The 114,061-nt window shown below is 42.6% G+C and overlaps 2 protein-coding genes and 1 long non-coding RNA gene across 9 annotated transcripts in view; 1 reads left to right on the top strand and 2 right to left on the bottom strand.

Annotated features, from left to right (window-relative positions):
* Nucleotides 1–7,972: 7,972 nt before the first annotated feature.
* LOC144692555 (uncharacterized) lies at nt 7,973–16,024 on the top strand. The gene is made up of 3 exons (XR_013579344.1): nt 7,973–8,060; nt 12,659–12,873; nt 15,335–16,024. It is a non-coding gene; the product is annotated as an uncharacterized LOC144692555 (long non-coding RNA).
* Nucleotides 12,869–72,406, bottom strand: LOC144692552 (uncharacterized). Its single transcript, XM_078561549.1, has 29 exons — nt 72,240–72,406; nt 69,801–69,908; nt 69,203–69,280; nt 66,996–67,103; nt 66,407–66,484; nt 64,216–64,323; nt 63,620–63,697; nt 61,426–61,533; nt 60,829–60,906; nt 58,632–58,739; nt 58,036–58,113; nt 55,842–55,949; nt 55,245–55,322; nt 53,049–53,156; nt 52,453–52,530; nt 50,256–50,363; nt 46,762–46,869; nt 46,165–46,242; nt 43,969–44,076; nt 43,372–43,449; nt 41,172–41,279; nt 40,575–40,652; nt 38,477–38,584; nt 35,478–35,579; nt 30,617–30,718; nt 30,016–30,093; nt 28,502–28,600; nt 17,183–17,290; nt 12,869–16,063 (listed from the first exon to the last, which is right to left on the bottom strand). The coding sequence occupies exons 1-29, from the start codon at nt 72,256–72,258 to the stop codon at nt 15,294–15,296; spliced, it is 3,354 nt and encodes a 1,117-aa protein (XP_078417675.1). The 5' UTR covers nt 72,259–72,406; the 3' UTR covers nt 12,869–15,293.
* Nucleotides 72,407–85,716: 13,310 nt separating this feature from the next.
* Nucleotides 85,717–114,061, bottom strand: part of rasal2 (RAS protein activator like 2) — a 392,247-nt gene continuing 363,902 nt past the window's right edge. For 4 of the 7 annotated variants that reach the window (XM_078561546.1, XM_078561542.1, XM_078561547.1 and 1 more), the window contains 10 exons: nt 113,093–113,237; nt 111,124–111,360; nt 110,363–110,564; nt 104,661–104,863; nt 101,498–102,374; nt 100,016–100,147; nt 97,118–97,320; nt 93,540–93,627; nt 89,190–89,220; nt 85,717–87,116 (listed from right to left, as the gene is read on the bottom strand). In XM_078561546.1, the coding sequence (XP_078417672.1) occupies nt 86,911–87,116; nt 89,190–89,220; nt 93,540–93,627; nt 97,118–97,320; nt 100,016–100,147; nt 101,498–102,374; nt 104,661–104,863; nt 110,363–110,564; nt 111,124–111,360; nt 113,093–113,237 (2,324 nt within the window). In that variant the 3' untranslated portion in view covers nt 85,717–86,910. The remainder of the gene's footprint in view (nt 87,117–89,189; nt 89,221–93,539; nt 93,628–97,117; nt 97,321–100,015; nt 100,148–101,497; nt 102,375–104,660; nt 104,864–110,362; nt 110,565–111,123; nt 111,361–113,092; nt 113,238–114,061) is intronic. The other 3 variants (XM_078561543.1, XM_078561545.1, XM_078561544.1) reach the window with 3 other exon arrangements.

Raw genomic sequence — 114,061 nt, 5'->3', positions numbered from 1 at the left:
TGAATCTATATCCCCTGGTTCTAGAATTCTCCATCAAAGAAAACAATTTTATCCTGTCCACTCTATCTATTCCCCTCATAATTTTGTACACCTCAATCAAGTCACCTCTCAGCCTTCTTTGTTCTAAGGAAAATAACCCCAACCTATCCAATCTCTCCTCGTAGCTACACTTTTCTAACCCTGGCAACATTCTTGTAAACCTCCTCTGCACTCTCTCCAGAGCTATTAGGTCCTTCCTGTAATGTGGTGACCAGAACTGCACACAATACTCCAGTTGTGGCCTCACCAGTGTTTTATACAATTCCAACATTATATCCTTACTTTTATATTCTATACCTCTGCCAATGAAGGAGAGCATTCCATATGCCTTCTTTACAACCTTGTCTACTTGAACTGCTGCCTTCAGGGACCTGTGTACTTGTACGCCAAGATCTCTCACTTCATCTACCCCTCTTAGTATATTCCCATTTATTTTGTAATCCCTGTAACTGTTTGACCTCCCTAAATGTATGACCTCACACTTCTCTACGTTAAAATCCATCTGCCACTTTACCGCCCGCTCCACCAACCTATCTATATCGTTTTGGAGATTATGGCTATCTTCTACACTGTCCACAATTCGGCCAACCTTTGTGTCATCTGCAAATTTCCCAATCGTGCCCCCCATGTTCACGTCCAAATCATTAATATACAACACAAACAGCAACACCGAGCCCTGTGGGACATCACTTGAGACAACTTTCCATTCGCAAGGGTTCCATCGACCATTGCCCTTTGTTTCCTGTTACAAAGCCAACCTTTTGTCCAATTTGCCACATTACCCTGAATCCCATGGGCTTTTACTTTCCTGACCAATCTGCCATGTGGGACCTTGTCAAATGCTTGGCTAAAATCCATGTACACAACATCCACTGCACTACCTTCATCAACCCTTCTTGTCACTTTCTCAAAGAATTCAATCAACTTTGTGAGGCAAGACCTTCCATTAACAAATCCATGCTGACCATCCCTGACTAGTCCATGCATTTCCACATGACAGTTAATCCTATCTCTCAGGATTGATTCTACTAATTTGCTCACCACCAATGTAAGACTAACTGGCCTATAATTTGTTTGGCATTTCCTTTGATCCCTTTTTAAACAATGGAACTACGTTTGCATTTCTCCAGTCCTCCGGTACCTCCCCTGTATCTAGTGAAGATTGGAAAATCATCCTCAGGGCATCTGCTACCTCCTCCCTGACTTCCTTCAGAAGCCTCGGAAACAATCCATCTGGCCCTGGTGACTTATAAACTTTCAAGGATTTCAACCCTTCGAGTACTTCCTCTCTCTTTATGACTATTCCATCCAATATCTTGCAGTGTTCCTCCTGGACTACTATATCTACATCCTCCCTTTCCTTTGTAAACACGGAAACAAAATATTCATTCAAAACCCTTCCCACAGCCTCTGCACCTACACACAGGTTTCCATCTTCATCTCTGATAGAAATGTTAGAAGCTACTATTAAAGATGTTATAGCAGGGCACTTAGAAAAGTTTAAGACAATCAGGCAGAGTCAACATGGTTTTGTGAAAGGGAAATCATGTTTAACCAATTAATTGGAGCTCTTTGAAGGAGTCACATGTGCTGTGGATAAAGGGACATACTGTGAATGTATTGTACTTAAGATTCCCATAAGGCATTTGATAAGTTGCCACATCAAAGGTTTTGCAGAAAATAAAAGTTCATGGTGTAGAGGGTAATATATTGACATGGATAGACGATTGGCCACCTAACAGGAAACAGAAGGTAGCCATAAATGGGACTTTTTCTGGTTGGTGGGGTGTAACGAGTGGTGTGCTACAGGGATCAGTGCTTGGGTCTCAACTTTTTATATAAATGACTTGAAGGGACAAGTGGTATGGTTGTTAAATTTGCTGATGACACAATGATAGAAAGGAAAGTAATTTGTGAGGAGGATGTAAGGAGGCTACAAAGTGACATAAATAGGTTAAGTGAATGGGCAAGGACCTGGAAAATGGAATATAATGTGGGAAAACGTGAAATTGTCCATTTTGGCAGGAAGAATAAAAGAGAAGCATATTATCTAAATGGTGAGAGATTGCAGAGCTCTGAGATGCAGAGGGATCTGGGTGTCCTAGTGCATGAATCACAAAAGGCTAGTATGCAGGTACATCAAGTAATTAGGAAAGCTAATAGAATGTTATCATTTATTGCGAGGGGAATTGAACACAAAAGTAGGGAGGTTATGCTTCAGTTGTACAGGGCACTGATGAGACCACATCTGGAATACTGTGTACAGTATTGGTCTCCGTATTTAAGGAAATATGTAAATGCATTAGAAGCAGTTCAGAGAAGGTTTACTAGGCTACTAGCAGGAATGGGCAGGTTGTCTTATGAGGAGAGGTTGCACAGGTTAGGCTTGTATCTATTGGAGTTTAGAAGAGTAAGAGGTGACTTGACCGAAACATATAAGATCCTGAGGGGTCTTGACGGGGTGGATGTAGAGAGGATGTTTCCTCTTTTGGGAGAATCTAGAACTAGGGGTCATAGTTTAAAATTAAGGGGTCGCTCATTTAAGACAGAGATGAGAAATTTTTTCTCTCTGAGGTTCGTGAGTCTTTGGAAATCTCCTCCTCAAAAGGCGGTGGAAGCGTGGTCTTTGAATATTTTTGAGGCAGAGTTTGATAGATTCTTGATTAACAAAAGGGTGAAAGGTTATCGGCGGCAGGCGGCAAGTTACAATCAGATCAGCTATGATCTTATTGAATGGTGGAGCAGGCTTGTAGGGCCAAGCGGCCTACTCCTTTTCCTAGTTCATATGGTTGTATAATTTTGAAAGAGTGAAAACACTCATTTAGGTGAATTTCACTATTACTGCCTGACCAAGACTGGGGTCATCTACAAATGTCAGACCGAGCTTTCAAAATTCTAGAATGCAAGGTGTCCTACTTCATGAACTCAAAGTCACCTGCCTGTTGTGTCATGGATGGATTTATTAATCTTTCCAAATACTTTTCTGTCCCAGTTAATATCAAACCCTAAACCTTGAATGTCAATACCCATTCTTTACTGAAGTTTTAACAGAAAATGCTAGAAATACTCAAGTCTGACAGCAACTGTCGAGAGAGAACGTTTCAGGTTGGAGACCTTTCATCACAACTGGGAGAAGTTGAAAATGTGGTTGATTTTGATCAAGTGAAAGGGAGGAGAGGGGAGGAAGAACAAAAGCGAAAAGTCTGTTGGCGCAGTGTGGGGAAACAGGACAGATTAAATGAAGAAAGGCTTCATGGGACAAAAGCCAAACGGGCGAGGGGTAACGGAACAAGTAAAGAAACAAAAGATGAATCTACACCTGAATGGCAGGATAGTAGCTGTCCGAACACAAAGTAAAGGGATTAAGAAAAAATGAACCAGCAAAGAAACACAAAATAAAATTGGGACAAAGGTTACGGTCTAAAATTATTGAACTATTTGACTTCGTGACTGGTTTGGGTGAAAGGTGCAAATCTTACCACTTGCTTTAAGGCTTTCTCCTCCCCTAAAAGGGAGCTCTGTAGAGGAGCCGAGGACCAGAGTTATGAAGCAGTTTGAGTCAGGGCTCAGAAGTGCCAAAGAGAGAAGACTCATTGATACTTTGTTTTTGTTGGATCCCAAATAACAGAGCATCATTCGGAAACGTAATGTAAAGAGATGGAAAATCTAAAGGCCGTGTTTCACATTGAATCTCCTCAATTCAGCAGAAGTCAATAGTTGAACTAGTTGGTCCAGCTCTCACCACCCCAATAAATTGAATGCAACTATCTCTTCAGTGGTTTTCAAATTTGTTGGGGCTGGGCTTCATCTAAGTACTATTAACCTTTCAAGCCCTGCTGTCTAAGATTATTAGTAACAGTAATTTTGCAAAAAAAAAACTGTATCTCCTTCACTTAGTTCTCTTTCTCTTATCCTCCATTTCTGTTTCTCATTTCACTTTTTTGGTGACTCTGCTCCTTTAACGTTCTTAGTCTTATTTTGTGATGTTTAGTTTCTCCTTTCCTTCACTTTCATCACTCCTTCATTTACGTTTCTCTGCAAAATAGCTTGAATTTCTACAACACCTTTAATGTGGAAGTCAGTCTAAGATACTTTACAGAGGCAAAGAATGAAAGAAACCAAATAATGTGTCAAGCCAAGAGAGGTAAATGAAAGATTGCTCAAAAAGTTGGGTTTTGAGAAGATTTTTAAAGATAGACATTAAGGCAGAGGGGTTTAGGGGAGGAATTCCAGAGACCAGGGTTAAGGAAGATGAAAGCTGCCATCAAAAAAACAGTGGACCAGGTGTGTGGGGAAACACAGGTCAATCAGAATACCAAAGAAAGCAAAGATACAAAAGGAGGTTGCAGAGATAAGGTGTGGTCATAGTCACAGAATGATTTGAAGTTGAGGCCAAGGTTTTTAAATTCATGCATGTAGTGAACGGTTGACTCCATGAAATTAAAAGGAGCACAAAAGGAGCCTCTGCTGACAACTCAGAATGCTGCCATAGATGCCACAGTTGCCATCTTGGCTCTGGGAGCCAATGTAGATGGGGTCTTCCAGGATGTCATACCACTCCTGCACTCTTCTCACACAGAACCATAGAAATGCTACAGTCCCAGAAGAGTGGCCTTGTTTCCATGGTAGAGCCAACTGCTCCCCTGCAGGATGCTTTCTCCTCTGTCAATGCTTTGTTGGTTCCATACAGATGCTGCAGTTGGGCAATTGTGTTATGATATGGCAGGTAGTATTTGATAGGCTGACCAAATCCACAAGGGAAACTTGGCCATGCTATCACAACGATTTTGCAATTTGTATTTATTACGAGAAGGCTTGTGCACTGAAGTCAGAAGTAAAGAGTCTACTACCACCTTTAGAGATTTTAAAGATTAAGTTAAAACATTTATTAACAAAAGAAGAGAAAACTTAAACACACACAAGATTACAGTTACACAGTTATAACAGTTCCAAACATTTCTACTGAACCAGACTCCCAACTACACACCCTGTTTAAAGCAACAGTCCAAATAGATTCCAAATTTATAAAGTCATTAAGAAATATTACCACAAGCAAAAACAAAAATACCTGGAAAAACTCAGCAAGTCTGGCAGCATCTGCGGAGAGGGACACAGTTAACGTTTTGAGTCCGAATGACCCTTCAACAGAACTAAGTAAAAATAGAAGAGAGGTGAAATATAAGCTGGTTTAAGGGGGGTGGGACAAGTAGAGCCAGTGATAGGTGGAGATAACCAAAAGATGTCACAGACAAAAGGACAAAGAGGTGTTGAAGGTGGTGATATTATCTAAGGAATGTGCTAATTAAGGGTAGAAAGCAGGACAAGCAAGGTACAGATAGCCCTAGAGGGGGTGGGGTGGGGTGAAGGGAAGGGATCGAAATAGGCTAAAAGGTAGAGATAAAACAATGGATGGAAATACATTTAAAAATAATGGAAATAGGTGGAAAAAGAAAAATCTATATAAATTATTGGGAAAAAAAGGGGGGGTGGGATCGGAAAGGGGGTGGGGATGGAGGAGAGAGTTCATGATCTAAAATTGTTGAACTCAATATTCAGTCCGGAAGGCTGTAAAGTGCCTAGTCGGAAGATGAGGTGCTGTTCCTCCAGCTTGTGTTGAGCTTCACTGGAACAATGCAGCAGGCCAAGGATGGACATGTGGGCATGAGAGCAGGGTGGAGTGTTCAAATGGCAAGCGACAGGGAGGTCTGGGTAATGCTTGCGGACAGACCGAAGGTGTTCTGCAAAGCGGTCACTCAGTCTGTGTTTGGTCTCTCCAATGTAGAGGAAACCGCATTGGGAGCAACGAATGCAGTAGACTAAATTGAGGGAAGTGCAAGTGAAATGCTGCTTCACTTGAAAGGAGTGTTTGGGCCCTTGGACGGTGAGGAGAGGGGAAGTGAAGGGGCAGGTGTTGCACCTTCTGCGGTTGCATGGGAAGGTGCCGTGGGAGGGGGTTGAGGTGTAGGGGGTGATGGGGGAGTGGACCAGGGTGTCACGGAGGGAACGATCCCTGCGGAATGCCGCCGGGGGGATGAAGAGAAGATGTGATTACCACAAGCACCCACTGGACAATGGAATTCCAAAGGCTTTTAACACAACTCTGGTTACTGGAACAGCAAACTTCTGCAGAGTGGCTAGAGGCTTTTTCCCAGCAGTCTGTTTCACACACCTTTCAAGATTTCCCACGGCCACACCTCACACAGCCTGCTATCCTTCTTTAAATATATTTCTCCCTTTTTGATCTATAAATCCCATTGTTTCCCCTTGTCTTGAGAAGTTACATTTCCCAGAAAATCACAATCTTTCATGTTATCATTATAGCTAGCACTTCTTGGAAAAATCAATGTAATAACCTTGCCTTATTTATCTTGCCAGTTGTAAACATTTTCAATGTCCCTTTGAAAATCAAACACTTCTCCACTTATCTAAAAATGAAAACTTTATCTCTGCTCAGACCTCACCCTCTTACTCCTCTCCATTTCAAATGCCCGTTTTACACTTCACTTCTTCGATAATTTAAACCGTGCAGTCTAACCGTCTTTCGTTTAATTAAATTAGCCACACACACAGAACCATATACACACACACACACACATAACCCTGCTTTAAAGCATCCCACAATAATATTAGGAAAAATATGATAGTTCCTTGACAGTTTTCCGTATGGAAAAATGAACCGCCATAATTTTAAGACTGTTTCATTATCTCAACCCATCTTACATTGCTTACTATACGTATCTATATACACAAAACTATTACACTACCAGCTGCATGCATTAACATAACAATATATACAAATCCTTTGTATCAATAGAGGTCATTTCAGTTATGTCCACATTTCAAATGTCTAATTTCCTTTGAACTTTAAACTCTTGATAATGCATCTGCAATTAAATTTTCTCATCCAGCCACGTGTATAGTCTGTAAATTAAGCGGTTACAGTAATAAACTGCATCTGAACAGTCTTGCACTTTGGTCTCAAAAATTGTCCAGAAAATTTAAAGGATTGTGGTCTGTATAAATTGTTTCTGAAGAATTGCTTGTAACATAAACCTCAAAATGCTGCAATGCTAACACCAGACCTAGTCTCTTTTTCGATGGTTGAGTATCTTTTCTGATGTACATTCAGCTTCCATGAGACGTATCCTACCAGCTTTTCAATTCCCGTTTCATCTTCTTGTAACAACACAGAATCAATACCCAAATCACTTGCATCAATTGCCAATTTAAACTGCTTGGTATAATTAGGTGCTGCCAAAACTGGTGTAGCAGTCAACACAGTTTTTAAACTGTCCAGTGCATTCTGACACTCCTGTGTCCACTGAAATTTCTTGTTCTTTTTAATAGTTCAGTCAATGCAGCAACCACACCACTAAAATTTGGTACAAACTTCCGGTAAAATCCACACATGCCCAGAAATCTCAAAACTTCCCGTTTTGTTATAGGCACTAGGAAATTCATGATGGCTTTTACTTTCACATCTCTTGGAGCCACCTGACCCATGTCAAATAGTATGGCCTAGATATGTAACTTGTGCTTTTGCAAATTCACTCTTAGCCAAGTTCACCACCAAATTAGCTTTTTGCAGTCAATCAGTTCTTTCAGATGTTGTAAATGCTCCCCCCACATTTGACTGAAAACTACCAAGTTGTCAATATAAACAGCACAGCTGCACAGTCCCGCAATTACTTTGTTTGTCAGACTTTGAATTGTTGCTGGTGCATTCTTCATACCAAATGGCATAACTTTAAACTGATATAGTCCATCTGGTGTTACAAAGATATCTCTTTTGCTCTTTCCGATAACAGTACTTGCTAATATCCCCACAGCAAGTCAATCTTTGTGATAAACTCTGATTGTATTGAGAAAGTGGGACAATCTTCCAAACATGGAATATGATATGAATCCGCTTTTGTCATTGCATTTACTTTTCAATAATCCACACACAGTCTTTGTGTTCCATCCGGTTTCGGCACCATCACAAAAGGTGAACTCCAGTTGCTGCAACCAGACTTGATGATGTAATTCTGAAGCATGAATTTGATTTCTTTTTGTACTTGAGCTGATTTTACTGGATTTAATTTATAAGGATGTTGCCTTATTGAAACTGAATCTCCCACATCTACGTCATGTGTAGCTAAATTTGTTTTCCCCAGCTTATTCCCACAAATAGTTTTGTGTTGACTGCAATAGCTTTTCCAACTCACCATGACACTTGTCTGGAAGATAACTCAATATTACATTTAAATTTTTAAGTACCCCCTCATTGTTCAATTTGATTAGAGGAAAATCAATTTCAGAATCCTTCATTTCTACCTCTTTCTCTTTATCTACCACTACTAATACCTTCTTTTCACTATCCTCCCTGTCAAAGTACTTTTTAAGTATATTTACATGACACACTCTCTGCCTCTTTCTTTTATCTAGGCCAGCACCTTCTGGTCGGTAAGCGGGGGGTGGGGCCTGCTCGGCGACACGTAAAATGACGCGGGGTGACATCAGTCGTGTGTCCCGTCACCTCATGTCATTTAGATTGTTTGTTCGGCGAGCGCGCATCCAAGTCGGATGCATGCCCACTGACCCGTCAACAGCCTATTTAGGCCATTCAAAAAGCAATTAAGCTAATTAGTGGACCTGCCCATCCAACCTTAAGGTTGGTGGGCAGGGCGGGAGTGCTAGCGGCCACCTGAAAAAGCATGAAACCTCATGCATGGGTAGGATGAGGTTTCATTGCTGAATCAAAAAATTAAGAGACACTTTTAATTAACGTTATGTCCATGTCCCAACGCATGTGACATTGTCACATGAGAGGACATGAATGGTGAATGAAATTTTCACTGCAGTAACTTTTTTACTTTGGGAACCAATCTCCCTGAGGCAGCACTTAGTCTCAGGGAGATAGGAGCGCACTTCCGATTTTAGGAATCCCCCCCCCTCCACCCGCACAGGAAGCGCATAGGGCTTCCCTGCAGACGTCAGGCTGGGCGGGCCAACCCAATTGGGGGCGCCGATTGGAGGGCCACCCACCCCCATACTTCCCCCCGCAAAGAGGGGAAAATTTTGCCCCTGGAGTATTTATTAAATAATTTACTTCACTCAGTCTCTTTTCAATCCTGTAAGGCCCACTAAACCTTGCCTTTAATGGTTCACCTGACACTGGTAACAAAACTAACACCTTCTCCGCTCCCCAGCAACAACACTACAAGCTTTTGCCCTCTTATCTACATTTGTCTTCATCATCTGATGTGATATTTTTCAAATATTCCTTAGCTAACTCATATGCTCCTAACTCACATGCTCTGTTCAATCTTTCTCTGAATTTTGTCACACAATCCAGGAGAGTCGTTTCTGAACTCTGACCCACTAGTTCTCCTGAATCAACTTAAGTGGTCCCCTTACATCATGACCACAGACTAATTCAAAAGGACTAAATCCTGTCGATTCATGAGGGTCATGAATAGCATTCAATAGCAAATAAGAAGAATGGAATCCCCCAATCCCAGTCTTGTGGGTAGTCCTGACCATAAGCCCTCATCATAGGTTTTAAAGTTTGATGCCATCTCTCTAAAGCACCTTGTGATTCAGGGTGATAAGCTGATTACTTAAACTGTTTTATCCCCAGGCTGTTCATTACCTCCTTAAACAGCTGTGACATGAAATTCAAACCCTGATCCAACTGTCATATCTTTTGGTAACCCATGACTTGTAAAATGTTTGGTCAATCCTCTACAATTCTCCTTGCTGTAATATTTTGTAAAAGTATCACTTCCGGAAAACTTGTAGACACATCCATGACTGTCAGTAAGTACTGATTTCCACTTTTGGTCTTAGGGAGGGGCCCTACACAATCAATCAGGACCCTCGTAAATGGTTCCTCAAATGCTTGAATCGGAATTAAAGGTGCAGATTTAATCATTGCTTGAGGTTTTCCTGTCAGCTGACATGTGTGACATGATCCACAGAATTTGACTACATCTTTATGCAGTCCAAGCCAATAAAAATGTTTTTGTAATTTCACCCGAGTTTTCCTAATTCCTAAATTTCCAGCTATTGTAATTTGATGAGCTATTCTCAATATTTCATTTCTGTCTTCGGATGGTATAAATATTTTATGTACTACCACCCACTTCTCAGCTGCTGAAATATGGGACGGCCTCCATTTCCTCACAAACATATCACCTTTAAGGTAATAACATTCTGGGAATACATTTTGCCTCTGCTTCCGAATAAGCTGTCTGATGTAACTTCTTTATTTGTGCATTCTTCTGCTGTAACTCTACAAATTTCACTGAACTAAACACTTCCACCTCATTCTCTTTAACGTTCTCTTCCCGCACAATCTTTTCAAAGACAAATCCAGCTAATTAGATGTCAGCATCCTTCCCCTGCCTTTTAGATTTCTCCTCTTTCTGTTTCAACCTATGAATTTGTGATCTTGTTACTACACAATCTGGAAACAATCCAGGATGCTCTTTTTGCAACATCTCTGTTGAATGCATCTTCACAGGCTGCTTGACTACAGTAGGCACCACCAACATCTGTGACCCAACTATACCATTACCTAAGATAAATTGAACCCCTGCAATGGGCAATTTTTCCACTACTCCAACAATCACCTTAAACTTACTGTTTAAATTTACCTTCCACAATGGAATAGGTTTAGCATCTCTATGAATTCCACTTATTCCTGCAATACTCCCCCTGGACAACAAATAGCACTATCCCATAACATTAAGGACTGACTAGCCCCTGTATCCCTTAAAATTTTAACATTTTTGCCTGTTCCACATGGAATATGCATGGAAAGACTTTCCCTTCACACACAAAATCTTTAAACATTTCTGTAACCTGCCCTTCTAAACTCCCTTAGGTAAACTGTGAATGCATTCCCACTTCTTTACCTACCACTGATTCTTCTTGCTTCACTTGTACACAAACCATTGGTTTTCCTAGCCCCTAGATCTCAGAACCCACAGTACTCTTATTTGCAGAACATTTCTGCATTCCAACTATTGCAATAGGTTTTCCCTTTAACCTCGCAGCCTAAAAGCTCAAGCTTCTGTCAGAAAAAGTGAACTCCCTAACTGTTAGTCTGCAAGAGGGTGGTACAAAGACTGATTTGCTTCAAGCAAAGGAAAAGCCTGCTGTATCTTCTTTAGAATATATTCAAATTGTGAATTTTAGCCAGAAATCTCAACTCGAACATTATAATTTAAAAGATTGGTTTGTTTAATTATACTTTCCTTTAATCCAACCCTCAGTCTTCACTGTGAGGTTTTTTTAACTCAAAGTACTGAGACTCCACACACAAATTCTTCATTGCACACAAACACACACATATATATAAAGATACATATTTCCATTCTTATAACATTTATCTTAACAACTTAAAACTTAGAAAGGTGGTCTTGATTCTTCTTTCTTCAAACAAACTGTAATTTAAAACAAAGAAAGAGGTAAATTCTCAAGCAGCAATGGGGAGAATAAATGGATCTTCGAGGTTTCCACTTACAGGGACAATCAAAATGACCGAAGCTCATATTTCCTTTGCCCCTGAGTGTCACTGCTTGCTAAACACCCCTCGGGGTACCCTCTCTCTTCCTCTTTCTTTTCCCAGAACAAAAAGCTTTAGTGACTTACATCAATTTAAAATATTTTTTTTCAGTGAGTGACTCTTTGAGTCCCCAATCTAAATTTTTGTCTGCCATGGCTGATTTACATTTATAATCCAACTATTATCTCTAGGGGGAGAATTTTCTCCCTGTCAGGAGGTTGGGTGGGAGCGGGCGCACAGCCGATCGCCATCCGTGATCGGCTGCACGTCACCATTTTATGTGGGCGGGCCAATTAAGGCCCGCCCAGCATGATGTGCACCCAGAAGCGCTGAGCGCTCCCTGTGCAGGTGGGGGGAGTAGGCCAAGTCGGGGCCTGCGTTCTTTCGCGCATGCACACGCAAGAGTGCAGAAATCTCCATGAGGCACAGAGCTGCTTCAGGGATATCAGTTTCAAAAATTTCAATAAGGAAAAAGAAATTTAGGACATGTCCCCTCATGTGAAAGTGTCACATGAGCTGGGACGTCTATGAATTTTAATGAAAATCCTTATTTCACTTATGAATCATTCATGAAACCTCATCCCTCCCGTAGATGAGGTTTCATGAAAAATGCAAAGGCCACCTGGGCTCTTCGCCTGCCTGCCAACCTTAAGGTTGGATGGGCAGCTATGTTAAGTGGTTTAATTAGTTTTTAACTGGCCTTAATAAGCCCTTGACAGTTCAGCCGGCACACAGCCGACTTCAGTGTGCACCCACCAAACTGAAAATTGGAATGAAGCATGGTGCTGTCGGGATGCACACCCTACATCACCGCGTGTCATTTTACGCGTCGGCGAATGGGCCCTGCCTCCGCTCGCCGAGCCGAAGATTCTGGCCTAGGAAATGGTCTCTCCCATTTTACCCTACTGGTTCTCTCTAGGAAAGGGTCTCTTCTGTTTTACCCTACGGCATTCGTCAATTTGCCTTAGTTTACCCTGAGAACAATTATAATCGTACCTTCATGTTTACCCATGGAACCCAACTGCGATTATGGCACCACACTATCTTTCGTTACTCTGCTCACAGATCTATTCTCTGGTTCAGATCCTCAAATCGGCCCACCACTGCCCGTTTCACCCCTGACCTCCCTATCTAATGGGTGGTAAAATGAATGCACTCACCTGCCCTCTGATGTCAACGTTCAATCTGGTGCCAGCTACTAGTATTGCAAGGATCCTGCTGACTATGCCAATTGTTGTGGTAAAAACAATAAACCAACACTCTGAGTCTGTGAGCTTCAAGTAAGTAAAGATTTTAATTCAAGCATATGCTGGGAGAGAAGAATCCTGGCTGGTCTCCAGGGTCTCTCCTAGACAAAGTCTGTGTATCTAATTTATAGCTAGATATCTCATTTCACTACACAGCTTGGTACAGCTTTCAATATTTTAACACTTACATCACAAAATCTAATTAATGAGCTGGAAAATTCCCTATTATATATGATGAGTTAGCGCCCATATCTGAGGTTACGGTCATACACTCTAAGGCACAATCACACCTAAATACCAATCATTGTGAACCAAACCAAGCCGAAACAGGCATTAAACAGCAATTTCTTCACGAACATAGGAACAGGAGCATGCCATTTAGCTCCTCGAGCCTGTTCCACCATTCAATGACATCTGCAAACTAACTCCATATACCTGCCTTTGCCCCATATCCCTTGATAACTTGGGTTAACAAAAATCTATCAATCTCAGATTTAAAATTAATAATTCATCTACCATCAATTGCCGTTTATGGAAAATAGTTCCAAACATCTACCATGAAAAAATGTTACCTAATTTCACTTCTGAAAAATCTGGTTGTAAATTTTAGACATGCATCCTGGTTCTGGACTCCCCAACTAGCAGTAACAGTTTTTCCCAACCAATGTTCTCTAATTTCCCTTTGCTACCTGCACCCATTTTGTGCACTGCACGGTACCTTTAAGATGCCCGTGTATATGCACATTTTAAAGGGACTCTGTTTGTACACAGTCTATTATTCTATTCACTTTCCTCGTTTTTGAATTATTATTTATACTACCTTTTCCACCCAAGCCCGACACCCACACTAACTAGATGCTCTTTGCTGCAGAGAATGGTGTCAATCCCTCTGACTATACTATCCCCTACTACCACTACATTCCTTTCTGCTGCCCCCATTTGAATGGCTTCCTGTACCACGGTGCCATGGCCAGTTAGCTCATCCACCCTGCAGCCTCCACTCTCATCCAAACTGAAAAAACCTCAAACCTGTTGGACAATTTCAGAGGCTCACACTCCTGTGCTCCGGCCCTCTGAGTCCCCTTCCTCACTCAATCACACTCTCCTGTCCCTGACCACTGACCAAATCACAAGATCCTGTCCTAAGAGGTATGACTGCCTACTGGTACAAAGAATCCAGGTAACTTTCTCCCCCTCCCTGATGCGTCACAATGTCTGTAGTTCAGCCTCCAACTCACAAACTCTGAGCTGAAGCTGTTCGAACTTCAAACACTTACTGCAGACATGTTTGCCCTGGATCAAACTGACATCCAAGAGCTCCCAATAGCTGCAGCTGTGACACATCACCTGTCCTGACATCCTTAATGTGTTCTAATTAACTATTTAATTATTTTATTCAATTATATATTTTACTTCTGTTTTTATATTTTTTTTATATTTTATTAATCTTACCACTAGTTGATAGACTATTTTGAACTTTAGGAATAGAATACCCGAGTCATTTATTAGATACCAAATAACTAGAGCTTCCTCGCCTGTAACAGAATCCGACCACTTCCTGAAGGCTGAGAAAGTTAAAAAGTGGAAAGCAAAAGAGCACCTCTTTCCCTTCCTTCCCTAACTCCCTTAATTACCCAACTCCCAGCACTCTACTCTAAGTCGCACTTCTTGCAGTAAACCTTACCTACAGCACCTCTTTCCCTCTATGCACCAAATTCCCACTTGAACCAAATTCCCAAATATGCTCTCTCGGTCTAGGAGGGGTGAAATATTACAACCACCCCCCAACTTCTCTCCCCACAACCACATCCCCCCCCCCACCTTAAACCAGTTTATATTTGACCCCTCTCCTAATTTTACTCAGTTCTGTTGAAGGGTCATGAGGACTCGAAACATCAACTCTTTTTTTCTCCGCCGATGCTGCCAGACCTGCTGAGTTTTTCCAGGTAATTCTGTTTTTGTTTTGGATTTCCAGTATCAGCAGTAGTTTGTTGTTTTTATCTCTGTGATCACCAATGTTTGGCAAACATAGCTTTGGTAAGTCAGCTTATTTATTTCAGTACAGATTCAACTCATACAATTACAAATCAATGTTTAAAAATATAGTTAAATATACATAGAAAACTCCATCCCATCAACGTTCATCAGCTGCAATAACATTCTTTAGCTGTCAGTAGTTTAATTTGTTTATGGTAACTAAAGAGAACTATAACTCTGAATGTTGAAAGCCTGAAATTAAAACTGAAGATGCCGAACATAAACAGTCAGTCAGCATATGAATCAAACAAGGTTAAAGTTTTAGGTGAGATCCTTGATCAAAATTTACAAGATTGGAAACTAGGTATTAAATTTACAAAATTTATTTCTTGTTCGAGAATTCATGAATTCCCTGTGCTCATAATTTCTCTCATTGCTAAAATTCAGTGCAAACCTTTTAATGTTTCTCAGACTTTTCACTCATGTTTACAGCCATTCTCTTCAATTTCTTTTTCAGGTCGGACTGGCAATATGACATGTGCGATACGACTCCATAATCCACTAAATTTGTCGGTGTCCAGGATATTATACTGCCCTGTCTTACCGGAGATGGAAAATTTCATCACAAGGAAATCATAGACTGTCTCCTCCAGAAAACTAAAATTTAAATCTGGGTCCAATTTTTCCTCATCGATTAAAACTGTGATCAATAGAGAAACATCCTTAAAGGCTGCATTTTCATGATCACAGTACTTGTAGAACAGAAGGGTGGATGGAGGTGGGAGATCCTGGAAGTGATGAATAACAGCTGACTTTCTACCTTCACCAAACCCAGCACTCAGCTGATTATCTAGCTCCAGCTTCACTTTATCGCTATTTAAAAACATTTTACTAGATCCATCAACTTCCATAATCCTGGAATTGTAAGCTGAGGCGTAAGCTTCAGCAATCCTGCCTGTGAGGCAGCGCATGGTCTTCTCTGCATCCCAAGCAGCTGCAAACATTAAGATGGATGGCTCAGAATGCACAGTCACATTAATATGTTTCTGCAACATTATCCTGCTTCTTTTCCACAACTGTCCTTCCTGATTTGGAAAACTCTTCTGCACCTTGCCAAAATTCTGTAAGAATATGTTGAGCACTTTTTCCACAACATCAGACTCTTGGTGGTTCTGAAAATATATGATACAGGCGATTGGAACCAACAGCACTCCGACCCACAAAAGGTAAGTAATGGACCTTTGCCCTTTGGAAAGAAAAAGAAGGTTCATTAACTATACAGGGATCAAGGTTAATGTTCATATAGTAATGTCAAATCAAAATCCACTGGACAATAACAAATCATTATATGGTAGCTGGCTACATAACAAATTAATAGTAAGAAATATACAAAGATAGTCCAGGCAGAAAAGCAATATCAACAGTGTTATCAAATCAAGAGGCTCAGAAAGTCTATACTGATACAAAGCATTGATTCCAGACTGTAGTTTTTAAGTATGGGGTTGACAAAACATTGCACATTGATAGAGAGAGGCTTATACCGAGGGAGTACAATAAAGATTAATTTTACATAAAATATACAGCACAAAAACAGGCCATTTGGCTCAACCAGTCTATATTGGCACTTATGCTCCAAGCCTCCTCTCACATGTCCTCATCTAACTCTATCAACATAACCCTCTCTTCCCTTCTTTTTCATAAGTTAATCTAGCTTCTGCTTAAATGCATCCAAACTATTCACCTTAATGACTGCCTGTAGTACTAGGTTCTACATTCTCACCACTTTCTGGGTAAAGGAGTTTCTTCCGAATTCCCCATTTGTTTTCTTGGTGACTATCTTCTATTGATTGATGATTCTAGTTTTGTTCTTCTCCACAAGTGGAAACACTGTTTCTGTGTCCACTATATCAAAACCTTTCCCAATCTTAAAGACCTCTAGCCTATTCTTTTCAAGAGAACAGAGACACAGTCTGTTCATCCTTTCTTAATAGGCATACCTCACAGTTCTGGTATCATCCTTGTAAATCTTTCTTGCACCCTCTCAAGTGCCTCAATATCTATTTATAATATGGTGACCAGAAATGTACACAGTGCTCCAAATATGGTCAATACTGTGCAAAAAATAAACTATAATAATAAACTATTACTGATTTCTGTTACTATTGTTTATATTTTAATTTTCTATTTGTCTAATTATATAGCACATGCAGATCTAAGTCAACAGTCCAACTCCATCGTATGAGTTTGGGCACACCATCATTGCCCGAAAGCTCAACGTTGCCGGCACCATCAGCAAAAGGCACATGACAGGGAAAATGGAAACCCAGGTATCAGTGATTGCTCGCAAAAGCTTGTATTTTCTCACCATTTTTATCTTGTTCAAATTGATGTAAGTTTGGCACGTCAGTAATCTGAGACTCTTGCAGATTTCCAGATGGTTTCTCAAGGTATTTCCATTTATCGCCTGGGTGACCTGAGTGAAACAAGAATATTTACTTTTTAAATTCATTCATTGGATGTGGGTGTCACTGGCAGGCCAGCATTTATTGCTCATCCCTGATTGCCCTTGAGTAAGCAGTGGTGAGCTGCCTTCTTGAAGAGCTGCAGTCCATGTGGTGCAAGTCCAACAGTGTTGTTCAGGGGAGAGTTCCAAGATTTTGACCAAGGGCAATGAAGAAATGGCAATATATATCTGAATTAGGATGGTGCGTGATGTGAGGGGAACTTGCAGGCGGTGGTGTTCCATATGTCTACTTCCCTTCTTCTAGGTGGCAGAGGTCATGGGTTTGGAAGATGATGTCGAAGGAGCTTTAGCCAGTTGTGCAGTGCATCTGTTGCCACTGTGTACCAGTGGTGTGGCAAGTGAATGTTTAAGGTGGTGGATGGGATGGCAATCAAGCAGGCTGCTTTATTTTGCATGATGTTGAGCTTCTTGAGTTTTGTTGCAGCTGCACTCATCCAGCAAGTGGAGAATATTCCATCACAGTCCTGACTTGTGCCTTGGAGAGGGTGGACAGGCTTTTGGGGAATCAAGAGGTAAGTTACACAGAATTCCCACCCTCTCACCTGTTCTTTTGCCACAGTATTTGTTTGCCTAGTCCAGTTAAGTTTCTGGTCAACACTAAGCCCTAGGGTATTGATGGTGGAGATTCAGCAATGTCTTTGAATGTCATGCGTAAATGGTTAGATTCAGTTATTGGAGATAGTCAATGCCTAGCACTTGATGAAGCTAAGAACAATCAATGTTAATTGCAAACAAGTAGTTACCAATCCTCAAATCTTTGCACAGACTCATAAAAATCTCCCTGTCATTAATGCTGATCAAGTGCTTTCAGATAGATTATATGTACAGTACCACACTGGAGGCCATGATTATAGAATGTGCTTCAATTGAGAGCTTCTGAAGCTAGCAGGTAGTGAGACTGAACATAGATACCACTGTTCCACCATCCCTTGAATCGTCCCATATTTTAGTACTCCATTTATTATGGCCAAATCTCCTCACTTGTATTTGATTGCTCCTTGATATTTTAACTTGAAATGTTCAGCTCAAAACCCTGCCTTAGCCGTAGTCATAACACTGCTTATGCTATAATACCAAAGCTGCGAGCCCCAAGAATATTTCAGGGATGAGAAATTTCCACAATTTGGCAGAATTGTAGCATGGAATTCTGTCGTTTTAATTTTTTTCCCGATCTCTGCCTCCCCTCAGCCGCTGCTGCTGCCACCGCTACTAAAGCCAAGACGAGAGAGTCTCAGAAAGCCTGGAAAATCCTGGCCAATTACAAGGCCAGGAGCAATCCAGGGTGTGCTGCTACACAGCCTCACACCTGCCCCAACCCGGCTGCTGTCCTCCGTACCGGAAGACGCACTCTCCAGCTGGCTGCTAGGAATAGCTGTGGGATTCAGCAAATGAGGGGGTAGGAGGAAGAGACAGCAGCAGAGTTTGAGTCTCCATGGGGTTCAGCGGACAGGAGAGAGGGATAGAAGTGGAGTCTGGGTGGTGGGCGAGGTGAATTGGGGATTGGGAAGAGGGAATGCTTACTAAGTGTTTGAGTGGTGGGGAGGGAATTTGGGAAAACGGGCTGCTGAGTGACTGAAGGTGTGCATGGGGAAGAGAGTTTGGAAAGAGGACCTGCTGAGTGAAAGTAGGGAGCAGGTGGGAAGAGGGGTGTGTGTGGTTGTGTGGTGGAAGGAGATAAGCAGATTACAATGTGTGCATGGGGGTGATGGGGTGAGAGGGTGAGTCTTCTGTTACCAAGGAAAATGGAGGCTGAGGCCAACACAAGTACATAAAATGATAAGATTTTTACAAAATATATCAAAAATACAGGTGTTCATATTTATATGATGTATTATATGTTGATCTATAATACATTAATCTTAATATTTATACACTGAATGTTACTATACTGCTTTATTGCTGTTTTGTTTTTCATGGCATACGGGATCACATTAATTTTCAACAGTTACTTTTTTATATGTTCATTCATGGGATGTGGGTGACGCTGGCAAAGCCAGCATTTCTTGCCCATTTATCATAACTTTTAACAAATTCCTAAACTAATCTCTATTAAGGTAACAACAATCCATAGACTTAACCACACACTAGGCAAAGTATTTTCACCTTACAAATTCAAGATGAAGTTCCTTTCACTTTGGTTCCTGTGGAGACAGTTGTAGGCTTACTGCTACTTTGATCTTCCATTGCCTCTGCCTCGCAAACACAAAACTGCTATCCTTATACCTAGCACAGCTCATTGAATGTAAATTCTCATTGTATCACCAGCCTCTTTGAACTCACCTCTTCTAACAATAAAACCCCTTTCATAGTACCAATTTTATTAGCAATATAAACATTTTGCTTGGTCTCTGCACGCTAGGTGCCAGATTTCACCCGCACCCCACTTTTTGAATGCTCTATTCAAAAAATGTAAATGCACTCTACCTCTCTTTACATCTCAAAACTAGTACACATCAAAGCACCCAGACTAGCTGGCTTTAATCCAATTAGGACACACCCATCGACTAAACCTCTATTTTAAAAAAAAAATATTTTCCAATAATATATACATTAATAGCTTCATGACACTACCAAACTGAAGTCCAATAATTCCACCTATTTGAAGTGGCCTACAAGTATTTGCGTTACTTTTTTATTCACTCATGGAATGTGGACGTTGCTGGCTAGGCCAGCATTATTCGCCCATTCCTAATTGCCCTTGAGAAGATGGTGGTGAGCTGCCTTCTTGAACTGCTGCAGTCCATGTGGTGTAGGTACACCCACCATACTGTTAGGGAGAGAGTTCTAGGATTTTGACCCAGTGAAAGTGAAGGAATGGCGATATATTTCCAAATCAGGTTGGTGTGTGGCTTGGAGGGGAACTTCCAGGTGGTGGTATCCCCATGTGTCTGCTGCCCTTGTCCTTCTAGATGGTTGCAGTCATGGGTTTGGAATGTACTGTCAAAGGAGCCTTGGTGAGTTGCTGCAGTGCATCTTGTACACACTGCTGCCACCATGCGTCGGTGGTGGAGAAAGTGAATGTTTGTCGATGGGGTGCCAATCAAGCAGGGTGCTTTGTCCTGGATGGCGTCAAGCTTCTTGAGTGTTGTTAGAGCTGCCCTCATCCAGGCAAATGGAGAGTATTCCTTCACACTCTGACTTATGCCTTGTAGATGGTGGACAGGGTGGGGAGTCAGGAGGTGAGTTACTCGCTGCAGGAATCAGAGCCTCTGACTGCTCTTGCAGCCACAGTATTTATATGGCTAGTCCAGCCCTATTTCTGGTCAATGGTAATCCCCAGAATGTTGATAGTGGAGGATTCAGCGATAGTAATGCCACTGAATATCAAGGGGTGATGGTTCGATTCTCTCTTGTTGGAGATGGTCATTGCCTGGCACATTTGTGGCATGAATGTTACTTGCTACTTGTCAACCCAAGCCTGGATATTGTCCAGGTCTTGCTGCATTTGGATTGTTTCAGTATCTGAGGAGTCGCGAATGGTGCTGAACATTGTGCAATCATCAGCAAATATCCCCACTTCTGACTTTATGATGGAAGGAAGGTCATTGATGAAGCAGCTGAAGATGGTTGGGCCTAGGACACTACCCTGAGGAACTCCTAGAGTGATGTCCCGGAACTGAGATGATTGACCTCCAACAACCACAACCATATTTCTTTGTGCTAGGTATGACTCCAAACAGCAGAATCTTTTCCCCCTGATTCCCATTGACTCCAGTTTTGCTAGTGCTCCGTGATGCCAAGGAGCAGTCACTCAGTCAAATGCTTCCTTGATGTCAAGGGCAGTCATTCTCACCTCACCTCTGGAGTTCTGCTCTTTCGTCCATGTTTGAACCAAGGCTGTAATAGGGTCAGGAGCTTGATGATCCTGGCGGAACCCAAACTAAGCGCAATGAGCAGGTGATTGCTATGCAAGTGCCACTTGGTATCACTGTTGATGACCCCTTTCATCACTTTGTGATGATCGAGAGTAGATGGATGGGATGGTAATTGGCTGAGTTGGGTTTGTTCCGCTTTTTGTGTACAAGACATACCTGGGTAATTTTCCACATTGCCAGGTAAATGCCAGTGTTGTAGCTGTACTGGAACAGCTTGGCTAGTGGCGTGACAAGTTCTGGAGCACAAGTCTGAGGTACTATTGCTGGAATATTGTCAGGGCCCATAGCCTTTGCAGTATCCAGTGCCTTCTGGCATTTCTTCATATCGCATGGAATAAACCAAACTGGCTTAAGACTGGCATCTGTGATGCTGGAGACCTCTAGGAGAGGCTGAGATGGATCATCCATTCTGCACTTCTGGCTGAAGATTGTTGCAAACGCTTCAGCCTTATCTTTTACACTGATGTGCTGGGCTTTCCCATAATTGAAGATGGGGATATTTGTGAAGCCTCCTGCTCCAGTGAGTTGTTTAATTGTACACCACCATTCATGACTGGATGTGGCAGGACTGCAGAGCTTAGATCTGATCCGTTGGTTGTGGAATCGCTTAGCTCTGTCTAGCGCTTGCTGCTTCTGCTGTTTGGCACGTAAGTAACTTCACCAGGTCAACACCTCATTTTTAGGCCTGCCTGGTGCTGCTCCTGGCATGCCCTCCTGCACTTTTCATTGAACCAGGGTTGATCCACTAGCTTGGTGGTAATTGTAGAGTGGGGGATATTCCGGGCCATGAAGTTACAAATTGTGATTGAGTACAGTTCTGCTGCTGCTGATGGCCCACACCGCATCATGGTTTTCCAGTCTTGAGTTGCTAGGTCTGTTTGAAATCTATCACATTTAGCATGGTGGTAGTGCTACACAACACGATGGCGGGGGGGTGGGGTGGTATCCTCAATGTGAAGAAGGGACTTCGTCTCCACAAGGACTATGTGGTGGTCACTCCCTACTGGACAGATGCATCTGCAGAAGGCAGGTTGGTGAGGATGAGGTAAAGTATGTTTTTCCCTCTTGTTGGTTCTTTCACCACCTGCCACAGACCCAGTCTAGCAGCAATGTCCTTTAGGACTCAGCCAGTTCTTCTATAGTGGTGCTACCAAGCCACTCTTGGTGATGAACATTGAAGTTTCCCATGCAGAGTACATTCTGTGCCCTTGACACCCTCAATGCTTCCTCCAAGTGGTGTTCAACATGGAGGAGTACTGATTCATCAGCTGAGGTGGGGGTGGTATGTGGTAATCAGCAGGAGGTTTCTTTGCCCATGTATGGCCTGATGTCATGGGACTTCATGGGGTCCAGAGTCGATGTTGAGGACTCCCAGGGTAACTCCCTCCTGGCTGTATATCACTGTGCCACCACTTTTGCTGGGTCTGTCCTGCCAGTGGGACAGGACATACCCAGGGATGGTGATGGTGGTGTTTTGGACATTATCTGTCAGGTATGAGTATGACTATAAAAACAAAAAGCTAAAAGCTACTGCGGATGCTGGAAATCCAAAACAAAAACAGAATTACCTGGAAAAACTCAGCAGGTCTGGCAGCATCGGCGGAGAAGAAGTCAGTTAACGTTTCGAGCCTTCATGGCCCTTCGGCAGAACTGGAGCATAGTTAGAAGAAGGGAGAAATATAAATTGGTTTAAGGTGGGTGGTGGGGGGGGTGGAGAGAGAGACATTGAGGGTGTGGTGTGGTGATTGTGGGGATGAGCAGATAATCAAAAGATGTCACAGACAAAAGGGTCAAAGAGGGTCCCCCTTGTCCTCACTTATCACCCCACCAGCCTCCGCATTCAAAGGATCATCCTCCGCCATTTCCGCCAACTCCAGCATGATGCCACCACCAAACACATCTTCCCTTCACCCCCCCGACGGCATTCCGTAGGGATCGTTCCCTCCGGGACACCCTGGTCCACTCCTCCATCACCCCCTACTCCTCAACCCCCACTTATGGCACCTCCCCATGCCCACGCAGAAGATGCAACACCTGCCCCTTCACTTCCTCTCTCCTCACCGTCCAAGGGCCCAAACACTCCTTTCAAGTGAAGCAGCATTTCACTTGCATTTCCCCTAGTCTACTGCATTCGTTGCTCCCAATGCGGTCTCCTCTACATTGGAGAGACCAAACGCAAACTGGGCGACCGTTTTGCGGAACACCTGCGGTCTGTCCGCAAGAAAGACCCAAACCTCCCTGTCGCTTGCCATTTTAACACTCCACCCTGTTCTCTTGCCCACATGTCTGTCCTTGGCTTGCTGCATTGTTCCAGTGAAGCCCAACGCAAACTGGAGGAACAGCACCTCATCTTCCGACTAGGCACTTTACAGCCCTCCGGGCTGAATATTGAATTCAACAACTTCAGATCTTAAACTCCCCCTCCCCCCATCCCCACCCCGTTTCTTTCCCCACCCCCCCCCGCTTTTTTTTCTTCAATAATTTATATAGATTCTTCTTTCCCCACCTATTTCCATTATTTTTAAATCTAAAACTAAAACCTTTAGTCTTTCCACCCCACCCCCACTACAGCTGTACTTTGAATATCCTGTCTTCCATTCTTAATTAGCACTTTTCTCAGACAAATACCACCACCTTCAACACCTCTTTGACCCTTTTGTCTGTGACATCTTTTGATTATCTGCTCATCCCCACAATCACCACACCACACCCTCAATGTCTCTCTCTCCACCACCCCCCACCCCCCCCCGCCCCACCCACCTTAAACCAATTTATATTTCTCCCTTCTTCTAACTATGCTCCAGTTCTGCCGAAGGGCCATGAAGGCTCGAAACGTTAACTGATTTCTTCTCCGCCGATGCTGCCAGACCTGCTGAGTTTTTCCAGGTAATTCTGTTTTTGTGATGAGTATGACTATGTCAGGCTGTTGCTTGACTAGTCTGTAGGACAGCTGTACGAATTTTGGCACAAAGCCCCAGATGTTACTAAGGAGGACGTTGCAGGGTCGACAAAGCTGAGTTTGCCGTTGTCATTTCCAGTCTCTAAGTCGATGCCAGGTGGTCCATCCGGTTTCATTCCTTACCCAATTTGTATGGCTATCCCCCTAGGATGTTGATGATGGTGAACTCAGTGATTTCACTACAGATCATAAAAGTGCTATAATTATATGATTCATTGTCACAAAAAATTAACTTTTTATCTTCAGCCACTCTCATCCCTGAAACATTTTAAACTCTTACTTAGCAAATTTAATCACAGTGCCTTGTTTATAAACACATGTACAACTTAAATCTGCCTCATGTTCTTGGGATGTGAGCATTGATGGCAAGGCCAGCATTTATTGCCCATCCCTAATTGCCCTCAAGAAAGTGGTGATGAGCAGCCTCTTGAAACGTTACAGTTTACGTGATGCAGGTGCGTCCAAAGTGCTGTTCGGAATGGAGGTCCAGGATTTTGACCCAGTGACAGTGAAGGAATAAGAATATAATGCCAAGACAGGATTAAAAGTGACTTGGAGGAGGACTTGCAAGTGGTGGTGTTCCCATGCATCTGCTGCCCTTGTCCTTCTAGGTGATTACAAGTTTGGAAATTGCTGTCGAAGTTCCTTGGTGAGTTACTGCATTGCGTCTTGTGGATGGCACACTGTTGTCACTGTGTGCCAGTGATGAAGGGAATAAATGTTTAAGATGGTGGATAGGGTGCCAATCGAGTGGGCTGTTCTGTCAGATGTCTGAATGCTCTTGTGTTTTGTTGAAGCTGCACTCATCAAAGCAAGTGGACAGTATTGCATCACACTCTTTACTTGTGCCTTGAAGATGATGGACAGGCTCTGGGGAGTCAGAAGGTCCGATATTTGCCGTAGAATTCCCAGCCTCTGATGTGCCCTTGTAGCCACTGTATTTTTATGGCTATCTCTGTAGGATGTTGATGATGAGAACTTCAAGGATAGTAATGCCATTGAATTTCATGGGGAGAAGGTTAGATTCTCTCTTGTTAGACATGGTACTTGTCTGGTAGTTGTGTGGCGTGAATGTTACTTTCCATTTATCAGCCTAAGCTTGCTGTCCTGTCCAGGAAGAAAAGTATACCTATGTCAGCCTGGCTACTTTACAAAATGATTTTTTTCCTGCAGCTGATCACATGCTCGTTGTTCCAGAAGATTCTCAGCTGTTCCAAAGGACAAAGACTACCTCATCATCCTCCTGGAAAGTGACTTGTATAAACATTTGAGCCAAACAAAACCCCTTCCTGCATTTTGTGCGTGTGTGGAAAATAAACTACCCCTTTTATTTTATCTTATCTCAAGTTTGCTGTGAGGTTATTAACAGAGTATTGGATAACTCCAAAACTGAAGAGTTGGGGAAAATACGCCACCAGTTATAAAAGGGGGAAAATCAGAAATCAAAAACACCTTTCTGTTTACAGACGGGCAGTGAGTGGAGAAATCAGGGCTGTTTAAATTAATCCCCCTCCTGTTCGGAACACTGTGTTGTCCAGGTCTTGCTGCATTTGGACACTGACAGCTTCATTATCTGAGGAGTTGTGAGTTGCACTGAACACGATGCAATCATCCCAGCTTCTTATTTTATGTTGGAAGGAAGGTCATTGATGAAACAGCCGAAGATGGTTGCATCTAAGACACTGCTTGAGGAACACCTGTAGTAATGTCCTGGGGCTGAGATGATTGGCCTCCAACAACCACAACTACCTTGTTTTGTACAAGGTATGACTCCAAACAGTGGGCAGTTTACCCCCGATTCCCACTGATTTCAATTTTGCTATGGTTCCTTGATGCACTTAGTCAAATGCTGCCTGGATGTCAAATTCAGTCACTCTCAGTTCACCTCTGGAACTTAGCTCCTTTTTCCATGTTTGGATCAAGGCTGTAATTTGGCAGAAGTAAAACTGCACATCATTTAGTAAGTTGTTGCTGACTAAGTGCCACTTGGTAGCACCGTCAGCGACATGTTCCATTACTGTGATGATGAGAGTAGACTGATGGGGCAGTAATTCGCCAGTTTGGATTTCTCCTGATTTTTGTGAACAGGACATAGCTGGGTCATTTTCCACATTATCCAGCAGATGCCAGTGTTGTAGCTGTAATGGAACAGCTTGGCTAAGAGTGCAGTTAATTCTGGAGCACAAGTCTTCAGTGGTATAGGCGGGATGTTGTCAGGGCCCCTAGCCTTTGCTGTATCCAGTGCCTTCAGCTATTTATTCATATCACGTGGAGTGAGTCGGATTGTCTAAAGACTGGCATCTATGATAGTGGAGACCTAAGAAAGAGGCCAAAATGGATCATAAACTCAGCACTTCCGGCTGAAGATGGTTGAAAAGCTTCAGCCTTGTGTTTTATACCGTCATGCTGGGCTCTACCATCATTGAAGATGGGAATGTTTTTGGAGAGTCATCCTGTTTAGTTGTGACCACCATTCTCGACTGGTCATGGCAGGACTGCAGAGCGTTGATCTGATCAATTGGCAATCTGCAATCTGTGTGGCAATCCTTTTAATCCCTACTCCTCCTCCCTTCAATGCAGACATGATGGGCTGAATGGCCTCCTCCTAAGCTGTGACCATTCAGTGATTCTGTGATCATGGATCAACATGGAGCTTGACTGCAGTTCTATGATGTAATCACATGAGAGCTTCTGCTGACAACAGGTAGTGAGACTGACTTTTCTCAATATCATCTGCTCGCTCTCTTCCCTAACATTCACCAGTCCATAAACTACATTCAATACAATAATATTTCCCTGCTGAATTCAGAACTCTAAGCAACTAGGTTCAACAATTGCACCATGTTAAAGTGGTGTACAGGACTCTTTAACACTACCATGCCACCTTATCTTGTCCTCTCTCAATATAAACCCTGCAAGTTCTGCCTGAGTGCAAGTCACAAATACACTAATACATTTGGAAATCAATGAGCCACAAGAGCATTTTGTGCCCCTTACTTACTAAGGTAATTTGTGCATTAACGTACACAACTGAAATCTGCCTCTATCTGGTTGTATGGGAAGGCAGGGAAGTTGCAGAACAGAAGGCGAGGCCTTGCTCCCAGCTCTGCCAAACTCTCAATTTTGTTGTGACGTTGAGAGAGATTTCAGAGTAAATCGTGTGACTGTATTCTTATACTGGAAAGAGTAACTGGTATGAGCAGAAAGAACAAGGTTTGTACAGAAGACACAAGAGTACCTTTGATTAAAGTCAACAACTGAATGTAAATGAACTTCGCACTCTGCCCAATATAAAGAATATTGATTTTCCTCACCATCCTAAGTACCCCCTGCCCACTGTGGCGGTTGCAGAGGACCCATCGAACACCTATCTCACATTTCACTTGTGGATTCTGAGAGAACCAGAACATAAGCAGTTCATTGCAATTTTTTTTTTTAATTAATCCATGGGATGTGGGCATCACTGGCTGGGCCAGCATTTATTGCCCACCCCTAGTTGCCCTTGAGAAGGTGGTGAGCTGCCTTCTTGATCCACTGCAGTCCATGTGGTGTAGGTACACCCACAGTGCTGTTAGGGAGGGAGTTCCAGGATTTTGACTAAGTGACCATGAAGGAACGACCGATATATTTCCAAGTCAGGATGGTGAGTGACTTGGAGGGGAACTTCCAGTTGGTGATATCCTCATCTATCTGCAGCCCTTGTCCTTCTAAATGGTAGTGGTTGTGAGTTTGGAATGTGCTGTCTAAGGAGCCTTGGTGAATTCCTGCAGTGCATCTTGAAGATGATACACACTGCTGCTACTGTGCGTGGGTGGTGGAGGGAGTGAATGTTTGTGGATGTGGTACCAATCAATTCCAAACCAAGAGATTCCTGGGTCTGAAATCCTCCATTTAAACAGGTATTGCAAAATTGTAAATGAAGTTTCTAAAATGCTGAATGCTTTGCACAGAAACATACAAAAAGAAAATCCCAGGAAGTGAGGCTGGCATCAAATCAAGCGCTTTCAGGTAAATTGTATGTTTCAATGTCCCAAGGAACATGTAATGATTTGTTTGATAATGTGGGGATGTACGGCCGGCAGGGAACAGGAGGTGAGGTTTTCTCCCAGCTCTCAATTAACATGGATAAAAGTCTCAGAGGAAATTGTGAGCCCACATTCTTCTACCGGGCAGAGTACATGGTATCTGGTGAGGGAACCAAATGTGTATCGAGCATACCAGAGCATTTTTGCCCAAAGAAGAAATGGATGCAAATGAGCTATCCACTCCGTCAAACGAAAGAAATATTCCTCAAAAGTCTCATCTGCATCTCCTCTCCATTTTTACCTTGATTTTCTTCACTTCCATTTTCACTCTCAGCGAATTGCGACTCTTGCTCATTTCTTTTCTGCTCCTCAAATCTCTGCTCATTTCTGTATTCTGAGGCTCAGAAGAAAGGCAGTTAAGAACAAAGAACATTAATTCCAGCCATACTGTCTTTTATCAAAAAGGTGTCACTCAACTGTAAAACTATTTCTCAAACACTGAAACTTTTGCATCGATGCACAAAAATTAAATTCCTGAAAAAGAATGATTTCTGAAATCTAATCAGGTGATTTTGGACAGATGATCTGTCCAATAATGTATGGCAAAAAGTGTATACAAGATGTGATCGACAAGTGGTTCTGATGAGAGCAGGTAGTGAGAGTGAAAGGTTGCTCACCACCATGTGCCCTGCAGAGATTAGTGTCCAATCTGCAAACAATTTCCTGCAATGAATTATACTGTTTGCAATATGTAAAATAATAAAATATTTGATCAAATTACAATATGCGGAGCTCTGCATCAACAGACTTGAAAGCATCAATCTGGGTGGCACTGTGGATTGCTGTAGTCAATATACAACATTTCCCAGCAAGTTACGTTGTCAATCATTCCCAAGCCACCACTGTAAGCCGAAAACAGGTCAGATAGTACTGTCTACTTTCTCACATCTCTGAGCCATCAGTTTTGCAAAAAGAATCTCTCAGACCTCAGAATAAGTGCATTTCCCACAACCATCTCAAGGGAAGACTGCAATGATCTGTTAAGTGGCTCCAGCATTTTCAGACTGTACCTTGTTTCATTGGGTCTGTCACTAAATGCAACAGGGAACTATCACAGGTGACTGCCGTATCAGCATTGAGCCTGAGTGTGATCTCATTGAAAGCTACTGATGCCAACACTGTATTGTGTTGTGTACTGTAGGTTCACAATAATCATTTGCTCTCTCTCTATCCTAATAATTAACAATCGATAAAATACATTCAGTACAATAGTAGTTACCTGCCGAATTCTGAACTCCAGGCAACTAGATGCAGCAATTGCAACGTGTTTTAGTGTTGTACGGGATGGGATTAACACTGCCATTGCACTTTGATTTTACTTTAACCTTCCCAATATTATTTGCAACTTTAAAAAGTTCAGCTCCAGGTTTTGCCTGAGTACGAGCCACAAATGCACTAATGCAGTCATACCAAAGCAAGAAGCCCCAGAGCATTTTTTGCCTCATACTTACCAAGATAATTTGTGAATTAATGTACACACAGCTGAAATCTGCCTCTATCTGGTTATATGGGGAGCCAGGGAAGTTGTAGAACAGAAGGTGAGCACTTGCTCCCTGCTCTGCCAAACTCAGTTTTGTTATGACTTTGAGAAAGATTTCAGAGTAACTCACATGTCTGTATTCTTATACTGGGAAGAGTAACTGGCATGTGCAGAAAGAACAAAGTTTGTATGAAGGCACCCGAACACCTGTCATTAAAGTCAATGTAAATGAACTTTGTACTCTGTCCAACAGAGAGAATATTGATTTTCCTCACCATCCTGAGTACGCTCTGTGCACTGTGGAGGTTGCAGAGTTCTCATCAACCCCTTTTCACCCTTTTCACTCATGGATTCTGAAAGCAACAGAACATACGCAGTTAGGAACAATCATTGCTCATTCCACACAAACAGATTCTTGGGTCTGAAATCCTCCATTTAAACAGGTGCCCAACAATTGCAAACGTTAATGAAGTTTCTAAAACACTGAAAGCTTTGCACAGAAACATAGAAAAAGAAAACCCCAGGCAGTGATGCTGCATCATATTGAGCGCTTTCAGGTAAATTGTGTGTTTAGTTGTGCCGGGGAAAATGTGATGATCTGTTTGGTAATGTCGGGAGTGCACCACCAACAGGGAACAGGAGGTGAGGTTTTCTCCCAGCTCTCAATTAATATGGACAAAAGTTTCAGAGGAAATTGTGTGCCCACATTCTTCTACCAGGCAGAACACACAGCAGCTGGTGAGGGAACAGAGTGTGTATCGAGCATAATTGAGAATTCTTGCCTAAAGAAAGAATGGACGCAAATGAGCTGTCCACTCTTTCGAACACAGGAAATAGTTCTCAAAAATCTCATCTGCATCTCCTCTCCATTTTTACCTTGATTTTTTGCAATGGTTTGACTTCCATTTTCACCTTCAGCGAATTGCGATTCTTGCTCATTTCCTTTTTGCTCCTCAAATCTCTGCTCAGTTCTGCATGCTGAGACAATCAGGAGAAACGCAGTTAAGGACAAACAGCATTAACTCCAGTAATTCAGAGTGGCCTGAAATTTAAGGATCCAAAGAATCGCAAGGATGTGCCAGCAGCCCCGATGCCATATTACGCTCTAACAAGTGTTGATTGGCATAAGGCAGGACTTTTGCCCCTCACTCAGGAGGAGGTCCTGCCTTGGAGAGCTGCAGGCCAATCTGATTGGCTGGCAACTCACCAGTCACTCCATACACATTGCTGCAGTAGCTGTAAGTGGCACTGTAGGAAGCTGCCTGGCACTGCATCCCTGGAACCAGAAGACAGGTAAATGGCAGGGGATCCAGGGCAGGGAGGGTAGGGAACATCTGAGGGGGTGGTCAGGGGGGCAATAGGTCAGGGGACCAGGTCAGGTTGCGGGGGGGGGTGATATCCAGAGGTCACCAAGCCATAACGGGAGGGTGCCCCCAGTCGGAAGGGGGCTTCTGATGGAGGCGGCCCCACCATTTCACACCCAAGATCAAACTTATTTTGTTGACGCATTTTCCCCCTGAGCTGTCATCTGCCCACCAGCCTAAAAATTGAGGCTGGGTGGGAAAAGTTTCTTAAGTAGCCATTAAGTGGCCATTTAAGGGCCTTAACTGGGGCTAGGGTGGGCTTCCTGTCTGAGGCCCTGCCCACCCCTGTGTAAAATTGCTACAAGGTCGGGCCAGGCAGCAACCAGGAGGGAATCCCAGTATGCAATTTCACACTCCCCCCCACCCCGCCTCAGAACCCACTGGGACGGATTATAAAACTCTAGCCAGTGTCTTTTATGAAAAAGGTGCCAAAAACTCATAAAAACAATTTCTCAAACACTGAAACCTTTACATCGATGCACACAAAATAAAGTCCTGACAAAGAACCATTCCAGGCTGAAATCTCATCAAGTGGTTTTGGAGAGACGGTCTTTATTTATTGCTTTTAAATTCTTCAGCTCCCTGAGGCAGCTCTCTGCCTTCAGGGAGCTTTCTCTGCCTTCAGGGAGCTTTCTCCCCCGCGCCCGCGCTTAGGTTAGCGCCCGCCCTCCCTCCGCCCACACCCTGGCAGCGCTGAGCATTTCATTGGCCAGCCAGCCTGAAATCATGGTCAGGGGCTGAGCGCAAGTGGCAGTCTGTTCCCCAGCCGCTCCCGGACCCGCCGATCATACCGGCATACCAACCTAAAAATTCTGCCCATTGTGTCTTTTATCAAGAACGTGGCAAACACTCATAATTGTAAGGCTATTTCTCAGAAACAGAAACCTTTGCATCGATGCACACAAAATAAAGTCTTGATAAAGAAGGATTGCACACTGAAATCGAGTCAGATGATTTTGGACAGATGATCTGCCCAATAATGTATAGCAGAAAGCCTGTACAGGAGGTGATCGACAAGTGGTTCTGATGACAGCAGGAAGCAGCTCTGCAGAGATTAGTGTCCAATCTGCAAACAAATTCCTGCAATGAATGACACTGTTTGTAATATGAAAAATAATACAGTATTTGATCAAATTACAATATTTGGAGCTCTGCATCAAGAGACTTGGAGGTATCACTCTGGATGGTGCTGTGTATTGCTGTACCAATCAGTCCACATATGACTTTTCCCATGAAGTTATGTTGTCAGTCAAACACAAGCCACCACTGTAAGCAGAAACTAGGTCAGGTAGGAATAGTCTGCTTTCTCACAATTCCTACCCATCAGTTTTGAAAAAAGATTGCCTCAGACCTCAGAGTAAGTGCGTTTCCCACAATCCTCCAAAGGGAAGACCGCTTTGATCAATTAAGTGACACAAGGTTTTCAGACTGTACCTTGCTTCATTGGGTTTGTCATTAAATTCAACAGGGAACTATCACCAGTGGCTGCCTTATCAGCATGGAGCCTGAATGTGATCTAATTGAAAGCTTCTTATGCTAACAGGTACTTCAACTGACGTTTCACAATATCATCTGCTCTCTCTCTATAGTATTAATTATCAGTCTAAAAAATACATTTAGCAGAATAGTAGTTACCTGCTGAATTCTGAGCTCTAAGCAACAAGATTCAGCAATTGCAAAGTGTTTTAGTGCTGTATGGGACTCTTTGATTAACACTATCACCGTACCTCCTCTTACCTTAACCTTTCCAATATCATTTTCAACTTTAAAAAGTTTAGCTACAAGTTTTTCTTGAGCAGAGTCACAAATGAGCTAATGCAATTATACAAAAGCAAGAAGCCCCAGAGCATTTTGTGCCTCTTACTTATCAAGGTAATTTGTGAATTAACCTACACACAGCTGAAGTCTGCCTCTATCTAGTTATATGGGGAGGCAGGGAAGTTTTAGAACAGAAGGCAAGGACTTGCCCTCCGCTCTGCCAAACTCTCAGTTTTGTTATGACTTTGAGAGTGATTTCAGAGTAAATCGTGTGTCTGTATTCTTATACTAGGAAGAGTAAGTGGCATATGCAGAAAGAACAATGTTTGCATGAAGACACCTGTCATTAAAAAGTCAAGAATTGAATGTAAATGAGCTTTGCACTCTGTCCAACATAGAGACTATTGATTGCCCTCACCATCCTGAGTACCCTCTGTGCACAGTGGAGTTTGCAGAGAGTCCATCAACCACCTATCACACTTTTCACTTGTGGATCCTGAGAGGAACAGAATATATGTGGTTAGGAATAATCACTGCAAATTCCAAATCAAGAGATTCCTGGGTCTGAAACCCTCCATTTAAACAGTTGCTCAACAATTGGCCAACTACATCCCAGAGTACTTAAGGAAGTGGCCCTAGAAATAGTGGATGCATTGGTGGTCATCTTCTGAGATTCTACAGACTCTGGAACAGTTCATACAGCTTGGAGGGTAGCTAATGTAACCCCACTATTTAAAAAGGGAAGTAGAGAGAAAACAGACAATTGTAGACCAGTCAGCCCGAAGTCAGTAGTGGGGACAATTCTAGAGTCCATTATAAAAGATTTAATAGCTGAGCACTTGGAAAACAGTGGCAGAATTGGACAGTCAGCATGGATTTACGAAAGGGAAATCATGTTTGACAAATCTACTGGAATTTTTTGAGGATGTAACTAGTAGAGTTGATGAAGGGGAGCCAGTGGATATGGTTTATTTGGACTTTCAGAAGGCTTTCGACAAAGTCCCACATAAGAGTGTGTGTAAAATTTATAGGTTTCTATGAGATCCCCCCTCATTCTTCTGAACTCCAGCGCGTGGGATTGGGGGTAGTGTATTGAGATGGATAGAAAACTGGTTGGCAGACAGGAAACAAAGAGTAGTAATAAATGGGTCTCTTTCCGAATGGCAGGCAGTGACTAGTGGGGTATCACAGGGATCGGTGCTGGGACCCCAACTATTCACAATATATATAATGATTTAGATGAGGGAACTAAATGTAATATCTCTAAATTTGCAAATGACACAAAGCTGGGTGGGAGGGTGAGCTGTGAGGAGGATGCAGAGATGCTTCAGTGTGATTTGGACAAGCTGAGTGAGTGGGCAAATGCATGGCAGATGCAGTATAACGAGGATAAATGTGAGGTTATCCACTTTGGTAGCAAAAAGAGGAAGGCAGATTATTCTCTGAATGGCTATAAATTGAGAGAGGGGAATGTGCAATGAGACCTGGGTGTCCTCGTACACCAGTAGCTGACGGTAAGCATGCAAGTGCAGCAGGCGGTAAAGAAGGCAAATGGTATGTTGGCCTTCATAGCGAGAGGATTCAAGCACAGGAGCAGGAATGCCTTGCTGCAATTATACAGGGCCTGGGTGAGACCACACTTGGAATATTGTGTGTAGTTTTGGTCACCTTATCTGAGGAAGGATGTTCTTGCTATAGAGGGAGTGCAGCAAAGGTTTACCAGACTGATTCCTGGGATGGCGGGACTGACATATGAGGAAAGATTGCGTCCGTTAGGGTTATATTCGCTGGAGTTCAGAAGAATGAGGGGGGATCTCATAGAAACATAAAATTCTAACAGGACTAGACAGGGTAGATGTAGGAAGGATGTTCCCGATGGTGGGGAAGTCCAGAATCAGGAGTCACAGTCTGACGATACGGGGTAGACCATTTAGGACTGAGATGAGGAGAAATTTCTTCACCCAGAGAGTGGTGAGCCTGTGGAATTTGCTATCATAAAAAGTAGTTGAGGCCAAAACATTGTACGCTTTCAAGGAGTTAGATATAGCTTTTGGCGTGAAAGGGGTCAAAGGATATGGGGAGAAAGCAGGAGCAGGCTATTGAGTTGGATGATCAGCCATGATCATAATGAATGGCGGAGCAGGCTCGAAGGTACCGAATGGCCTACTCCTGCTCCTATTTTCTATGTTTCTAATTGCAATCATAAATGTAGTTTCTATACTGCTGAAAGCTTTGCACAGGAACATACATAAAGAAAATCCCAGAAAGTGATGCTGCATCATATCGAGCGCTTTCAGATAAATTGTACTTTTAATTGTGCTGGGGAAAATGTGATGATCTGTTTGGTAATGTCGGGGGTGCATGGCCGACAGGGAACAGGAGGTGAGGTTTTCTCCCAGCTCTCAATTAACATGGACAAACGTCTCAGAGGAAATTGTGTGCCCACATACTTCTACTGGGCAGAACACACGGCAGCTGGTGAGGGATCAGTGTGTGTATTGAGATTACCCAAGCATTTGTGCCTAAAGAAGAAATGGATGCAAATTAGCTACCACTCTGTCGAACACAGGAAATATTTTTCAAAAATCTCATCTGCCTCTCCTCTCCATTTTTACCTTGATTTTCTTCACCGGTTTGACTTCCGTTTTCACCCTCAGCGAATTGCGATTCTTGCTCATTTCCTTTCTGCTCCTCAAATCTCTGCTCATTTCTGTATTCTGAGACAATCAGAAGAAATACAGTTATGAACAAAGAGCATTAATTACAAACGTAGTGGGCAGAATTCTCCCTGCCGCTGGCATCAAGTACGTTCAGTGGCATGAGCAGACAATATGGCGAGAGGGCCAAAAATTGGTTTCACAAAGTTGTGAAACCAGTTTGCAATTGTCTGCTCAACTGATCGATGGCAGGCCACATTTCCCGCCATCGGATGTCAAGAACCTCATTTTAATACACCTGCATATCCTTATAAGGCCAGCCCGCCAGAATCATTTCCCCATGCTGGATCATCCTCCCACCTCAGCAGGAAAACACGCTGCGTTTTTCACAACAGCATACATAAGGCGTGCACCTGGCAGGAGGCACTTTGCACAGGACTTCAAAGTTTGTTTGTCTATCTTGCTTCAGATAGCACTTGCAATCATCAGTGCCAGGCTTTACATACAGTACCACATCACTTTTAGGGGGACTCACCTGCAGGTCTCTACCTACCAGACCAACCATAAGGCGTGGGTGGCTTTTCAACAGCTGCAGGGCTAGGGCTTGCTTAGAGAAAGGGGAGAAATGGCCTCAGGCAAGGGAAGAAGCTGCAGGACTAGAGCTGTACTGGGGAAGGAGGGTCCCAGGGTGTGTGTGGGGGAGCATGTTGATCTGTGCAAGGGGCCTCAAAATGGTGAGGGCTGAGGAGGCAGTCTCCACAAGTGATGAGGTGAGATGGACATGTGAGGGTATGTGTGTGAGAATGGGTAGTGATGTCTGTTGAGCTGGCAGTAAGATGCCATTGAATGTGTGATGGGCTTGAGTATGTGGGTTTAGAGTGATGAGATGGTTAACTTACCATGGCGGCACGTATGAGATCGATCATCCTATGTCGGCCAACATCTTCTGTGCAGCATTGGCACTGATCATCATCGCCATCACCTACCAAGCCGGAGTGGTAACTTTGCTGCCCTCCAGCAGCCAAATCGGGTTTAGAGGACGTCACAGCGGGCATCCACAGTGTCCAAAAGGTGCTCAAGGGAAGTGTCACAAAACTTGGTCTTCTAGCCTTTTAGGGCCATGAGTTCTTTGCAGCAGTTCTGGGCTGGAATCACTAGGTGTGTGCGCAGCAATAATTTAAATGTGCCACCTGGCGTGATGAAGCGGTGAGCTGATGGCATGGCAGGCGAATCCGAGCCGCCCACCATCGAAACGGCATGTTTCCTAGGAATGCAGAATTGATGCGGCAGGTTTGGGACGATACAGCATGCGAAGTCACCATTGCGGCTGGCGGGTAAAACATAGTTTTTTCCGCCCAATACTGCACTTAGTGCAAATCTGGGATGATTCCACCCAGAGTGTCTTACCAAAAAGGTGCCAAACACTCATTATTGTAAAAACTATTTCTATTTTAATGAAAACTTTGCATCGATGCACAGAAAATAAAGTCTTGAAAAAGAACAATTACACACTGCAATCTAATCAGGTGTTTTGGACAGATGATCTGTCCAAGTAATGTATAGCAGAAAGTGTGTACAGGATGTGATCCACAAGCGGTTCTGATGAGAGTAGGTAGTGAGAGTGAAAGGTTGCTCACCACCACGTGCTCTGCAGAGATTAGTGTCCAATCTGCAAACAATTGCCTGCAATGAATTACACTGCTTGTAATATGAAAACTAATTAATTATTTGATCAAATTACAATGTGTGGAGCTCTGCATCAACAGACATGAAAGCATCAATTTGGGTGATGCTGTGGATTGCTGTACCAAGCAATCAATACATGACTTTTCACAGCAACTTATGTTGTCCATTATATACAAACCACCACTGAAGGCAGAAAGCGGGTTAGGTAGCACTGCCTGCTTTCTCATATCTCCGAGCCATCGGTTTTGGAAAAAGGTTGTCTCAGACCTCAGAGTAAGTGTGGTTTCCCACAATCCTCCAAAGGGAAGAGTGCACGGGTCAGTTGAATGGCTCAAACATTTTCAGACAATACATTGCTTCATTGGCTTTGTCACTAAATACAACAGGGAACTATCACAAGTGGCTGCCATATCAACATGGAGCCCATATGTGACCTAACTGAAAGCTTCTAATGATACTAAAGCTTGTGAACATCAACTGCTCTTCCTCGTTCCTCATATTCACCAGTCTGGAATGTACATTTATTACAATAGTAGTTACCTGCTAAAATCGATTGTATCATGTTTTAGTGCTGGTCAGGACTCTTTGATTAACACTCCCACTCCAACTCGAACTCCCCTGGACCTGATCAATATTATTTTCACCATTTTCAGCATGATTTTTCTTTTCATCCTGAGCTAATTTTGTACCCTTTCTGCACTGTGGACGTTGCAAAATTCCTATCAATCTCTTATTACATTTTTCACTGGAATCGGAGATGAATAGGAGATATACAGTCAGGAACAGTGATTCCTAATTCCAAACAAAAAGATTCCTGGGTCCGAATTCTCTCTTTAAGCAGGTGCCCAACAATTGGAACCGTAAATGTAGTTTCTATAATGCTGAAAGCTTTGCACAGAAACAGACAAAAAGGAACTCCCAGGAAGTGATGCTGCATCAAATCGAGAACTTCCAGGTAAATTGTGTTCTTAATTGTGCTGGGGAAAATGTCATGATCTGTTTGGTAATGTCGGGTGTGCAAGGCCGGCGGGGAACAGGAGGTCAGGTTTTCTCCCAGCTCTCAGTTAACATGGACAAAAGTCTCAGAGGAAATTGTGTGCCCACCTTCTTCTATCAGGCGGAGTACATGGCATCTGGTATGGGAACAGTGTGTATTGAGCATACTAGGGCATTTTGGCCTAAAGAGGAAATGGACGCAAATAAGCTATCACTCTGTCAAACTCAAGAAATATTCCTCAAAAATCTCATCTGCATCTGCTCTCCATTTTTACCTTGATTTTCTTCATCGGCTTGACTTCCATTGTCACCCTCAGTGAATTGGGATGCTTGCTTGTTTCCTTTCTGCTCCTCAAATCTCTGCTCAGTTCTGCATTCTGAGCCTATCAGAAGAAATGCAGTTCAGAACAAAGAGCATTAATTCCAAACATAGTGTCGTTTATCAAAAACATGCCAAGCACTCACAATTGTAAAAACTATTTCTCACACACTAAAATCTAATCAGCTGATTTTGGACAGATGATCTGTCGAATAATGTACAGCAGAAAGTGGCCTGAATTTTTCGCTCGTTGGATGCGCGCGATCGGTGTGCCCGGGAGCAGATGGGAAACGAGCGCCCGACCAGAATTGGCCCCCGACCGCGATTTTGCACTGGCTGACCAATTAACGGCCAGCCAGCGTGAACCATGCACTGAGAAAGGTTCAGCACAGCCAGTCGGGGCGGGCGCCAACATCACCACGGGTACGGGTGAGCGCTTCCAGTAAGCTCCCGGAAGGCAGACAGCTGCCTCAGGGAGCTGCAGCCCTCCACAGAATAAGCCAAACAACAAAAATGCTGCAAAATATGTCCATGCAGCACAATTAACCACCTGAAATCATACCTCAGAAAAAAAAGTCCCTAGATAACTCATCATTTTATTTCACCAAGGAGATTTCATCCCGCCCAGGATTGAGGTTTCAGCAATAATGTAAATGCCACCCTTGCCCATCCGCCAACCGTAAAAATGGACGGGCCACAAGAAATCACTTTCAATTGCTTCCTTAATGGGCTTCAATGCCAGCTTAATTGTCGGCGGGCACACGGCGAGATATCACGCCCGACGCCATTTCGTGCAATTTCATGTACGTTTGGGTCAGGCACGTGCCTGCCTGATCAATATAAAGTTCTGGCCAGTGTGTACAGGATGTGATTGACAAGTGGTTCTGATGACAGCAAGTAGTGAGAGTGAAAGGTTGCTCACCACCATGTGCTCTGCAGAGATTAGTGTCCAATCTGCAAACAATTTCCTGCAATGAATTACACTATAATATGAAATATAAAAGAATACTTGATCGAGTTACAATGTGTGGAGCTCTGCATCAACACACTTGAAGACAACTATCTGGGTGATGCTGTGAATTGCTGTACCAATCAGTCAATATATGACTTTTCACAGCAAGTTATGTTGCCAACCATACACAAACTACCACTGTAAGCAGAAAATGGGTCAGGTAGCACTGCCTGCTTTCTCATATCTCCTGGCCATCAGTTTTGGACAAAGAGTGTCTCAGACCTCAGAGGAACTGCGTTTCCCACAATCCTCAAAAGTGAAGACTGCATTAATCAGTTAAATGGCTCCAGCATTTTCAGACTGTACCTTGCTTCATTGGGTTTGTCATTAAATACAAAAGGGGAATATCACAAGTGGCTGCCGTATCAGCATGGAACTTGAGTGTGGTCTCATTGAAAGCTTCTGATGCAAACAGGTACTTATACTCAAGTTTCACAATAATCATCTGCTGTCTCTCTCTCTCTCTGTCCTAATAATTGCCAGTTTTTAAAATATATTCAGTACAATACTAAGTTACTGGCTGAATTCTGAACTCCAGGCAACTAGATTCAGTAATTGCACCATGTTCTAGTGCTGTACACAACACTTTGCTTAACAGTGCCACTGCACATTCCTTTTACCTTAACTTCTCCAATATTATTTTCAACTTTAAAAAGTTCAGCTCCAAACGTGCTAATGCAATTATGCCAAAGCAAGGAGCCCCAAAGAATTTTGTTTCCATTACTAAGCAAAGGTAATTTATGCATTAACTTACACTCAGCAGAAATCTGCTTCTATCTGGTTATTGGGGAGGCAGGGAAGTTATGGAACAGAAGGCAAGGACTTGCTCCCCGCTCTGCCAAACTCTCAGTTCTGTTATGAATTTGAGAGTGACTTCAGAGTAAATCACGTGTCTGTATTTTTATACTGGGGAGAGTAACTGGCATGTGCAGAAAGAACAAAGTTTGCATGAAGACGCTCTAGCACCTGTCATTAAAGTCAAGAACTGAATTTGAATGAGCTTCGCACTCTGGCCAGCATAGAGAATATTAATTTTCCTCACCGTCCCGACTACCCTCTGTGCACTGTAGAAGTTGCAGAGTTCCCATCAACCCCTTTTCACACGTTTCACTCGTGGATTCTGAGAGAAACAGAACATACGCAATTGGAAACAGTCATTGCTAATCCTAAACCAACAGTTTCCTGGGTCTGAAACCCTCCAGTCAAACAGCTCCCCAATAATAGGAATCGTGAATGTAGTTTCTAAAATGCTTTAAGCTCTGCACAGGAACACAAAATGAAAATTCCAGCGAGTGATGCTGCCATCAAATCGAGCGCTTTCAGGTAAATTGTATGTTTAATTTTGCTGAGGTAAATGTGATGATCTGGTAATGTCGGAGGCGCAAGGTTGACAGGGAACAGAAGGTGAGGTTTTCTCCCAGCTCTCAATTAACATGGACAAAAGTCTCAGAGGAAATTGTGTGCCCACCATTCTTCTGCCAGGCAGAATACATGGAATCTGATGAGGGAACAGAGTGTGTATCGAGCATACCAGGGCATTTTTGCCCAATGAAGAAATGGTTGCATTTGGGATTTCCACGCAGTCGAACACAAGAAATATTCCTCAAAAATCTCATCTCCATCTCCTCTCCATTTTTACCTTGATTTCCTTCATCGGTTTGACTTCCATTTTCACCTTCAGCGAATTGTGATTCTTCCTCATTTCCTTTCAGCTGCTCCAATCTCTGCTCTTTTCTCCATTCTGAGGCTATCAGAAGAAATGCAGTTAAGAACAAAGAGCATCAATTCCAAGCATAGTGTCATTTAGCAAAAACATGCCAAGTACTCACAATTGTAAAAGCTATTTCTCAAACACTGAAATCTTTCCATCGATGCACACTAAATCAGGTTCTGAAAAAGGGCATTTACACACTGAAATCTAATCAGCTGATTTTGACCTGATGATCTGTCGACTAACGTATAGCAGAAAGTGGCCTGAATTTTTCGCTTTTTGGATGTGTGCGATCAGCGTGCCCGGGAGCAGACGGGAAACGGACCCCTGACTACGATTGGCCCCCTACCGCGATTTCGCACTGGCTGACCAATTAACGGCCAGCCAGCGTGAACCACGCACTGAGAAAGGTTCAGCACAGCAGTCGGGGCGGGCAGAGGGCGGGCACCAACGTCACCACGGGTACTGGTGAGTGCTTCCAGTAAGCTCCCGGAAGGCAGACAGCTGCCTCAGGGAGCTGCAAACCTCCACAGAATAAACAGAACAACAAAAATGCTGCAAAATATGTCCATGCATCACAATCGAGTACATGAAACCATACCTCAAAAAAAACAGTCCCCAGATATCTCTTTTTATTTCATTTCCCCAAGGAGATTTCATCCCGCCCTGGATCGAGGTTTGAGCAAAAATGTAAAGGCCGCCTGGCCCATTCGCCAACCGTAAATGTGGACGGGCCACAAGAAATTACTTTCAATTGCTTCCTCAATGGACTTCACTGGCAGCTTAATTGTCGGTGGGCGCACTTCCAACTGGCCGTCCAACAAGATATCGCGCAAGTGCGCAAAGTCCTTGGGATGCTCGCCCGACTCCATTTCGTGCAATTTCATGTGCGTTTGCGTCAGGCACGTGCCTGCCCAATCAACGTAAAGTTCTGTCCAGTGTGTACAGGATGCGATTGACAAGTGGTTCTGCAGACAGCAGCTAGTGAGAGTGAAAGGTTGCTCAACACCATGTGCTCTGCACAGATTAGTATCTAATCTGCAAACAATTTCCTGCAATGAATTACACTCTAATATGAAACATAAAAGAATATTTGATCAAGTTACAATGTGTGGAGCTCTGCATCAACCAACTATCTATCTATCTGGGTGATGCTGTGGATTTTGTACCAATCAGTCAATATATGACTTTTCGCAGCAAGTTATGTTGTCAACCATACACAAACTACCACTGTGAGCAGAAAACGGGACAGGTAGTACTGCCTGCTTTCTCACATCTCCTGGCCATCATTTTGGACAAAGATTGTCTCAGACCTCAGAGGAACTGTTTTTCCCACAATCCTCAAAAGGGAAGACTGCATTAATCAGTTAAGTGGCTCCAGCATTTTCAGACTGTAGCTTGCTTCATTGGGTTTGTCATTAAATATAAAAAGGGAACTACACAAGTGGCTGCCGTAACAGCATGGAGCCTGAGTGTGGTCTCATTGAATCCTTCTGATGCCAACAGGTACTTATACTCAAGGTTCACAATAATCATATGCTTTTTCTCTCTATTCTAATAATTACCAGTCTTTTAAATATATTCAGTACAATAGTAAGTTACCTGCTGAATTCTGAACTCCAGGCAAATAGATTCAGTAATTGCACCATGTTCTAGTGTTATACGCGACTCTTTGCTGAACAGTGCCACTGCACATCCCTTCTACCTTAACTTTCCCAATATTATTTTCAACTTTAAAAAGTTCAGCTCCAAATGTGCTAATGCAATTATGCCAAAACAAGAAGCCCCAAAGAATTTTGTTTCCATTACTAAGCAAAGGTAATTTGTGCATTAACTTACACACAGCTGAAGTCTGCCTCTATCTGGTTATATGGGGAGGCAGGGAAGTTGTGGAACAGAAGGCAAGGACTTGCTCCCCGCTCTGCCAAACTCTCAGTTTTGTTATGAATTTGAGAGTGACTTCAGAGTAAATCGCGTGTCTGTATTTTTATACTGGGGAGAGTAACTGGCATGTGCAGAAAGAACAAGGTTTGCATGAAGACGCCCGAGCACCTGTCATTAAAGTCAAGAACTGAATTTGAATGAGCTTCGCACTCTGTCCAGCATAGAGAATATTGATTTTTCTCACCGTCTCGACTACCTTCTGTGCACGGTAGAAGTTGCAGAGTTCCCATCGACACCTTTTCACACATTTCACTCGTGGATTCTGAGAGAAACAGGACATTCACAGTTGGGAACAATCATTGCTAATCCCAAACCAACAGTTTCCTGCGTCTGAAACCCTCCAGTTAAACAGCTCCCCAATAATAGGAATCGTAAATGTAGTTTCTAAAATGCTTTAAGCTCTGCACAAAAACACAAAATGAAAATCCCAGCGAGTGATGCTGCCATCAAATCAAGCGCTTTCAGGTAAATTGTATGTTTAATTGTGCTGAGGTAAATGTGATGATCTGGTAATGTCGGAGGCGCAAGGCCAACAGGGAACAGGAGGTGAGGTTTTCTCCCAGCTCTCAATTAACATGGTCAAAAGTCTGAGAGGAAATTGTGTGCCCACCATTCTTCTACCAGGCAGAATACATGGAATCTGGTGAGGGGACAGAGTGTGTATCGAGCATACCACAGCATTTTTGCCCAAAGAAGAAATGGATGCAAATAAGCTATCCACGCTGTCGATCACAAGAAATATTCCTCCAAAATCTCATCTGCATCTCCTCTGCATTTTTACCTTGATTTTCTTCATCGGCTTGACTTCCATTGTCAACCTCAGTGAATTGGGATTCTTGCTCAATTCCTTTCTGCTGCACCAATCTCTGCTCAGTTCTGCATTCTGGGGCTATCAGAAGAAATGCAGTTAAGAACAAAGAGCATTAATTCCAAACATAGTGTCATTTATCAAAAACATGCCAAGCACTCACAATTGTAAAAACTGTTTCTCAAATATGGAAATCTTTCCATCGATGCACACTAAATAAGTTCCTGAAAAAGAGCGATTACACACTGAAATCTAATCAGCTGATTTCGGACAGATGATCTGTCGAATAATGTACAGCAGAAAGTGGCCAGCGTTTTTCACTTGTTGGATGTGCGCGATCAGCGTGCCGGAAGCAGACAGGAAACGGAACCCTGACCACAATTTCGCACTGGCTGACCAATTAACGGCCAGCCAGCGTGAACCATGAGCTGAGAAAATTTCAGCACTGCCAGTCAGGGCGGGCAGAGGGTGGGAGCCAATGTCATCACGGGTGCTGGTGAGCGCTTCCAGTGAGCTCCCGGAAGGCAGACAGATGCTTCAGGGATCTACAGACCTCCACAGAATAAGCCAACAACAAAAATGCTGCAAAATATGTCTACGCAGCACAATTAAGCACCTGAAGCCATACCTCATAAAAAAAGTCCCCAGATATCTCTTTTCACTTTATTTCCCTAAGGAGATTTCATCCCGCCCTGGAGCGAGGTTTCAGGTAAAACGTAAATGCCAACTGGCCATCCGCCAACCATAAAAATGGACGGGCCAAAAGAAATCACTTTCAATTGCTTCCTTAATGGGCTTCATTGCCAGCTTAATTGTCGGCGGGAGCACTTCCGACCACCACGCACTGCCGCCCAGCGAGATAGGGCACAAGTGCGTGAAATCCTTGGGATGCTCGCCCGACGTCATTTCACGCAATTTCACGTGCATTTCGATCAGGCGCGTCCTGCCCGATCAATGTAAAGTTCTGGCCAGTGTGTATAAGATGTGATTGACAAGTGGTTCTGATGAGAGCAGGTAGTGAGAGTGAAAGGTTGCTCACCACCATGTGATCTGCAGAGATTACTGTCCAATCTGCAAACAATTTCCTGCAATGAATGACACTCTAATATGAAATATAAAAGAATATTTGATCGAGTTACAATGTGTGGAGCTCTGCATCAACACACTTGAAAGCATCAATCTGGAGGATGATGTGGATTGCTGTACAATCAGTCAATATTTGACTTTTCACAGCAAGTTATGTTGCCAACCATACACAAACTACCACTGTAAGCAGAAAATGGGTCAGGTAGTACTGCCTGCTTTCTCACATCTCCTGGCCATCAGTTTTGGACAAAGGGTGTCTCAGACCTCAGAGGAACTGCGTTTCCCACAATCCTCCAAAGGGAAGACTGCATTAATCAGTTAAGTGGCTCCAGCATTTTCAGACTGTACCTTGCTTCATTGGGTTTGTCATTAAATAAAAAAGGGGAATATCACAATTGGCTGCCATATCAACATGGAGCCCGAGTGTGATCTCATTGAAAGCTTCTGATGCCAACAGGTACTTTTTCTCACATTTCACAATTATCATCTGCTGTCTCTCTCTCTCTATCCTAATAATCACCTGTCTTTAAACTATATTCAGTGCAATAGTAAGTTACCGGCTGAATTCTGAACGCCAGGCAACTAGAATCAGTAATTGCACCATGTTTTAGTGCTGTACGTGACTCTTTGCTTAACAGTGCCACTGCACACTCCTTTTACCTTAACTTTCCCAATATTATTTTCAACTTTAAAAAGTTCAGCTCCAAACATGCTAACGCAATTATGCCAAAGCAAGAAACCCCAAAGAATTTTGTTTCCATTACTAAGCAAAGGTAATTTGTGCATTAACTTACACACAGCTGACGTCTGCCTCTATCTGGTTATATGGAGAGGCAGGGAACTTGTGGAACAGAAGGCAAGGACTTGCTCCCCGCTCTGCCAAACTCTCAGTTCTGTTATGAATTTGAGAGTGACTTCAGAGTAAATCGCGTGTCTGTATTTTTATACTGGGGAGAGTAACTGGCATGTGCAGAAAGAACAAAGTTTGCATGAAGACGATCGAGCACCTGTCATTAAAGTCAAGAACTGAATTTGAATGAGCTTCGCACTCTGTCCAGCATAGAGAATATTAATTTTCCTCACCATCCCGACTACCCTCTGTGCACTGTAGAAGTTGCAGAGCTCCCATCAACCCCTTTTCACACGTTTCACTCGTGGATTCTGAGAGAAACAGAACATACGCAATTGGAAACAGTCATTGCTAATCCCAAACCAACAGTTTCCTGGGTCTGAAACCCTCCAGTCAAACAGCTCCCCAATAATAGGAATCGTGAATGTAGTTTCTAAAATGCTTTAAGCTCTGCACAGGAACACAAAATGAAAATTCCAGCGAGTGATGCTGCCATCAAATCAAGCGCTTTCAGGTAAATTGTATGTTTAATTTTGCTGAGGTAAATGTGATGATCTGGTAATGTCGGAGGCGCAAGGTCGGCAGGGAACAGGAGGTGAGGTTTTCTCCCAGCTCTCAATTAACATGGACAAAAGTCTCAGAGGAAATTGTGTGCCCACCATTCCTCTGCCAGGCAGAATACATGGAATCTGGTGAGGGAACAGAGTGTGTATCGAGCATACCAGGGCATTTTTGCCCAATGAAGAAATGGTTGCATTTGGGATTTCCACGCAGTCGAACACAAGAAATATTCCTCAAAAATCTCATCTGTATCTCCTCTCCATTTTTACCTCGATTTCCTTCATCGGTTTGACTTCCATTTTCACCATCAGTGAATTGGGATTCTTGCTTATTTCCTTTCTGCTCCTCAAATCTCTGCTCAGTTCTGCATTCTGAGGCTATCAGAAAAAATGCAGTTAAGAACAAAGAGCATTAATTCCAAACTTCGTATCTCTTATCAAAAATGTGTCAAACACTCATTATTGTAAAAACTATTTCTCAAACACTGAAACCTTCGCATTCATGCACAAAAAAGAAAGTTTTGAAAAAGAACGATTAAACACTGAAATCTAATCTGGTGATTTTGGACAGATGATCTGTCCAACGATGTATAGCAGAAAGTGTGTACAGGATGTGATCGACAAGTGGTTCTGATGAGAGCAGGTAGTGAGGGTTAAAGGTTGCTCACCACCATGTGCTCTGCAGAAATTAGTGTCCAATCTGCTAACAGTTTCCTGCAATGAATTACACTGCTTGTAATTTTTTTAAAAAAGTTATTTGATCAAATTACAACGTGTGGAGCTCTGCATCAACAGATGTGAAAGCATCAGTCTGGGTGATGCTGTAAATTGCTGTACCAATCAGTCAATATATGACTTTTCATAGCAACTTATCTTGTACATCATACACAAACCACCACTGAAGGCAGAAAGCAGGTTAGGTAGTACTGCCTGCTTTCTCATATCTCCTAGCCATCAGTTTTGGAAAAATGTTGTCTCAGACCTCAAAGTAAGTGTGTTTCCCACAATCCTCCAAAGGGAAAACTGCATTGATCAGTTGAGTGGCTCAAACATTTTCAGACTGAACCTTGCTTCATTGGGTTTTTCACTAACTACAACAGGGAACTATCACAAGTGGCTGCCGTATCAACATGGAGCCCGTATGTGACCTAAGTGAAAGCTTCTAATGATACTGAAGCTTGTGAACATCATCTGCTCTTCCTCGTTCCTCATATTCACGTGTCTAGAATGTACACTTATTACAATAGTAGTTACCTGTTGACATCGATTGTATCATGTTTTAGTGCTGGTCAGGACTCTTTGATTAACATAAAAGCAAAAAACTGTGGATGTTGGAAATCCAAAACAAAAATAGAAATAAAAATACCTGGAAAAACTCAGCAGGTCTGACAGCATCTGCTGAGAGGAACACAGTTAACGTTTCGAGTCCGTATGACTCTTCAACGGAACTAAAGAAAAATAGAAAAGAGGTGAAATAGAAGCTGGTTTAAGGAGGGGGTGGGACAGGTAGAGCTGGATAGATGGCCAGTGATAGGTGGAGATAGCCAGAAGATGTCATAGACTAAAGGACAAAGAGGTGTTGAAGGTGGTGATATTATCTAAGGAATGTGCTAATAGGTGACATTAAGGGTAGAAAGCAGGACCAGCAAGGTACAGATAGCCCTAGTGGGGGTGGGGTGGGGGGAAGGGGTCGAAATAGGCTAAGAGGTAGAGATAAAACAATGGATGGAAATACATTTAAAAATAATAAAAATAGGTGGGAAAAGAAAAATCTATAAAAATTATTGGGAAAAAAAGGGGCGGCGGTCGGAAAGGGGGTGGGGATGGAGGAGAGAGTTCATGATCTAAAATTGTTGAACTCAATATTCAGTCCGGAAGGCTGTAAAGTGCCTAGTCCGAAGATGAGGTGCTGTTCCTCCAGTTTGCGTTGAGCTTCACTGGAACAATGCAGCAGGCCAAGGACGGACATGTGGGCATGAGAGCAGGGTGGAGTGTTCAAATGACAAGCGACAGGGAGGGCTGGGTCATGCTTGCAGTGAGACCGAAGCTGTTCCGCAAAGCGGTCACCCAGTCTGTGTTTGGTCTCTCCAATGTAGAGGAAACCGCATTAGGAGCAGCGAATGCAGAAGACTAAATTGAGGGAAGTGCAAGTGAAATGCTGCTTCACTTGAAAGGAGTGTTTGGGCCCTTAAACGGTGAGGAGAGGGGAAGTAAAGGGGCACGTGTTGCACCTTCTGCGGTTGCATGGGAAGGTGCCGTGGGAGGGGGTTGAGGTGTAGCGGGTGATGGAGGAGTGGACCAGGGTGTCCCGAAGGGAATGATCCCTGCGGAATGCCACCGGGGGGGTGCAGAGAAGATGTGTTTGGTGGTGGCATCATGCTGGAGTTGGCGGAAATGGCGGAGGATGATCCTTTGAATGCGGAGGCTGGTGGGGTGATAAGTGAGGACAAGGGGGACCCTATCATGGTTCTGGGAGGGAGAGGAAGGTATGAGGGTGGATGCGTGGGAGATGGGCCGGACACGATTGAGGGCCCTGTCAACCACCGTGGGTGGAAAACCTACAGCCTTCCGGACTGAATGTTGAGTTCAACAATTTTAGATCATGAACTCTCTCCTCCATCCCCACCCCCTTTCCGATCCCCCCCTTTTTCCAATAATTTATATAGATTTTTCTTTTTCCACCTATTTCCATTATTTTTAAATGTATTTCCATCCATTGTTTTATCTCTACCTTTTAGCCATTTCGATCCCTTACCCCACCCTACTCCCACTAAGGCTATCTGTACCTTGCTGGTAGTGCTTTCTACCCTTAATGTCACCTATTAGCACATTCCTTAGATAATATCACCACCTTCAACACCTCTTTGTCCTTTTGTCTATGACATCTTTTGGCTATCTCTACCTATCACTGGCCCTCTATCCAGCTCTACCTGTCCCACCCCGCCCCCCTTAAACCAGCTTATATTTCACCTCTTTTCTATTTCTCTTTAGTTCTGTTGAAGAGTCATACGGACTCGAAATGTTAACTGTGTTCCTCTCCGCAGATGCTGTCAGACCTGCTGAGTTTTTCCAGGTATTTTTATTTTTATTTCTCTTTGATTAACACTCCCACTCCAACTCCCCTGGACCTGATCAATATTATTTTCACCATTTTCATCCTGAGCTAATTTTGTACCCTTTCTGCATTATGGACGTTATAAGTTTCCTATCAACCTCTTACTACATTTTTCACTTGTGGATTCGGAGATAAACAGACGATATACAGTCAGGAACAGTGATCCTTAATTCCAAACAAAAAGATTCCTGCGTCCAAAATTCTCTCTTTAAACAGGTGCCCAACAATTGGAACTGTAAATCTGGTTTCTAAAATGCTGAAAGCTTTGCACAGAAACACACAAGAAGGAACTCCCAGGAAGTGATGCTGCATCAAATTGAGAACTTTCAGGTAAACTGTGTTCTTAATTGTGCCGGGGAAAATGTGATGATCTTTTTGGTAATGTCAGGGGTGCACAGCGGACAGGGAACAGAAGGTGAGGTTTTCTCCCAGCTCTCAATTAACATGGGCAAAAGTCTCAGAGGAAATTGTGTGCCACCATTCTTCTACCGGGCAGAATACATGGAATCTGGTGAGGGGACAGAGTGTGTATCGAGCATACCAGTGCATTTTTGCCCAAAGAAGAATTGGATGCAAATGAGCTCTCCACTCTGCCAAACACAAGATATATTCCTCAAATATCTCATCTCCATCTCCTCTCCATTTTTACCTTGATTTCCTTCATCGGTTTGACTTCCATTTTCACCTTCAGCGAATTGTGATTCTTCCTCATTTCCTTTCAGCTGCTCCAATCTCTGCTCTTTTCTCCATTCTGAGGCTATCAGAAGAAATGCAGTTAAGAACAAAGAGCATCAATTCCAAGCATAGTGTCATTTAGCAAAAACATGCCAAGTACTCACAATTGTAAAAGCTATTTCTCAAACACTGAAATCTTTCCATCGATGCACACTAAATCAGGTTCTGAAAAAGGGCATTTACACACTGAAATCTAATCAGCTGATTTTGACCTGATGATCTGTCGACTAACGTATAGCAGAAAGTGGCCTGAATTTTTCGCTTTTTGGATGTGTGCGATCAGCGTGCCCGGGAGCAGACGGGAAACGGACCTTTGACTACGATTGGCCCCCTACCGCGATTTCGCACTGGCTGACCAATTAACGGCCAGCCAGCGTGAACCACGCACTGAGAAAGGTTCAGCACAGCAGTCGGGGCGGGCAGAGGGCGGGCACCAACGTCACCACGGGTACTGGTGAGTGCTTCCAGTAAGCTCCCGGAAGGCAGACAGCTGCCTCAGGGAGCTGCAAACCTCCACAGAATAAACAAAACAAAAATGCTGCAAAATATGTCCATGCATCACAATCGAGTACCTGAAACCATACCTCAAAAAAAACAGTCCCCAGATATCTCTTTTTATTTCATTTCCCCAAGGAGATTTCATCCCGCCCTGGATCGAGGTTTCAGCAAAAATGTAAAGGCCGCCTGGCCCATCCGCCAACCGTAAATGTGGACGGGCCACAAGAAATCGCTTTCAATTGCTTCCTCAATGGACTTCACTGGCAGCTTAATTGTCGGTGGGCGCACTTCCAACCGGCCGTCCAACAAGATATCGCGCAAGTGCGCAAAGTCCTTGGGATGCTCGCCCGACGCCATTTCGCGCAATTTCATGTGCGTTTGCGTCAGGCACGTGCCTGCCCAATCAACGTAAAGTTCTGTCCAGTGTGTACAGGATGCGATTGACAAGTGGTTCTGCAGACAGCAGCTAGTGAGAGTGAAAGGTTGCTCATCATCATGCGCTCTGCAGAGATTAGTATCTAATATGCAAAGAATTTCCTGCAATGAATTACACTCTAATATGAAACATAAAAGAATATTTGATCAAGTTACAATGTGTGGAGCTCTGCATCAACCAACTATCTATCTATCTGGGTGATGCTGTGGATTCTGTACCAATCAGTCAATATATGACTTTTCGCAGCAAGTTATGTTGTCAACCATACACAAACTACCACTGTGAGCAGAAAACGGGACAGGTAGTACTGCCTGCTTTCTCACATCTCCTGGCCATCATTTTGGACAAAGATTGTCTTAGACCTCAGAGGAACTGTTTTTCCCACAATCCTCAAAAGGGAAGACTGCATTAATCAGTTAAGTGGCTCCAGCATTTTCAGACTGTAGCTTGCTTCATTGGGTTTGTCATTAAATATAAAAAGGGAACTACACAAGTGGCTGCCATAACAGCATGGAGCCTGAGTGTGGTCTCATTGAATCTTTCTGATGCCAACAGGTACTTATACTCAAGGTTCACAATAATCATATGCTTTTTCTCTCTATTCTAATAATTACCAGTCTTTTAAATATATTCAGTACAATAGTAAGTTAACTGCTGAATTCTGAACTCCAGGCAAATAGATTCAGTAATTGCACCATGTTCTAGTGTTATACGCGACTCTTTGCTGAACAGTGCCACTGCACATCCCTTCTACCTTAACTTTCCCAATATTATTTTCAACTTTAAAAAGTTCAGCTCCAAATGTGCTAATGCAATTATGCCAAAACAAGAAGCCCCAAAGAATTTTGTTTCCATTACTAAGCAAAGGTAATTTGTGCATTAACTTACACACAGCTAAAGTCTGCCTCTATCTGGTTATATGGGGAGGCAGGGAAGTTGTGGAACAGAAGGCAAGGACTTGCTCCCCGCTCTGCCAAACTCTCAGTTTTGTTATGAACTTGAGAGTGACTTCAGAGTAAATCGCGTGTCTGTATTTTTATACTGGGGAGAGTAACTGGCATGTGCAGAAAGAACAAAGTTTGCATGAAGACGCCCGAGCACTTGTCATTAAAGTCAAGAACTGAATTTGAATGAGCTTCGTACTCTGTCCAGCATAGAGAATATTGATTTTCCTCACCATCCCGACTACCATCTGTGCACTGTAGAAGTTGCAGAGTTCCCATTGACCCCTTTTCACACGTTTCACTCGTGGATTCTGAGAGAAACAGAACATATGCAATTGGGAACAATCATTGCTAATCCCAAACCAACAGTTTCCTGTGTCTGAAACCCTCTAGTTAAACAGCTGCCCAATAATAGGAATCGTAAATGTAGTTTCTAAAACGCTTCAAACTCTGCACAAAAACACAAAATGAAAATCCCAAAGAGTGATGTTGCCATCAAGTCAAGCGCTTTCAGGTAAATTGCATGTCTAATTGTGCTGAGGTAAATGTGATGACCTGGTAATGTCGGAGGTGCAAGGCCGACAGGGAACAGGTGGTGAGGTTTTCTCCCAGCTCTCAATTAACATGGACAAAAGTCTCGAGGAAATTGTGTGCCCACCATTCTTCTACCAGGCAGAATACATGGAATCTGGTGAGGGGACAGAGTGTGTATCGAGCATACCACAGCATTTTTGCCCAAAGAAGAAATGGATGCAAACGAGCTATCCACGCTGTCGATCACAAGAAATATTCCTCCAAAATCTCATCTGCATCTCCTCTCCATTTTTACCTTGATTTTCTTCATCGGCTTGACTTCCATTGTCAACCTCAGTGAATTGGGATTCTTGCTCATTTCCTTTCTGCTGCTCCAATCTCTGCTCAGTTCTGCATTCTGGGGCTATCAGAAGAAATGCAGTTAGAACAAAGTGCACTAATTCCAAACATAGTGTCATTTATCAAAAACATGCCAAGCACTCACAATTGTAAAAACTATTTCTCAAACACTGAAATCTTTCCATCGATGCACACTAAATAAGTTTCTGGAAAAGGGCATTTACACACTGCAATCTAATCAGCTGATTTTGGACAGATGATCTGTCGAATAATGTACAGCAGAAAGTGGCCTGAATTTTTCACTTGTTGGATGTGTGCGATCAGCGTGCCCGGGAATCGGACCCCCGACCACGATTGGCCCCCTACCGCGATTTCGCACTGGCTGACCAATTAACGGCCAGCCAGCGTGAACCACGCACTGAGAAAGGTTCAGCACAGCAGTCGGGGCAGGGAGAGGGCGGGCGCCAACGTCACCACGGGTACTGGTGAGTGCTTCCAGTAAGCTCCCGGAAGGCAGACAGCTGCCTCAGGGAGCTGCAGCCCTCCACAGAATAAACAAAACAACAAAAATGCTGCAAAATATGTCCATGCAGCACGATCAAGTACCTGAAACCATACTTCAAAAAACAGTCCCCAGATAACTCTTTTTATTTAATTTCCCCAAGGAGATTTCATCCCGCCCTGGATCAAGGTTTCAGCAAAAATGTAAAGGCCACCTGGCCCATCCGCCAACCGTAAATGTGGATGGGCCACAAGAAATCACTTTCAATTGCTTCCTTAATGGACTTCACTGGCAGCTTAATTGTCGGTGGGCGCACTTCCGACCATCGAGAACGGCCGCCCAGCAAGATATCGCGCAAGTGCGCAAAGTCCTTGGGATGCTCGCCCGACGCCATTTCGCGCAATTTCATGTGCATTTGCGTCAGGCACGTGCCTGCCCAATCAACGTAAAGTTCTGTCCAGTGTGTACAGGATGCGATTGACAAGTGGTTCTGCAGACAGCAGCTAGTGAGAGTGAAAGGTTGCTCAACACCATGTGCTCTGCAGAGATTAGTATCTAATCTGCAAACAATTTCCTGCAATGAATTACACTCTAATATGAAACATAAAAGAATATTTGATCAAGTTACAATGTGTGGAGCTCTGCATCAACCAACTATCTATCTATCTGGGTGATGCTGTGGATTCTGTACCAATCAGTCAATATATGACTTTTCGCAGCAAGTTATGTTGTCAACCATACACAAACTACCACTGTGAGCAGAAAACGGGACAGGTAGTACTGCCTGCTTTCTCACATCTCCTGGCCATCATTTTGGACAAAGATTGTCTTAGACCTCAGAGGAACTGTTTTTCCCACAATCCTCAAAAGGGAAGACTGCATTAATCAGTTAAGTGGCTCCAGCATTTTCAGACTGTAGCTTGCTTCATTGGGTTTGTCATTAAATATAAAAAGGGAACTACACAAGTGGCTGCCGTAACAGCATGGAGCCTGAGTGTGGTCTCATTGAATCCTTCTGATGCCAACAGGTACTTATACTCAAGGTTCACAATAATCATATGCTTTTTCTCTCTATTCTAATAATTACCAGTCTTTTAAATATATTCAGTACAATAGTAAGTTACCTGCTGAATTCTGAACTCCAGGCAAATAGATTCAGTAATTGCACCATGTTCTAGTGTTATACGCGACTCTTTGCTGAACAGTGCCACTGCACATCCCTTCTACCTTAACTTTCCCAATATTATTTTCAACTTTAAAAAGTTCAGCTCCAAATGTGCTAATGCAATTATGCCAAAACAAGAAGCCCCAAAGAATTTTGTTTCCATTACTAAGCAAAGGTAATTTGTGCATTAACTTACACACAGCTGAAGTCTGCCTCTATCTGGTTATATGGGGAGGCAGGGAAGTTGTGGAACAGAAGGCAAGGACTTGCTCCCCGCTCTGCCAAACTCTCAGTTCTGTTATGAATTTGAGAGTGACTTCAGAGTAAATCGCGTGTCTGTATTTTTATACTGGGGAGAGTAACTGGCATGTGCAGAAAGAACAAAGTTTGCATGAAGACGCCCGAGCACCTGTCATTAAAGTCAAGAACTGAATTTGAATGAGCTTCGCACTCTGTCCAGCATAGAGAATATTGATTTTTCTCACCGTCTCGACTACCTTCTGTGCACGGTAGAAGTTGCAGATTTCCCATCAACACCTTTTCACACATTTCACTCGTGGATTCTGAGAGAAACAGAACATACACAGTTGGGAACAATCATTGCTAATCCCAAACCAACAGTTTCCTGCGTCTGAAACCCTCCAGTTAAACAGCTCCCCAATAATAGGAATCGTAAATGTAGTTTCTAAAATGCTTTAAGCTCTGCACAAAAACACAAAATGAAAATCCCAGCGAGTGATGCTGCCATCAAATCAAGCGCTTTCAGGTAAATTGTATGTTTAATTGTGCTGAGGTAAATGTGATGATCTGGTAATGTCGGAGGCGCAAGGCCAACAGGGAACAGGAGGTGAGGTTTTCTCCCAGCTCTCAATTAACATGGTCAAAAGTCTGAGAGGAAATTGTGTGCCCACCATTCTTCTACCAGGCAGAATACATGGAATCTGGTGAGGGGACAGAGTGTGTATCGAGCATACCACAGCATTTTTGCCCAAAGAAGAAATGGATGCAAATAAGCTATCCACGCTGTCGATCACAAGAAATATTCCTCCAAAATCTCATCTGCATCTCCTCTGCATTTTTACCTTGATTTTCTTCATCGGCTTGACTTCCATTGTCAACCTCAGTGAATTGGGATTCTTGCTCAATTCCTTTCTGCTGCACCAATCTCTGCTCAGTTCTGCATTCTGGGGCTATCAGAAGAAATGCAGTTAAGAACAAAGAGCATTAATTCCAAACATAGTGTCATTTATCAAAAACATGCCAAGCACTCACAATTGTAAAAACTGTTTCTCAAATATGGAAATCTTTCCATCGATGCACACTAAATAAGGACCTGAAAAAGAGCGATTACACACTGAAATCTAATCAGCTGATTTCGGACAGATGATCTGTCGAATAATGTACAGCAGAAAGTGGCCAGCGTTTTTCACTTGTTGGATGTGCGCGATCAGCGTGCCGGAAGCAGACAGGAAACGGACCCCTGACCACAATTTCGCACTGGCTGACCAATTAACGGCCAGCCAGCGTGAACCATGAGCTGAGAAAATTTCAGCACTGCCAGTCAGGGCGGGCAGAGGGTGGGAGCCAATGTCATCACGGGTGCTGGTGAGAGCTTCCAGTGAGCTCCCGGAAGGCAGACAGATGCTTCAGGGATCTACAGACCTCCACAGAATAAGCCAACAACAAAAATGCTGCAAAATATGTCTACGCAGCACAATTAAGCACCTGAAGCCATACCTCATAAAAAAAGTCCCCAGATATCTCTTTTCACTTTATTTCCCTAAGGAGATTTCATCCCGCCCTGGAGCGAGGTTTCAGGTAAAACGTAAAGGCCAACTGGCCATCCGCCAACCGTAAAAATGGACGGGCCAAAAGAAATCACTTTCAATTGCTTCCTTAATGGGCTTCATTGCCAGCTTAATTGTCGGCGGGAGCACTTCCGACCACCACGCACTGCCGCCCAGCGAGATAGGGCACAAGTGCGTGAAATCCTTGGGATGCTCGCCCGACGTCATTTCACGCAATTTCACGTGCATTTCGATCAGGCGCGTCCTGCCCGATCAATGTAAAGTTCTGGCCAGTGTGTACAAGATGTGATTGACAAGTGGTTCTGATGAGAGCGGGTAGTGAGAGTGAAAGGTTGCTCACCACCATGTGATCTGCAGAGATTACTGTCCAATCTGCAAACAATTTCCTGCAATGAATGACACTCTGATATGAAATATAAAAGAATGTTTGATCGAGTTACAATGTGTGGAGCTCTGCATCAACACACTTGAAAGCATCAATCTGGATGATGCTGTGGATTGCTGTACAATCAGTCAATATTTGACTTTTCACAGCAAGTTATGTTGCCAACCATACACAAACTACCACTGTAAGCAGAAAATGGGTCAGGTAGTACTGCCTGCTTTCTCACATCTTCAGGCCATCAGTTTTGGACAAAGGGTGTCTCAGACCTCAGAGGAACTGCGTTTCCCACAATCCTCCAAAGGGAAGACTGCATTAATCAGTTAAGTGGCTCCAGCATTTTCAGACTGTACCTTGCTTCATTGGGTTTGTCATTAAATAAAAAAGGGGAATATCACAATTGGCTGCCATATCAACATGGAGCCTGAGTGTGATCTCATTGAAAGCTTCTGATGCCAACAGGTACTTTTTCTCACATTTCACAATTATCATCTGCTGTCTCTCTCGCTCTATCCTAATAATCGCCTGTCTTTAAACTGTATTCAGTGCAATAGTAAGTTACCGGCTGAATTCTGAACTCCAGGCAACTAGAATCAGTAATTGCACCATGTTTTAGTGCTGTACGTGACTCTTTGCTTAACAGTGCCACTGCACACTCCTTTTACCTTAACTTTCCCAATATTATTTTCAACTTTAAAAAGTTCAGCTCCAAACATGCTAATGCAATTATGCCAAAGCAAGAAACCCCAAAGAATTTTGTTTCCATTACTAAGCAAAGGTAATTTGTGCATTAACTTACACACAGCTGACATCTGCCTCTATCTGGTTTTATGGAGAGGCAGGGAACTTGTGGAACAGAAGGCAAGGACTTGCTCCCCGCTCTGCCAAAATCAGTTTTGTTATGAATTTGAGAGTGACTTCAGAGTAAATCGTGTGTCTGTATTTTTATACTGGGGAGAGTAACTGGCATGTGCAGAAAGAACAAAGTTTGCATGAAGATGCCTGAGCACCTGTCATTAAAGTCAACAACTGAATGTAAATGAGCTTCGCACTCTGTCCAGCATAGAGAATATTGATTTTTCTCACCGTCTCGACTACCCTCTGTGTACTGTAGAAGTTGCAGAGTTCCCATCGACACCTTTTCACACGTTTCACTCGTGGATTCTGAGAGAAACAGAACATACGCAGTTGGGAACAATCATTGCTAATCCCAAACCAACAGTTTCCAGCGTCTGAAACTCTCCAGTTAAACAGCTGCCCAATAATAGGAATCGTAAATGTAGTTTCTAAAATGCTTTAAGCTCTGCACAGGAACACAAAATGAAAATCCCAGCGAGTGATGCTGCCGTCAAATCGAGCGCTTTCAGGTAAATTGTATGTTTAATTGTGCTGAGGTAAATGTGATGATCTGGTAATGTCGGAGACGCAAGGCCGACAGGGAACAGGTGGTGAGGTTTTCTCCCAGCTCTCAATTAACATGGACAAAAGTCTCGAGGAAATTGTGTGCCCACCATTCTTCTACCAGTCAGAATACATGGAATCTGGTGAGGGGACAGAGTGTGTATCGAGCATACCACAGCATTTTTGCCCAAAGAAGAAATGGATGCAAACGAGCTATCCACGCTGTCGATCACAAGAAATATTCCTCCAAAATCTCATCTGCATCTCCTCTCCATTTTTACCTTGATTTTCTTCATCGGCTTGACTTCCATTGTCAACCTCAGTGAATTGGGATTCTTGCTCATTTCCTTTCTGCTGCTCCAATCTCTGCTCAGTTCTGCATTCTGAGGCTATCAGAAGAAATGCAGTTAAGAACAAAGAGCACTAATTCCGAACATAGTGTCATTTATCAAAAACATGCCAAGCACTCACAATTGTAAAAACTATTTCTCAAACACTGAAATCTTTCCATCGATGCACACTAAATAAGTTTCTGGAAAAGGGCATTTACACACTGCAATCTAATCAGCTGATTTTGGACAGATGATCTGTCGAATAATGTACAGCAGAAAGTGGCCTGAATTTTTCACTTGTTGGATGTGTGCGATCAGCGTGCCCGGGAATCGGACCCCCGACCACGATTGGCCCCCTACCGCGATTTCGCACTGGCTGACCAATTAACGGCCAGCCAGCGTGAACCACGCACTGAGAAAGGTTCAGCACAGCAGTCGGGGCAGGGAGAGGGCGGGCGCCAACGTCACCACGGGTACTGGTGAGTGCTTCCAGTAAGCTCCCGGAAGGCAGACAGCTGCCTCAGGGAGCTGCAGCCCTCCACAGAATAAACAAAACAACAAAAATGCTGCAAAATATGTCCATGCAGCACGATCAAGTACCTGAAACCATACTTCAAAAAACAGTCCCCAGATAACTCTTTTTATTTAATTTCCCCAAGGAGATTTCATCCCGCCCTGGATCAAGGTTTCAGCAAAAATGTAAAGGCCACCTGGCCCATCCGCCAACCGTAAATGTGGATGGGCCACAAGAAATCACTTTCAATTGCTTCCTTAATGGACTTCACTGGCAGCTTAATTGTCGGTGGGCGCACTTCCGACCATCGAGAACGGCCGCCCAGCAAGATATCGCGCAAGTGCGCAAAGTCCTTGGGATGCTCGCCCGACGCCATTTCGCGCAATTTCATGTGCATTTGCGTCAGGCACGTGCCTGCCCAATCAACGTAAAGTTCTGTCCAGTGTGTACAGGATGCGATTGACAAGTGGTTCTGCAGACAGCAGCTAGTGAGAGTGAAAGGTTGCTCAACACCATGTGCTCTGCAGAGATTAGTATCTAATCTGCAAACAATTTCCTGCAATGAATTACACTCTAATATGAAACATAAAAGAATATTTGATCAAGTTACAATGTGTGGAGCTCTGCATCAACCAACTATCTATCTATCTGGGTGATGCTGTGGATTCTGTACCAATCAGTCAATATATGACTTTTCGCAGCAAGTTATGTTGTCAACCATACACAAACTACCACTGTGAGCAGAAAACGGGACAGGTAGTACTGCCTGCTTTCTCACATCTCCTGGCCATCATTTTGGACAAAGATTGTCTTAGACCTCAGAGGAACTGTTTTTCCCACAATCCTCAAAAGGGAAGACTGCATTAATCAGTTAAGTGGCTCCAGCATTTTCAGACTGTAGCTTGCTTCATTGGGTTTGTCATTAAATATAAAAAGGGAACTACACAAGTGGCTGCCGTAACAGCATGGAGCCTGAGTGTGGTCTCATTGAATCCTTCTGATGCCAACAGGTACTTATACTCAAGGTTCACAATAATCATATGCTTTTTCTCTCTATTCTAATAATTACCAGTCTTTTAAATATATTCAGTACAATAGTAAGTTACCTGCTGAATTCTGAACTCCAGGCAAATAGATTCAGTAATTGCACCATGTTCTAGTGTTATACGCGACTCTTTGCTGAACAGTGCCACTGCACATCCCTTCTACCTTAACTTTCCCAATATTATTTTCAACTTTAAAAAGTTCAGCTCCAAATGTGCTAATGCAATTATGCCAAAACAAGAAGCCCCAAAGAATTTTGTTTCCATTACTAAGCAAAGGTAATTTGTGCATTAACTTACACACAGCTGAAGTCTGCCTCTATCTGGTTATATGGGGAGGCAGGGAAGTTGTGGAACAGAAGGCAAGGACTTGCTCCCCGCTCTGCCAAACTCTCAGTTCTGTTATGAATTTGAGAGTGACTTCAGAGTAAATCGCGTGTCTGTATTTTTATACTGGGGAGAGTAACTGGCATGTGCAGAAAGAACAAAGTTTGCATGAAGACGCCCGAGCACCTGTCATTAAAGTCAAGAACTGAATTTGAATGAGCTTCGCACTCTGTCCAGCATAGAGAATATTGATTTTTCTCACCGTCTCGACTACCTTCTGTGCACGGTAGAAGTTGCAGATTTCCCATCAACACCTTTTCACACATTTCACTCGTGGATTCTGAGAGAAACAGAACATACACAGTTGGGAACAATCATTGCTAATCCCAAACCAACAGTTTCCTGCGTCTGAAACCCTCCAGTTAAACAGCTCCCCAATAATAGGAATCGTAAATGTAGTTTCTAAAATGCTTTAAGCTCTGCACAAAAACACAAAATGAAAATCCCAGCGAGTGATGCTGCCATCAAATCAAGCGCTTTCAGGTAAATTGTATGTTTAATTGTGCTGAGGTAAATGTGATGATCTGGTAATGTCGGAGGCGCAAGGCCAACAGGGAACAGGAGGTGAGGTTTTCTCCCAGCTCTCAATTAACATGGTCAAAAGTCTGAGAGGAAATTGTGTGCCCACCATTCTTCTACCAGGCAGAATACATGGAATCTGGTGAGGGGACAGAGTGTGTATCGAGCATACCACAGCATTTTTGCCCAAAGAAGAAATGGATGCAAATAAGCTATCCACGCTGTCGATCACAAGAAATATTCCTCCAAAATCTCATCTGCATCTCCTCTGCATTTTTACCTTGATTTTCTTCATCGGCTTGACTTCCATTGTCAACCTCAGTGAATTGGGATTCTTGCTCAATTCCTTTCTGCTGCACCAATCTCTGCTCAGTTCTGCATTCTGGGGCTATCAGAAGAAATGCAGTTAAGAACAAAGAGCATTAATTCCAAACATAGTGTCATTTATCAAAAACATGCCAAGCACTCACAATTGTAAAAACTGTTTCTCAAATATGGAAATCTTTCCATCGATGCACACTAAATAAGGACCTGAAAAAGAGCGATTACACACTGAAATCTAATCAGCTGATTTCGGACAGATGATCTGTCGAATAATGTACAGCAGAAAGTGGCCAGCGTTTTTCACTTGTTGGATGTGCGCGATCAGCGTGCCGGAAGCAGACAGGAAACGGACCCCTGACCACAATTTCGCACTGGCTGACCAATTAACGGCCAGCCAGCGTGAACCATGAGCTGAGAAAATTTCAGCACTGCCAGTCAGGGCGGGCAGAGGGTGGGAGCCAATGTCATCACGGGTGCTGGTGAGAGCTTCCAGTGAGCTCCCGGAAGGCAGACAGATGCTTCAGGGATCTACAGACCTCCACAGAATAAGCCAACAACAAAAATGCTGCAAAATATGTCTACGCAGCACAATTAAGCACCTGAAGCCATACCTCATAAAAAAAGTCCCCAGATATCTCTTTTCACTTTATTTCCCTAAGGAGATTTCATCCCGCCCTGGAGCGAGGTTTCAGGTAAAACGTAAAGGCCAACTGGCCATCCGCCAACCGTAAAAATGGACGGGCCAAAAGAAATCACTTTCAATTGCTTCCTTAATGGGCTTCATTGCCAGCTTAATTGTCGGCGGGAGCACTTCCGACCACCACGCACTGCCGCCCAGCGAGATAGGGCACAAGTGCGTGAAATCCTTGGGATGCTCGCCCGACGTCATTTCACGCAATTTCACGTGCATTTCGATCAGGCGCGTCCTGCCCGATCAATGTAAAGTTCTGGCCAGTGTGTACAAGATGTGATTGACAAGTGGTTCTGATGAGAGCGGGTAGTGAGAGTGAAAGGTTGCTCACCACCATGTGATCTGCAGAGATTACTGTCCAATCTGCAAACAATTTCCTGCAATGAATGACACTCTGATATGAAATATAAAAGAATGTTTGATCGAGTTACAATGTGTGGAGCTCTGCATCAACACACTTGAAAGCATCAATCTGGATGATGCTGTGGATTGCTGTACAATCAGTCAATATTTGACTTTTCACAGCAAGTTATGTTGCCAACCATACACAAACCACCACTGTAAGCAGAAAATGGGTCAGGTAGTACTGCCTGCTTTCTCACATCTTCAGGCCATCAGTTTTGGACAAAGGGTGTCTCAGACCTCAGAGGAACTGCGTTTCCCACAATCCTCCAAAGGGAAGACTGCATTAATCAGTTAAGTGGCTCCAGCATTTTCAGACTGTACCTTGCTTCATTGGGTTTGTCATTAAATAAAAAAGGGGAATATCACAATTGGCTGCCATATCAACATGGAGCCTGAGTGTGATCTCATTGAAAGCTTCTGATGCCAACAGGTACTTTTTCTCACATTTCACAATTATCATCTGCTGTCTCTCTCGCTCTATCCTAATAATCGCCTGTCTTTAAACTGTATTCAGTGCAATAGTAAGTTACCGGCTGAATTCTGAACTCCAGGCAACTAGAATCAGTAATTGCACCATGTTTTAGTGCTGTACGTGACTCTTTGCTTAACAGTGCCACTGCACACTCCTTTTACCTTAACTTTCCCAATATTATTTTCAACTTTAAAAAGTTCAGCTCCAAACATGCTAATGCAATTATGCCAAAGCAAGAAACCCCAAAGAATTTTGTTTCCATTACTAAGCAAAGGTAATTTGTGCATTAACTTACACACAGCTGACATCTGCCTCTATCTGGTTTTATGGAGAGGCAGGGAACTTGTGGAACAGAAGGCAAGGACTTGCTCCCCGCTCTGCCAAAATCAGTTTTGTTATGAATTTGAGAGTGACTTCAGAGTAAATCGTGTGTCTGTATTTTTATACTGGGGAGAGTAACTGGCATGTGCAGAAAGAACAAAGTTTGCATGAAGATGCCTGAGCACCTGTCATTAAAGTCAACAACTGAATGTAAATGAGCTTCGCACTCTGTCCAGCATAGAGAATATTGATTTTTCTCACCGTCTCGACTACCCTCTGTGTACTGTAGAAGTTGCAGAGTTCCCATCGACACCTTTTCACACGTTTCACTCGTGGATTCTGAGAGAAACAGAACATACGCAGTTGGGAACAATCATTGCTAATCCCAAACCAACAGTTTCCAGCGTCTGAAACTCTCCAGTTAAACAGCTGCCCAATAATAGGAATCGTAAATGTAGTTTCTAAAATGCTTTAAGCTCTGCACAGGAACACAAAATGAAAATCCCAGCGAGTGATGCTGCCGTCAAATCGAGCGCTTTCAGGTAAATTGTATGTTTAATTGTGCTGAGGTAAATGTGATGATCTGGTAATGTCGGAGACGCAAGGCCGACAGGGAACAGGTGGTGAGGTTTTCTCCCAGCTCTCAATTAACATGGACAAAAGTCTCGAGGAAATTGTGTGCCCACCATTCTTCTACCAGTCAGAATACATGGAATCTGGTGAGGGGACAGAGTGTGTATCGAGCATACCACAGCATTTTTGCCCAAAGAAGAAATGGATGCAAACGAGCTATCCACGCTGTCGATCACAAGAAATATTCCTCCAAAATCTCATCTGCATCTCCTCTCCATTTTTACCTTGATTTTCTTCATCGGCTTGACTTCCATTGTCAACCTCAGTGAATTGGGATTCTTGCTCATTTCCTTTCTGCTGCTCCAATCTCTGCTCAGTTCTGCATTCTGAGGCTATCAGAAGAAATGCAGTTAAGAACAAAGAGCACTAATTCCGAACATAGTGTCATTTATCAAAAACATGCCAAGCACTCACAATTGTAAAAACTATTTCTCAAACACTGAAATCTTTCCATCGATGCACACTAAATAATGTTCTGGAAAAGGGCATTTACACACTGCAATCTAAGCAGCTGATCTTGGACAGATGATTTGTCGAATAATGTACAGCAGAAAGTGGCCTGAATTTTTCACTGTTGGATGTGTGCGATCAGCGTGCCCGGGAATCGGACCCCCGACCACGATTGGCCCCCTACCGCGATTTCGCACTGGCTGACCAATTAACGGCCAGCCAGCGTGAACCACGCACTGAGAAAGGTTCAGCACAGCAGTCGGGGCGGGGAGAGGGCGGGCGCCAACGTCACCACAGGTACTGCTGAGTTCCTCCAGGAAGCTCCCGGAAGGCAGACAGCTGCCTCAGGGAGCTGCAGCCCTCCACGGAATAAACAAAACAACAAAAATGCTGCAAAATATGTCCATGCAGCACAATCAAGTACCTGAAACCAAACCTCAAAAAAAAGTCCCCAGATAACTCTTTTTATTTAATTTCCCCAAGGAGATTTCATCCCGCCCTGGATCGAGGTTTCAGCAAAAATGTAAAGGCCGCCTGGCCCATCCGCCAACCATAAATGTGGATGGGCCACAAGAAATCACTTTCAATTGCTTCCTTAATGGACTTCACTGGCAGCTTAATCGTCGGTAGGCGCACTTCTGACCATCGAGAACGGCCGCCCAGCAAGATATCGCGCAAGTGCGCAAAGTCCTTGGGATGCTCACCCGACGTCATTTCGCGCAATTTCACGTGCATTTGGATCAGGCGCGTCCCGCCCGATCAATGTAAAGTTCTGGCCAGTGTGTACAGGATGTGATTGACAAGTGGTTCTGATGAGAGCAGGTAGTGAGAGTGAAAGGTTGCTCACCACCATGTGATCTGCAGAGATTGCTGACCAATCTGCAAACAATTTCCTGCAAAGAATGACACTCTGATATGAAATATAAAAGAATATTTGATCGAGTTACAATGTGTGGAGCTCTGCATCAACACACTTGAAAGCATCAATCTGGATGATGCTGTGGATTGCTGTACAATCAGTCAATATTTGACTTTTCACAGCAAGTTATGTTGCCAACCATACACAAACTACCACTGTAAGCAGAAAATGGGTCAGGTAGTACTGCCTGCTTTCTCACATCTCCTGGCCATCAGTTTTGGACAAAGATTGTCTCAGACCTCAGAGGAACTGCGTTTCCCACAATCCTCCAAAGGGAAGACTGCATTAATCAGTTAAGCGGCTCCAGCATTTTCAGACTGTACCTTGCTTCATTGGGTTTGTCATTAAATACAAAAGGGGAATATCGCAAGTGGCTGCCGTATCAGCATGGCGCCTGAGTGTGATCTCATTGAAAGCTTCTGATGCCAACAGGTACTTATACTCAAGTTTCACAATAATCATATGCTGTCTTTTTCTCTATCCTAATAATTACCAGTCTTTAAAATATATTTAGTACAATAGTAAGTTACCGGCTGAATTCTGAACTCCAGGCAAATAGATTCAGTAATTGCACCATGTTTTAGTGCTATAAGTGACTCTTTGCTTAACAGTGCCACTGCACATCCCTTTTACCTCAGCCTTTTCAATATCATTCTCAACTTTAAAAAGTTCAGCTCCAAACGTGCTAATGCAATTATCCCAAAGCATGGCGCCCCAAAGAATTTTGTTTCCATTACTAAGCAAAGGTAATTTATGCATTAACTTACACACAGCTGAAATCTTCTTCTATCTGTTTATTGGGGAGGCAGGGAAGTTGTGCAACAGAAGGCGAGGACTTGCTCCCCGCTTTCAGTTTTGTTATGAATTTGAGAGTGACTTCAGAGTAAATTCTGGTGTCTGTATTTTTATACTGGGCAGAGTAACTGGCATGTGCAGAAAGAACAAAATTTACATGAAGACGCCTGATAACCTGTCATTAAAGTCAAGAACTGAACGTAAATGAGCTTCGCACTCTGTCCAACATAGAGCACATTGATTTTTCTCACCATCCCAACTACCCTCTGTGCACTGCAGAAGTTGCAAAGTTCCCACCGACCCCTTTTCACACTTTTCACTCGTGGATTCTGAGAGAAACAGAACATAAGTATTTAGGGACAATCATTGCTAATTCCAAACCAACAGTTTCCTGGGTCTGAAACCCTCCAGTTAAATAGGAATCGTAAATGTAGTTTCTAAAATGCTTAAAGCTTTGCACGGAAACATACAAAAACAAACTACCAGGAAGTGATGCTGCCATCAATTTGAGTGCTTTCAGGTAAATTGTATTTTTAATTGTGCCGGGGAAAATGTGATGATCTGTTTGGTAATGTCGGGTGTGCAAGGCCGGCGGGGAACAGGAGGTGAGGTTTTCTCCCAGCTCTCAGTTAACATGGACAAAAGTATCAGAGGAAATTGTGTGCCCACCATTCTTCTACCAGGCAGAATACATGGAATCTGGTGAGGGGACAGAGTGTGTATCAAGTATACCAGAGCATTTTTGCCCAAAGAAGAAATGGATGCAAATGAGCTATCCACACTGTCGAACATAAGAAATATTCCTCAAAAATCTCATCTGCATCTCGTCTCCATTTTTACCTTGATTTCCTTCATCGGTTTGACTTCCATTTTCACCTTCAATGAATTGTGATTCTTGCTCATTTCCTTTCTGCTGCTCCAATCTCTGCTCTTTTCTCCATTCTGAGGCTATCAGAAGAAATGCAGTTAAGAACAAAGAGCATTAATTCCAAGCATAGTGTCATTTATCAAAAACATGCCAAGCACTCACAATTGTAAAAACTATTTCTCAAACACTGAAATCTTTCCATCGTGCACACTAAATAAGGTTCTGAAAAAGAGCAATTACACACTGAAATCTAATCAGCTGATTTTGGACAGATGATCTGTCGAATAATGTACAGTAGAAAGTGGCCATGATTTTTTGCTTGTTGGATGTGCGCGTTCGGTGTGCCCGGGAGCAAATGGGAAACGGACCCCCGACCACGATTGGAACCCGACCATGATTTCGCACTGGCTGACCAGTTAACGGCCAGCCAGCGTCAACCACGCGCTGAGAAAGCTTCAGCACAACCAGTAAGGGCGGGCACCAACATCACCACGGGTACTGGTGAGTGCTTCCAGGAGGCTCCCGGAAGGCAGACAGCTGCCTCAGGGAGCTGCAGACCTCCACAGAATAAACCAAACAAAATAAATGCTGCAAAATATGTCCATGCAGCAAAATCAAGTACTTGAAACCATACCTCATAAAAAAGTCCCCACATATCTCTTATTTAATTTCCCCAAGGAGCTTTCATCCCGCCCTGGATCGAGGTTTCAGGTAAAATGTAAAGGCCGACTGGCCCATCTGCCAATCGTAAATGTGGACGGGCCACAAGAAATCACTTTCAATTGCTTCCTTAATGGGCTTCATTGCCAGCTTAATTGTCAGCGGGAGCACTTCCGACCACCACGCACTGCCGCCCAGCGAGATAGCGCACAAGTGCGTGAAAGCCTTGGGATGCTCGCCCGACGTCATTTCGCGCAATTTCACGTGCATTTGGATCAGGCGCGTCCTGCCCGATCAATGTAAAGTTCTGGCCAGTGTGTACAGGATGTGATTGACAAGTGGTTCTGATGAGAGCAGGTAGTGAGAGTGAAAGGTTGCTCACCACCATGTGATCTGCAGAGATTACTGTCCAATCTGCAAACAATTTCCTGCAATGAATGACACTCTAATATGAAATGCAAAAGAATATTTGATCGAGTTACAATGTGTGGAGCTCTGCATCAACACACTTGAAAGCATCAATCTGGATGATGCTGTGGATTGCTGTACAATCAGTCAATATTTGACTTTTCACAGCAAGTTATGTTGCCAACCATACACAAACTACCACTGTAAGCAGAAAATGGGTCAGGTAGTACTGCCTGCTTTCTCACATCTCCAGGCCATCAGTTTTGGACAAAGATTGTCTCAGACCTCAGAGGAACTGCGTTTCCCACAATCCTCCAAAGGGACGACTGCATTAATCAGTTAAGTGGCTCCAGCATTTTCAGACTGTACCTTGCTTCATTGGGTTTGTCATTAAATACAAAAGGGGAATATCACAAGTGGCTGCCATAGGAGCCTGAGTGTGATCTCATTGAAAGCATCTGATGCCAACAGGTAATTTTATACTCAAGTTTCACAATTATCATCTGCTGTCTCTCTCTCTCTCTCTCACGCTATCCTAATAATTACCAGTCTTTAAAATATATTCAGTGCAATAGTAAGTTGCTGGCTGAATTCTGAACTCCAGGTGACTAGATTCAGTAATTGCACCATGTTTTAGTGCAGCATGCAATTCTTTGCTTAATAGTGCCACTGCACTTCCCTTTTGCCTTAACCTTCCCAATATTATTTTCAACTTAAAACAGTTCAGCCCCCAATGTGTTAATGCAATTATGCCAAAGCAAGAAACCCCAAAGAATTTTGTTTCCATTACTACTCTAAGGTAATTTGTGCATTAACTTACACACAGTCTGTGAAGTCTAACTCTATCTGGTTATATGGGGAGGCAGGAAAGTTGTGGAACAGAAGGCAAGGACTTGATCCCCACTCTGCCAAACGTTCAGTTTTGTTATGAATTTGAGAGTGACTTCAGAGTAAATCGTGTGCCTGTATTTTTATGCTGGGGAGAGTAACTGGCATGTGCAGAAAGAACAAAGTTTGCATGAAGACGCCCGAGCACCTGTCATTAAAGTCAAGAACTGAATGTAAATGAGCTTCACACTCTGTCCAGCATAGAGATATTGATTTTCCTCACCATCCTGACTTCCCTCTGTGAACTGTAGAAGTTGCAGAGTTCCCATCGACCCCTTTTCACACGTTTCACTCATGGATTCTGAGAGAAACAGAACATACGCAATTGGGAACAATCATTGCTAATCCCAAACCAACAGTTTCCTGGGTCTGAAACCCTCCAGTTAAACAGCTGCCCAATAATAGGAATTGTAAATGTAGTTTCTAAAACGCCTTAAGCTCTGCACAGAAATACACAAAATGAAAATCCCAGCGAGTGATGCTGCCATCAAATCGAGCGCTTTCAGGTAAATTGTATGTTTAATTGTGCTGAGGTAAATGTGATGACCTGGTAATGTCGGGGGCGCAAGGCCAACAGGGAACAGGAGGTGAGGTTTTCTCCCAGCTCTCAATTAACATGGTCAAAAGTCTCGAGGAAATTGTGTGCCCACAATTCTTCTACCAGGCAGAATACATGGAATCTGGTGAGGGGACAGAGTGTGTATCGAGCATACCACAGCATTTTTGCCCATAGAAGAAATGGATGCAAACGAGCTATCCACGCTGTCGATCACAAGAAATATTCCTCCAAAATCTCATCTGCATCTCCTCTGCATTTTTACCTTGATTTTCTTCATCGGCTTGACTTCCATTGTCAACCTCAGTGAATTGGGATTCTTGCTCATTTCCTTTCTGCTGCTCCAATCTCTGCTCAGTTCTGCATTCTGGGGCTATCAGAAGAAATGCAGTTAAGAACAAAGAGCATTAATTCCACACATAGTGTCATTTATCAAAAACATACCAAGCACTCACAATTGTAAAAACTATTTCTCAAACACTGAAATCTTTGGATTGATGCACACAAAAGAAAGCTTTGAAGAAGAACGATTAAACACTGAAATCTAATCAGGTGTTTTTGGACAGATGATCTGTCCAATAATGTAAAGCAGAAAGTGTGTACAGGATGTGATCGGCAAGTGGTTCTGATGAGAACAGGTCGTGAGGGTGAAAGATTGTTCGCCACCATGTGCTGTGCAGAGATTAGTGTCCAATCCGCAAACAATTTCTTTCAATGAATTACACTGTTTGTAAGATAAAAAATAATAAAATATTTGATGAAATTACAAATGTGTGGAGCTCTGATGTAACAGCAACAGATGTAATTATGCTAGACAAGCATAAATCTGGGTGATGCTCTGGATTGCTGTACCAGTCAATATATGACTTTTCACAGCAACGTATGTTGTCAATCATACACAAACTACCACTGTAAGCAGAAAATGGGTCAGGTAGTACTGCCTGCTTTCTCACATCTCCTGGCCATCAGTTTTGGAAAAAGATTGTCTCAGACCTCAGTGTAAGTGTGTTTCCCACACTCTCCTAAAGAGAAGATGGATCACACAACAACCTCAATCTTTTGCTTGTTTGTATGTTGTATCTTAACAGCACAAGAATTCCTCCCCTCCTCAAGAGGTTGTACATGTATGGTTCCCAACCGTGATTAAATATATTCCTATGACTTGCCCTACACACTCAACCTATTGATTGGACAACATATCCATCCTTGTGACCCACTGCCTTCTTACGCCAATTGGAAAGAAAGACTGCCAATTGGATGATGCTTGACTGTCAGCCAAACAGCCTTTTTACCATTTTCAATATTTATATATCTGCTAAAGAGAAATGTTCAAAGAAAATGAGGGGGGAAAAAAGCTTTTTTAAATGTCCTCAAAGCTTTTCTGCAGGATTGCACATGGCAATGCCCCAGAAATTGGTCTTGGACCAGCCCTGGAGGGTTGACAACCCCCATATACTTGGGAACAGTAGGTTATTCATGGGAACATTACAGATGGACATTTAAAAAAATACATTTTTGAAGTTAAAAAATGCTGCAACAAGAGACCTGTCAACCATATACTCGGAGCGAGTCACTTGTGACTTATTGCGGTTGTTTCTGACGATCAATCACTTCATTTACGGGGAAAGGCACCATTGCGCCTCAGTCCTTGCTGATAAACCATTGCCTTGAATCCTTTCCAATTATCCACTCCCTGCTGTGAGGGTGGTTCAATTGCCCACCGTTCAAAGCGCCAGATACCGAGAATCTATGTCCGTTTGCCCTCAGCTGAACTTAAGGGAACCGATTTACTGAAGCCAGCCTCACTCGCTTTACCTGTTCGTCCAAGGTCTGCTGTTTGGTTCTGGCGCAGCTAACATGCCAGCATACAGTGCGTAGAGGCCGTGAAAGCAGTCAAACATCAGCACCACTGTGTGGATGGTGAATGTGGCTGTGTGCAGGCACAGTACAGTGTATTCATAGCAGACCCCTTGAAATCTTTCCCGGATCCCTCTGGGTTCACAATCCCCTAGTCGAGATCCCTGTTCTAGATGGACAAGCTAAAATGGGACAGATTTGCCACGAACGTCACATGTGTTGAGAGAAAAGATCGAAGATTGTGTCACACAAATTGCACTCAGCTAACCAAGCAGATCCATAAATCATAGAGCCTGCGTACGTTTTCCACATTTAAACAAGAATACTCAACTGCTGTAAACAAAACGGTTTCTTATATTACAGACGTCATTAAAAGTGGTTTTGCTTCCTTTTTGTCCTAACTCCCAAAGAGCGACACAAAACATACAGTGAAAGCAGCTAGTGGGGCCAATGCTCACAATGATCTTGATTTATGGGCTAGTTTCTTGTTGCTTAAACACAGAAAGCAACGTAAACGGCTTCGAAATTTAAAGTTGCAGTGACTAGCATGAGGCTCACGAATGCTCTTGATCTGACTTGTTCCTTGCAAAGAATCGCCTTGAACGTCAGACCTGAAAGGTCAACCCTCCACAAATGAAGCCGGACCCGCAGAGTTTTGCCAGCATTTTTATGTGTTCGTTTCACATTCCCAGCAACTGAAGTTTTGTTTTTTGCTTACTTCGCAGTTACAGACAAGTCCATCACCAACTCATTCACTTCCTGACAACTCAGTCACTTCCTGAAAACTCACTCAATGCAAACAGCACCTACCCCTCACTCTCACCACCCCCAAACCCCAGCTGCCAACCTTCTTGCTGGTGTTCCATGGTGTCAGTGAGGCTTCTCCCAATCTTTGCGGACCCGCAAAGTGATCATTCGATCACTGCTCCAACCCTGCACTCTTCCGCTAACCAGCAGACTTCCGCGTCTGCAGCACGGCCCCCATTCGTTTCCGCCCGGCATACTTGCGAGTACGTTTGCGGAGAATGGCCTGCGAAAGCGGAGAGGCTTGTATTGGGACGGACTGCGGGGCAGAGTGTACTTCCGATAGCCTCCAGCTCGGGGCAAACATATGCCCAACAGATTTGGGACCGAAAGCATGTTCCAGAGGCTAATCTGATTCAAACCTCCCACCTGAATCATTTAGTTCTGGAAATGTTCAGTGAACTTGCCAACTTAAAAGAAATCTTGCAGAAGCTGAGGGGACAATCCAAAAACAACCTTCATATACAAACTGCTTTATAAACAGGAAATTGTGAAAACGCGCAGTTCAGACAACATTGGGGGAAAAGGCAGGCAGAGACCAGGAATGATCATGTACCAATAGGACATCCCACCCAATCACTGCCATTAATTTAGAATCTGCTACAAAATCAAAAATGGCTGGAAAAACTCAACAGGTCTGACAGCATCTGTGGAGACAAAGACAGATTTAATGTTTCGAGTCCGTATGACTTCTTCGGAACTAAAGAGAAGTAAAAATGTGGTGAAATTTATACTGTTTAAGGGGGGGCGGGACAGGTGAAGCTGGATAGAAGGCCAGCGACAGGCAGAGGCAAAGGATAGATTGCAAAAGATGTCATAAACAAAAGGTCAAAGGGGTGTTGATGGTGGTGATACTGGGTAAAGGAGGTGCTAATGGTGACATTAAAAGTAGAAAGCAGGTTGAGCAAGTGACAGATGGCCCTAGTGGGGGTTGGGGGAGGGGAGGATGTGGGGGAAAAAAGATCAAAATAGGCTAAAAGGTAGGGATAAAACAATGAATGGAAATAAATTTTAAAAAATAAGAATAATAGAAATAGGTGGGAAAATATATATATACATAAAAATTTAAAAACAAATATTTGAAAAAAGGGGATCAAAAAGGGATGGGGATGGAGGAGAGAGTTCATGATCTGAAGTTGTTGAACCCAATGTTAAGTCCGGAAGGCTGTAAGGTGCCTAATCGGAAGATGAGGCGCTGTTCCTGCAGTTTGTGTTGAGCTTCACTGGAACATTGCAGCAGGCCAAGGATGGACATGTGGGCATGAGAGCAGGGTGGTGTGTTGAAATGGCAAACGACAGGAAGGACTGGGTCATGCTTGCAGACAGACCGAAGGTGTTCCACAAAGCAATCACCCAATCCGCATTTGGTCTCTCCAATGTAGAGGAGACCGCATTGGGAGCAGCGAATACACTAGACCAAATTGAGGGAAGTGCCTTTTAGTCTATTTTGATCTTTTTTCCCATACCGTCCCCTCCCCCCCACCCCTACATGGGCCATCTGTCACTTGCTCATTCTGCTTTCTACTCTTATTGACACCATTTAGCACCTCCTTTAGCCAGTACCACCACCATCAACACCCCTTCAACCTTTTGTTTATGACATCTTTTGCAATCTCTCCTTTGCCTCCACCAATCACTGACCTTCTATCCAGTTTCACCTGTCCCACCCCCTTTAACAGTATACACTTCACCACATTTCTACTCTTTAGTTCTGAAGAAGAGTCATATGCACTCGAAATGTTAACTTTGTCTTTCCGTCCACAGACGCTGTCAGACCTGCTGAGTTTTTCCAGCAAATTTTGTTTTTGTTTCAGATTTCCAGCATCTGCAGTATTTTGCTTTTATTTAGGATCTGCTGTTGGATTAGAACACACCTCTCTCTCTCTAGCTCTCTCTCTTCGGGTACCATGCCCTAAAAGGGCGTTGACGACCGTGGACCTGTCAATCTTACTCTAGAAGTATAGATTATTTCGTTGGTGGTACGTTCATCCAGTTTGTGAGGCTCTTTAAAAAGATTGTTGGAACAGGAAGGCATAGACTGATCAGGCCCTGGTGCCTGATCCCCCATTCAGCGAGATCATGGCTGATCGATGCAGCTGTCTTGGCTTAATATCCTTTAATATCTTTGTCTAGCAAAAATCAACCAATCTCATTTAAAATTATGCATTGATTCCAAGCTCCGCCCCCCTCCCGCCCCCCATCTACTCTTTTTGTGGGAGAGATGAATTCCACACTTATACATGCCTTTGTGTGAAGATGTATTTCCCAGCTTCTCTCATGAATGATTGAGCTTTGATTTTAAGATTATTCTCCCTTGTCCTAAACTTTCCCACCAGCAGAAAAATATTCTCTCTATTCTATCAATTCCTTACTAAATCCTAAAATAAATTAATAAAATCACCCCTTGAACCTTCTACATTCCAGGGAATACAATTTTTGTTTCCATAATGTTGCCTCATAATATATCCCTTGCATCCCTGGTAACATTCTGGTAAATCTGTGCCGCACTGAATACAAAGCCAATATGCCCTTCCTAAGCTGTGGTGCCCAAAAATTGTACAACACACTCTAGTTGTGGTCTAACCATGGCTTTGTATAGCTGTGGCAAAATTTTCTCCCCTTTGTGTTCTAACCTCTAGATAAGAAGGCTAACATTCCATTTGACTTTTTAGATTTTTTTTTGTACTGGATAATTACATTTTAGTATAAAAACAGAAAATGCTAGAAATACTCAGCAGTGAGACAGCATCTGTGGAGAGAAACAGAGTTAACGTTTCAGGTCAATCATCAGTAAGTTCAGACAGGGCCAGATGCGTGATTAAACTCAAAAATCCAAACATTACTGATTGGTTTGTGTCGTTCAACATTACCTTTGTGGATTTGGTATACCTGCCTCACCATTGCAATGCATTGAATGGTATGAAGTTACTGTTTTGTGCAGCAGGAGGGGAGATGATGACACAGTGGTAATGTCACTAGATGAGTAATCCAGGGGCCCAGACTAATGCTCTGGAGACATGGGTTCAAATTTTACCATGGCAGCTGGTGGAATTTAAACTCAGTTAATAAAATCTGGAATTAAAAAAAAAAATGCTGGTCTCAGTAATAGTGACCATGAAACAGTTTTAATTTGTCATAAAAACCCATCTGGTTCCCTAATACGTTCTAAGGAAGGAAATTTGTTGTCCTTACCTAGCCTGGCCTATATGTGACTCCAGACCCACAGTAATGTGGTTGACTCTTAACTGCCCTCTGAAATGGCCTAACAAGCTAAGTTGAAGGGTAATTAGGGATGGACAATAAATGCTGGCCCTGCCAGCGATGCCCACATCCCATGAGAAAATAAATTTTACAAAACAGTTATGAACTTTATGATATATGATATTTGCATAATTACCCTTTTAACAGCATGATAAGTTACTGCCAATCAATCTCTCTGGCACTGAAAAATAATTATTACAAGTGTGGAGTCACATTCCTCCAGGTTTTAGTTGTTTGAGACTTTTAAATTAAAAAATATTTTTTTATTTTTCTTGACTGTCCCCCTTTCTCTCAATTCAGTCTTTTTTCCACTATTTATTTCTTTTTGATTCTGGTTTAACATTGAATTCACCCACTCTACACTTCTCTCTTGCACTGCTAATTTCACAATGCTTTAATCTAATTGGTTAAGGAGTTACACGGTTGCTTGGCCTGTTCAATCAAGTCCCAAATGCCTTATTTCCCTCGCTGCGATGTTATCAGTTCACACTTCAGTAACTTGCCACACAAAAAAATTTAAAAACCTAGATATGTAAGGACAAATCAAAATAACATCAGGTATCATCAGATGCCCTACTGCGGCATATTATGGTCCACTGTTCTCACAGAAGAACAAGCCAAGTTCTAAAAAGATCTTTAATTCCACTCTGTAAACAAAGAGTAGGGACAACGGTTATAACCTCGAAGTGGAAGGAAGTGACTGGTAGTGTGCTACATAGATGTGTCAGGACCTCAACTTTTTACAATATTTATTCACAACTTAGATTGCGGAACAGAGCATCATATATCCACATTTGTCAATGACATGAAGATTAGTGGCATATTTAGTGTAGATGGGATCATAGAATTATAAATGGACATTGGTAGATTATGAGAGCTGGCAAAACTGTGGCAGATGGTTTTTAACAGTTTGAGTGTTTCCATTTTTAACCAGGAAAGGATAGATCTGGGTATTTTTTATATGGTGCAAACTTAGGAACAGTGGTGATTCAAAGATATCAAGAGGTCCACGTACACAGGCAACTAAAAGTAAAATACCGCAGATGCTGGAAATCTGAAATAAAAACAAAAAATGCTGGAGCTGCATGAGCCTCACTGTTATTTTCAAAGCCTATTATGTGAAAATAAGTAGTCACACTGAGAGTGCACTGGGACATTAGCTTGTTGTAACTTTAGAATCATCGAAAGTTGTAGGTATACCAAATATTTCACCTCTTGCAATGCAGTGGAAACATTAAAGAAAAATGTATTTTACATTAGTGAATTTAGAAATTTCTGAAGGGGAACCTAAAATGCAAGATTTATTTCTTTTAGGTGGTCTTGGATGTGTCTTCCATCCAAGTTTTTAGGCTTATAGACGAGTTATTTTGTGGGATTCAACATTACCAGCCATTCCTAAAAGTGGATCTTGTGTCCCATGTGATCCAGAGTGTGCTTTTTGTAGCCAAGATGTATATGTAAACAGTGAGGACACGCAGGGCTCATAACAGAGAACCCTTACTCTGTACTGCTGTTACTGGAGTGTATCACGTGCCACAATGTGATCCTCTTGTCTGTAGAAGTCAAACTTTCACAAATCGAAACACCAGCTTTGGAGCAACAAATATTTTGCTTTACATAAAGCAGATAAATGCAGTTCACTCTGTAGAACACAATGAAATATCTTTCTTAAACTTCCACTAGACATAAAGTAACAAAGTTGCTACTTATTTTCTCTCTAAACACATACTTAAAAGAAAAGTTTACTTCTTTTAACCTCAGTCTAGCTTAACTCCCTGGCAAACAGCACTGACACATGAGAGCCTAACACATTCCAGCTGGGAGTCCCAGCACATCATGGACAACCTGGGATATCCCAGTAGGAATCCCAATAGATCCAATGAGAGCATCTAGCAGCTCTCATTCAACCAAACACATCCCAGGAGGGAATCCCAGTGGATCTCACTGTCTAATACATTCCAGAAGGGGACGCAGCACACCAGAGGAGGGGATCCAGCAGATTCCATTCAACCTAACACATCCCAGTGGGGAATCCAGCACATCCCATACAGCACAACACTCCTCAACAGGAAATCCAGCACATCCCAACAGGGAATCCAGCACATCCCATTCAACTCATGCAGCACATTCCAGCAGGGAATCCAGCACATTTCAGTAGTAAATCAAACACAGACGCTCACAATTCCAGCAGAGAAACCAGCATATACCATACGGAATAGCACACCCCAGCAGTAAAATCCCAGCACATCCTCACTGTCTAGCATATCCCAGTAAGGAATTCCAGAGACCCTTACTGTATAGCATATCCCAGCAGGAATTCTAGAACATCCCATACAAGCTAGCACATTTCAGTAGAGAATCACAGCACATCCTCACTGTCTAGGGGGACACCAACCAGCACATCCCATATAAACTAGAATATCACTTCAATCTCAATGGAGAAACCTGCACATACCCCATAATACCAACAGAGAAATCCAGTACCATCCCAGACAATGTATTACATCCCTCGCAGTGCCAGCAGGGAAACCAAACATATCCGCTCACAATCCTAGCACATCCTTTCACGCAGTTCCATCATATTCTCTCACAATCGCAGCCCAAAATGTAGAATCAGTTTGGGTGAAGATAAGAAATAACAAAGGAAAGAAGTCATTGATGGGAGTGGTTTATAGGCCCCCCAATAGTAGCTACACCGTGTACACTGATATACACTGATTATAAATCAAGAAATAATGGTGGCTTTTGAGGAAGGTACTGCAGTAATCATGGGAGATTTTAATCTTTATGTAGATTGGACAGATCAAGAGGCAAAAGTAGCCTGAAGGATGAGCTCATAGAGTGTATTTGGGACAGTTACTTAGAACAATACCACCAGGGAACTGGGTATTTTAGGCCTGGTTCTGTGTAACATGACAGGATTAATCAATTACCTCATATTAAGGGATTCCCGAAGTAAGAGTGGTCATAAGATGATAAAATTTCACATTCAGTTTGAGGATGAGATATTTGTGTCTGAAACAAAAGTCTTAAACTTAAATAAACATAATTATAAGGGTATGAAGACAGAGTTGGCTAAAGTGGAATCGGAAATAAAGGTTAAAAGGTAAGACTGTAGAGAAGTAGTGGCAGACATTTAAAGACATACTTCATAACACTCAAAAAAGATATATTCCATTGAGAAAGAAACTCGCTATGAGAAGGATGCACCATCTGTGGCTAACTAAGGAATTTAAGGATGATATCAAATTGAAAGAAAACATGTACAATATTGCAAAGATTAGTGATAGAAAAGATGATTGGAGAAATTTTAGAAGCCAGCAAAAGATGACTAGGAAAATAATAGAGGGAGAAATTGTAATATGACAGAAAAATAGTAAGAAATAAAGAAACAGACAATTAACGCTTCTACAAAAATATAAAATGGAAGAGAGTAGCTAAAGTCAACATTGGTCCCTTTGAAGGTGAGACTGCGGAGTTAATAATGGGAAACAAGGAAATGGTAGTGACTTTAACAAGTATTTTATAGTTTATTTCACAGTAGAAGACACAGAAAGCATGCCAAGAATAGTAGAAAATCAAGAGGCAAATGGGAGGGAGGAACTTAATCACGATCACTCGAGAAAAAGCACCAGGAAAACTAATAGGACTAAAGGCTGATAAGTCCCCAGGACTTGATGGGCCTGCATCCTAGGGTCTTGAAGGAATTGGCTGCAGAGATAGTGGATGCAATGGTTATAATCTTCCAAAAGTCCCTACGTTCTGGAAAGGTCCCAGTGGATTGGAAAACCACAAATTCAAAGTATTCAAGAAAGGAGGGAGACAGAAAGCAGGAAACTATAGTCTAACATCTATCATTGGGAAAATGCTAGAATCCATTATTAAGGAGACAGTAGCAAGACATTTAGAAAATCATAACACCATCCGGCAGAGTCAACATGGTTTTGTGAAAGGGAAAACGTATTGACAACTTTATTAGAGTTCTTTGAGAATGTAACAAACAGGGTGGATAAAGGGAAACCAGTTGATATAGTGAATTTGGATTTCCAAAAGGTTTTCGATAAGGTGCTACATAAAAGGTTGCTGGACCAGATAAGAACTCATGGTGTTGGGATGACATATTAACTTGGATAGAGGACTGGCTAACTAACAGGAAGCAGAGAATTGGGATAGATGGGAATTTTCTGGTTGGCAAACTGTTAACTAGTGGAGTGCCACAGGGATCCATGCTGGGAGTTGAACTATTTACAATCTATAAAAACAAAAAGCTAAAAGCTACTGCAGATGCTGGAAATCCAAAACAAAAACAGAATTACCTGGAAAAACTCAGCAGGTCTGGCAGCATCGGTGGAGAAGAAATCAGTTAACGTTTCGAGCCTTCATGGCCCTTCGGCAGAACTGAAGCATAGTTAGAAGAAGGGAGAAATATAAATTGGTTTAAGGTGGGTGGGTGGGGGGAGAGAGAGACATTGAGGGTGTGGTGATTGTGGAGATGAGCAGATAATCAAAAGATGTCACAGACAAAAGGGTCAAAGAGGTGTTTTGTCTGAGAAAAGTGCTAATTAAGAATGGAAGACAGGATATTCAAAGTACAGCTTTCAATAATTTATATAGATTCTTCTTTCCCCACCTATTTCCATTATTTTTAAATCTAAAACTAAAACCTTGTTAGCCTTTCCACCCCACCCCCACTGACAGCCTCTGACCTGCTCTTGTAGCCACAGTATTTATATGGCTAGTCCAGTTCAGTTTCTGGTCAATGGTAACCCCCAGGATGTTGATAGTGGGGGATTCAGTGATGGTAAGCCATTGAACATGAAGGGGCGATGGTTGGATTCTCTCTTGTTGGAGATGGTCATTGTCTGACACTTGCATGGCACGAATGTTACTTGCCACATGTCAGCCCAAGCCTGGATATTGTCCAGGTCTAGCTGAATTTGGACATGGACTGCTTCGGTATCTGAGGAGTCACAAATGGTGCTGAACATTGTGCAATCATCAGTGAACATCCCCACTTCCGACCTTATGATGGGAGAAGGTCATTGATGAAGCAGCTGAAGTTGGTTGGGCCGAGGACACCACCCTGAGGAGCTCCTGCAGTGATGTCCTGGAGCTGAGATGACGGACCAACAACCATAGCCATCTTCCTTTGTGCTAGGTATGACTCCGACCAGCGGAGAGTTATTCCCCCTATTCCCATTGACTCCAGTTTTGCTAGGACTCCTTGATGCCACACTCTGTCAAATGCTGCCTTGATGTCAAGGGTAGTCACTCTCAGCTCACCTTGGCAGTTCAGCTCTTTTTGTCGTTGTTTGAACCAAGGCTGAAATGAGGTCAGGAGCTGAGTTATTGCTAAGCAAGTGCCACTTGATAGCACTGTTGATGACCCCTTCCATTACTTTACTGATGATCGAGAATAGACTGATGGGGCGTTAATTAGCCGGGTTGGATTTGTCCTGCTTTTTGTGTACAGTACATACCTGGGCAATATTCCACATAGCCGAGTTGATGCCAGTGTTGTAGCTGTACTGGAACAGCTTGGTTAGGGGTGAGGCAAGTTCTGGAGCACAAGTCTTCAGTACTATTGCCGGAATATTGTCAGGGCCGGTAACCTTTGCAGTATACATGATTTCAGCCGTTTCTTGATATCACGTGGAGTGAATCGAATTGGCTGAAGGCATTTGTAATGCTCGGGACTGCCGGAAGAGGCCGAGATGGATCATCCACTCGGCACTTCTGGCTGAAGATTGTAACAAATGCTTCAGCTTTATCTTTTGTACTGATGTGCTGGGCTCCTCCACCATTGAGAATGGGGATATTTGTGGAGCCTCCTCCTCCAGTGAGTTGTTTAATTGTCCACCACCATTCACGACTGGATGTGGCAGGACTGCAGAGCTTAGATCTAATCTGTTGGTTGTGGGATCACTTAGCCCTGTCTATCACTTGCTGCTTATACTGTTTGGCATGCAAGTAGTCCTGTGTCATAGCTTCACCAGGTTGACACCTCATTTTCAGGTATGCCTGTTGCTGTTCCTGGCATGCCCTCCTGCACTCTTCATTGAACCAGGGTTAATCCCCTGGCTTGATGGTAATGGTAGAGTGGGGAATATGCCGAGTCATGAGGTTACAGATTGTGTTTGAGTACAATTCTGCTGCTGCTGCTGCTGATAGCCCACAGCGCCTCATGGATGCCCAGTCTCGAGTTGCTAGATCTGTTCGAAATCTATCCCATTTAGCATGGTGGTAGTGCCACACAACACGATGGAGGGTACCTCAATGTGAAGGTGGGACTTTGTCTCCACAGCGACTGTGCTGTGGTCACTCTTACTGATACTGTTATGGACAGATGGTCTGTCTGCGGCAGGCAGGTTGGTGAGGATGAGGTCAAGAATGTTTTTCCCTCTTGTTGGTTAATCAGCTGAGGGGGGGTGGTACGTGGTAATCAGCAGGAGGTTTCCTTGCCCATGTTTGACCTGATGCTATGAGATTTCATGGGGTCCAGAGTCGATGTTGAGGACTCCCAGGGCAACACCCTCCTGGCTATACCACTGTGCCACCACCTCTGCTGGGCCTATCTTGCTGGTGTGACAGGACATATCCAGGGATGGTGATGGTGGTGTCAGGGACATTATCTGTAAGGTATGATTTCATGTGTGTGACTATGTCAGGCTGTTGCTTGACTAGTCTGTGAGACAGCTCTTCCAATTTGGCACTAGCTCCCAGATGTTAGTAAAGAGGACTTTGCAGGGTCGAAAAGGCTGAGCCATAGTCGTTTCTCGTGCGTAGGTCGATGCCAAGTGGTCCATTCGGTTTCATTCCTTTTTAGTGACTTTGTAGCGGTTTGTGACAACTGAGTGGCTTGCTAGGCCATTTCAGAGGGCAATTAAGAGTCACCATTGCTGTGGGTCTGGAGTGATGTGCAAGTCAGACCAGGTACAGATTTCCTTCCCTAAAGGACATTAGCGAACCAGATGGGTTTTTACAACAATCGGCAGTGGTTCCATGGTCATTGTTAGACTTTTAATTCCAGATTTTTATTGAATTCAAATTCCACCATCTGCTGTGGTGGGATTCGAACCTGGGTCCCCAGAGTATTACCCTGAATCTCTGGATTATAGGATTACCAGACAAGATTTCACTTTTCGTAACTTTTACTTTAACAGGCAAATCATACATCAAACTACAGAAAAGGTACTTTCACATTAACTAATTAACTCAACCAGAATGTCTTACAAAACGCTTTTATGCAATGCCACACTTCCAGCCAATATGTAGGATTACAGGATCCGTCCCCCAGTCATCCCCAGAAATTCACCTCTTTCCATCAGCCAGGTTGAAACTTTCCACCATCCCAGTGTCCTCCAACAATTGTTCCACTCCGTCCAAGTTTCCTGGATCTAATAATTGACACCTTTCATCAAGATGATCAAGAGGAAGCTGATGAGGGGGTAACTGGCCAAATTGGATTTGTCCTGGTTTTTGTGTACAGGGCATACCTGGGCAATTTTCCATATTGCTGGGTAAATGTCAGTACTGGATGCTATATTGGAACAGTTTGGCTAGGGGGTGCAGCTAATTCTGGAGCATAAGTCTTCAGTACTACTGCCAGAATGTTGTCAGGGCCCATAGCCTTTGCAGTATCCAAAGCCATTTCTTGATATCACATGGAGTGAATTGAATTGGCTGAAGACTGTCACCTTGATGCTGGGAGCCTCAGGGGGCCGGGATAGATGATCCACTCTAGCTGAAAATGGTTGCACATCCTTCAGCCCAATTTAAGTGAAGCCCATCCCAAAAGAATAGTTCTCTCTTTCCTGAATACTGGTGCCACTTCCGCTTGAATCCCCTTCTTCACACACCACACTTTGAGCCACGTGTTTAAGTCTCTAATTTGCTTGACCCAATGCCATTTGGCATATTGCCTAGGTAACAATCCAAAGATGATTACCTTTGATGTTCTGCATTTTAATTTGGACCATAACTCCACAAACACTCTCAGCAGAACACCATTCCTAGTTCCACCTATGTTTTTGGTTCTTATGTGAACCACAACATTGTCTCCAGCTGCGAGAAGTCCTTAGCCCTGGCACTGGGTAGGCAACACATCCTTCGATGCCCCTGGCCACTGCTGCAGAGAACAACATCTATCCCCCGACTATATTCTTCCCTGTCACTACTACATTCCTTTTCACTCCCTCCCCCAACTTGAATGGCATCCTGCACAATGGTCAGTTTGTTCACTCACTCTGCAGTCCTTCTCATCCACGCAGGTAAGCAAGGACCTCTAACCTGTCAGTCAAAGTCAAGGGCTGAGTCTCCTTCATCACTACCTGCTGGATTCCCCATATCTGCTCGACTTGCAGTCACAACCTCCTGTCCCTGACCATTGATCAACTCTAAACCTCTACTTGACATAAGGAGTGAGACTGCCTCCGGAAAAGTGCCCAGGTAACTCTCCCCCTCCCTGATGCTCTGCAATTCAGACACCAGCTTATCAATCCAGAGCAGAAGTGGCTCAAGCTGCAGACACATGCCACAGATATGCTTGTCCTGTTTTGCAATACATTCCACAGATTCCCACATGTTGCTGTCACAGCACACCACCATCCTTACCATGTCCGTCTAACCCTATTTATTTAGTCAAATAGTTACTAAATATAACTAAAATAATAGTTAGTCCCCTAGCTTGGAGACTAAAGGAGAACACTCACAAGCTACTGGCAGCTGTAAAAAGATATAAAAAGGGGCACCTCTTCCCCTATGCATGGAATTCCCACCTGTACCAAATTCCCAACCTAACACTTGTTGCTCATTGCTCTCAGGTCTCATTGCACTTTGTGCTTCCTTTACCCTGTGCAGTCGCAAAACCTATCTACTTTTATAGGGGGCTGACGACTGATACCCAAGTTGCAACTGCTAAGTCAGCATCCTGCTATAGTGATTAATACCTGTTCAGGTAACCACTTCCAATTGATTGACAGGTATCTGCCACCGCGAGGCAGTTTCTATCAAACTTGGTTTCTTAACTAGCTTGCAGTTTTAAAGTTCTAAGTCAGAATCAGACTGTGAATCCAAATTACAGCTTGGGAAAAACTTACCAGAGATATCCCACCTGTATGAAATCCCCGATTTAGCACTTGTTCCTCGTTGCACTCAGGCCTTGTCTCATTCTGTGCTGCACTCACCTCAATTAGATCATGTTTTAAACTTATATACCCAGAGGAATGCAAGCCTAGTCTATGCAACCTGTCCTTGTAATTTAACCCATTTGACCTGGTATCATTCTGGTGAATCTTTGCTGTACCCCCGCCCAAGATTTGGTGCCCAAATCCTGTTCAATATTTACATGAGTAAAGATAGGAATCTGCGCTCAGTTGCTATGGAACTAAGGCCCACGTTTTTCTGCTTTAACTGCATTGCTCCATCCCAATGATAATGACTTGTTCAACCTGTGCTGTAACCCTGCAAAGGCCAATGTCTCTCTCCTAGTTTTTGTGCTCAGAACTGAACACAGTACTTGAAATAGGGTCTAACTGTAACAATACATTTGTATTTCAGCCCTTGAGTTAAAAGCCAACATTCTATTAAATTATTTTGTACCTGTCTAATTAGTTTCTGTACTTAATCTTGAAATCTCTCTGTTCCTTCACATTCCTTAACTTCTCACCATTTAGAAAATATTCTGATCTATCTTTCTGAGGTCCAAAGTGTGTGACCTTACTCTTCTTCACATTGAATTTAAGTGCCCACAGTTTTGCTCACTCACTTAATCTATCAACATCCTTTTACAACTCTCTGCTCCCATCTCTGGGAGACACCACTACTCAGATCTGGCTATCCTGTCATAGTAAGGGGAAGGAGTCGAGAGCGCGATAAAATTTTAATTAAGTGATCACGTACTAGGATATGTTGAGGATTCAATATTAAAGGAGTCTTCAAGGAAGTCCCAGAGACTTTCAAAAATCTATCAAGGAAGGTGCAACATGTCAACTTTAATATTCTGACAGAATGGTTCTAGCTTGCATTGGCTAGTTGGGTTTCTAATAATATTTCAGGGTGTATGGATGCCTTGCTGAGAGAAATCTGGGAGAAGTAATTAATTAGATGTGAAGTAAGGACATTGGTCATTTGGTCAGAACAAAAACAGGTTTTTGATCACATTCAGCTTGCTCTGTATTGACCCTTGTTCAGATCCCCACGTTCCTTGCTGACTCACATGACAGAAGCACAGATACTCAAAAGAGAAAAAATGTCTCCAATTTCATTTTTGCACAATATTTTATTTTCTTTATCCCATTCCAACAGTTCTCATCAAAAGTGAGTCAATGGTTTGGGATTAAATCCACAATCTTCACACCTTTAATAAACGAAAGCAACAGCGGAAATCGCTGGAAATCTGAACGCAGTTGGAGGGAGGGGAAGGGCAACATTTCAGCTTTAACATTCCTACAAAACAGCTCTGGTAGACATTCGAATTGGTTAGTTAGGTACGAATTTGGCAAAATGTTACTCTAATAAAGTTATAAGATGCTTTGAGTTAAAACAGTTACGGAGATTCATGCAGGAAATGAATGGGTTTAAGAAAGAAAAGCGTGCTTGAAGTTCGTGCTCTGCATTACTACTGTTCCCTTTGTCCAGTATGGCAGTATCATCATTTTCCAACGTTCACTTGCTTTTTTAGGAAACCACCTTTTGTACAACCACAGAAACTGGTCATCTCTCTCTTTCTTTCTCACACATACACACACACACACTCAAGGCAGCTTCTTATTATGTACAGTAAACGAGTTTGGTAAAATAAAAGTTTTTTGAAACATTTCTTCAATGGTCATGTTGATGAATATTGTTTAACTTGATAAAAGTGAGAGTTAAAAACAGAATCATTTCTAAGATATTGTAATTTATAGCTTGCTTTGTTCAAGTCAGATTCTTCAGCCACATAAAATCTCACTTGCAAAATTGGGAACTCAATTAATACAGCATGTTATACCGTGAACGTAACCAACCTGCATTACAACAATCCAAATCCCAGTCTCTTTAGATACTCCTACCATTTATACAGACTACCTCCATTCTATGTGCTTCTCATTTAGATATATACACCCTCTAGCCAGAGAATTTAAACTCTAAATTAAACAACACTTGAAAATTCCACTTCTTGTAAAATAACTGTTCCATTTTCTACTCTTTCTTTTACAAGATCTTCCAGAGCAGAAATTCTAACAGATATAATTAAAAAAAGTTACTTTAAATTCTACAAGTAATTATTTACCCCAATACAATCTTACAGTTCATTTCTGTACATGTTCATACAGTTCTCCACAGAGAAGTAAGACTTTTGCAGAGTGCACAATGATGATATTGTCCTGTGAATAATCTCTCATGATCTGAAGCATGAAAAAACAGTCCTAGCAGCACCTGTGAACAACTCTTCAAGAGTGAATTCAGAAAGCTCAGTCCATGTGCATCTGGTCAGAAACATCCAGATTCCCACTCAACAGCTGCTGTTCTTGAACTCCCCGTTCTCCGTTATTGACAGTTTGGTGGGGTTGGTGGGAGAGATCCCATTCCGAGTTTGCATGCTGTAACGTTCCTTGACCTGCGTTAGAGCATTCATCAGCCGAGAGTTGGCAGAGTCCAAGGAGACAATTCGTTTTTCCTGAGAGAAAAGCAAAGCAAGTCAGATATGGGATGCTGAGGGATGAGGATGAATTTCTCTTGACAATGGCGTGGATGGTTTTTAATAGTACAAAAATAAAACAAATAACCAAACCGTTGTCTGAGATTATCAGCAGGGCAAGGACAAAACACATTGAGAAAGGAGGAGGGAAGCGGCCAAAGCTGGAGTCTAACAAAGGCCTGAAAAAATCCTCTGATCCAACTCCATCCCAACTGCGGACTGTTGCAATGGATCAGGGGCTTTTCTTTTGCACTTAAGTTTCATTTGTACCAGCAGAAGCACAGCAGACTCCAGTAGGAACACAATCTAAATGTATTTTTCTCCCTCACCAACAGAAAGCTCATGTCAAACAATCCTCCTTCATAATATGCTATCTTTGCAAAACTTCCAAAGACAGCAAAGGTGTTTTCTTACACTCCAAGTTCATGTGGCTGTATTAACACTGCATTTTATTTTCATAGCAGCATATCGGAAAACAATATTTTTGTTATTGGGAGAAATTGGTATAGGTCACAGCTTTTCAAACACACTCCTGATATGGGGAGGGTGAAAAGGTGATGCTAATTTTGGAGAAAGGACACCTAATTGGTGGTGAGAAGAATGAAGCAACAGTTATCAATGACCAAAGAAGATCCTCTTTCTCATGAGTGGAAAGGATCCCTCCGTTTAAAATGAAGTGCTGTTGGTTCAGTATTCTCTTTGTATGATGTGTTCAGCTTTCTTTCTTCAGACTAGAAAAGAATAGCTGTTCATAGTTGGATCAGATCACACTGCTTTCCATGCACATCATACGATTAGTATCTAAACACTTTTGAAAAGGACAACTTTTCAAAAGCTGTTAAGTTACTAAAATAAAATCCTTATAAAAATATGCATTTGGCAGAAAATGAACTTTTATTTTAACTTAAATTTTCTTTATTCATCCCCATGGCATACAGTCAATGTTGGCAGGTTATCTGACCTCAGGGAACACCACAATTAACTAGAATCAGTAGGTGGCGCTAGATAGTTATTAGGAGCGGGAAACTCTGGCTGATTTTACCATCCCCAAATGAACAGTTCTGAGGCAGAACATGGTACTTTTACTGTCACCCTGGCTGAGATCAGCTGACTCAACACAAACTTGGGGTTGAACCTAAAGGCTTCCAGTGATAATTCTTTACAAGAGTGACAAAACAGTAGGGCTATCACAGATTAGTGTATTACTAATTTCATACAGAGGAAACTAAATGCAGGTGGAAGTTAATTCAATTGCAAACAATTAGAATCTTGGAACTGAAAAATTAGATGCTCTACTAAATCTTTAGAGAGTTTAATTTTTTCCCCATGAAATTAGTGGGACACCTTAATTGATACAGTGGACAAATACATAGTACAATGTGGAATTGAGCTGTATAGGCCAGGAGGGTCCTGGGTTTGCTGCTTTGTGGTGAGTTCTCTCTTCTCACCGATAGTCCCCCATTCCTCATGGGTATCCAGGGGCTCAACTGGAAAGTACTTGTGTGCGTATCAGTTGAAGATAGAATTCAGCTTGGCTGTCACGTCCTGCCAAGACTGAGCTGAACGCTGCCATCCAATGGACTCCACCTATATGACAAATGGCCATGTGGTTGGAGATGCTGCCAGGGAACGTCATTGCAAACTGAGCCACTGCTTTCCAAAGATAGAGAGAGACTAAGAAGAAACTGGCAAAAAAGGAAGGAAAAGTAGTGCATTTCTTTTCAAATTTGTTGTGGGTTTAGCAGAGCCCTGAAGGTCTTCCCTTTCAGTAGTATAGCTGTACAGAATGGCGTAATGCTTGGTGCTCGTTATCTAACTAGCCACTCATGCAGTGTTGCTTAATTTTGCACCTTTGAAATTTCACTGTTTTGTTCATTGTTTATTTTTTTAAAAAGTGATGTTGATGTTTGCAGTGGGGTAAAAAGAAAATAATTATGCAGTTAGAACGTGCAACAACAAGCCCGCACAATGCTAGCTAGAGAGAGGGGGAGGGACCAGTGGCTTTTTCTCATCTCTATGAACTGCTTTGCTAGGAAACGGAATCTTACTTGCCTGTTATGCTCATCCCATCCTCACAATTGACCTGTAACCAATACAGTGAACATGTCACGGGCAGTATTCGGCAACCTTAGCTACTTTCTGAAGAGACAGCGTTTCTTTTGTGACAAATACAAAATTGAGGGAAAAAGCACATCTTCATGCAATATTACATAAATGGCTACCAAAAAAATGATGGTGGCCAAAGGTCGTGTCATTGTAGCTATCATACATTCTAAATATTAAAACAGGATGGGTGTGCAAGTATATTCATGTTGACTATGTAACCTCCCAGTCAGGCCCTGGAGGCTCACCTTAAGCTCATCTAAGGAGCTATGCCAGTTCTCAGCTGGGCCGCTGAGAGAAAGACGGATTGTTGGGGATGGGAGGAAAGGAGGAAATGAGAAGGAAGAACAATGGAGGAGAGATCAAGAGAAAGTAAATTAGAAAGAGGAGAAGAGAAAAAGATAGAAATTCAAGAAAGAATGTAAAGAGAAATCAGAGGGAGCAGGAAATGAAGTGAGGTCAAAATTAGAGACAAAGGTAGACCAGGATTATGGAAATTTCCACAGCCCAGAGCAGCTGTGGCAATGACTAAAATTTTCTTCCTCTCTTCATCCTCTTTGTCTCATCATTGTCGTCAGCTGTTAACTGATATTTTAGTACATAGCTCTGAAACGTCTGACATTCAGAGGTTGTTCGACTATCTAATATCACTGATTAGTTAATCTGCACCTAGAACTACTTGAACTGTGAAAATAATCTTATAAAAGAACATCCAATCTAACTTGGCATGTTCCCTATTGGTCTACATTTTCTGCAGTCCAGTTGAGGTTCCGTGTTCTTGGGCTGCAGATTTTTGCTGTTCTTGTCACAACAATGAAGAATGAAGGTAGTTGTTAAAAAAAATTAAGAGAGATCAAAAAATAGGAAAATGAAGACCAAGCTTCTAAAGTGCCAGCTAAAAAATGAAGATGAAGACACAAGCCTGAAACTGAAACAGCACTGGATGGTGATTCAAGAAATCAGACATTTATGGAGCACAAAATTTCAGCGATAAAAAGGCAATAGAACAATTAAGAAAACAGATTTTTTTTTTTTTACATTTTCCTTATGATAAATTGAAACATGGGAACTAAAAAGTGCACTAAAACCAGGCAGCAACTGGTTAACGTTACTATCTAAGAGAGACCAGACTGGCTGTGAACCAGTTTACTTTTTTCCCTCATCTCCCTGAGACGGATTGTACACTATCCTTATTCAGTGAGAACTGCTGTTGCAGCTTGGGGAAGCTTATTTATGGATTCAGTATAGTTCTTCAAAGGACAGCTGGACGAGTCCCTGAGAAACAAGAACATCTCTGGTTGCAGGAGTAGACAGGTGCAAAGGTCTCTGTAACATTTAATTTCAGCTGCCAGGTGCCTAGCGCTTTCTTGACTCTCTCCCAGGATTGGAGAGAAAGCTCAGAGTTATTTCCTAAATTAGCCTTAGCTATTTTCGCTTTCTAGGGCTGGGGGCATGTCGGCTGCACCATGTCTGGGTGTAAAGCTGAATGGATCATTTGGTCTTCTCCTGCCCTTCTTTGTATTTCAGCTTAAATGTTTAAACCTTTCACATTGCTTCCTTTTTAATGCATGTTCTTATTTTCATTTTGCAGGGATTTATTTAACATTGCGGAAGCCCTTTCTTGCACTTCAAGAGATGACCAGTAGGTGGCATTTGTGTTTTTTAAACCACAGCTCAATGCATAGTGTGGTTAAATGCTGAAATTTAAACAGTACATGCACAACATATCAAGTTAGTAATCCGATCCCACTGGAATTGTACTGTTTTATAATAAATCTGTGCCAGACGCAAATTTAGTTATTACATCTGGGTAAATACTGGGAGGACAGAAGTCATTGTCTTTGGTCCTCACCGCACGTCTGTTGCCTACCCGACTCCATCCCTCCCTCTGGCAACTGTCTGAACCTGAAGCAAATACCTCACAATCTTGGTAACGTTCCTAAGATGAACTTTGTAGGACAATGCTTGGTATAGGTCAGAAGGAGTGGAGTGAGAAAACTGGATTTGAACAGGGTTAAATATCCACCAAGATAAAAGCAAAATACTGCAGATGCTGGAAATCTAAAACAAAAAGAGAAAATGCTGGAAAAACTCAGCAGGTCTAACAGCATCTGTGGAGAGAAAAACACAGATGTTGTTAGAGCTGCTGAGTTTTTCCAGCATTTTCTGTGTTTGTGTTAAATAGCCACCAATGTCTGCTGGCGAGGAAAAACAATCTTTAGAAGGATACATGTGCATTAAACACAACATGCAGTTATACTGCACCATAAAGAGTAAAACAGCCCAAGCTGCTTCACAGCAGCCTTATCAAAAAAAATCCAATATCAAGCCATGTAAGGAAATATTAGAGCAGATAAAAGGGTTGGGTTTTAAGGTTCATCTTAAAGTAAGAAAGAGAGGTGGAGATGGTTTGGGGAGGGAATTCCGAAGCTTAGGGCCATGGCAGCTTAAAATTGGGGATATGCAAGAGGCAGAATTGAAGAACGCAGAGATCTCACAGAGGTTACAGAGATAAGGAAGGACAGAGATAAGGGAGGGAGTAGAAAATAAGGACTAGAGTTTCAAAATCAAACAGTGGCTCAATTGGGAACTGATATAGGTCAGCAAGCACGGAAGTGATAGGTGAGTGGGACTTGGTGTGAGTTAGGATACACACAGCAGAATTTTGAATGAGCTTAAGTTATGGAAGGTGGGACACTGCCTTCTTCCACTTCTATAACATGCCTAACTCTGAGTTGAACAGCTGCTGAAATCCTCATCTGTGTCTTTGTTACCTCTAGCCTTGACTAATTCCAATGGTGTCCTAGCTGGCCCCCCATCTTCCATCCTCCATAAACTTCAGTTCATCCAAAATTCTGCTGCCCAAATCCGAACTTGCTCCAAGTCTTGTTTATCCATCGCTCCCTGTGCTTGCTGACCTACATTGGTTCCTGGTTGTGTATCGCCTTGATTTTCAAATCCCTCCATGGCCTCACCCCACCTTATCTCTGGAATCGCCAACCACCCCCAGAGATGTCAGCACTCTTCCAATTCTGGCCTCTTGCACATTCTTAGTTTTACTTGTTCCACATTGGCAGCTATGCCTTCAGTTGCTGACACACTAAGCTCTGGAATTCCCTCCCTAAACCTCTCCATCTCTACTTCTTTCTCCTCCTTTAAAACAATCCTTAAAAACTCTTTCATCTGCCCTAATATTTTATGATGTTTTGTTTGATAACATTCCTGAAAAGTGCCTTGGGAGATTTTACTATGTTAAAGGTGTTGTGTAATTGCAAGCTGTTCTTGTTGGGTTTGACCCTTATGGATCTTTCTAAATGCTGCTTCTTCACTCCAGCAGAAATCGGAGGATAGTTACCTTGCCTTATCCAAATTCCCTCCTTTTCTGGCTCACACAAAGTATCTTCCTGCAAGCCAGTGGTTCACTAAAATGATCATTATATTCAGCAGGCTATTTTTTGAGACATTACAACTAATTAAGGCTGATTCTGTTCCCTTTTGATACTTCTTAAAAAATTCTTTCACAGGAAGTGAGTTTGCTGCTCATCCCTAATTGCCCTTAAGAAGGTGGCAGTGAGCTGCCTTCTTGAATCACTGTGGTCCATCTGGTAAAGGTATATCCACAATGCTGTTAGGAAGGGAACTTCCTAACACATATACTTCCCAGTGGAATTCACTAAACACTGATCAAGGGAGGGAACCCTGGTTGACTTTTCCACTCTCCACTACAGGGCTATACGGCAAATTATAGCACATCCATCATCACCCTGGGTCTGATGGGCTTAGTCAGATAAAATATGGGCAACATTCTGGGGTACATATGGTCAAGGATGGCTGTAGGCAACCAAGCTAACAGGGAGCAGAGACTTTGGAATTTAGTTTCTTGTGGTAGTCAGTGGTTCTGCTGACTTCACAGCAGCAGCCTTGACAGCTTCAGAGTTTGCATGATGTCATCATGGATTTCCTAATGGTCCTCAGTTATTCATAACATTCTGCTTTTCTTCTCCTTGTTGGTAACTTACCCTTTTCGACCTTCAGCAGCCTCTCTGACTGCACGCCATCAGCTCCCAAAAATCATTAATCATTGGTTTTCTAGACCAATTGTTTTAACTTTTCCGGGATTGCCCTTATCCCCAACAACCGATTAAAAAAAACATTTTGTTGAAAATCTACCCAGGAGGACTGTCTTAAATCAAAATTTACAAAATCTTTGTTTCTAATTTGATAACTCACCTAAAATGAAATGAGAAAGTTGAAATCTTCACTAACAAATCAGAAATCTGAGCGTTGACACACACTCACCTGGGCTTCAATAATCTTCTGTTTGGCATCAATCACTGCCTGCATTTCTGAGTGGTCTTTCTTCAGCTCTTCTTCCACTGCCATCAATCTGTAAACCAGAGAAGAGGAGTAAAGTGTGAGAACACAAATCCCAGAAGGAAGCTGTACATTACAGCAAGTGGCAGCTACTTACAACAGGGTACATTTTACCAGTGGTGACGACACTATTGTTTTCATTCCAAACTGGAATTGATTTATTATCTACCCCCAAGTTCCTTCAGAAATCTGTGTAATCCAGGTCAGTGACTGAACACTGTCCATGTGATTCCATTGATGCTATTTTGATCTGGCTATTGGAAGTGTCTCTAATTCTTCTTTCCTTGTGCAGTTGTGTCCCTCCACAAGCAGTACAGCCTCTCCCTAGTTGAGTATGTGGTGTACAGAGAATCAGATAATCGACTGAACCCAATTCTGCAGAGAGAGCACCTGAACGGTCTCACCTCAGTGTGAACATGTTGATGGTATATCAATGCCCCGGAACTTTTATAGCAATTCTCGCAGTCTGGGCATTTAAAAGATGTCAGTGTGAACTTGCTGGTGTATCTGCAGGTTGCAACAAAGATCAGGAACTCAGTTTCAACAGAAAATAGGAGTTATTTTCCCCCACATGCCTTCTCCTAGCTTAAATTACATTTGGAATTGACACCAATATAAATCAGGCCTATGCAAGGAGTTGCTGCCATGTTGGTCTTGATTTAGTCACAAAGCATTCTAAAGGCAGCAAATAGAAACTAGAAGTGTGTCTATCCCTGCAATAGGTATTTGATATGCACCTCACTCTTCTAATTACTGCATTCTTCTATTCTCATTAAAGTACAGAATTCTGGTGTAAGTTAAGTTGTCACTTGCTCCTTTTTCTCATAAAACAAAAACACAACAGTCCTGCACTAAATCAAAATGCTTTAACAACCCACCATTCAACAATAGCCTATCAATCAGCCCTATGGTAAATCAAGAAATAATACTAAAAAAATTAAAGGTCAAATTGGTAATGTCATGATCTGACAATGTGCCAACAATAATTCGCATTTATATTACACCTTCAACAGAAAAATGATACAAGGCACACGGTAAAGAAGCATGGAGAAAGGGGACACCAAATCAAAGGAAAGATTAGGAAGGGTAACCAAAAGCTGAATATGAAGTAAAGTATTAATGGAGCAGAGGAGGCATTTGGAGAAAAATTCTAGAGTTATGGTGGCCTAGGTAGCAGAAGACGTAGTCATCAATGCTGATGGAGGGAAGGGGTAATGCACAAAAGACCAGAGACAGAGGAATAGAGAGTTTTGCAGAATGTAAAGGGGAGGTGTACTGTTGTGCTGGAGGAGATTACAAAGATATGAAGAGGCAAGGCTATGAAGGGGCTAAAACACAAGGATGAGAATTTTAACGTGGAGGCTTTAGGGTACCGGGAGTCAATGTAGATCAGCAAGGGTAAAGGTGATGGAGGAGTCTTCCTTAAACTGCCAGAAATCTAAAGGTACAGTGAAGTGATATAGCTTAGTACTTGGCTATTGTTATAATGTTTGAGTAGAATGGAGAATAAGATGCTGACAAAATATTTATAGAAGCAGAGATGGCAGATGTAATGGATGGGGTGAAAACTGATAAGCAGGATGTATTGGGAAAGCTGACCATGCTTATAGTGGATATAAAATAAACATATATATATATATCTGGTCCAGATGGCTTGCATCTCAGGTTGCTAAAGTAAGTGGGGATGGAGAAAGTGCAAACACTTTGCACAATCTTCCAATCTTCCTAAGATACAGAGGAAGTGCCAGGTGATTGGAGAGTGGCATATGTGACACCCTTGTTCAAGAAAGGATGCAAGGACATTCCTAGTAACTAGAGGCCAGTTAGTTTAACATCAGTGGTGGATAAGGTTTTAGAAGCAATAATCGTGAATGAAAAAAATCAACAAGCACTTGGAGGAGTTTGAGTTAATTAAGGAGAGCCAGCACAAATTTGTAAAGGCAGATCTTGCTTGACTGGTCTAATTGAATCTTCTGAAGCAGTAACAGAGAAGGTTATGAAGGGAATGCAGTGGATGTTGTCTACATGGAAAATGTTTCACAAAGTACCACATAAAAGGCTGGTTAGCAAAATTGAGGCTCATGCAATTGGTGGGTCACTGTCAGCTTGGAGAGAAAAATTGGCTTAAGGTCGGAAAACAGTGAGTCATAGTAAATGGGTGTTTTTCAGATTGGAGGATGATAGAGAGTGGCGTTCTCCAAGAGTAAATGATAGAAGCTCTGTTTTTAGATATGGATAAAGGAATATAGAGTAAAATTTCACAATTTGCTGATGATACCAAACTTGGAAGTGTGGCAAATACCAAGGATGATATCAATCAACTGCAGGCTAGCAGAATGGGCAGACAAGGAATTTAAGACAAGGAATGGCAGAAGGAATTTAATACCAAGAAGTGCAAGGTGATGCATTATGGCTGAAGGGCTAAGGAGAAGTAATATATTCTCAATGGCTCAGTTCTAAAGAGTGCGCAGGAACAGAGGGAGCTGTGTACATACATCTTTGAAGGCGGCAGGACATATTGAGAGAGTAGTTAGCAAAGCAATTTGGGATCTTGGGCTTCATAAATAGAGGTATGGAGTATAAAAGTAGGAAAGTTATGCTGAACATTTAGAAAACTCTGGTTACGCCACAACTAGAGTGTTGTGTCCAGTTCTGCTCAACAGACTTTAGGAAGGATGTGAAGATCCTTGATAGGGTGCAGAGGAGATTTACCAGAATGGTTCCAGGGATGAGAAATTTTAGTTAGGCTAGAGAGCTGGGGTTGTTTTCCTTGAAACAAATGGGATTTAAGGGAGATTTGACAGAGGTGTACAAGATTATGACAGGTTTAGACAGGGTTAAAAAAAAAGTGTTGTTGCCATTAGCTGATGGTAAAAGGATCAGGGGACATGGATTTAAGGCTTTGGGCAAGAGAGGCAGGGGAATATGATGAAGAATCTTTTTTATGCAGCAAGTGGTAACGACCTGGGTCTCGCTGCCGACGAGGGTGGGGGAAGTGGAGATGTTCCAAAAGAAAATTGGATGAACATTTGAGGAAAATAAACTTGCAGAGATATGAGGATAAGGCAGTGGAATGAGACTGACTGGACTGCTTTACAGAAAGCTGGCAGAGACTCAGTGTGCTGAATGGCCTCCTTCTGTGTCATAATGACTATGACCTGCACCAGTAAATTACCAGCTAAGAGTGTGTGTAAGGTATGCAATCGCTTGCAATAAAAAGGCAATATCCAGTCAGGAAATTAGACACGATCTGAATATTAATGTCCTAAATTCTGAGGGCTTGGTTACTGTTCATCATCATAGATAGTTTTATTGCTGTTATGTTTTTATTTGAATATGACAACAGTGTTGTGAACCACAAATCATACACCAGACTTTTGACTTGACATGTGAAAGTGTGTTACACTTATTGCTCAAGACCTAGAGAAGTAAGTTTTTTGAAAATGTTTTCTTATTGAATTGGATGAGGACTTGTTACTCCAACAACCTGTAGTATGACTGACCTGCTGATGATTGTTTTCATCTGGCTGTCCTTCTCCTCCTGCTGCCTCCGTAGCCTGTCCTCACTGTCTTCCAGCCTGGACTTGTACTCAAGCAGGAGCTTCTGCATCTGCTGCTCCTGGGCAAGCAAGCGGCGCTCATACTCCTCCAGCCTCCTACTTGATACCTTCAGCCGATCCTTCAGCTTTGCAATCTCCTGTTCATACTGTCAGGGAAATCAGTGAGAACCATCTCAGCATTAGGCAACAAACATGCAGCTTCTTTAATCCCAGTTATCCAACGGGCAAATCAAAGACCATTACAAAATTACATCAATCTCCAGATAATACAATAATTACGCAAAAAGTTTCCAAAGGTTGAGAGAATTTTACCTAAATGCCAGGTGTCAGGAAATATTGCATGGGGAAAACTGAAGTGGAAGAGAAAACAAAATAGAGCTCTTAGCTTGGTCACTGTGTGGTGCATGAAGGTGGTGGGAGGCAAACTGCTGTTTGATTTTACAGCTCCTCCCTCTTCCCTCAATTCTGTTTCTCATGTTGAAAGCAAGATGAGAAGCTCACCATGAGATATTGTTTGTGCAAAAGCACGTTCTAAAATTGATGGGCCAACACACAGGAGCGTCACTGTCATCTAGCTGTCCTAATTAAGCTAACTTTATAGCACAAGGTGCCCAAACTTGATTTTGTAGTAAGCAAAAGGGCATTTACATTATTGATTCAGAATTTGCCAATATCATGAGGTGTGCTTTTTTTAATCCATTCATGGGATGTGAGCATTGCTAACAAAGCCAACATTTGTTGCCCATCCCTAATTGCTTTTGAGAAGTTGGTGGTGAGCCACCTTTTTAAAATGCTGCAGTCCATGTGGTGTAGGCATACCCACAGTGCTGTTATAACAGCACTTCCTATAGGAAGGGAGTCCAAGGTTTCTGACCCAGAAACAATGAAGGAATGGTGACATAGTTACAAGTCAGGATGGTGTGTGGCTCAGGTGGGAATTTGCATGTGGAGGTGTTCCCATGTGCTCACTGCGACACTTAACTTATTTCTCAGAAAAGAGAGAACTCTGCTTAAGATCAGACAATGAGCCGCACAAAGAGAATTGAGTGTTTAATTGTTTGAAATATACCAATGTTCTTCTTGAACAGGTTTTGATGAAGGGTTTAAAAATCTGAAACACTACTTTTTTTCCTTTTTGCACAACAAATGTTTCCTGAGCTGCTGCATGTTTCCAACATTTTCCTATTTTGCTTCAGATTTCCAGCACTTGCAGTATTTTATTTTTTATTTATTGTTTTAAATTCTGCTATAGCAGGGGAGTAATTATGACGATGGTTCTGACCCAGCCTGATGTGGAAAGTTTGAGAAATTCTGGTCCATTCTCAGCACATCTCAGCCAATGCTGTTAGTAGTTGCATACAATTTAGTTTTTAACATGCAGCCTGCACACTTCACAATGGTACTGTTCTCTGTGCCTCTGAATTCATACCCCACCTGAAATCAAATTTCCCCCTAGCAAGCTCCTTGTATAGCTGCAAGTTCCTTCGCCATCCCAAGCACCACTGTTCAGTCCTACCTCCTGCTGTTGCAAATGAAAATTACCATACACTGTTAGTCAGAATTCCTGATATTATGAGAGTTCTGCCCAGAGGACGCAGCTGCATTCAAATACTTGGAGCAGCAGCAGCACCAAGAGGGGAGGAACTGGGAGCTGTATCAAAGGGATTCAGATGAATGCCAATGCTATGTTCAGGCTGGATCTGAACCCTGGTCATAATTTAGACATCTTTGCTATGGCAGAGCTTAATTAAATACGCTGCTGTTATTCTTGAACTAACTTGGATGACTGATTAAATTGTTTTCCTTGAGTGCTGCAGATTAAACAACGTACCCAGTGGTATTGACAAATTTTGAATCAATACTCTAAATGGAAACAGGTTTTGAATCCAACAGTTATTCTGAAACACAATCAAGACTCATGGGCAAGCTTGGGCTTAAACCACCATGTGTTTTTTGCTAGAGTAAAAAATTTAAATATCAAGTGGTATTTATCTTGCAAGGAATGTTTTCCACTCAGCAAAAGTGCACCGTCTCACTACAGATCTAAACACTACTCGTCTGGTTCACCACGTTCAGATCTTAATCTGCCCTAGACAGTTTTCGGTAAACAATACCTATTTAAAACTGCAGTTCTGACTGTGGGTACAACACAAAAGAGCAGTATCTGTCACACAGACTCAAAATCTGCTGCAGCAGACTGTGACCTAACAGAACATCCCATAGATCCTACAGAAGGTATCATGCCATATAAATGTCAAGGCCTTTTTTATTGGGGGAATGTGAAAGAGAAAATCATTTCAGAAACTAATCAGTATTGTCATCGGGGATTTAGTAACTAATGGATACGTGAGATTTTTATGTAGCCATCTCGTTGCAATTTTTTCCCACTAGGTGTTTCAAGATGATATAAATGTGTGTGACATTTTCATGCTGTGTCTATTTGAACTATGAAAAACATAAAGCAGTACAAATCCAGATCCTTTCCTTCTAGACTGGAGTTATATCTGGTGGCAGCATTTTGGCCTGTTCAACACAATGTGAAGGATGGGTGCTTACAGGTCTTGTCACTGGTGGTGGGTGCAATTTAAAGTAATAAATTAAAATTACATTGATATTTTAGTACAGCCCAGTCTAATTAGTAGACCGATTTATTGCTAAACTTCAATGATAGAAAAAAGGATGCAAATCTCGGGCATTAGTAATCATCTACATTTTAATCTTCCTCATTGTACAGTTTACTTCCCTCAGCCCCAGATGCAAAATGTTTACCTTAGCCAAGTAAATAGTGTCCTTGTCCCTGGACTCTAACTGGGAGAGAAGTAAGCATTTTTTAAAACCTACCCTTTCTGCATGTTTATTCTCCTCACGGATTTGATCTGTTTCATCATCTTCCAAGTACTGTCCATTATTCAGAACCCAAGCAGCTGTCCTCTCAACTGGTGACATGGTGGCAGTCTCCACTGGTGACTGGACCTGCAGAGTCAGACAACGAACATAAATTTTTATAAAAGCAAAATACTGCAGATGCTGGAAATCTGAAATAAAAACAGAAAATGTTGGAAAAACTCAGCAGGTCTGGCATTATCTGTGGAGAGAGAAACAGAGTTAACGTTCCAAGTCCATATGACTCTTCTTCAGGGACTTGCCAGAAAGTCACCACTACAATCAACAGGAGCAAGCACTGGAGTGAGTGTAGCTTTTCTCTCTCTCTCTCTCTGTTAGTCTGTACACAAGGGCTACACACCGATTTCAAATGAAGTAAATAATGCCAAAGAAATATAGCAACCATGTAGCTAATTCCACAGATCTGTGGTGGCCAGCATGCAGATTACAAGGGCAACTGCAGCTGAAAAACAACAGCAACAGAATATTACAATAGAAACTGCTATGGGAGATAGATGCTCATCTCCCTAAAATATGGGGAAAATTGCTGATAAATGCAATGCAATATTCAAATTACAAGTCCAGTGTGCAACTCAATATATTGAGTGATATGTTCACTCAACATATGTGGACCTTTTGTGGGAGGGGGGAAATTTTGTGGCCGTCCAGTTGAAAAATCCAGGTGTATGCGTTAGGAAGGAATAAGCTTTCTTTACATTCTCAAACCAGTGTGTGAGGGTTAAATGAAGAATAAAACTCCCTCCCACTGTGCCACAACTTCATATTCAAATAAGTACCCCCACAGCACCAGTGTGACTTTTCCACTTCCCCATGTATGAGTCAAATTTGCAAACTCAGCATCAAGGTGTGGAAAGTTCAGGGTGTACACCCATTATGAACAAGGTGAAAACTGGCCCAGATTGACTGAAATAGGACCCTTGTAACCAACCAAGAACCAATTCTCACCCCATTAGTCTGGGGTAGATTCTAATTCAGGGGCCTGACGTGAAAGCCCATGTTCAAAGCAAATATGCAAGTCATTCCAGAGTGAGAGTGAGAGACAATGAGAGCGAGTCAAAGTGACGGAGTGTGAAACAGAGTAAGAGTATTAGAAAGCGAGCATTGTGGAATGAAAATCGTCAAATTCTCTCTCCTCGTTGCTACCAAGTAATTCCAAACATACACATTCAGACACCAGCTGAGGACAGTATCTGTTACTTGTTGTCAAACAGCCTATCAGCACAGACTGTTCAACCTCACAATGAAACGTGGCAGTTTGGGAGAGGCATTTCAAGGCCACCAGCATCTGCAAAACTGCACTCCAGCAGAAGGTGCCACTAGCTTTAGAAGAGTGAAAAGGAGGAGGGTACAAAATAAATAGCCACCTTATAGCCTTGTATGATTGCAGCACCACATGATGGCCTGGAGAGGATTCCTTACCTGCTGTGACTGCTGCTGTCTATGTACTGCTCGGACTTTCGGCACAGGACTTTCCCCTTTTGATGAGATTGATGGTTGCCGTGACCTGTTTTCAGTTTGTGGTGGCTCAGGTGATGTGGATGGTAATCCTGAAATGCTACCTGTGCTTCTCTGCGACGCACTAAGTGGTAATGAATGAGGTGCTTTCACTCGGCTGCTGGAAGCTGACAACTCTGTCCTGCGGAGCTGTGAATGCCCAATGCTATTCTGCCGAGGCAATGCCACTGGGAGATTGCTCCTGTCTGGCATGGTGTTTCGTTTGGAGTAATCGTCACTGTATGCACTGCGTTTGGCAAAGTCCTCAATGCTACTATTGCTGGGGCCACTCAGTTTGCTGATAAGCTCCTCACTATTGGTGTGGCTTCGGGAACTTGTGGAGCTTAGGTTCTCAGAACTGGAGTCCATGCCAGCTTTACTGCTTCCTGCTGGCGGATTGTTCAGTTGGTAAACAGGGTTTTGGAAAGACAGAGGTTGCAGGCTGTTCTGTTGGCTCAGAGCTGGATGTAGAGGCCTGCGGATCTGAGGAGCACTATGCGCCCCGCTCTGTACCTCTCGGAGTTGCTTGATGCTTGCTGTATGTGTGACAGAAGCCTGGCTGCCAGTATGCCGTCCTGGCACACTGGGAAGAACTGGAACACTACTTGTCGCTTGAGTTACTGCAGTGGTCTGCAGATCCACAAGTGATACACTCCTTCCATTATGTAGGATGGACTCTTCTTCATCCCTGTCGGAGTAAGTCACACTCTGTGTTGAGGCCGGTTGGCCTGGAAAGTGCTGCTTAGTGTGGAAAAATGCTTCAACATTCTCTTGAGTTGGAGACTGCAATTTCTGCACATCACTGGAAATAAAAACAATTATTTTTTTGTGCACCATACTGATTAAAATCATTTTTATTAATATCTCTATTCTCCCCCCCACTCCTCAACTCACCCAAACCAGACATGACTGGTTATTCCCTAGTCAAGGTAATGAGTATTTGACCCATTTAATAAACTTTGCTGCCTTCACAGCCAAGCAGGTAGGAGAGCTGCTAGTACCCTCATCTTTGCTAGTCAGAGGTCATTGGGGGCTGAGAGCAGACACATAGTGATGCTCTGACTGAGTTAGCTTTCCTACGGCGGTGTTGCCCAATAGAAATCTCTGACAAGAGCAGATGGGCTGCAACACTGTTTTAGCCACATACATTAATTTTAGCAGAAACATCCTTAAATCCAACGACATAGGGCAAAGTAAGTGCATTTCACATATGGATATTTACATAAATATCTACTACATTGAATATCCAAGGAATAAATTACTCAAAATGATCAAAAACATACACACACTATGCTTTTCACCTTACTATGTTATCAATAAACACACAAGTTGAAGTATGCGTATGCCTTTCTATTGAGCATTGAGATCACATGTCTGATAACAGTGTCTATTTGCAAATCAGGAATACAATCAGCTACATCTGGATTCCCAATTAGCCACCAGGGGCTAATATATTGGACAACACTGTTCTATTGGGAAGCACAAGGACTCCATTAGGTAACCCCAAACTACAAACTACTGAGAGTGAGGAAATAACACGCATGATCTCTCCATGGCACTGCCTGGTAGTAGTCCAACACATTGTGTTGATTGGTATTCATTCTTAAGGCATATGCACATCAATGCCGCACAACCCCAGACTATCCCCATTGTCCTCTCTGCAAGGTCAAAGCAATTGTGGCTGGGAAGAGAAGCAATTAACCTGCTTCCATGCATTCATCACTGCTGTTCTGAATAAGCCACTGGGAAGTGAGCTGCATCAGAATGAGAAGTAAAAATAGTAAATGCTGCAAACACACAGGTCAGGCAGCATCTGTGGAGAGGCAAACACAGCGTCAATGTTTCAGGTTAATAAACTTCGATCAGAACTTGGGGAGAAATGATAACAGGCACCTTGGCCACCATTGGATCCCATCACCCGATCACTGCGCAGCAATTGCAGCAGGTACTGAGAAACATAGCTAAGAAAATAGATATAAATAGCCATTTACATGCAGAAACAGCAGCTTAATCTGCTGAGAGAAAAAAATTTAAAAAGGGAAAAAAGACTCTCATCTCTTTTTGAAAAAAAAACTAACCTAAATGGAACTAATCCCAAATTGCTTCTGATGTTTTAGACAATGCATATTTTATTTCTGCCTCCTCCTCCCAATGAAATTTGGCACTGGCTGAAGGCTTGTTAAGATTTAGGGGCAGACACAATTGTAGAGTCTCCTTCAATGAGAATTTGTGGCCCAGAATTTGCAGTCAGTGGCAAAGTAACAGCACTTGCTGCTGACCTTGAAGAAAGATGCCCACACAAGTCTAGTGATCTCTGTAGCATGGATTCTCCCTTTCCCACGTCAGTTTGAACCTGCCACCAGGTCAAGGTGATCTCCAGACATCCAGCAACAAGCAAGGTAAACAGCCAATCACACTGAAGTATTCTCTCAGACAGCAAACCAAGAAGTAAGATGCAACTATTATCCTTCACTTTTAATTAACTTTTACAGAAAGCAAAATAAACGATTGGGACATACTCATGGAATTAAGATAGAAACTAAAACATCATAAACAAACTTTAACCAAAAATAAGGTGAAATTTTATCAGAGTGAAGAAATTTGATATTCTACAAACATAAAATTAGTTTTTCAGGAATAGTAAGGCTGTTCATCAGTAATTATGAACCTAGTATGCCATTAAGAGTCCAATTACGCCTCATTCAACAAGATATAATTTTCTCAAGCACTTTACACTGAGACTAAAGACATTTAAAAGCCTCAGTGATTTCTGATTATAGTCTGCAGGTGTTTTTAATTATGGAGAAACGTTGAATCACCTACAGCAACTTCTGGATTTCCATGTTTAACTGTGCATCTGCAGACTCCAGAAGTTGCTATCAGTTTCAAAAGAGTAATGAAGGCAAATGCTGACGGTTTCACCGTCATTATCATCATCAAATCTGGGCCAATTGATTCACAATCCATTTGCAAGAAAATAAAGAGATTTTTCTGGGGATGACAAGCAAGCCCCTCTCAACTAGGGGCCTGCTGCATCACAGTGTGGATGCCAATAGGGAAATTCTGACACCAAATGATCCATTCCTACCTGTCGCCGGGGTCCTCGAATATCCGCTGCAGTCCAGATGACACACTGCCACTCACATTTGGGGATGAGTTGACGTGGTCCCCAAATCGCCGGACCTGCTGCTGAATTGGTGTGGGACTAGTTAGTGATTTGGTGATATCGCTGAGGATGCGTGGGAGTGGGCCAAGTTTCGCTACTGTCGCCTGTAGAAATGAATTTTCACCCTGGTTGGACAATGCCACGGAAACATCCACATTTTATTGGGTGGAGGATGACGATTGATGTAAGCGAACCAGAATGCAGAAGTGCAGAGCAACACAACCATGATGACCGTGGTGGAGAAGGACACAATAACGGTGCAGGAATGGGGAGGGGATAAATTGGGGGGGGGGGCAAGGATGGGAAAGAAAGGGGATATAAAATAAATTAGAAACAAAACTAATGTTACTTAATGTGGTTTCAAACTGTTCCACAACATTCAGATACAAAGCCATGCAAAATAAACATCTAAATGGTTTTTCAAAACAAAACAACTAAACAGAAAGGTAGCATCCACCTGAAGGGAGGGAAGGGTGGTTGGGAAGGATCACATGAAAAGGAGCAAGAGACTGAAAAATGGCAGTAAACCCAACCTCTTCATGCATGCAGAACCATTTTAATATCACAAATCAATTTAATGTTTCTAATTTCAATTTTTACTTGCAATTACATCAATAAAATATAGCACAATAGTAGGAGACAAAAACAAATTATTTGTTTTGGAAATTTAACAACAAATGCTACTTTTACTCAAACATCTTCATTCCATGTTTTCTCTCACAACAAAGTTCTGCACTTTCATCGAGAAGACACCAAGGGAAAACAGAATGTGCTCAGCTGAGGCTACATTAGATAATTTATCACCCTCTCTGCTCACTAACTCATCTTGGACTATGATTCCATAAGCCCTATCTCCTGTCCATCTCTGGTGACAACTAGGAGTAAGCAATTATTTACTCTATCAACCAGGGAGTGAGATCAATTGCACTCCCCCACCATCCTAGCAGAAATTAGCCAGCTGACTCACAGATGAGGGACTGAACTACAGGCCTTCTTCATTCACATGATCAGTCCAATAACACATGATGCATTTACTCAATTGAAACATCACAAAAGCAAGAAATGATTTTTAAATGCAGCCTAAAAATGAATTAAAATAATTTTTGTTGTGTCACAGGAAAATCAAAACAAGTTTTATCCCTCAAACTTCCTGTTCCTCTGAAATCATGATGTGGAAATGAACTGTTTCAACAGGGACATCAGGTGAAAAACTGTGTGCCTGTCTCAAACCGATCCCACTCATCAGATTGAAGATCTTACTTACTACCAGGCCAATAGGCAAGAGAATATCCATTTGTGAGTGTGGTGAAAGAACCTAGGTTCTGCAATACATTAGTAATTGTGAGAAGAATTCCCCACTAAAAATGTGGCAAGCACAATTGCCTCAAGGATTTGCTGCATGTACCAAGAAATTTTTATACATTGATTCAATGGACTTCTTTCGGTTTCATTTCAACCATCACATAGTGAAACTGTACTGGACCCTCCACGCTGATTGTTAATAATGGGTACTGCTACTCAGTCTCTGGGAAGCACAGCAGTGAAAGGGTAATTAAAGAGATGTTTGATTTAGTGTCTCAGACATGCATTCTCAGAACCTGCAGAATGTTGGTCCCCGATGCCAGCTGAATCATGGAGATTAACATGTTTAATTTTACTTTCTGCTGATGCTGATGATGGCACAGAATTGATTAATAGTACCAGATGAACAATCATGGAATTGGTGACATCAGTAACTAGGTATGATATAACAATAAATAAAGTCAGTCACAAACGTCAAATTAAATCTCATTCATCAGGTTCACAATCATTATTAAACCAACTAGTCTGCCACAATGATGCATTGTTCTGTGCACTGGAATGCATGATATATGATTTGGTTTAATAGTTTGAATTCTTATTTAAAACTTAAAAAAAGATTTGAACCAGATGAAAGGGCAAATCTTCTGATGGCAAGACGCTGGTGCCTCCTGAAGTCTCTAATGTATCATGGTCTAGCTGAGGTGCATATTTTTGTACAAAACATCGACAAGTAGCGGGCTCTGGATTTTGACTCTGTGACCAGTGGGTGGGAGGGCAAATGCCTTCTCACAGGTAAAGGAAGGGCAATTTTAATTATTAAAAGAGTGAAAACATTGAGGGCGGGCTACCAAAAGCTCCTACCTTGTACCCTTTCCATAACTGAATCATCAGCTGCATCAGTATTTTACTCCGAAATAACAGAAAAATACATTCCACGAAACCTAACTGTCTCTGGTTTCAAGTAACATGTTCTTATCTACTCCAGCATCCAATATGGGCTCAGTGACCACTTCTAACCAACTACAACAACTTATGTTTATATAGCACCTTTAATGTAATAAATGCCTGAAGGTACTTCACAGGAGCATTATAAAACAAAATATGACACCAAGCCACATATTAGGTCAGCTGACCAAAAGTTTGGTCAAAGCGGTAGGATTTAAGGAGTGTCATAAAGGATGAAAGTGAGGTAGAGAGGCAGAGCGATATAGGGAGGGAATTCCAGAGCTTGGGGTCTAGGCAGCTGAAGGCACGGCCACCAATGATGGAGCGATTCAAATTGGGGCTGGTCAAGAGGCCAGAATTAAATGAGTGCAGATATCTCGAAGGGTTGTGGTATGGAGGATCTTACAAAGATAGAGGGTGCAAGGCCATAGAGGGATTTGAAAACGATGATGAGAATTTAAAATTTTTTTGAACTGGAAGCCAATCAGTAGGTCAGTGAGCACAGGGGTGATAGGTGAATGGGACTTGGTGTGAGTTAAGGCATTGGCAACAGAGTATTTGAACGACCTCAAGATTTATGGAGGGAAGTGTGGGAGGCCAGCCAAGAGTACATTGGAATATTCAAGTCTAGAGCTAACAGGTACAATCGAGAGTTTCAGCAGCAGATGAACTGAGATGGGGCAAAGGCTGGAATTTTCCAGCGCCCCCACGGCAGGTTCCCCCATGATGGAGCTGACGCGCCATTGAAATCTCCATTCACATCGGCGGGACTGAAAGATCCCGCCAGCATGAGGGGCTGGAAAATTCCAGCCAAAGTTAGAGGCAGAAATGGGCGATCTTGGCAATGGTGTAAATGTGTGGTCGGAAGCTCATTTCAGAGTCAAACATGAACACAAGATTGTGAAAAGTTTGGTTTAGTCTCAGGCAGCTGACAGGAGCATAGATGGTTGCTAGGGGATGCAGTTTGGAGTGGGGATCAAAAATAATGGCTTCAGTTTTCCAATATTTAATTGCAGAAAATTTCTGCTCTCATCCAGGAGTGGATGTCATACAAGCAAACTGATAATTTAGCAACAGTAGAGGAGTTTGGAGAAGTGGTGGTGAGGTAGAGCTAAGTGTCATCTGTGTAAATATTAAAACTAACACTCAAAATGGCATTTTTAATTTTATTCACGATGAGGGTACAAATCCTTCCAGTTTGCTGATCCTCCAGGGTCCATACTTGCCGCCTTTCTCTCTCTAACTGTACTTAGCAACTCTGATTCCTGAATTCCTCTTTTTTTAAATTCATTCACGGTATGTGGACGTTACTGGCTAGGCCAGCATTTATTGTCCATTCCAAATTGCACTTGAGAAGGCGGTGGTGAGCTGCCTTCTTGAATCACCATGTGGTTGTAGGTACACCAACAATGGTGTTAGGGAGAAGTTCCAGAATTTTGATCCAGTGACAGTGAAGGAACAGCGATATATTTCCAAGTCAGGGTAATGAGTGGCTTGGAGGGGAACTTATAGTTGTGGTGTTCCCATCTATCTGCTGCCTTGTCCTTCTAGGTGGCAGTGGTTGTGGGTTTGGAAGGTGCTGCTTAAGAAGCCTTGGTGAGTTCCTCCTGCAGTGCATCTTGTAAATGGTACACACTGCTGCTACTCTATGTCGGTGGTGGAGGGAGTGAATGTTTGTGGATGTGGTGCCAATCGAGTGGCTGCTTTAACATGGACGGTGTCAAACTTCTTGAATGTTGTTGGAGCAGCACTCATCCAGGCAAGTGAACAGTATTCCATCACACTCCTGACTTGTGCCTTGTAGATGGTAGACAGGCTTTGGGAAGTCAGGAGGCGAGTTACTTGCCGCACGATTCCTAGCCTCTGACCTGCTCTTGTAGCCACAGTATAACATGGCTAGTCCAGTTCAGTTTCAGGTCAACAGTAACGTCCAAGATATTGATAGTGGGGGAATTCAGCGATGTTAATGCCACTGAAAGTCAAGGGGCAATGGTTAGATTCGCTCTTGTTGGAGATGGTTATTGCCTGGCACTTGTGTGGCGCAAATGTTTCTTGCCACTTATCAGCCCAAGTCTGGATATTGTCCAGGTCTTGTTGCAGTTGGACATGGACTGCTTCAGTATCTGAGGAGTCACGAATGGTGCTGAACATTGTGCAATCATCAGTGACATCCCCACTTCGGGACCTTATGATGGAAGGAAGATCATTGACATAGCAGCCTAAGAAAGTTGGGCCCAGGACACTATCCTGAGGAACTCCTGCAGTGATGTCCTAGAACTGAGATGACTGACCTCCAACAACTACAACTATCTTCCTTTGTGCTAGGTATTACTCCAACCAGTGGAGGGTTTTCCCCCTATTCCTATCAACTCCAGTTTTGCTAGCACTCTTTGATGCCACACTTTGTTAAATGCTGCCTTGATGTCAAGGGCAGTCACTCTCACCTCACCTTTGGAGCTCATATTTGAACCAAGGCTGTAATGAGATCAGGAGCTGAGTGTCCCTGCCGGAACCCAAACTTAGTATCAGTGAGCAGGTTATTGCTAAGGAAGTGTTGCTTGATAGCACTGTTGATGACCCCTTCCATCACTTTACTAATAATCGAGAGTAGGCTTGACGGGGCAGTAATTGGCTGGGTTGGATTTGTCCTGCATATTGTGTACAGGACATACCGAGGAAATTTTCCACATTACCAGGTAGACGCCAGTGTTGCAGCTGTACTGTAACAGTTTCCTAGGGGTGCGGCAGGTTCTGGAGCACAAGTCTTCAGTACCATTGCCAGAATATTGTCAGGGCCAATAGCCTTTGCAGTATCCAGGGCCTTCAGCAGTTTCTTGATATCATGTGGAATGAATCGAATTGGCTGAAGACTGGCATCTGTGATACTCGGGACCTCAAGAGGAGGTCGCAATGGATCATCCACTCGGCACTTCCGGCTGAAGATTGACGCAAATGCTTCAGCCTTATCTTTTGCACTGATGTGTTGGGCTCTTCCATCATTGAAAAGGGGATATTTGTGGAGCCTCCTTCCCCAGTGAGTTGTTTAATTGTCCACCACCAGTCACAACTGGATGTGGCAAGACTGCAGAGCTTAGATCTGATCCGTTGGTTGTGGAATCATTTAGCTCTGACTATCGCACTCATTTGTTCTTCTGTCCATGAACTGGCAACATCAACGCAAAAGATTTTCCTCCTGAAGTAATATTGTTCAACCTCCATACAACTTCAGCATCAATCATATGTGTGCTAAAATTCCTTACAAACCAAGTGGAAAAACGTCTCAATTTATAAAAATGAGAACATTAGATTTTAACAAATTATATTTTGTCTCTTAACTAATGTGCTAAAAGGTTCATAATTGAATCACTAAAATATACCTTGTCAAGCTGTGACACCACCTCCCAGAGCAACGAATGCAGGACAGAGAGCTCACGGCCCAGGTCAATATATCCTTCAAACCCTGGTGTGTTAGAAATGGTGTCTGGGTTTGAGATTTCTAGCAGAAAACGTTTCATCCCACTCCACTCATGTTCCAGAAAATCATTCATAAATGCCATGTATTCCTCTTTGTTCCCAAACCTACAGATATCAATGGGAGAGATCAAAGAACAAAATGCAGTCTCTGTGGGAGATGATAGATGGGTTTCAGGTATCTTTTGCTGGTGTAGCCTACCGAATATTGTGAACAGCCCCAGGAGCTAAAGCGAAGCAATAATGAGTTCTTAACACAAACTTTCCTTTGATCCAGCTGAATTACTGAACACTAATGTACAGTTAATGTTCATAACCCAAGATAAAACAAAATGTAAACTATGTGCCCACATTCAGAAAATCATACCTGATGGAATCACCCATAAGTTTAGTTTATGTGCTTTTTCAGCTTGTCATTATAATAACCCCTTCAATATCCATTGTGTTATACATAAGCCATCTGACCTCTTCCCTCCCACTGCCCCACATTAAATTACTCACTTTCTGATGTCCATTTAGGTCCTAAGATTTAAAAAGACAAGTTTGGTATATTGCAGCTGTCATTTTAGTCAACTCAAACACACATTATACATAGCAAAAACTGATACACAAAAAGAAGCAATATGACTTGCAGTGGCATGGTGTAATTGGTAAAGAAATCACATACTTGGTGAAATTGGCAAGATTCTGGATGACTTTGGCGATGAGGGTGAGCGTACGAGATGTCCGATCATCCGGGTACTCCTGCATCAGGCCAAAGAGGCTAGGTGACATAATGGCAGGACAGAGAAAACGCAGGAAGAGTGAGGCACTGATTAGGCGCTCGCTGATATCATGCTTCCCACGGTTTAAACACTGCTGTTTCCACGATGCGAAGACTTCTTTTAGCTCGCGCGGAAAAACACTGGAAAGAAAGCAGGAAAGGAAAAGAGTGGTGAACATGCCAGTTTCTGATCCACACAGACCTTAATCCAGGACTTTCCGTTTAGACCAAATTGGTGAATAAGTGGAGCTCATCTCAGCACAACTTGTCAGCACTTTTTTTTTGTTCCTTCACATTTCTATTCTTCCTTCAGTCAGCAACTGCAGCTGACTTCAATAACTTCTTCAAGTGGCTCTCTGCTTAAACATGCCAGGAACATGGAAGTATCCCATCCAGAGCACTGACCTGTCTCCTTTCTTCAGATATTCACTGACTTGTCTTTATTTTAAATTTTCAGTGTTTATATTTTCTCTTTCTGGGCCTAATTTGACTTGACTAAGCTTACTATCTAGTCATCATAGTCAAGAATCTTGTGCCTTTGAGAAAAATCACTGATTTTTGCAGAACTCTTATTTTACAGTGGAGAGGAAGATGGTAGTAATCGGTGTGACAAAATATAAATTCAACACTAATAGATTACAACGAAGCTAAATTACTTCAATATAAATAAGAATAAATACAGCTTTACCTTCCAGCTTCCAAACATTCACTGGATCATCCTCCACAATTTCTATCACCAAAAATATCTTCCCCTCCCCTTTCAGCACTCCCTCAGCAATACCACCATCTCCTCCTCAATTATCCCAGCCCCTCTAGCTACCCTTCCCACAGCACATTTCCATGCAAGTGCAGGAGACGCTCTTTTACCTATCCTCCTTACCGTCATTCAGACATCTAAACATTACTTCCAGATGAAACAGTGATTTACCTGTACTGTTTTCAATTAAATATACTGCACTCAATGCTCATGATACAGCCTCCTCTACACTGGGGAGATGTAGACTGGGTAAATCACTTTGCAGAACATCTTGGTTCAGACTGCAGGGTTACCCAAGCTTTCAGTCACGTGGTTTTATAATTCTTCATCCCACACTGATCTCTCTGTCCTTGTCCTTCTGCAGTGTTCCAATGAAGTTCAGGGACCAGAACCTTACCTTAGCCACTTTCAGCTTTCCAGACTCAACAATTGAGTTCAACAATATCAGATTGTAACCTCTGATTGTATTTTTTCAGGCAACTGTCTGTAATGATTCTGCCATTCCCATTTATACCTCCTCTGGATGAATCTTGTATTTCTTTACTTGTCCATTAACTACTCCTTTTGCATTTCACCATCAGCCCTTTCCCCTGTTGTTCTTTCCTCCCCTCCCCCTTTCCCTGATTCTGTACTTGCTCAAAACCTTTTACATCTCTATCTTTTTCCTGTTCTGACAAAAAGTCATTGGCCTGGAAAATTAACTCTGTTTCTTTCTCCACAGATGCTGCCTGATCTGCTGAATATTTCCCATATTTTCTGTTTTTACAGTAAATAAGTCAAGAGAACAGGTTCAAGCTGCTGAACGGGCTGTCAGGAAGTTTTTCTTCACACAAAAAGTGACCAGCACATGTAGTGGATTTAAGGTAGATAAGATTGTAGGGAAAAAAACATGGCCTCATTTAAGAGCCAACTGCAGCAGTAGTGGAGAGTGCGTAAGGGATTTTCTACATGGACGAATTGGATGGGCTGAAAGCTTCCCTCATGCTTACTAGCTTGTGGCAGTGTCAGCACATCACCTGCATACCCACATGGTTAGGAAACTAGACCTGCTCTTTGTAAAGGCTATAACTTTTCACTGTGGTTTCCCCCAACCTCTCTCTGAAGACTGTCTCTTACCAGTAGGAGTTGATGATTTTGCAGAATGCCAATTCACAACACATCTTGAGGTTACTCTGATGTTCTGGTAGTTCATTGGATGAACACTTACTCTGGTCCACCTCGCAATTTTCATCTGATTCATAAAGTGCCTTTATGAACTCTCCTGAAGCAGGACACAAGCAGGATAAATTGGCATGATGAGTAACACATAAAATAGAATTCAGTTAAAGCGGAGATGGTTGAAACATTGGTGGTAAGAACACTATATTTTAAACCAAAGTAAGTACAGTGACAACCCCTGTCTTCTAAGAGCATCAAACTCTTGCCTTGCTAGACATCTGCATTCACCAACCATCATTAAGTTTTCCAGCCACTGATATATCATTGGGACAAAGTAGAGTTCCATCTCCACTGGCAAAAAAAAAGTGACAGAACTAATCCCACTTTGCAGCCAACACATTCTTAATTAACTGAAGAGTCCACCATCCAACAATCCTTCAAATGATGCAAGAAATGCAACAAGGATCATCAAAATAATACTGGATAGTTTTTTAAATATGAAAGACAAAATCATCTGTTAGATCTGGCATCCTCTAGAAGGTTAGAGTTGCATATTGCTGACCAATAGGCTACTTCTGAATCTCATGGGTAGAACTGCCAATAGTCACACAAAGAACAAATTTGCAATACATCACTAAAAACAAAAGCTTATAGGTCTTAAAATGTTATTTTCTACGTCACATATTAATTACATTACATTGGACACCTTCTATTCAGTCGCCACAGGAACGTACACACAGTACATATCACTGAGGAGCACTTCTTTACAATCAGGGTTTGTGGTGTACGAGTCTTGTAGTCAACACGTATTTGATCTGCTTGTCTGAAGGCTTCGGAAGGAGGTCAATTAGTTGAATTTATTGGGGAAAAGACCATTTGGGTTTGCGTTCCAAGTCCTAGGGAATTTCCATCAGGGTAAGTAGAGCA

This window comes from Cetorhinus maximus, chromosome 17, assembly GCF_964194155.1.
Source record: "Cetorhinus maximus chromosome 17, sCetMax3.hap1.1, whole genome shotgun sequence".
NCBI classification, from domain to species: Eukaryota; Metazoa; Chordata; class Chondrichthyes; order Lamniformes; family Cetorhinidae; genus Cetorhinus; species Cetorhinus maximus.
This window is presented reverse-complemented; position numbering and strand designations above follow the sequence as displayed.

What these genes read in the sequence shown, in the direction of transcription:
- LOC144692552 (XM_078561549.1), bottom strand. An exon ending in CACAGAGGGTAGTCGAGACG is followed by an intron (nt 55,950 to 58,035) that starts GTGAGAAAAATC and finishes TTCTTCTGATAG; the next exon opens with CCCCAGAATGCAGAACTGAG. An exon ending in CACAGAAGGTAGTCGAGACG is followed by an intron (nt 41,280 to 43,371) that starts GTGAGAAAAATC and finishes TTCTTCTGATAG; the next exon opens with CCTCAGAATGGAGAAAAGAG.